This window comes from Mytilus californianus, unplaced genomic scaffold, assembly GCF_021869535.1.
Source record: "Mytilus californianus isolate M0D057914Y unplaced genomic scaffold, xbMytCali1.0.p SCAF_3, whole genome shotgun sequence".
Classification (NCBI taxonomy): domain Eukaryota; kingdom Metazoa; phylum Mollusca; class Bivalvia; order Mytilida; family Mytilidae; genus Mytilus; species Mytilus californianus.
In genome coordinates this window covers 56,973,282-57,117,460 of record NW_026262679.1, presented here as the reverse complement: position 1 = coordinate 57,117,460, position 144,179 = coordinate 56,973,282, and the positions used below count along the sequence as shown (strand labels likewise).

At 32.6% G+C, this 144,179-nt stretch overlaps 3 protein-coding genes across 4 annotated transcripts; 1 reads left to right on the top strand and 2 right to left on the bottom strand.

Annotated features, from left to right (window-relative positions):
• Positions 1-36,815: 36,815 nt before the first annotated feature.
• On the bottom strand, positions 36,816-87,288 carry LOC127733012 (chromodomain-helicase-DNA-binding protein 1-like). 2 transcript variants are annotated; one of them, XM_052242259.1, is made up of 38 exons: positions 86,846-87,288; positions 75,478-75,599; positions 74,866-75,088; positions 73,973-74,053; positions 73,366-73,418; positions 72,156-72,242; positions 71,714-71,869; positions 67,877-67,930; positions 66,339-66,472; positions 65,202-65,427; positions 64,624-64,724; positions 63,756-63,943; positions 62,920-63,047; positions 61,662-61,878; positions 60,681-60,770; positions 59,166-59,356; positions 58,706-58,841; positions 57,308-57,360; positions 55,709-56,012; positions 54,555-54,626; positions 53,825-53,974; positions 52,734-52,882; positions 52,127-52,380; positions 51,528-51,646; positions 50,454-50,680; positions 49,554-49,720; positions 47,169-47,304; positions 46,546-46,696; positions 46,087-46,197; positions 45,408-45,668; positions 44,487-44,597; positions 43,652-43,830; positions 43,084-43,192; positions 41,468-41,595; positions 41,074-41,208; positions 40,141-40,218; positions 39,334-39,543; positions 36,816-38,877 (listed from the first exon to the last, which is right to left on the bottom strand). In XM_052242259.1, exons 1-38 carry the CDS (start codon positions 86,852-86,854, stop codon positions 38,736-38,738), a joined length of 5,442 nt encoding a protein of 1,813 aa, XP_052098219.1. In that variant the 5' UTR covers positions 86,855-87,288; the 3' UTR covers positions 36,816-38,735. The 2 variants fall into 2 exon arrangements, with proteins under 2 accessions (XP_052098219.1, XP_052098220.1); XM_052242260.1 differs by lacking the exon at positions 67,877-67,930.
• A 14,530-nt stretch (positions 87,289-101,818) lies between these two features.
• On the top strand, positions 101,819-115,503 carry LOC127733017 (MFS-type transporter SLC18B1-like). The gene is made up of 12 exons (XM_052242269.1): positions 101,819-102,123; positions 102,454-102,549; positions 103,441-103,514; positions 104,185-104,332; positions 105,445-105,513; positions 107,619-107,709; positions 109,533-109,669; positions 109,968-110,066; positions 110,453-110,547; positions 111,126-111,224; positions 113,384-113,458; positions 115,294-115,503. The coding sequence occupies exons 1-12, from the start codon at positions 101,983-101,985 to the stop codon at positions 115,415-115,417; spliced, it is 1,248 nt and encodes a 415-aa protein (XP_052098229.1). The 5' UTR covers positions 101,819-101,982; the 3' UTR covers positions 115,418-115,503.
• Positions 115,504-131,966: 16,463 nt separating this feature from the next.
• On the bottom strand, positions 131,967-134,943 carry LOC127733044 (uncharacterized). The gene is made up of 5 exons (XM_052242321.1): positions 134,263-134,943; positions 133,699-133,926; positions 133,188-133,255; positions 132,779-132,860; positions 131,967-132,093 (listed from the first exon to the last, which is right to left on the bottom strand). Exons 1-5 carry the CDS (start codon positions 134,320-134,322, stop codon positions 132,019-132,021), a joined length of 513 nt encoding a protein of 170 aa, XP_052098281.1. The 5' UTR covers positions 134,323-134,943; the 3' UTR covers positions 131,967-132,018.
• Positions 134,944-144,179: the final 9,236 nt, after the last annotated feature.

Sequence of the window (144,179 nt, the reverse complement as noted above, 5' to 3'; positions counted from 1 at the left end):
ACAATTTAAATGAATAATTTCTATTACTTCGTAGTAGAATATTTTCATATTACCGACTTTTGACTCTATTATATAATTTTTCGACAGGTTACGTATTTTGCGGTTTGACATCCAGGTACTCAGTCAATTAAGAGTGACAAAAAGAAGTAAAATCAAATATATAATCAGTGCAATTTGGTCGGAAAGTTTACTGTTTTCTGATGATTTTGTCGTGTATCGAAAACATAAAGCAGTTAATTTCCCTTCGAAATTGCACCGATTGATAGCTTGATAGCTTGATTTTATTTCTTTACGTTGCTCTTACATGACCGAATAACTTCTTCCACAGAATAGGTAATCTGTCGAAAAAAATATAAAATCCGGAGTCAAAAGTCGGTATTATGAAAATGGTCTATTAAAAAATTGCAGTTGTTTCCATATCTTGGTGGTCAGGAGAACAGGGTAATAAACGGAAATATGATGCTGTGTTCGCACATTTTTTCATAAATTATATATTGACTAAATCTCTATATTACAAAACTGCAAATGCACTGATATATAGTAACCATCATTGACAAGACGACGTGTTTAATACATTTGGGTTTTGTATTTACACCAAACTTGAAACGTTGATATTTTTATAGACTTCGTGTGTTTTTTCTTTCTTTTGCTAAGTACCGTTATTGACACCCCGACCCTTCACCCTAAAGTCTGAACCATTTATCTTAACAGAGTGCAGTACATAAAAACTGCGTTTTATGAGGGTTTCTCTTTTTTCACATTTAAACTATCAAGCAACAATTTGACCGAAACAATCTGTTTACCTCTCTAATGAGTTATTTTCCATTCATTATTTTACTAAGAATTGTTAGCATGTAACTTATGAACACATATATTTTCAAACTTTCTGTCTTTTTTATATGTATATCGTTAAGCCAATTATTAGGCAAATAAAGGGTCAATGTCACATTTTAACATTAAAATGTGTGTTTGTTATCTCTTCTATTACTAGTACCATAAAAAGTAACTGATGCAAACTGTTTGGAACATTTGGTCATGTTGTTCCTAAGCGATCCTTGCATTTCTTATAAGAGTTATTGCTCTCAAATTGTTTTGATAAGCGATATATTAATTATAACTTCAATATTCTATATGATGCAGCCATGATATTGTTAGGCGAAAGATGGTAGAGATAAGACTTTGAAAGAGGGACGAAAGATACCAGAGGGACAGTCAAACTCATAGATCGAAAACAAACTGACAACGCCATGGCCAAAAATAAAAAGACAAACAGACAAATAATAGTACAGATGACACAACATAGAAAACCAAAGACTAAGCAACACGAACCCCACCAAAAACTGGGGGTGATCTCAGGTGCTCCGGAATGGTAAGCAGATCCTGCTCCACATGTGGCACCCGTCGTGTTGTTTATGTTATTACAAATCCGGTAAATAGTCTAATTCGGTAAGTCACATTCGTGAAAAGGGAGGGTATTGTAGTACGACATAAGGAACATATCCGATATCATCTGTGAAACGGTTATTCCATAACGGTCAACCAACTCGTGATGGCGTCCGTAAAATTTACGAAGGGATGACTTCAACTTCACCATTTGGAACTCTTGGTTTGATAGCTTCCTTGTGAGCAGCAATCCTCTATCAAGGAAATCATGATAGGAAACACAAGTCCGGGAATATCGTATCAATTGGGAGATATATACTCCGTATGCAGGCGCTGCTGGAACTGTTGCTACATAGAGATGGAAAGTTCACAATTGGGAAGCTGAAATCATCACTTTTGTCGTAAAGTTTTGTTTTCAACCGAAACTCATTGTCAATTACTAGATGTAAGTCAAGATATGAGGCAGACTTAACTGTATCTGTAGTATCCTTTATCTCTAGTTCGATGGGATAGATTCGTTCAACATAGTCACCAAAGTTTGTATTATTTAGTGAGAGAACATCATCTATATAGCGGAACGTAGAGTTAAAGGATATTGCTAACTTCTTATCTTTCTTCCTAAGAAGTTCCTGTATGAAGTCAGCCTCATAACAATAAAGAAACAAGTCGGCAAGAAGAGGGGCACAATTGGTTCCCATTGGAATTCCGACAGTCTGTTGAAAAACACGTCCTCCAAACGAAAGAGTCAACCTCCAGTAAATCTTTTTCCAACCGGCAGAAGTCATTTTTCGCTCTAACTTGAAAGAAAGTGTGACTGGCGAACATATATTTTCGGAATCAGTATAAATGATACCGGGATTAAGTTTACGAAATCCGGAAAATGCTGATTATAACCTTTTATTTTATTAAAAAATACCGCGCAAAGAAATAATTTTTTGAAAAATGTATATTGTGAAACTAGAGTTTGTCTACCGCAGGGGACTCATTTTCTCCTTTCCTTTTTATAAATGTGCATATAATAAACTCACCATAGATACCAGGATTAAAATTGTGTACGCAAGACGCGCGTTTCGTCTACAAAAGACTCGTCAGTGACGCTCGAATAAAAAATTTAAGAATACCAAATAAAATGCGAAGTTGAAGATCATCGAGGACCCGAAATTCCAAACGGTTTTGCCAAACTATGTTTCGGCTTCAAAGCAATGTTATTCGCCTTATGACGCCATAAGTAATTTATATAAAACCAAAAGCTACTAATGTTTTTCCTTATTCTATACAATGTTTTACTGGTGATAAATTCTAAGTCAAGTGTTTATCCTGCTTATCTTTCTTACATTTTCAGTTTATCTCTAACTGAATTCGGCAAAAATGTTCAATTATAAAAGTGAAGAAAACCTGAATTATCATCCCCTGTAATCCTACAAGAAGGACAAAGCAATGGTTTCCATCCATAACCCACTATTCCTCTGAGGTCTTTTGTACGATAGCTTTCATACTTGTTTGGACTTTTTTCCTCGTGTGAACCTGGCCGTACATGATCGCTTTTTTTATTTGAAAATTTTTGAAGAAGTATGCGGAGATTGACCGTTTATAGGCTAATATAACATAGTGACGATACACCTATGATACCATATATTTCAATGTTTTCATATACGTTCAAAGATATTATTTCTCATTATGTGAAGTTAACCATAACAAAATACAATTCTAATTTGACAATTTTGTTAAGGGAAGAGGGCTTTGGATATTTTACCTATTGACGCATATTGGCACCTTGTGAACGCTACTCTTCTAATACAATTTGTCCAAAAGTTGATCAAACTATACCGCCATATTGGTTTGACAACAGATTGTTAACGGCTATTTTTTTAAATAACAACACCATGTAAATGCTTCCCCCTAAGACCATACGACCGCCAGCTTTCGGCTTGATATCAGAATGTTTGATTTGCCATACTAAATCGCTTTTTGGAAGGGACAATTTTAGTCAGAGTAATTAAAATTCAGTGCTTTTTAGAAGGAAAATGGCACCTTGTGCACGATTAACCTCTGAGACTATATGCGTGAAATCATTAGTACACAATAATGTTTTTAGGCTATTTTTTTTTTTTGAGGGGGGGGGGGCTTTTTGACATATACCTTGCTTGTGACCGCAAATTCTGCCAGACCGGTTGCACTAAGTAGAATTTTTTTAACTTTTATTTTCTAATTATACCATAATTACCCTTTGCGAACGCTGCTCATCTAAAAGCATATATCCAAACCTTTCACATTACAATAAGTGGACCATCTTCATATCGACATTTTCATTTTACAGTTAGTTGTGGAGTGATGAAACTTTCAGCATTTTTGGCCTGTCGTAGCACAATTGACAGACTGATATTTTTTATATCCTTCTATCCACTGAAATCTCCTTACTTAGTTTTACTTCACACGAGATTTCACGGAGTAAGAATCATTCTCTTATCTCTATCGTTCTTTGAATCAATATTTTTTTATTTTTATTTTTATCATTATTGTTGGAGTGTTGTCTCATTGGCAATCAAACCACATATTCTTATTTTTATAAACAATTATTTCTCATGATTCTATTAAAAAAAAAAACTATATGTTCAAAATATAAATCTGCTTTACGCGTAAACTTGTCAATGATCGATATGTCTGGCATAAAAGTCAAGGACAGTAACAAACTGTTATACAAATGCATATTTGCAACAAATAGATTTTTATCAAAGTTCATCGAATGTTCACTTAATCGTTTAAGTATGGTGATGCATGTATGCATGCTTAAACACTGTATTTTAATTTTCTTTTCAAGATGTTCCTTCGATGTAATATATGGAGATTCTTATGAAGCTAAATCAACTGTATTCAATGGCGATGCAAATCTCGAGTTGAATGTCTTATTTGGAATAGTGTCACTAGGCAGCTCAGGGAAGTTTCTCAAAAACAAAGCTTCATCAAAGAAGCAGTTGCGAGTTTCTTTGACAGCTGAATATATTATGTTGTATAACGAATTAGAGATGAAACCATTTCTATCGCTAATTTCAAACACCAAGACCAATGCTACTCATATAGTTACTGCTATTGAATATGGAACAAATGTAGCATTTACATTTGATAGAACAATCTCCGATGAGGAAAACGAGTTGGAAGTGAGAGGCGAATTAAAAGGAATGGCGAAATTCATTCCCGGGTTATTAAAAGCGTCCGCAAAAGCAGAGCTTGACATGAAACATATCAGCATGAAAAAAGCAGAAAATATATCCTGCAAATTCTACGGTGACATCATACTTCCGGTTAATCCAACGACATATGAAGAGGCTGTTCGAGTCTACAAAGAGTTGCCATCCTACCTTAAAGAGGATGAAGCAGTTCCAGTGACCGTCTGGTTATATCCTATTAATGAAGGAGTCACGCCAGCAAACAAGGTTCCACAGCCAATAAACAAAGAAAAGATGAAACAGGCAGTAATGGCACTTGACGACCTGCAACGAATATATGTTTCATGTAATGACCTTATGTCTGGGCAAGCTGTTATGCATATTCCTGAACTACAAGACAAGATCGATCATTTTCAAAGGGCTGTTCAAACATTTCAAGAAGAATTTCAAGACCATGTCCTAGGTGAGCTTTTAAAAGAGGACGATCCGTCAAAGAAAAAAATGTCACCGTGGCTGGTTACGATAGGCAATATGCAACACTGGATTTCTCAAACTGTTGAAATAGAAATGAATTTGTTAAGCATCTACATTGAAGAAATCAAGGAAAAGAAAATTGAAATACTTCCTAAATCCAGTGTCGATGCAAAACTATTTGAACATGATAGTGTGATCATCCTAGATATCGTCCTACCATTTTCAAGCGGGCAATATGTGACAAAAGAACATCGTACAAACTCTCAATGTACGACTCAACAGCAACAACCTTCTAGTCAAGAGCCTGGACGACATGATAATCCTAGAACACCTTCTACATATGCAGAAGTACAAAGCTGGTATACAGATGCAAATATTAAAGCATTCGTCCGAAAAACCATCAAACGATTTGTTAGTTTAAATTCGACAAAAGCCAGATGTTTTGAATTTTTTGTTACATTTACAGATCGCGAATATACTATACCACAGGATAAGATACCATACTGTGCCCGTGTAGTCTTTTATACAAATGGAGAGGAAACTAGAAACATTGACTTCTTTTCTGATAAGGCTGTGAAAATGCTGTCTAATGAAATAAGATGATTGAGAAAACAAAAACTATTTTCACTAGAAGAATTTTGATCTATACCTGCTTGTCTACTATTGTTGTCCATAAACTCATCATAGATACCAAGAATAGATTCTTCTACACAAGAGTCATCAGTGAAGCTCGAATCAAAACTGTTTAAAATACCAAAGACAGTACGAAGTTGAAGAGTATTGAGGACCTAAAACTCCAAAAGGTTTTGCCAAATACAGATAAGGTGATCTATTCCTGGGGTAGAAAATCCTTATTATTTCGAAAAGTTTTGTAAACAGTTCATTTATAATTACGACCAAACAAATGATAATTCATGTCAAAACAGAAGTGCTGACTACTGGGCTGGTGATATCATATATTGTGTTAGAATATGTCACACCTTAAGGAACATAACAGTTGTATATATATATTGATCGAAATTTCTTCTTTCATGTTGTTCTGTATTTGTTCTAGTCTTGACGTGAATGGAAAAAGAATAAAACCACTTATCAGTCATTCGGTCCCAATTTCCATTAATAACTGTTATATTTATTATCAAAACTGTCAATGTTGGATACTTTTTTATTGTTATCCTTCACGTTAAAATGTCATATTTTGATTGGTTAATTAATACGAGGGAGACATTTTACTCTATTCCACGACTCAGCGGTAGATAATTTTTATAGTAGACTTTAAACGTTTTTATGAACATGGATTCATAGTTCATTGCTTTCAAATCAAAATTGATGATAGGACATATTGTTACGCCTCGAAAAACATTTGTCAACCTTCGATTTGCCTCGATTGACAATTGGTTTTCTCGAGGTAATTTTCTGCTCTATCACTATCTCAACTATGTGTTATTTAAATATTATAATACTTCACGTTAAAATGCCAGATTTTTTATTGGTAAATACGAGGGGGATATGTTACTCTATTCCATGAACAAGCAGATGAATGTTTTGAATGTCACCCTGTCGTGCAGACAAACGAAAATCAATAATTGAATATACAATTAATTGAATCTACTTCAATAATTTTATAGACATGCGCTGGAAAAGTTTCGACCTTATGCCTTTTTTATATACTTTCCTCATAAAAAAAAAATACATCTTGCAAGTTCTACGTTTCGGCCTTAAGCCTTTTTCATAGACTTTCAACATAAAAATAAATACATATTGCGTCGCTTTTGTTACTTTTCTAATGACTGTAACGTTGTCATGTATTTTACTACTTTCCATTTTAATTTAAAATTTAAAATCAATAATGACTGAAGATTCAGTATAATAATTCAAATAACACATAGCTCAGAGGGTGATAGAGCAGTTTGTTACCTCTAGAAAAAATCGTCGGCTTCGCCTCGATTGACATTGATTTCTCGGGGTATCAATCTTCCCTCTATTGCCCTTTCAGCTACCCGTTATGTGTAACATATATATCATGTGTTATTTTGATTTGAACTGTCTCCACTGGGAATATTTTTTTTCACAGGTTGCCGAATCTTTCATAGCATATTTGGCACGTGAAGAAATATTTTCAGTAGTCTGGTAAACTACAAATTCGCCAAATAAACCCAATTCAAAAAGTTTCAAATTTACAGTTCTGTCTTGACATCCACCTCTGATCACATTGGAGACATTTTTTAACCCGAATTGGAATTGAATTTAATTTCGTCAAAATGGGGTTAGATGGGGGATGGTGCAGTCACAATGTATGGTTATACTCTTGTTTCATTAGCTTTTATTTTTGAATATATTTTGTTTTTAAAATAAAGACAAAACAGTGAATCCAACACAATTTTCACATGTACCTGTACCAAATCTGAATTAGTATTTTTGGATATACTTCGAAAATTACATCTTTGATATTTCTTTTATTACAATCTTTAAATGATGCGGTAGATACAGCGTCCATTTTCCTTAGGTTCAAAAACAGTTTGATAAAGAAACATCTTCATATACCACCAGAAAATTAACAGTTGTAAACGTTTGTTTCTTATCTTCTTTTTTTTCTTCTTATTTTTTTGAATTTTGAATAATTTCATCATATAAAATGTGCAACATTTGTTGACGCACGAACAATTAAAAATCGTCAAAAAGTTCACAAACTCTATTTGAAATCATACTTAACAACAAATGTATTTTCATTTACCTGTGTTTGAAGTAATGGCTGATATTTTTGTTCAAACATATTGTTTTTCTTAAATTGTTTAACATTTCACAGCGGTATAACACGTTACTTTAATTATTCTTCCCTTAGTTTATTTATTTTGTAATTGCATTGTATCATAGATCAAATTTATTTGTTCAGTGTATGTTCACTGGTGTTAATATGTCTTTTGATTGAGTTAAGCCATTTCAATTGATATTTTATAGTGTGTCTTTCTATGTTGTGATGTTACACTATTGTTTCAGATAAGGGTGAAGGTTTGGTACCATTAAAACGTTTAAACCCGCTGCAATTGTTTGCACCTGTCCTAAGTCAGGAATATGATGTTCAGTAGTTGTCGTTTGTTGATGTGGTTCATAAGGGTTTCTCGTTTCTCGTTTTTTATATAGATTAGACCGTTGGTTTTCCAGTTTGAATGGTTTTACTCTTGTAATTTTTGGGGGCCTTTATAGCTTGCTGTTCGATGTGAGCCAAGGCTCCGTGTTGAAGACCGTACTTTGACCTATAATGGTTTACTTTTATAAATTTTGACTTGGATGGAGAGTTGTCTCATTGGCACTCATACCACATCTTCTTATATCTAAGTAATCAGTGTAATAGATATCCGGGCAAATGTAAATACATTTATGTTAAAATTAACTTCGTATAAGGTAAACATGTCAAATTTAATGTATTATTTATAATTCATTCAACCATGACAATTAGGTCAACATTCATGGGTAACCATTTCGTGGCATACTGGTTTACCCACTTTTAATAACAGTAAAACATAATGTGTTGTTTTAACTAATAAAGTTGATAATTATATCTAACTGTATTTTAGGTGTAAAATCTTATTACAAAATACTGCATTCTACTATTAGGTAAAAGAAAAATAACAAAAATACCGAACTCCAAGGAAAAATCTAATTGGAAAGGCCCTTATCAAATGGGTAAATCAAAAGCTCAGAAACATCAAACGAATGGAAAACAACTGTCATATTCCTGACTTGGTACAGGCATTTCCTTATGTAGAAAATGGTGGATAAAACCTGGTTTTAAAGCTAGCTAAACCTCTCACTTGTATGACAGTCGCGTAAAAAGAACACAATAACAAGACGATAAGCAACGTCAGAACCTAGAATATATACTTCAAGACCATCATGTTTTATTTGTGAAGTTGATACGGAATGTTTATCAACAAGGTCTTGGTATCTTCTGATGAACTTTTTTCAGAAAAAGGACGAGACATTCTTTGACATAACCCTCACGGGTAGTAACCTCGTCATATCGAGAAGCGTTTAGTACAGTGATTTTGTCATAGTTTGGTTAAGATGAACATGGTTGTGTTAAGTGTTTTTGATGACAAACAGTGTCAAAATATAAACATTCGAATAGTTTGTTAAAGGAACTAATGACAACAAATTCAAGCTGATAAGTATCTTTGTTTTTAGCTAATATGTTAGTACATCAAAATTTGTATCATATAGTTATTAATTTGACACAGAATAATGCTTGCGTATGTCAAAATTTAAAAGTTGTGATTCGTTTCTAATGCATAAAGAAAAGTGGTTTGCTTACTGTCTGCTACATCACATATTTTGTTATGATATAAAACTGCCGTCAATTTTCCCGAAAAACAGCCCCTAGTGCACACAATTTGAGATTACAGAATATTCGGTGTCATGGTTTGGTTCATTCGTGTCATGGTTTATTTCATGTTGAACATGGTTCAGTTATGTGATTCTATTCGTTAATGAAGAGTAACGATCAAAATAAACAGACATTATATATATTGAAATACTCTTTTTTAAATCGTTTTATTTGGAATACAAAAATACATATATACGCACATTCAATGTAGTATTATATATATTAAGTACATGCGGTCTGATTGCCAATGAGATAACTATCCACCCGAGACCAAAATGACGTAGATGTAAGCAACTATATGTCGTCGTACGGCCTTCAACAATGAACAAAATCCATACCTTTTAGCAAGCTATAAAAGGCTCCGACAAAATTATAAAAAAAAAAATAATTTAGAAAACCAATGTATTATACAATATTACAAAAACATAATGATTTTTATTCGTTCTTATAATAATTGATAAAAGTGGACATTAAATCGGCTTCATTCTAATTCGGAATTGTGATTTTTCATATATTTAAATTCTGAACTTGTGTGTATTTTTATTTTTTTATTTTAATTTTACTAATAGTTTATAAAACAAATAAGTTTTAACTGTTGTCCATGTCACGCGTTAACTATTTGTTTCGTGGATGGTTGAGTCTTGATATCGTTTGGTTAGTTTTGTAGTTGGGATACTATAGCATGAGCGTATAACCTCACATCTCCTTTTATTCATCATAGACTGGATCAAAATAAAACAACAGATATATAGTTTATTAGAAAAAAAGTAGAACAAGAATTACTTTTTGACTAGCTGATAAGTTTTGCAACTTTAAGTAGACGTTTTTACACATTTTACAAGTGATGCTGCTCACGATATCATCGACAGAGTCAATCATGGACATACGGAGAAAATAATCTATGTGAAACAGAAACAGCATTTTCTGTTTTTGTTATTATTATCTCAAAAGATAGTTTAAAAGAGCAGTGAGTATTTAAATTATAAAAGCAAAATAACAAAAATACGGCCGGGACTTCGAAGAAAATTCTAAACGGAAAGTCACTACTCAAATGGCAAAATCAAAAACTGAAACACATCAAACGAATGGATATCAACCGTCATATTCCTGACTTGGTACAGACATTTTTTTCTGTAGAAAATTGTGGATTGTACCTGGTTTTATAGCCAGCTTAACCTCTCACATGTATAACAGTCGCATAAAATTCCATTATATTGACGACGATGTGTGAACAAAACAAATAGACATAATAGGTAAAAATGTCAAAAAATAACGGTACAGCAGGCAACATTGTGTTATAATCTTAGTCACTATAAAAACAAAACAAATATTTCAACAAAGAAAAACAAAAAAGCATAGAGACAAAGCACATACATGTAAGCAAAAACGAAAGACAAGAATACAAAACTTTACCATAGCACAATAACACAATGACGGGATGTATAAGTACCGAGCCACGTCAAATGGATTGGGCCAAAAATAGACTAAACAGTTAAAGTAATAATTTACAAATACTAATAAAAGAGTACCATAACACGTCATTAAGGTGACAAACAACGTCAGTACTTAGAATCTATACTTAAAGACCATCGTTTATTATTTGTGAAGTTGAAAAGGAATATTTACCCACAAGGTCTTCCGATGAACTTTTTTGGAAAAAGGACGAGACGTTCTTTGACATACCACTGGTTCATCAACTTTCTGCTCAGACACTGGTGACGGTTTACAAAGTCTGAGTAGCATCTGCAAGCTCTTGAATATCGAATGAGTCGGGAAATGTATATCCTATATGCAGGAGAAGTTGGTATATTGCTACTAAGGTTGGAGAAACTAATAGTTTTAAAATTAAAATCGTCTCGTTTGTCATAGATTCTGGTACTAAGATGACCGCTCATGTCAAATTCGAGATATAAGTCTAAAAATGAGGCAGAGGAAGCCGTGTCTGTTGTTCCTTTAATTTCTAGTTCTGGGGGATATATTAATGGAATTCAATCAGAAATGTCTGGATTGTTAATGGAAATTGAACAATATATATGAATGTGAAATTAAATGATCTGGCTTCTTTGATCTTCTTGTTTTTTACAAATGTCTGAAGGAACTCCGACTAATATGAAGATAAGAAAAGGTCGATTCCGCACAATTCGCTCCCATAGAAATACCGACAGTTTGGTGACAAAACCTACCTCCAAATTCAACAAATATTTTGTCAATAAGAAACTCCAGCACACTGGTCACTTGTTCCTCTGTGTAGCATGTTTTATTTTTTTGTTCACTATATTAACAAAGTATGCCGTATGGTATCCAAAAGTAATAAACGTATAGCGTGCGCTACCATTTTTATGTTGAAAAGCATTGTAGATTTGAATTATTTCTTTTAGACGATTTTTTAATTACACATAGGGAATGGTGGTACACAGGGTTGAAAAATTAAACGTTTTGATAGAACAAATTTCAGAGAAAGATCGAGATTTACATTTATTCAGAAGTTCTTTCAGAGTTTTAAAATCCATATATGGTTAATACCACTACCCGAGTAAACAGTTTCACGGTATTTCTGAAAACCCTCTTTCATTGCGGAAAGAATCTTTGTCAATCTAATGGACAATTCTTTCGTCGAACATGCAGATGAGCTGGCAATGTACGGCTGTTTGTATGGAATTTTGTGAAGCTTAGGTATCCAATACAAACAAGGTAAGTCCTCCGATTTGCTGCTCAAAGTAATGTTCATTGAAGCTATTAAAGACTTATGAATCATCAAAATCCCTTTCTTGTCAAGTGATGTTTTTGTATGTGGGATTACATGAGTGCTCATTTATTCCTAATTCTTTTACAAGACACTCGTAGGAGTACGATTTGCCTACAAAGACAAGTCACGAACAGTTAAATTGTTTAATGTACGCTTTGCCAATTACAGCATCTAATTTTGGTTTAAAAGGCTTTTTTTCTTCTTAGTCAGTTGGTAAATTGTGTAACTTCGTTTAATTACAAGCGTTTTTAAACAAACTATCAATATTGAGCTGAAACACATATATATTAATTTGGATCTAAACCATGACAAACTTGATCAAAACCATGACGAATTTCTAGACACTTAACCGAACCATGTCATAACTTAACCAAACCATAGCAATTTCGATAGTTTGCTTATTCTGCGTTAGTTTCTTGAAAACAACAATTCCAATGTAGATCGTTTGACTAACAATGGAAATTAAAACATCTTATTTGCTTTTTATTTGCTCGTTTGATTAGAACTGAGGCAATCGTTCGGGGAAGTAACTTAACACAACCATGTTCATCTTAACCAAACTATGACAAAATCACTGTACTAAACGCTTCTCGATATGACGAGGTTACTACCCGTGACCCTGGTTCATCAACTTTCTGCTCAGACACTGGTGACGTTTTATAAAGTCTGGGTAGATGCTGCAAGCTCTTGAATATCGAATGAGTTGGGAAATGTATATCCCATATGCAGGTGAAGTTGGTATATTGCTACTAAGATGGGGAAAATTGATAATTTCAAAATTAAAATCGTCTCGTTTGTCATAGATTCTTGTACTGAGATGACCGCTTATGTCGAATTCATAGTATAAGTCTAAAAATGAGGCGTAGGAAGCCGTGTCTTTTTTTTCTTTAATTTTCTAAATCTGGAGGATATATTAATGGAACCAAATCAGAAAAGTTTAGATTGTTTATAGGAAAGAACATCATCAATATATCTGAACGTGAAATTAAACGATTTTTAAGGGATATTTATATTTTTTACATAATTTTGATGAAATATCTAATAAATTTGACAGGAAAATGCATGGTTTTTACAAATATTCTCTGAAAGTAATCTGAAGTGTGTATCATTTTGACGAATGTCTTAAGCAAATATGCAAAATATTTTAATTATTGATAAATTCCTGACAAATACCAAACCTATATTTGAATATATTTAAATAAAAGTTTCATTTAAGAATTACTATTCTCACTCAATGTATTGTTTGATTGTGTAGCTAAATTTTTTTCACACTTATTTATATTTTTAAAAAATAATAATTTTCAACATGAAAAAGGTAACACATGAGGGTCTCCTAATCAAAACTAGATTGGAATGATGACATCAGGCAAAATGTTTAGCAACTACCAAAACATTTGAAAGACATAGTTCTAGAATTAAAAATCTAAACACAGCTGGACTAACCAAAATACCTGTCGACTTAAACATACAAGATAAATTGTGCCTTATAATTTGACCAGTACCATAGTAGATGGTTCTATAATATATAGAAAGGATCACAGGAACCGCAAAAAATGCGTCACAGTACATCAAACCACATTGACAACTGGTGCCCAACACCCATTAAAAAACAGACACATAAACAACAACAACAACGAATAACTACGACCAACACATGGTCCATATTGCCTGACTAGGTACAGTCATAAAGGTCGGTGCTTTTTATCCGGTTCTACGTGCTTATAATCTTCCCCTTTTCCTATCTAGACAATATTTTGTAAAACTGAAACACACATGAAACCTTGCTATGTGTTCACTTCATGGTTTAATTATCCACTCTTGCTTGTTTAATGCCAGGAAAGACGAGGTCATAAATTCATTGTTTTGAGCAATGTATAGTGCTTCATATATTATTTATTTTACAAATAATTTTTTCCTAATTTTGCTTGCAAATAAAGTAACAAATTCTGCACATACCGTGTGGTATTTTTTTATCCATATGACTGATATATTAGAGTAACTTATCAGTTTTCATGGACTTCCCCTTTCTGAATTAGGAAGAGACAAATCAAGGTAACAAACAAAAACAAAGGGAAACGAAAGCAATTCAAAAGGAGGGAGACCTGGTGTGTCGATAGGGTAAGCGTTTCCTGCTATGCATGCACCCCCCCCCCCCCCCCCCATGAGAATTCACACCTAGTCAAAATGTCACAATCGGAAATAGGACACAATAGGTAAAATTACACATCAGACGATTATAATGGTATCTAAAGATCTAAGACATGTAAGTTCAGAATCTTTATGCAAAGCCCATACTTTATTTTCAGCAATTAAAAAAATTTATCAGAATTCAGAATGACTTCATTACAAGTTGTCTGGAATCCGAATGAAATAAATCCATGATATATAATTCAATAAAAGTTTAGAAATAGCAGCAACTATGTTTGCAAGTTCATTGGTCACGATTGGCCCGCAATGTATAAATATTCTAAGAGAGGATCATAAACGTATCATTTAACCACAGTTCCAATGCAATTGATCTCGCCTTTGATTTTTCAGAATTTTGAATATACCGGTACTTTTTTGTAAAATTTTTCCAATTGTTACAGTTATATACATAGGCGGATTTAAGGGAGGGTTAATTCAGACATTTTACCTGTTTTACTCCAAATGTTGTCTAGTTTGAGAGCCCACGGCCCTCTTGTCAAAATCCTGGATCCGCATCTGATATATAAAATATAAATTAGTCATTCAATCTTGATTTTGTAGAAATATTGACCCTTTTCAAATTCTTAAATTACATTGTATATAATTTATTAAATTTTTTGACTTTTTTAGTATCAAAATTTCAATTTTCAATATACATGAAAGACATGATTGAATTCTTATTGGTAATCAACCCATGAAGGGGATGATAAATAAATAATTTACCGAAGTTGATCCTTCACATGATTTTAAAATCCCTACTGATTATATTTTCATTTTTTTTTAATCATCACTTGTAAGAACTGCTGTGGTTATGCTTGAAAGTGGATCAGATTATTTAAAAGGCAAAGTTGACCTTAAATAGGATTTGGCATTTTTTTATGTCCTTTTTGGTTATAGGTGTAATACCACCATTGTTTTCCCCTTATTAGTCTTTGTTAAATTTGCACTTTTCAAAAAATTGTGCAGAATTTATCTTTGTTTCAAATAAAGAAATACTTGGCATAAGTAAAGTTGTATCCTGTCCAGTACAATATACTAAATTTTACATAACATTTTATTGCATATAAGAAAATAACTATCACTGGAAGTTAACCAATCAAATTTTCACCCCCCTTTTTTTCCTGTGTGCAAGCTTTAGTAACCATGTAACCTCAAGTTTCCAAAATATTCAATTGAAACACCAAATAGAAAAATAATAATGCTTTGAAACACCCAAGATATATGTTTATGACTCTGAATTTTTTTACTGCAATGAAATGTAGGATTAATTTCCTACAACTGTCAAATTAAAGGGAATATTTTATTTCGACCCTTTTTCGGTTGCAACCGGATGTGACGTACTATGATTTGGTGATATTACAACTATATAGCTCTTCAATAAATATTTTAATTTTATAGTTTTAGTAACAATGATCATGAAAAAACAAGTAGAAAGTTTGGCGTGTGAAGGTGTTTAAAAATATAAGGGGACAGTGGAATAACAAAATCAAGAAAATAGTGGAGGGACCCAATGCATGTAAATAGATATATTGTGATGCAATTTTAGAAGTCATCAGGGTTATTCCATATAAACATAGCGTATGCCCTAAGACAGCAAAATTTTACTGACTCACTAATAATATACCGACTTGTATATAGAATATTGCAACAAAGTTTAATATTAAAATATCCACTAGTACAGATTGGAAAAAAATTATTATATTTTTAATCATGACTTTCGAGATGTCCTTTTCGTACATTTTAATGCACAGGTAATTTTTCTTTCCACGTTTGACACTCCTTCTAGTAATGGTGAATAATGATTCCTGAACCCTGAACTCCCGAGTGTTTTTTTTCTTTTTAATTTGGAGAGCCAAATCTATTTTTGCACATATGTATTTTTTTCCTGAACCCTGAACTCCCGAGTAGCCCATATGTCTATAAATTTTACAATCATGTATACAATAAAAAATAAATTGTATACAAATTTATTGATTATTCCAATCAAAACAATTCATTTTTATTGCCCAAGCTTATCTATTGTTTGTTATAAAATTTGAAATAGTGATTAACACCTGTAAAAACACATATAAATGTCAATCATATCCACATAGACATATGGGCTACTTCATCATTAAATAATCACCATTTGTTAATTTATGTTTCTTAATTAAAAATATGTTTTAAATTTGGGCTTAAATATTAAAAATAACAATGTTATTCCCTTAACAGAGAAAGCATAGAGACATTTACATTGAAAGTAAATCTGTCAAATGAAATAATAAAAATGTCAACAGACAATACAAATATTACACTGCTCCTTTTCCGAGTTCTTATAAATAACATGTTTATATTCAGAATATTATAAACACAATTTTTTGCTCATATTAGCTTTTTTATATGAGGATCAAGTGTTTAAAAAGTTTTAATTTAATACCACAGTATACAATGTAATTGTAAGTAATCTAAAGCAATCATGATTACTTTAAAGAAAAGTAATCTTATGTAATCAATTACATTTGAATTTAGGTGTAATTGTAATGTAATCGATTACATCAAATTAGCAAAGTAATTGTAGTTTAATCGATTACATTTTAAAGTAATTAACCCCATCCCTGGTGTCGACAAATTTTGTATCATAACTTCCTCAGCCAAAGTTGATAATCGATAATTTTTACTGTTGTGTTTAGTTTCGATACTTATGCCTTGACTGATTTATTAATTTGGCTTCCCAAGCAGTTGGCATTGCCCTTTGTAACGAAGGTTATTACAAAAAACCATACCAATGAAATAGAGAATAGAAACCGCGAATGTGTGAAGGAGACCACAACCCAATCAAAGAGCATAAAACAGCCCAAGGCCACCAATGGGTATTCAACACAGCAAGAAAATCTTGCACCAGGAGGAGGGCTTCAGCTGGCTCCTGAAGAATAATGTATACTAGTTCACCGAAATGGAAGGTACACTGAACTCCGAAACATACAAATGAATCAAAATTAAAAAAAATACATATGTGCAAAAATAGATTTGGCTCTCCAAATTAAAAAAAAAAAAAACACTCGGGAGTTCAGGGTTCAGGAATCATTATTCACCATTACTAGAAGGAGTGTCAAACGTGGAAAGAAAAATTACCTGTGCATTAAAATGTACGAAAAGGACATCTCGAAAGTCATGATTAAAAATATAATAATTTTTTTCCAATCTGTACTAGTGGATATTTTAATATTAAACTTTGTTGCAATATTCTATATACAAGTCGGTATATTATTAGTGAGTCAGTAAAATTTTGCTGTCTTAGGGCATACGCTATGTTTATATGGAATAAACCTGATGACTTCTAAAATTGCATCACAATATATCTATTTACATGCATTGGGTCCCTCCACTATTTTCTTGATTTTGTTATTCCACTGTCCCCTTATATTTTTAAACACCTTCACACGCCAAACTTTCTACTTGTTTTTTCATGATCATTGTTACTAAAACTATAAAATTAAAATATTTATTGAAGAGCTATATAGTTGTAATATCACCAAATCATAGTACGTCACATCCGGTTGCAACCGAAAAAGGGTCGAAATAAAATATTCCCTTTAATTTGACAGTTGTAGGAAATTAATCCTACATTTCATTGCAGTAAAAAATTTCAGAGTCATAAACATATATCTTGGGTGTTTCAAAGCATTATTATTTTTCTATTTGGTGTTTCAATTGAATATTTTGGAAACTTGAGGTTACATGGTTACTAAGGCTTGCACACAGGAAAAAAAGGGGGTGAAAATTTGATTGGTTAACTTCCAGTGATGGTTATTTTCTTATATGCAATGAAATGTCATGTAAAATTTAGTCTATAGTACTTGACAGGATAAAACTTGACTCATGCCAAGTATTTCTTTATTTGAAACAAAGATTAATTCTGCACAATTTTTTGAAAAGTGCAATTTTAACAAAGACTAATGGGGAAAATCAATGGTGGTATTACACCTATTATGGGAAGCTGCACGTGCACCTTAACCTTGTGTGTACTCTCATTTGTTAAAATTTCATGCTATTTAAGTGAAATATTACAAAAATTAAATATTCTGAGTGGATTGAGTCTCAAAAGCACATTTTCTGAGAAATTGCCTTGAAATAGGACTCTACCATGAATATTAGTAGACAGAGCAAGCCATACTCAGTGTTTTGTGAGCTTTTTCTGACTTTTTTTTACCTTATTTCTTATATTTTGCTATAATAGAAAACTTTTTCCTAAGTAATATTTTGATAAATATATAGTTATAAGTAAATGAAATTATTTTTGAAGCAGTAACAACAAATTATTCACTAAAGGGAAGCTTGTTATGTCCCTCTCTGGAACGCGGCGTAAATTTAAGTTTTACGTAAGGACTTATTGCAACCTCCATGGAGTCAGTAAACTTTTATATGGATAGTTGATTCAGCTTGAATACTTGAATTCCTCATTTATTATCACATTTTTTTCATAAATAAGTGAAAGTTACCCCCCAATTTTTTTTTATTGGCCTAAAAAGTTGAAATTTTGAGGAAATGAGAGGTATGAATGGACCAAAAAGACCTTATAATGAAGACCAAAAGGTCCATTAGTGATATTTATCATTCTAGAGTCATCTTCAACTGTTTGTAGGCAGATGAGATAAATATTTAATCATTTATTGGTGCACACTATTCTATCATGATGCGGCTTTATTTGGATCTTTCGAAGAAATTTTGCTCGAATTGCTGGCTGTAGATGTCGTCTTACATTAAACTAGATTTTTCTCAATCTATTGAACTTATTATGACAAAACTTGGTAGTAATACTTGAAATAAACAGTATTACAATGGAAAAAAATCACATTAAGTGTATTCAGCAAAAAAGTCTTCTTTAGGTGTAATACAACCAAATCATAGTACGTCACATCCTGTTGCATACGAAAAAAGGTAGAAAAAAAATATTCCCTTGAATTTGACAGTCGTAGGAAATTAATTTTACATTTCATTGCAGTAAAAAATTCTGAGTCATAAACATATATCTTGGGTGTTTGAAAGCACCATTCTTGTTATATTTGGTGTTTCTATAGAATATTTATGGAAACTTGAGGTTACATGGTTACTAAAGCTTGCACACAGGAAAAAAAGGGGGTGAAAATTTGATTGGTTAACTTCCAGTGATAGTTATTTTCTTATATACAAGAAAATGTTATGTAAAATTTAGTATATTGTACTGGACAGGATACAACATTACTTATGCCAAGTATTTCTTTATTTGAAACAAAGATAAATTCTGCACAATTTTTTGAAAAGTGCAAATTTAACAAAGACTAATAAGGGGAAAACAATGGTGGTATTACACCTATAACCAAAAAGGACATAAAAAAAATGCCAAATCCTATTTAAGGTCAACTTTGCCTTTTAAATAATCTGATCCACTTTCAAGCATAACCACAGCAGTTCTTACAAGTGATGATTAAAAAAAAATGAAAATATAATCAGTAGGGATTTTAAAATCATGTGAAGGATCAACTTCGGTAAATTATTTATTTATCATCCCCTTCATGGGTTGATTACCAATTAGAATTCAATCATGTCTTTCATGTATATTGAAAATTGAAATTTTGATACTAAAAAAGTCAAAAAATTTAATAAATTATATACAATGTAATTTAAGAATTTGAAAAGGGTCAATATTTCTACAAAACCAAGATTGAATGACTAATTTATATTTTATATATCAGATGCGGATCCAGGATTTTGACAAGAGGGCCGTGGGCTCTCAAACTAGACAACATTTGGAGTAAAACAGGTAAAATGTCTGAATTATCCCTCCCTTAAATCCGCCTATGTATATAACTGTAACAATTGGAAAATTTTTACAAAAAAGTACCGGTATATTCAAAATTCTGAAAAATCAAAGGCGAGATCAATTGCATTGGAACTGTGGTTAAATGATACGTTTATGATCCTCTCTTAGAATATTTATACATTGCGGGCCAATCGTGACCAATGAACTTGCAAACATAGTTGCTGCTATTTCTAAACTTTTATTGAATTATATATCATGGATTTATTTCATTCGGATTCCAGACAACTTGTAATGAAGTCATTCTGAATTCTGATAATTTTTTTTAATTGCTGAAAATAAAGTATGGGCCTTGCATAAAGATTCTGAACTTACATGTCTTAGATCTTTAGATACCATTATAATCGTCTGATGTGTAATTTTACCTATTGTGTCCTATTTCCGATTGTGACATTTTGACTAGGTGTGAATTCTCATGGGGGGGGGGGGAGCATGCATAGCAGGAAACGCTTACCCTATCGACACACCAGGTCTCCCTCCTTTTGAATTGCTTTCGTTTCCCTTTGTTTTTGTTTGTTACCTTGATTTGTCTCTTCCTAATTCAGAAAGGGGAAGTCCATGAAAACGGATAAGTTACTTTAATATATCAGTCATATGGATAAAAAAATACCACACGGTATGAGCAGAATTTGTTACTTTATTTGCAAGCAAAATTAGGAAAAAATTATTTGTAAAATAAATAATATATGAAGCACTATACATTACTCAAAACAATGAATTTATGATCTCGTCTTTCCTGGCATTAAACAAGCAAGAGTGGATAATTAAACCATGAAGTGAACACATAGCAAGGTTTCATGTGTGTTTCAGTTTTACAAAATATTGTCTAGATAGGAAAAGGGGAAGATTATAAGCACGTAGAACCGGATAAAAAGCACCGACCTTTATGACTGTACCTAGTCAGGCAATATGGACCATGTGTTGGTCGTAGTTATTCGTTGTTGTTGTTGTTTATGTGTCTGTTTTTTAATGGGTGTTGGGTACCAGTTGTCAATGTGGTTTGATGTACTGTGACGCATTTTTTGCGGTTCCTGTGATCCTTTCTATATATTATAGAACCATCTACTATGGTACTGGTCAAATTATAAGGCACCATTTATCTTGTATGTTTAAGTCGACAGGTATTTTGGTTAGTCCAGCTGTGTTTAGATTTTTAATTCTAGAACTATGTCTTTCAAATGTTTTGGTAGTTGCTAAACATTTTTGCCTGATGTCATCATTCCAATCTAGTTTTGATTAGGAGACCCTCATGTGTGAAAAAAATTTAGCTACACAATCAAACAATACATTGAGTGAGAATAGTAATTCTTAAATGAAACTTTTATTTAAATATATTCAAATATAGGTTTGGTATTTGTCAGGAATTTATCAATAATTAAAATATTTTGCATATTTGCTTAAGACACTCGTCAAAATGATACACACTTCAGATTACTTTCAGAGAATATTTGTAAAAACCATGCATTTTCCTGTCAAATTTATTAGATATTTCATCAAAATTATGTAAAAATATAAATATCCCTTAAAAATCGTTTAATTTCACGTTCAGATATATTGATGATGTTCTTTCCATTAACAATCTAAACTTTTCTGATTTGGTTCCATTAATATATCCTCCAGATTAAGAAAATTAAAGAAAAAAAAGACACGGCTTCCTACGCCTCATTTTTAGACTTATACTATGAATTTGACATAAGCGGTCATCTCAGTACAAGAATCTATGACAAACAAGACGATTTTAATTTTGAAATTATCAATTTTCCCCATCTTAGTAGCAATATACCAACTTCACCTGCATATGGGATATACATTTCCCAACTCATTCAGTATTCAAGAGCTTGCAGCAGCTACCCAGACTTTATAAAACGTCACCAGTGTCTGAGCAGAAAGTTGATGAACCAGGGTTATGTCAAAGAATGTCTCGTCCTTTTTCTGAAAAAAGTTCATCAGAAGATACCAAGACCTTGTTGATAAACATTCCGTATCAACTTCACAAATAAAACATGATGGTCTTGAAGTATATATTCTAGGTTCTGACGTTGCTTATCGTCTTAATTACTTGTTATTGTGTTCTTTTTACGCGACTGTCATACAAGTGAGAGGTTTAGCTAGCTTTAAAACCAGGTTTTATCCACCATTTTCTACATAAGGAAATGCCTGTACCAAGTCAGGAATATGACAGTTGTTTTCCATTCGTTTGATGTTTCTGAGCTTTTGGTTTAACCATTTGATAAGGGCCTTTCCAATTTGATTTTTCCTTGGAGTTCGGTATTTTTGTTATTTTTCTTTTACCTAATAGTAGAATGCAGTATTTTGTAATAAGATTTTACACCTAAAATACAGTTAGATATAATTATCAACTTTATTAGTTAAAACAACACATTATGTTTTACTGTTATTAAAAGTGGGTAAACCAGTATGCCACGAAATGGTTATCCATGAATGTTGACCTAATTGTCATGGTTGAATGAATTATAAATAATGCATTATATTTGACATGTTTACCTTATACGAAGTTAATTTTAACATAAATGTATTTACATTTGCCCGGATATCTATTACACTGATTAATTAGATATAAGAAGATGTGGTATGAGTGCCAATGAGACAACTCTCCATCCAAGTCAAAATTTATAAAAGTAAACCATTATAGGTCAAAGTACGGTCTTCAACACGGAGCCTTGGCTCACATCGAACAGCAAGCTATAAAGGCCCCCAAAAATTACAAGAGTAAAACCATTCAAACTGGAAAACCAACGGTCTAATCTATATAAAAAACGAGAAACGAGAAACACTTATGAACCACATCAACAAACGACAACTACTGAACATCATATTCCTGACTTAGGACAGGTGCAAACAATTGCAGCGGGTTTAAACGTTTTAATGGTACCAAACCTTCACCCTTATCTGAAACAATAGTGTAACATCACAACATAGAAAGACACACTATAAAATATCAATTGAAATGGCTTTACTCAATCAAAAGACATATTAACACCAGTGAACATACACTGAACAAATTAATTTGATCTATGATACAATGCAATTACAAAATAAATAAACTAAGGGAAGAATAATTAAGGTAACGTGTTATACCGCTGTGAAATGTTAAACAATTTAAGAAAAACAATATGTTTGAACAAAAATATCAGCCATTACTTCAAACACAGGTAAATGAAAATACATTTGTTGTTAAGTATGATTCTCAAACAGAGTTTGTGAACTTTTTGACGATTTTTTAATTGTTCGTGCGTCAACAAATGTTGCACATTTTATATGATGAAATTATTCAAAATTCAATAAAAAATAAGAAGAAAAAAAAGAAGATAAGAAACAAACGTTTACAACTGTTAATTTTCTGGTGGTATATGAAGATGTTTCTTTATCAAACTGTTTTTGAACCTAAGGAAAATGGACGCTGTATCTACCGCATCATTTAAAGATTGTAATAAAAGAAATATCAAAGATGTAATTTTCGAAGTATATCCAAAAATACTAATTCAGATTTGGTACAGGTACATGTGAAAATTGTGTTGGATTCACTGTTTTGTCTTTATTTTAAAAACAAAATATATTCAAATATAAAAGCTAATGAAACAAGAGTATAACCATACATTGTGACTGCACCATCCCCCATCTAACCCCATTTTGACGAAATTAAATTCAATTCCAATTCGGGTTAAAAAAATGTCTCCAATGTGATCAGAGGTGGATGTCAAGACAGAACTGTAAATTTGAAACTTTTTGAATTGGGTTTATTTGGCGAATTTGTAGTTTACCAGACTACTGAAAATATTTCTTCACGTGCCAAATATGCTATGAAAGATTCGGCAACCTGTGAAAAAAAATATTCCCAGTGGAGACAGTTCAAATCAAAATAACACATGATATATATGTTACACATAACGGGTAGCTGAAAGGGCAATAGAGGGAAGATTGCTACCTCGAGAAATCAGTGTCAATCGAGGCGAAGTCAAAGCCGATGATTTTTTCTAGAGGTAACAAACTGCTCTATCACCCTCTGAGCTATGTGTTATTTGAATTATTATACTGAATCTTCAGTCATTATTGCTTTTAAATTTTAAATTAAAATGGAAAGTAGTAAAATACATGACAACGTTACAGTCATTAGAAAAGTAACAAAAGCGACGCAATATGTATTTATTTTTATGTTGAAAGTCTATGATAAAGGCTTAAGGCCGAAACGTAGAACTTGCAAGATGTATTTTTTTTTATGAGGAAAGTATATAAAAAAGGCATAAGGTCGAAACTTTTCCAGCGCATGTCTATAAAATTATTGAAGTAGATTCAATTAATTGTATATTCAATTATTGATTTTCGTTTGTCTGCACGACAGGGTGACATTCAAAACATTCATCTGCTTATTCATGGAATAGAGTAACATATCTCCCTCGTATTTACCAATAAAAAATCTGGCATTTTAACGTGAAGTATTATAATATTTAAATAACACATAGTTGAGATAGTGATAGAGCAGAAAATTACCTCGAGAAAACCAATTGTCAATCGAGGCAAATCGAAGGTTGACAAATGTTTTTCGAGGCGTAACAATATGTCCTATCATCAATTTTGATTTGAAAGCAATGAACTATGAATCCATGTTCATAATAACGTTTAAAGTCTATTATAAACATTATCTACCGCTGAGTCGTGGAATAGAGTAAAATGTCTCCCTCGTATTAATTAACCAATCAAAATATGACATTTTAACGTGAAGGATAACAATAAAAAAGTATCCAACATTGACAGTTTTGATAATAAATATAACAGTTATTAATGAAAATTGGGACCGAATGACTGATAAGTGGTTTTATTCTTTTTCCATTCACGTCAAGACTAGAACAAATACAGAACAACATGAAAGAAGAAATTTCGATCAATATATATATATATACAACTGTTATGTTCCTTAAGGTGTGACATATTCTAACACAATATATGATATCACCAGCCCAGTAGTCAGCACTTCTGTTTTGACATGAATTATCATTTGTATGGTCGTAATTATAAATCAACTGTTTAGAAAACTTTTCGAAATAATAAGGATTTTCTACCCCAGGAATAGATCACCTTAGCTGTATTTGGCAAAACCTTTTGGAGTTTTAGGTCCTCGATACTCTTCAACTTCGTACTGTCTTTGGTATTTTAAACTGTTTTGATTCGAGCTTCACTGATGAGTCTTGTGTAGAAGAAACTATTCTTGGTATCTATGATGAGTTTATGGACAACAATAGTAGACAAGCAGGTATAGATCAAAATTCTTCTAGTGAAAATAGTTTTTGTTTTCTCAATCATCTTATTTCATTAGACAGCATTTTCACAGCCTTATCAGAAAAGAAGTCAATGTTTCTAGTTTCCTCTCCATTTGTATAAAAGACTACACGGGCACTGTATGGTATCTTATCCTGTGGTATAGTATCTTCGCGATCTGTAAATGTAACAAAAAATTCAAAACATCTGGCTTTTGTCGAATTTAAACTAACAAATCGTTTGATGGTTTTTCGGACGAATGCTTTAATATTTGCATCTGTATACCAGCTTTGTACTTCTGCATATGTAGAAGGTGTTCTAGGATTATCATGTCGTCCAGGCTCTTGAATAGAAGGTTGTTGCTGTTGAGTCGTACATTGAGAGTTTGTACGATGTTCTTTTGTCACATATTGCCCGCTTGAAAATGGTAGGACGATATCTAGGATGATCACACTATCATGTTCAAATAGTTTTGCATCGACACTGGATTTAGGAAGTATTTCAATTTTCTTTTCCTTGATTTCTTCAATGTAGATGCTTAACAAATTCATTTCTATTTCAACAGTTTGAGAAATCCAGTGTTGCATATTGCCTATCGTAACCAGCCACGGTGACATTTTTTTCTTTGACGGATCGTCCTCTTTTAAAAGCTCACCTAGGACATGGTCTTGAAATTCTTCTTGAAATATTTGAACAGCCCTTTGAAAATGATCGATCTTGTCTTGTAGTTCAGGAATATGCATAACAGCTTGCCCAGACATAAGGTCATTACATGAAACATATATTCGTTGGAGGTCGTCAAGTGCCATTACTGCCTGTTTCATCTTTTCTTTGTTTATTGGCTGTGGAACCTTGTTTGCTGGCGTGACTCCTTCATTAATAGGATATAACCAGACGGTCACTGGAACTGCTTCATCCTCTTTAAGGTAGGATTGCAACTCTTTGTAGACTCGAACAGCCTCTTCATATGTCGTTGGATTAACCGGAAGTATGATGTCACCGTAGAATTTGCAGGATATATTTTCTGCTTTTTTCATGCTGATATGTTTCATGTCAAGCTCTGCTTTTGCGGACGCTTTTAATAACCCGGGAATGAATTTCGCCATTCCTTTTAATTCGCCTCTCACTTCCAACTCGTTTTCCTCATCGGAGATTGTTCTATCAAATGTAAGTGCTACATTTGTTCCATATTCAATAGCAGTAACTATATGAGTAGCATTGGTCTTGGTGTTTGAAATTAGCGATAGAAATGGTTTCATCTCTAATTCGTTATACAACATAATATATTCAGCTGTCAAAGAAACTCGCAACTGCTTCTTTGATGAAGCTTTGTTTTTGAGAAACTTCCCTGAGCTGCCTAGTGACACTATTCCAAATAAGACATTCAACTCGAGATTTGCATCGCCATTGAATACAGTTGATTTAGCTTCATAAGAATCTCCATATATTACATCGAAGGAACATCTTGAAAAGAAAATTAAAATACAGTGTTTAAGCATGCATACATGCATCACCATACTTAAACGATTAAGTGAACATTCGATGAACTTTGATAAAATCTATTTGTTGCAAATATGCATTTGTATAACAGTTTGTTACTGTCCTTGACTTTTATGCCAGACATATCGATCATTGACAAGTTTATGCGTAAAGCAGATTTATATTTTGAACATATAGTTTTTTTTTTAATAGAATCATGAGAAATAATTGTTTATAAAAATAAGAATATGTGGTTTGATTACCAATGAGACAACACTCCAACAATAATAATAAAAATAAAAATAAAAAAATATTGATTCAAAGACCGATAGAGATAAGAGAATGATTCTTACTCCGTGAAATCTCGTGTGAAGTAAAACTAAGTAAGGAGATTTCAGTGGATAGAAGGATATAAAAAATATCAGTCTGTCAATTGTGCTACGACAGGCCAAAAATGCTGAAAGTTTCATCACTCCACAACTAACTGTAAAATGAAAATGTCGATATGAAGATGGTCCACTTAATGTAATGTGAAAGGTTTGGATATATGCTTTTAGATGAGCAGCGTTCACAAAGGGTAATTATGGTATAATTAGAAAATAATAGTTAAAAAAATTCTACTTAGTGCAACCGGTCTGGCAGAATTTGCGGTCACAAGCAAGGTATATGTCAAAAAGACCCCCCCCCCCTCAAAAAAAAAATAACCTAAAAACATTATTGTGTACTAATGATTTCACGCATATAGTCTCAGAGGTTAATTGTGCACAAGGTGCCATTTTCCTTCTAAAAAGCGCTGAATTTTAATTACTCTCACAAAAATTGTCCCTTCCAAAAAGCGATATAGTATGGCAAATCAAACATTCTGATATCAAGCCGAAAGCTGGCGGTCGTATGGTCTTAGGGGGAAGCATTTACATGGTGTTGTTATTTTAAAAATAGCCGTTAACAATCTGTTGTCAAACCAATATGGCGGTATAGTTTGATTAACTTTTGGACAAATTGTATTAGAAGAGTAGCGTTCACAAGGTGCCAATATGCGTCAATAGGTAAAATATCCAAAGCCCTCTTTCCTTAACAAAATTGTCAAATTAGAATTGTATTTTGTTATGGTTAACTTCACATAATGAGAAATAATATCTTTGAACGTATATGAAAACATTGAAATATTTGGTATCATAGGTGTATCGTCATTATGTTATATTAGCCTATAAACGGTCAATCTCCGCATACTTCTTCAAAAATTTTCAAATAAAAAAAGCGATCATGTACGGCCAGGTTCACACGAGGAAAAAAGTCCAAACAAGTATGAAAGCTATCGTACAAAAGACCTCAGAGGAATAGTGGGTTATGGATGGAAACCATTGCTTTGTCCTTCTTGTAGGATTACAGGGGATGATAATTCAGGTTTTCTTCACTTTTATAATCGAACATTTTTGCCGAATTCAGTTAGAGATAAACTGAAAATGTAAGAAAGATAAGCAGGATAAACACTTGACTTAGAATTTATCACCAGTAAAACATTGTATAGAATAAGGAAAAACATTAGTAGCTTTTGGTTTTATATAAATTACTTATGGCGTCATAAGGCGAATAACATTGCTTTGAAGCCGAAACATAGTTTGGCAAAACCGTTTGGAATTTCGGGTCCTCGATGATCTTCAACTCCGCATTTTATTTGGTATTCTTAAATTTTTTATTCGAGCGTCACTGACGAGTCTTTTGTAGACGAAACGCGCGTCTTGCGTACACAATTTTAATCCTGGTATCTATGATGAGTTTATTATATGCACATTTATAAAAAGGAAAGGAGAAAATGAGTCCCCTGCGGTAGACAAACTCTAGTTTCACAATATACATTTTTCAAAAAATTATTTCTTTGTCCGGTATTTTTAAATAAAATAAAAGGTTATAATCAGCATTTTCCGGATTTCGTAAACTTAATTCCGGTATCATTTATACTGATTCCGAAAATATATGTTCGCCAGTCACACTTTCTTTCAAGTTAGAGCGAAAAATGACTTCTGCCGGTTGGAAAAAGATTTACTGGAGGTTGACTCTTTCGTTTGGAGGACGTGTTTTTCAACAGACTGTCGGAATTCCAATGGGAACCAATTGTGCCCCTCTTCTTGCCGACTTGTTTCTTTATTGTTATGAGGCTGCCTTCATACAGGAACTTCTTAGGAAGAAAGATAAGAAGTTAGCAATATCCTTTAACTCTACGTTCCGCTATATAGATGATGTTCTCTCACTAAATAATACAAACTTTGGTGACTATGTTGAACGAATCTATCCCATCGAACTAGAGATAAAGGATACTACAGATACAGTTAAGTCTGCCTCATATCTTGACTTACATCTAGTAATTGACAATGAGTGTCGGTTGAAAACAAAACTTTACGACAAAAGTGATGATTTCAGCTTCCCAATTGTGAACTTTCCATCTCTATGTAGCAACAGTTCCAGCAGCGCCTGCATACGGAGTATATATCTCCCAATTGATACGATATTCCCGGACTTGTGTTTCCTATCATGATTTCCTTGATAGAGGATTACTGCTCACAAGGAAGCTATCAAACCAAGAGTTCCAAATGGTGAAGTTGAAGTCATCCCTTCGTAAATTTTACGGACGCCATCACGAGTTGGTTGACCGTTATGGAATAACCGTTTCACAGATGATATCGGATATGTTCCTTTTGTCGTACTACAATACCCTCCCTTTTCACGAATGTGACTTACCGAATTAGACTATTTACCGGATTTGTAATAACATAAGCAACACGACGGGTGCCACATGTGGAGCAGGATCTGCTTACCATTCCGGAGCACCTGAGATCACCCCCAGTTTTTGGTGGGGTTCGTGTTGCTTAGTCTTTGGTTTTCTATGTTGTGTCATCTGTACTATTATTTGTCTGTTTGTCTTTTTATTTTTGGCCATGGCGTTGTCAGTTTGTTTTCGATCTATGAGTTTGACTGTCCCTCTGGTATCTTTCGTCCCTCTTTCAAAGTCTCATCTCTACCATCTTTCGCCTAACAATATCATGGCTGCATCATATAGAATATTGAAGTTATAATTAATATATCGCTTATCAAAACAATTTGAGAGCAATAACTCTTATAAGAAATGCAAGGATCGCTTAGGAACAACATGACCAAATGTTCCAAACAGTTTGCATCAGTTACTTTTTATGGTACTAGTAATAGAAGAGATAACAAACACACATTTTAATGTTAAAATGTGACATTGACCCTTTATTTGCCTAATAATTGGCTTAACGATATACATATAAAAAAGACAGAAAGTTTGAAAATATATGTGTTCATAAGTTACATGCTAACAATTCTTAGTAAAATAATGAATGGAAAATAACTCATTAGAGAGGTAAACAGATTGTTTCGGTCAAATTGTTGCTTGATAGTTTAAATGTGAAAAAAGAGAAACCCTCATAAAACGCAGTTTTTATGTACTGCACTCTGTTAAGATAAATGGTTCAGTCTTTAGGGTGAAGGGTCGGGGTGTCAATAACGGTACTTAGCAAAAGAAAGAAAAAACACACGAAGTCTATAAAAATATCAACGTTTCAAGTTTGGTGTAAATACAAAACCCAAATGTATTAAACACGTCGTCTTGTCAATGATGGTTACTATATATCAGTGCATTTGCAGTTTTGTAATATAGAGATTTAGTCAATATATAATTTATGAAAAAATGTGCGAAAACAGCATCATATCTCCGTTTATTACCCTGTTCTCCTGACCACCAAGATATGGAAACAACTGCAATTTTTTAATAGACCATTTTCATAATACCGACTTTTGACTCCGGATTTTATATTTTTTTCGACAGATTACCTATTCTGTGGAAGAAGTTATTCGGTCATGTAAGAGCAACGTAAAGAAATAAAATCAAGCTATCAAGCTATCAATCGGTGCAATTTCGGGGGGAAATTAACTGCTTTATGTTTTCGATACACGACAAAATCATCAGAAAACAGTAAACTTTCCGACCAAATTGCACTGATTATATATTTGATTTTACTTCTTTTTGTCACTCTTAATTGACTGAGTACCTGGATGTCAAACCGCAAAATACGTAACCTGTCGAAAAATTATATAATAGAGTCAAAAGTCGGTAATATGAAAATATTCTACTACGAAGTAATACAAAATTATTCATTTAAATTGTCATAATTGAACATAAATGAATACGGATACTATAAATTCAGAAATTATTGCGTGCATTTATTATTTCGATCTTTGAAAATGTGAAATTAATTTAAATCTGCATTAAGATATATGAATCATATATATAAATGTGAGTTCCTTTTATTGCAATACTAACACAGTCTCATCATTTGCAATGATAAAAACCTTACAATAATTTCTGAATTTACAGTATTAACAAATTCCTTCAAAAGTCAAGATGAACCACAAGCAATAGTTTTACCTGTATCACTGTGAAGGAAACTGGAGCTACAAAACTGAAATTTAATATAAATAAGAGCATACCCTTGTTTCTTTTTTTTGTATATATGTTTTTCCATTTCTGCAATTGTAAGCACTGTTTCACCAGGAATAATTGTATCATGAACTCGATCATAGAACATTCCTAGGCGGAATGGCCTTCCTAAAGCAGGTGTCCTAATAATATTAATGCCATTTTTGTTTTCGGATACTTCATCCCCTTTGCTCATCATTTCTCTTTCTCTTCCATATAGTCTGGTAGTTTCTTTATAATTATGAGATTCTTTTTTATAGCTCATCTGAAGAGAAAACAAACCAGAGCTTTATACAACAAGCAATCCAATAAAAAATTTCAAACGCACTTTTTCTGGTAAAAAAACTAAGCTTAGATTGTACTATCTTTCAGAACGTCGTTTGAATTCAAAGTTATTAGGCACCATAAACGCAACTGCAAAAAAATATAACTTGCTAAATGAAGATTTTGAACTAATTGATAGCGCTTTAACATTAGAGACTATACTTTATATCATTCACACAACGATTCATTTAACAAAAATTAAATCATATTTTCGTTTTATTGTATTTTGAAATGACAAATAGGATGACCTTTGATATTAACAATTTCTCAATTTACTACTTCAAACGATTTTGGTCACCATCATCAATTGAGTGAGCTTTTGAGTAATTCATTTTCTGGTGTCACTTGGGTCATTTTTACTCTATCATATTTTACCCTTCATTTCAAATTATGTTAGTCTGAGGCTTGTGTGTTGCTGTTTTGGCAATGTTGTCGACTTGACAATTACTTCTGAATTTGATCTTAAAATCTTTTGACAAGGTTTGCAGCTCAACGCATCTTATCGCACGATGCATTGAGTTAAGACGATTCCGTTTTATTACAGAATATGCTCTTCATCTTCGTAATTGATTGGGCCCTCCAACAGTTGATTTGAGCGCCACTACTGTGTCGTATAAAGGCAGTGGCGTAGCTATGTCATTTTTAAGTGTACGCCCGAACCTCATCGAGGGGTTTGAGGTCCCTAGCTTAAGCTGATCCAGGGCAGAAGACCTCCTGGAAGTGGGCGAAACCCCCCCGGAGGTTCACATGTTATTGAGAAAGAGATACCAATATCTTTCATTAAAACTCACCAATAGCAAAATACTTGGTCGGTTAGGAACAAAACATTACGATACAAGAGATGATTTCAGCTTCCAGTTGTGAACTTTTCTTTTCTATGTAGCAAGATTCCAGCAGCACCTGCATATAGAGTATATACCCTCCCAGTTGATAAGATATTTCAGAGCTTGCATTTTCTATCATCATTTTTTTAATAGACGGTTGCTGCTTGCAAGGAATTAAGCTACTGAACCAACAGTTCCAAGTGGTGAAGTTGAAATCGTCCCTTCGAAAATTTTACGGTCGACATCACGAGTAGGTTGAACGTTATGGTATATCTGTTTCACAGATTGTTAATGACGACGGATATGTTTCAATTGTTGAAATTAACACAATCCCGTCTTCTTTTCCTCGAATGTGACCTACCGAATTAGACTTATCACTGGGTTTGTACTTACATCAGTAACACGAAGGGTGCCACACGTGGAGCAAAATTTGCTTACCCTTCCAGAGGACCTGAGATCACCCCCAGTTTTTGGTGGGGTCCGTGTTGCTCAGTCTTTAGATTCTATGTCATGTTTTGTATACTGTTGTTTGCCTTTTCGTAGTTTTTTGTATTTTTGCCATGGAATTGTCAGTTTGTTTTCAACTGATGAGTTTGAATATCCCTTTGGTATCTTTCGCCTCTCTTTTAGAGTCTATTTTTTTTTAAAGATATGTTTAAATTTATTCATTGTGTTGATTTGGAATCTAATGGTCATTTATTTAAGAGAAAAATGTCCAAACCAGTTGCTTAAAAATATGTTTAAAACAGGAGATGTGGGGTAAACAATCAATAGACAAAAATTCTAAACTTTATAGAGATAGTAAAAAAGCAAGTCTCCATTTCCATGTTGTCGTTCTATTATTTTTTGTTTTTTTACTTTATCTTATTCACTCACCTTTTTTACACTCAAGTTTCGTTAATGGACACATGTCCTAATTAATTTTCATAGATGGTCAGGTGTAACATAAAAATAAATATTGATCGAACTGTAGCATAAAAATGCAAGCCACATCGTATCTTAGCAGATAATGAATTTGCTTTAAACAATAGTAAACTGAGTAGAATTCACAGTAGATTCAGGCTTTTACAGAAAATGAACAAATATATAATATAAAATATGAAAACAACATGTTATTAATTTCATGCGTCCGAAGCGCTTTTCTGGATTTACTTTCATCAGGAACGCCGAAAGTCGAATATTTGAAAGCCTAGGATGTATAAGAACATTTGCAGAGCTATATGACCAAAGAGTACCTAAAAACAACCAAGAATATATATGGTTTAGGGGTGGGGATCTCAACCGTTTACAAGATAAAAGCACATTCTCAAATTGAAAGGGGGTGGGATTAAGAATATATATGGTTTAGGGAGACTTAATTATCTACAAAATGTCTAATAATGAACAGTAAATTTCAAATTTCATTTATACAGTCCTACTAGTAAATTTCAAACTTTATATATACAGTCCTAGAGATCTTATCAGGAAACAAAAAATGTTCAAATAAATCTGTCACTCCAATGATATTATATGCAAAGATATAACCCAGATCTAATTAATAATTAATAATGTAATTAACTTCAAAATGTCTAATAATATAGCTTATAATCATTACCACTTAGAAATAGATAATTTTCAAATAAATCTGTCACTCCAATATTTTGTTGTGAGATAAGACATTATGCTTAGTCATAATAAACAGCTGCGCCATAAGCGCATGATACGCCCATCGAATTGTGTGTGAATTTTTATGCAATAAGCATAAATAGTTTCTGACATACGGCATGACATGCGAAAACCCCCTTTTTTCACAAAAAACTCAATATCTCTAAGATAAAATTTTGAATCAAAACCAAAAAGTATACAGATCTTTAGATTAATATAACTAAGAAGTGTGTAAAATTTTAAGCAATAATCATAAATCGTTTTTGAGATACGGCGCGACATGTGAAAACCCCCCTTTTAAAAAAAAAATCAATATCTCAAAATTAAAATTTGGAATCAAAACCAAAAAGTATACAGATCTTTAGATTAATATAACTAAGAAGTGTGTAAAATTTTAAGCAATAATCATAAATCGTTTTTGAGATACGGCGCGACATGTGAAAAATCCCTCCCCCTTTTTTCACAAAATACTCAATAACTCAAAAATAAAATTTTGAATCATCACCAAAAAGTATACAGATCATAAGGTTAATATAACTAAGAAGTGTGTAAAGTTTTAAGCAATAATCATAAACTGTTTTTGAGATACGGCACGACATGTGAAAAACCCCTCCCCCTTTTTTAACAAAATACTCAATATCTCTAAAATAAAATTTTGAATCATCACCAAAAAGTATACAGATCTTAAGATTAATATAACTAAGAAGTGTGTAAAGTTTTAAGCAATAATAAATTGTTTTTGAGATACGGCGTGACATGTGAAAAAAAACACACACCTGTTTTAGTTACTAAGTCCCGTAACTCAAAAAGTTTTAATCTTATTTTCACCAAAAGTATACAGATCGTTTGACCATCATAAGAAACAACTATGTTAAGTTTCATGAAATTTGGATAAGTCATTCTCAAGTTACAGTGCGGCATGTTTACGCCGGACAGACAGACGGGCATACGGACTGACAGACGGACTGACACCGGACATTTGTATATCATAATACGTCCCATAAAAAATTGACGGGCATATAAAAATGATAACAAGAGTAAAATATTTTAAAATTCCACTTTAGGATATTAAAAATGGCGATAACTCACAAAGGAGATATACTAATATCTTGAAAATTGAACTAGACCTTCATTAAGTCCCAGGAAACAACATATTTAAATTTGAAAAAAATTTGTTAAAGCGTTTTCATGTTATTCTGCTGACAAGCTGTTTGGCAGCCGCCCGTAGATATGCCCAGCCACCTGCCGTACATCACCATTTTAATAACCGATATTTCCTTTAAAAAATCCAGTTAAAAACACATTCTGTATACATAATTCGTCTAAATAACAGCCCAACAATGTTAGATCTGTAAATTTGAGGAAGCAAATTTGTTGTTCTTCCCTGGCCCGGCTTCGAACTCATGCTACTGAGATATTGTGGCACCAAATCGCCTTGCACTATGCCCGACGCTCTAGACCACTCGACCACCTAGCCTCGATAAAATCAAGCTTTCGGTGGCCGGGTGTTACCTTTCCACGTCAGTTTTTATCTAGCGTCGTAACACAGTACATGATATATAAGGCATGAAGATGGAATATTACAGATCAGCTGAATTATCTATCGTAGAGGATCTTACAAATTAATGTAGGATGCAGTCACAGAAATAATTATATTATAAGTACGTCTGAACCAGTGACACCTCTACGACAGATTTTATCCATCGGATCACCAGTGATGGTGATACAAGGCTGAAAACACATTCTGTATACATAGTTAGATCTGTAAATTTACGGAAGCAAATTTTTTTTTTTCTTCCCTGGCCATGATTCGAACTCATGCTACTGAGATATCGTGGCACCAAATCGCCTTGCACTATGCCTGACGCGCTAGACCACTCGACCACCTGGGCTCGACATTTTTAATGTTAAATATTAATATTGAAATCATTTATCAGCTTTAATGAGTAGAAATGTGTTGTTTAAATCTCAATGAGATATTTAAGCAAAGATATAGTGGAACAGGATCTGCTTACTTTTCCGAAGCACAAGAGTAGTTGGGGTTTGTGTTGCTCAGACTTTTTAATTAGTGTTTTGTGAATATATTAGTCTTTTCAGCTTCTTGTGTTTTTTACAAAGTCAGTTGTCAGTTTCTCTCTGACTTATGAGTTTTGAATGGGACATCCCCTTGGCATCTTCCACCTCTTTTATAAATGTAAAAAAAAAATTCCAAACTTAATTAATCAAAATAGACAAAAAAAAAGATGGGTACATGGCCAAAGAATCTCTATGAAAATGAGATGTGTCAATGCTAATACAACTGCATACCAAATATCATTAACCATTAGTGGTTCCCCTTAAACTGATCTAATCACAAACTTTACATTTAAACAAGCAAAAGTTTCAAAATCAATAATCCATGACAGAGGTGGCATGGCCAAATAATCTCCATGGAAATACTTAATAAATACAACTGCATACCAAAGATTATAGGCTTATCATTAGTGGTTTCCTTTAAACTGACCTCAAGAGGCAAGACAAAAACCATACACATTTCTGGAATAACCTTCAACAGGTATATTTGTGCACAATAGTGATGTACAATTAAAAAGTCAGAAAGAACAATTGTTTTTCATATCTGTTTTTATTTTAGACAATTCCTATTGTTGATCATATTTACACAATTACAATTCATTGTAACAATATTTCTTTATACAAAAAAATAATTTTAACTTTCATAAACATTCCCCCTCTCTCTCTCTTTTCTCACACACTCCTCCTAACATTTCATTTTGTAGATAAATCTTTGGCTGATTTTTATTAATCAACAACATCACTAGCACTAACAATCTAAGCAACATAAGGGTTCAACAGCAAAATAAAATCATTATCAACAGAAATTTACAGTATTTGTTCAATGTTGTAGCACTACAAAATATAACAAACAAAGTTCCACCCATTTCAAGTTCTTTTTTTAATGAGAGTGTGGATTATCTCTAAACTTCTAAGTGGGATAAACATAATTTTCAACACTCATCTCTAAGAGTGACTTGAATCTTGGAAAATCTTTGATCTAAAGTTTCCTTATTTTTGACTGGTTTTTTAATGACAGTGGATTATCTTCAAACTTCTAAGTGGGATAAACATAATTTTCAACACTCATCACACCTTTCAAGTTAATATTTAAGAGTGACTTGATTCTTGGAAAGTCTTTGATCTAAAGTTTCCTTACTTTTGACTGGTTTTACTACATATGAATAACAAACTCTTCAACTTTTGAAATACACTAAAAAATATGTATGATAAACTCCTCCTCAAAAATAAAAAAAACAAAAAACAAAAAAAAACAATTTCATACTGTAGCCTATTTTTGGAAATTGAAATAGTGTTGATATAAATTTTATTATGTATTGAAATGTGTACAACCTCAAAAATTGAGGACAAAAAATAATTTTCTAATTTTGAAAAAAAACATCAATTCATTAAATAACTGACATGTAGAGCTCTACTTATATTTTTTTCTTAACCAAAGAATCTCAAACCTATACCATATATACTGCAGCCAATCAAACACTCTATATAACCATTTAGAGTTCAGGTACTATGCCTGAAACCAATTTTCACAATCAACAAAACATTACACAGTAAAATATATTTTTTGTCCTTCTTTATATCGAAAGAAGAACATTAGTTATGTACAAATCATCAACATTGTTAAAAGCAATAAATAACAATAATTCAATGATTGTGTGAAATTTATCCAAAAAAGAAATTCATTAAGTTTTTTTTGTTTCTTTTAAAACATCAAGTACTAAGTTTAAACAATTTTATAAAGGAAGAAAGATCATACAACTGAAACCCAGATCTTTTAATGCCTTAACATGCTTTGACTTCAATTGAAATGCAAAATTACAAAAAGAAATATTGCACTGCTTTATAAAATGTGTAAAGATTATAAAAACAAAGTCAGAAATATGACTGGCCAGCTATTAAATTGATTTTTACAATAAAGTTCTCATATCAATAACAGGCAAAATGAAAAATGAGAGCAGAAAATGAACACAATTGGCAATTCTGCTAATTTCTATGGCCATTTTCCCCTTTGAACTAGATGTTCAACTCTTAATCAATATTCACATCACTTTGTGTTACATGAACCAAAAACATCTTGGTTCTCACTCTAGATTTAACCTCAATTTTTAATATAAACTAACTTGAACATACAATGGCTAATTTAGAGTAAGCAAAATGTTGTAAGCATTCAATAAAGAGATGACCTCTAGTCCTAAAAGAAAGTAGCCAATGGAAATTTCAATTCTGTCATGATGTGTAAAATGCTATAATACAAAATGTCACACAACTGATATCACTTTTCATATACAAACATACTTCAACTCCAAACACTTGTTGAAAGACACTATGGTTTTTCTATCACACATATTAACACTTCATAAACTTTGATGATGTAATGTCACATGATAATTATACTATGGGTCACATGATATCAATACTATTGTCACATGTAAATGCAATTGTCACATGACATCAATGTTTCAATTGACTGTCATTACTAGATTCTGAATATCCAGATTCCGGATATCCATGTCCTTCCAGACGTGGATCCTTGTGAATACGTGGATCTTGTAAATCACTTTTCCTTTTTCTCTCTGGATGAAACTGTGAATAACTGTAAAATAAAACACAACAAATGCAACAGACAATTCTAAAAGTCAAGCAAACTTTGATTTATGTCAGTCAGTAATATATCATACTGTCCAGTACATGTGATTTTTTTGGTTTTGTTTCTTTTGGGTTTTTTTTTTTATTATTTCATGTGCCTTCCAAATTTTTATTTTTATTTATTATTATTTTTTTTATTGATATTGTGCATGAGATAGATAGTTAGTATCAATAATGCAAACAACAAAAAAATTGTACACAAGTATTTTTTTACCAAATATCAATAGTCTATTATAAGTTCTTTTTACTGAAGACATTTCATCAGAAAATATATCATTTAAATATGTTGCTAATCCAAAACTTGAGTAGGAAGTAGGTTTTGATTATCTTTACACATTTATTACCATAAATATAAACAATGACACCATGCATTTGTAATTTTCACTATCTCTTACTAGCTTACCTATCATGAGATGACCTGTTATACCCGGAGTTCCCATAATCCCTATGACCAAACTGTCCATAGTCAGATCTATGATGAAAGTCCTGTCCACGCTCTCGATACTCAGGATGGTTGTTCCTGTAATTAGGATCATGATCATAGCTGGGTCCTGGTCTGTGTTCTCTAGAATAGTGGTTACCAGACCCATACTCTCGTCGATCATGATTAAATCTATAAAAAATACAAAATTTACCTCATTAAATAATATGAAATGTTAGTAAATTTTCTGCTGCTTTTATGCTTATTTTTGAAAAACAGTCAAGCCCCGTAAAAAATCTAAATTTAAGGAAGGGAGACAAAAATAATATACAGTCATATCCAGCATATTTAAATATTTCACAAATAACAATGACTAAAATTTACACTTAAAATAAGACAAACCCTAGTGATATTCATACTGAAATAAACTTAAGTTTAACAATTCCATTTTTGAAATCCTTTTTCAATTATGTAAGATAAGATTGAAAGTAAGATCCAAATTCAATATGAATCTGTTTCCATCTGAAAGAAGAACTAATGACCAGAAATCCTAGTATATGTGGTTTTTAAATTTTCTATAGTGTAGAAATTGCTTGACCATTACAATAAAGGTTTTCAGACTAAGATATTTGTAGATTAAAATTACAATTTTTCCTCTTCGCTGCTTAGAGCTTATATTAATAACTGCATAACTAAACAAAAAAATAATGTTTACAATTTATATAATTTGTGATTAACACTCATTTTTCTACTAAAATATGTGTGTATAATGTCTAAAAATTGACAAACCTGTGATGAGAATGATCTCCCCCACCATATCTTTGGTAGTTGTCTGATCTTCTGTATGATCCTCCTTTATCTCCATACCTGTAATCAAAATTTTTTAATGTAATAATGTTATCCATTCCTTTTCTTATTAAAGGTACAATTCTCTTCAAATATACCTAGCAAATCTATTTACTGAAAGATCAAAGCTGTATAATTTCTATGAATACTAATTCCTCATCCAGTTATTCAACTTTTCTCTTCACCAACACAAATAAGAGTACTTAATTTTTTTTAGTCAGAACTTAAAGTCATTTATATGCTAACTTGTATTAAATTTTGAGCTTAAATACAACTGTAATTTTTGGTTGTGTTAAAATAAATGCAAGTAAAGGAAATTTTGTAATGTAACCTGTTTTCGTGTTCTATTTTATATTTTATATAACAAAGACAGCCATGTTTGAAGGCAGATGGGATCAACAATGAATCCTGAGGTGGGTTCAACCTTATTTTAGTAGCAATAAGACCTTCATAAGATTTTACAGATCTGTTTAATTGAATGTTAGTCAGATTTTCTATTTTCAGTAAAGGACAAGATTGAAGGTGGTTGGGAGTCAGGATAATTTTAAGTTCATATAAATGATGCAGGTCATATTTGTTTCCTATGGTCTCATGTTTTCAAAGGAGAATTTTTTTTTATAAAGTTTAAGAAGGACAACAGATGACAGATGATAAAATCCAAGAGATGGCAATAATTCAACATGCCCTTTAGGCCAGGTGAGCTAAGCTCAATATTCGTCTTTAGGACCGGCGAGCTAAAAGAGTGTTTTGTCAAAATCTAAAACAAAAAAAAATCAAAGCAAAATGCACTACAGAAGAGATTTATTAGGAAAAGTTCAAAAATTGAAACCACAGGTATTGCATCATGTGAAAATGTCCACTGTAAACAGTACCTACCTGCTGGGAGGAGGGTCGTCAGCTCTCTGTAATGGGCTGGCATGCTGCCATGGACTAGATGAATGTTCTGGACGGTGGTCACGTCCCCTGTTGGACATGTTACTACCAGGAGGATGACGATTATTTGCAGTGGAACTACAAACAAAAATATTATCATTAATGTTTGTTTAGAGTTTTTGTATTCAAATAAATCTTGTTTCATTCATTCTACAACAATTTCATAACTCATTTAAAACCAATACCAATTATTGCAAGTCTTGAAAAAACTGAGAATATGTATACCAATTTAACAGATTATCAAAAGTAAATAGATATTGAGAAATAAAAGAGCTTCATATGATTGATTGCATCTCAGATAACACTCAATATTTTCCAGACTAAAACTTTTACTTACTGTTTAGTGAAATCTCTACCCTGATCATGGTTATGAGAATGTTTGTTATGATCTGATTCTCCTTGATGCTTGTGTGGTTTATGTTTATCTTGATGTGATGTGTTATGATTCTGGGTGTGTGCTTTGGCCTGAAAAAAACAACAAAATTCCTTTAATGACTTTTCACTTTGAGAATCAATGGACATATTGTTTGCAGCAAAGCTAATAAATCATATTCCATAGAAATATTTATACAATCCCTATTTTAAGTAGACAACACTGGCCAATTTATTGACTTCAATTCCAAGATTGCTGCCATACAGTTTTTGCACATACATTTTTATGTCTCACATTCTATGAATTTCATCGCAGGCGAGACAAAAACGAAGCATATTATCTGAATTGTAGTTCTTAAAAAAGATGCGTGAAATTTCAACAGATGGATGGAAAGACAGAGGTAACCCAGTATCGCCACCTCCGTCAGAACGGGGGTATAATAACTGCTGGATCAAAACCAATCCATGCCCCATCTTTTAAGAATCAGTAGAATTTCAACAAATTTCAGTCTTTTTCAGAAAACAATTCAGCATTCATTAGAACTTAAATGAATCAAAGTTTCATTTACAGTCTACTCTCGTTATCTCGAAGTCGGACATGCCAGAGAAATATTTGAGACTCAAACATACAGGAAGTTTGACAGACCAAGGGATACAATTCTTGCTTAGCTTGGTAAGGGTAGAATAAGTCCTGATGAATATGGGTAGGGGATCAATATTCTGTTCTGAGAATGATGTATCTGTATGTAATGTTCTTTTATTATTATAATAAAATTATATAATTTTTAGTCTCTTATTCATTTCTTTGTACAGTTACAATTTTTTCACATAGTTTTTAGCCAAAAGAGTAATTTCCAATCAATCTTAGTCTGATTTAAAGTTGATAAAATTGTTCATTCTCGTATACAAGAGATTTTAATTTTCTTTTATTTTAATCTTTTTCTGCAAGAAGGAGTACAAACAGATTAAAGAAGCTGATTGAGTAGTTTTGAGTTGATCACCAAGTCGTAATCCCTTCTTTCTGCACACCCAAGCTCATAAACATATGATTACGATTAATTATTTTTCAAACATTATAAATAATTTGTCATAAAATATAACAATGCATCACTAATTATTTATCATGGTGATCAAAGATAATCTTAGGTAAAAACTCGTGGAAAATGAATGTCATAAATCAATACTGTTGTCAGTGACGGGATATTTAATTACACGTGTATTATCAGATGAACTCTTCAATCCATTTAAATCCCTGAGGTCATGTTTTGACATATGTGTATTAGTTTGAGATACATGTAAATAATGCAATTTGAATACTTTTGTTAACCTTGGGACTGTAAATTTGGTTCGGGTCAACCGAAATTTCAACTCATCAGGAGTCGAAATACATATGTTTATATGGAACAAAGTTCAGGACCACGGGAAAACTTCAACTCATCCCAAATTTCGAGTCAACCAAGTTCGATACAACGATTTAACTGTATTTATGAAATATTTCCCGTTTTGAGAAATTTCATTCTTGTTAAAATAACATTACAAGTATACTATTCAATTAAATTTCAAGACCAAGGTATATTTTACCTCTTCTCTTTCCTTCTCCTCTTCTCTCTTTCTGTATGCATGTTTGTACAATTTGTGCAACTTTCTTGCATCAAATTCTGTAAACTTTGATACAAAGTTCCATAAATGGCTGTAAAATAGAAAATTATTTATATATATAAATATTAAGAGATCCAAATTTCATAATAAATTACATTCAGTCTTTTGGATTTTTAGAGAGGGAGGGGGGGTATCTCTGTTTCATCCATAATGATGCATATTCTACACGTGTCCAATAACTTTTAGAAATTTATGAAATTTCCAGTATCAAAACCAAACAAGATCAAAAATCTTAAAACTAAATCTTTTAGAATCTTCTTGGTAGAGTTGTAAATAAATATATTTTTCCACATTGACAGCATAAAACTATCTGCAATAATTTTTCCTCTAAACCTGTGTTTATCTTTTCCATAGAATCATTTTACCTCCAATCAGGGGCCAAGCTGTCTTCCACCCAAAAGCTGTATTTTTTTTACCCTGGTTTTAATTTAGCTATTAGTAATTTCAAATAAACTCTCATTTAGTTATATAATTAAATTTTCCAATTTACCCTCTCCATGTCTTGATTTTTTCCGGATCATTCAAGGTTGACAGACATTCTGTAATTCTGTCACCAATCCTTAACAGGCATTGTTTAGTATGAACTACTTGATCCTTCTCTGACATCCCCTCGTCTGGATTGTCTAACTTCCGCAGTGCTCTCTTAACTGGTCTCATCATCTCTTTACACTGAAACAAATCAAAAACATTTTATTAAATCAACAGATCTGGGATTGACTTGTTACAACAGTAAAACTTAATTTTAAGAGACTCACTTAAGGAGCATGGAGAAAGAGATTAAAAAACTTGCTCATATGTCTTTTTTGCATTCAAAACTAAATCATCTTCAATATCAAGTCTAGGTAAAAACAGGTTTCCCCCTCTACAAATTCAAACTTTCATGAAAATGATAGGTATGATACAATGAACATATTTTTATTCACCATATATTTAGTTTAATAGATTTTATTTTGAAAGACCAACTGTTTACCATGACAACAATAGAGAACCAGAAAAGAAAATTGAGAACAATAAAATTAAATGAATCTGCAGAAATTCAAACATAGTAAATTGTCCTGAAATTTTGGTATAGAACTACACATTTTAGAGATCTGTTTTATTCTAACCTTTTTCTTGTATTTCTGTTTTCTAAGATATATGTCTTATCTAATTTTGTATGCATCAACAGTTGTTCAATAAACCCCTATAATACTACATTGTGTTTCTCTTTATCTATTATCTTTTTTTTTCATTTAATGGGTCTATAAAACCAAAAACCAAAAAACCGAAATATCAAATAAATGCAATATTCTCCCGAATCACAATAAATAATATGATGGACCAACCTTTCTAAACACTTCATCAGGAAGTTCAACATCAAAATCTTCAGAGGCCACAGCCACAGGGGTTGTGTTGGCAGTAAAATGCATTGGACCATCTTCCTTCTTAGGTTTCTTCTAAAATTAAAAAAATAATAGTTTCCTTGTTATTAGTGATCAACAGAAAATTATCCTTTTAATAGAATTTAATATCTACAATGTAGGAAGCAAGACTTGTGTTGGATAAAAGTAAAAGTATACTACTTTTAAGTCTTTAAAATTAAAAGTATGAATCTGATCCAAATCTCTATAACATCAATATTTAGCTAATATGTGTTCACTTTGTATGTGAACAGTTTTTTTTACTTTGATTAAAGAAGTAAGAGATGAGAGGAAAGTTCTTTATTACAAGCATTTCTTTGTCAAAATTGACTCGAGTATAAAATAACTTTGGAATAAATGCAATTCACATGGTTTTAAACTGCTATGATTAAGCAAAAGGTTTTGTTCTCTGTTGTATCATTGTTAATTTTAGATACTAGTACTAGGACTAACTGGGTATTATAATTAACAAATAGCTTTTTATTCTTTTTACCCCAGTAGATTTTACATATCAAATCATATCATTGTTGTTTTCTAAAATATTTGTAATGATCATTTATGTCATTTACAGAGCCTCTTTCCAGAAAAACAGAACACTGTCCATTCAGAAATTTAAACATTAATCATTATTTTGAACAAAGGGACTGGAATGGGATAGAATTATTTCAAATTGGCATCGTTAATGAGTTCAAACTAATTTGAAGGAAAAAAACATTACGAGCCACCTTAATAAAATTTGCATTTCATTATTTTTCAATTTGCATGCTTAACTGCACTAGGTTCTAAATCTACAGTACAATAGAAGGAAGATGTGTAATACTGGTCAATATTGTTTACTATACAAACCTTTTTCTTCTTTTCTTTCTTTGGTTTTTCTCCTGATTTACTTTTCACTTTTGTTTCCACTTCAATCTGATGATCTTTGGGTTCTACTTTCTCCTTCTTTTTCTTGTAATTTTCTGGGAAACTATCCATAGTACTGTCATCTCTAGCACTAGACTTTACTTTAGCACTATTGTCCGAGTCGGAGGACTCTTTTTCAATAACTTCTGCTTTTGATTTTGGCTTTCTTTTCTTTCTTGGTTTTGCTTCAGAATTATTCTTCACCTGCATTCCATAATAAAAACATGTTTTTTAAAACTAATACTTTCAGATAAATGTCACGACAGAATTGGCAAATCCTTAGAAAAAATCTACCCTGCTGAAAAGTTGCGAAGATCAATCAAGATTTGTTAATCAAAACAATATAATTCATGTTTTTTACTAGCAGCATTCAAATTAGAAACTGTATCTATTAATTTGTTTCCAGTACTGCAAAATCTAGTGCCATTACTATTTTTATGACATGTGACAAACTTTCATTTCTTTATTGAAACTTGAAAATATTTATGCAATTAGTGAAAGTGATTGACAACAATTCTTTTATATATTATTTGCATCATATTCTTCATACAACCCATTAACAGTCAAATCACGGAAACTTGTCATGTAATTTTCCCAGAAACTTTATTAAAGAAAAACTTACCGGAGCAGGTTTATCAGCATCTGATTTCTTACTAAGCATCTTGAGTAAATATTCCACACGAGTATGTAAATGTTTGGCTTGTGGCTTCTCATTCTTACCACCTGGCAAAATCTGAAATACAAGAAATTTACAACACAGTTATTCTGTTTCAATACAAATATTATTTCAATTGGGTAGAAGTGCACGAGTCAAAATTGGAATAAATATTTTCAGGGTAGAACTGCCATGAAAAATCACCATTTGTTTATTTTAAATGTAAAGAATAGCCCTCAAACACTACAAGGCAAATCCTCATTCAGTCTGGAAACTTTAAATATATAGTACTTTATATTTGATGGCTGGTAGAACAGCTTATCCTGTAGGTTTGATCTCAATGCTGCTTTTAAGCTAACTGTCAGGTGAACCAAACTTGACTTACAAAATAATGTTGCCAGTCATATTTCAGTAACAGAACCTTACCTTGTCATGTAGGTTAAAATCGGGATCCATTTTGATGGCTTCCCAGTTTCCCATGCCATACTCATATACTCCTTTCAGCAAGCTACAGTCATCTTCCTCGCTCCATTCACAATCCCAATGACAAACTTTTACATGGGTGTCTATTTTAAACCTGTTATACAGAAAATTACAATTAACCTCATTAGACTAGAATCTAGATAATAACTGCTTTCCAAGAGCATTTCTTCATTTTACAGACATTTGTTTAAGCTGAACATATCAATTGCTTATGTTCAAGATAAGATATTTCATTATACTAAAATTACAAGGTCACTTAATACAAACCAATAACTGAAATGCAAGACTCTACTTTTATTCCTTCTAGCATCTGTTTAATGCCAGTGTTTATCAGATTAACAGAAAATTCATTTTGGTTCATGCATTGTAATTGAGTTATATATATTCACTTCCTTTTTCCATCTTATTTAATGAAAAAATACGTTGTCTAAATATACAGACTCTGCTTCTGTATGAAAAATAACACAACTGAATGAATCAATATCTATTTGCCTTTAAATCTTTTCTAAATTTCATCGGCAATGAAAGATAATTTTTGGTCCTGATCAAGACAACATGTGTATTACCTTTTCTTTTCCTCTCTATTTTTAGGTATAAGATCATCCAATTGTTCCAGATCTTGCATTGCTTTCATGACAGGCTGTACAGCCACCACAACACCCGATATATTAAATGATGGTCCTTTTTCTCTTTTCTTCTTGGCTATTAATAAAATATTAATAGAATACTATTCAAATGGAAATCAAAGGAGACTTCTATAACACATTTTAATATTACACATGGGATATCTTATGAGTGTCTAATTCTTGTTCCGTTCTTGGTGGACATAAACAACACACTCTAATGTCAATTATTTGAAAATATGATTACTACAGTTTAGATCAATTCAATTCCACAATTTTGACAGGTATTTGGCTTTTTCATTATAAAGTTAATACAATCAAATTTGATTTTAAATTAGTTTGAAATAAAATGCTCCGCAGGGCGCAGCTTGATACGACCGCAGAGGTCGAACCCTGAACAGTTGGGGCAAGTATGGACACAACATTCAAGCTTGATACAGCTCTGAATTTGGATTGTGATTAAAAATTTAACACAGCATAGGTTTCTGACACAGAATGAATGTGGTCTAAGAACTTAAAAATTTTAAATTGGACATTCACCTATTATGGTCCAATATCCAAAATCTAAATACATGGTTAGATTCAGCATATCAAAGAACCCCAAGAATTCAATTTTTGATGAAATCAAACAAAGTTTAATTTTGGACCCTTTTGACCTCAATGTGGACAAAGTTGATAACGGGGCCCAAAAATCAAAAATCTAAATACATGGTTAGATTCAGCATATCAAAGAACCCCATATATTTAATTTTTGTTGAAATCAAACAAAGTTTAATTTTGGACCCCGATTTGGACCAACTTGAAAACTGGGCCCATAATCAAAAATCTAAATACATGTTTAGATTCAGCATATCAAAGAACCCTAAAAATTCAATTTTTGTTAAAATCAAACTAAATTTAATTTTGGACCCTTTGGACCTTAATGTAGACCAATTTGAAAACGGAACCAAAAATTAAGAATCTAGATTCGGCATATCAAAGAACCCCAATAATTCAATTTTTGATGAAATCAAACAAAGTTAAATTTTGGACCCTTTGGACCTCAATGTGGACCAATCTAAAAACGGGGCCCAAAATCCAAAAACTTAATACACGGTTAGATTCAGCATATTAAAGAACCCCAAGAATTCAAGAATAAAACCCCTTTGAAATTGATCAAGAAATAAGCAATTTAAACGAAGTATCTTCTTTTGCACAATACTGTGCAATTGAATATTTCTTGCTATTGCGCAATACAGTACAATTGACAATTTCTTGCTATTGCGCAATATTGTGCTATTGGATATTTCTTGCTATTGTGCAATACTGTGCAATTGAAGATTTCTTGCTATTGTGCAATACTGTGCAATTGAAAATTTCTTGCTATTGCACAATACTTATTATATAATAATTTACACATCTTGTTTGGTGTGTATCTCCTACCATATCATTATTATTTGCTTTTAAATATTAATCAGAAATAACCAACTTAAAATGGAAAATTTTAAAAGAAAAAAAAAAGGAAAAAAAGAAAAAAAAAAAATCCCCCCCCCAATTTTTTGAACCCCCTTATGATTCATCACCCCCAAACTCAATCCCAGCCTTCCCTTTGTGGTATGGTACCTTGCAGTACAATTTCAGAGAGATCCATACACTTGAACACAAGTTATTGTCTGGAAACTAGAAAAATGCTTATTTTTGGCCCCTTTTTGGCCCCCAATTCCTAAACGTTTCGGGCAATTACCCCCAAACTCAATTCCAGCTTTCCCTTTGTGATATGGAACCTTGTAGTACAATTTCAGAAATATCCAAACACTTACACACAAGTTATTGTCATGAAACTAGAAAAATGCTTGTTTTTTGCCCCTTTTTTGGCCCCTAATTCCTAAAATTTTGAGGCAATTACCCCCAAAATCAATTACAGCCTTCCCTTTGTGATATGGAACCTTGTGGTACAATGTCAGAGAGATCCATACACTTACACACAAGTTATTGTCTGGAAGTTACAAAAATGCTTATTTTTGGCCCTTTTTGGCCCCTAATTCCTTAACTGTTGGTACCATAACCCATAAAATCAATCCCAACCTTCCTTTTGTGGTATTGAACCTTATGGTAAAATTTCATGGAGATCCATTCACCTAAACTTAAGTTAGAGTGCGAAAACCAATGTGTCTTCGGACGATGCCAACGTCATACCAATATACGACCAAAAAATTTTTAATTTTTGCGGTCGTATAAAAAGAGAGTTTTCCAGAATTACCTATCACAATTACATGTATTATAAACAAGTGATATTCATATCACCTTGCAAAACGCTTCCTTGAACATAAAACTACATGGGAAGGTTACCTGGAGTATTCATTCCATCAACACTAGCCTCTTCTTCATTTTTAACTTTATTGTGATTGTGTTCGTCTAGACTTTGTTCACAACCAGACATCAATATCTGTGCCAACTTTTTCAGATCTCCTTCAGATTTCTCTTGTAATTCTGCATCACAGGCTATAGCATCAAGTCTGAAATATCAATAAGCAAGTTGCTATTTATTTTTGAGATTTGATATAATATTAAGATATATATTCATGGGTTCAATTATATATTATTTATATTTTTACTGAAAAAACAACAACAATAAAATCACTACAAAATTTACTACTATCGTTTTTTTATCTGTTCACCAAACCATGAAAATAATATATTTCACCATTTTAAATTTAAAAAAAAAAGGAGATGTGGCATTTTGGCCCCTAAGGTGAATATACACCAGAGACCACAGGAAAGTGATTTCAAAAAGTACACGATACCAAACAGCCTTCAAACAATGAGAAAAACCCATACCCTATAGCAAGACATAAAAGGCCCTTTTATGGCAAATGTGAAACAGTCTGATTTATATTAAAAAAATAAACGAAAACAATTAGAACAAACAGCAATCAACCATAACCACTGGAAAACAGGCTCCTTGATTTTAACATGAAAATACAAGTTGTAATTTAGTGATAATTTAAATTGAAATCTTCCCAGTTCTAACATGAGAGAGAATATCAAATTAGTCATGCTTCTGGGATAACTTCCTTTCTCCTACAAGAATTGAACTTTAAAGAAAACAATTTTCTAATGCAAAACTCAAGTCACTATTGCAAACGTAGGCATAACATTGACTGTTTACTTGTTAATGGGCTATACTATAAAAGCTTTTCCTTATTCTAATATTCTTTGTTGATCTAAATCATAAATGCAAATTCTTACCTAGTCAAAGGTCTACCAAACTTTTTAAAACTTTTGATAAATCTTCTAATTTCAGCATCAGTGAACCCTCTGACTTTTCCCTTACTGCCACCTGGAGGCCTTCCACGTTTCTTTGGTTCGTCTTCATCCTCCTCCTCATCCTCACTTTCATCATCTTCATCTTCTTCATCGTCATCCTTTTTTTTCTTCTTCTTTTTCTTCTCATCAGAATCATAATCCACCTGAATCTATATAACAAGTAATGCCAATTTTATTTTTTACCTAATGAAACAATACATTTGTTAACCAATTTTCTTGAACTTGTCAATTTAATCTGAATTTCATATAGGACGACTTAAATTTTGTTAGTCACTGAAACCGTATTTCTCATCTGCAACATTCAGCTCCATTCACATTTTTCAATCAATAGGCAAGATATTTTTCAACAGAGCTCAAATTAAGTCATAACTACATTTACCTCTTGCAAGAACATTAGATTCCATTAGATGTTTGATTTAAAATGTAAATTCATGTATGTTGAAATACATTGCAAAATTTTACTCTTTTCTTAATCAAAAGTTACTTATAATAATAACATTTTAACATTCAACGTGTTGTCTGACTTGACAAAGAGAAAGAGTGCTTTTTGTTCATTTACATTCAAACTCGTACAAGTGTTAACTTATTTCTTACAACTGGTCAGTTCAGATTGAATTTTACCTTGCACTTTTTAAACATTTGTTAGGTAATGAAATAAATGTCCCCAGGTAAAACAATGTCCTTCACATACCTTTACCTCTGATTTACATGAGTTCAATTTGAGCAACTATGGTTTCCTCCCATGTTTTTTTTTAAATTAAGATAGAAAGAATTGACAGCTTGCAAGAAAAAAATTGGTTCACACTTCCGTGATTTCAGTTGCAATTTATGTTTTTTTGCATCTGCATTGAAAGAAGGATTGGCTATATTTTGGCCATCAGATTGCTGCTTAAAGGCAGTTACTTAAATAAGACACCCTATTAATAGACCATACAGTACAATTCAGGAAATTGTAACAAGGACTTTCAGTACCTTCTAATCCAAGTATAAAATTACCTGTTTAACAGTTTTCCTGCTTCTTGGGGGTAAATTTAATTCCAGAAGTCTTTTTTGCTCTTCTTCTTCTTCAATTTTCCTTCTGTCATTTTCAGGAATAATCGAGTCCCACTCTTTACCTACAAAAAAAAATGTATAAGATAAAAGTACAAAATAAAGTTTAAAATATCTCATCTGAACTAGCTATCTATACTGGTAAATCACAAAGCATTTTCATATTGAGTGTTTTGTTCTTGCCAAAAATGAATGTATAAACGTTTGCCTGACTCTATTCAGGAATCTAGTTACATATGTTTGCCTGTCCCTAGTCAGCAACCTAGTCACACATGTTTGTCTGCCCTAGTCTGACAGGAACCTAGTCACACATGTTTGCCTGCCCTAGTCTGACAGGAACCTAGTCACACGTTTGTCTGCCCTAGTCTGACAGGAACCTAGTCACACATGGTTGCCTGTCCCTATCTTTTTTAAATCTAGTTATAACTTTTTCAACACTCTTAGGGTAATTTAGAGCTGAATATTTTCTATATCTTTGACATAAAAGCCATATCTCCTTTTAAATATATTTATAATTTTGTTCTTGTCAAAACGGAGAATCTCACCTGTATCTTCTTCTACCTTTACACTAGGTGGTGGGTCATCTTCTTCAAGATTATCAAAACTGACCACCTTAAACTGAGACAGTAGTTCATCTCCCAACATAGGTTGTTCCGATTCTCTCGTTTCAGCACGGTTAAGGATGTCATCAATGTCCACCTGAGGTTCCTCTTCGTTTTCCTCGTCTTCCTTGAACAATTCTTCAGCACCAAACTTCAATATAGCTGCCAATTCTTCTTTTTTGAAGGGCGTTGACGTACTGTAACAATAATAATACAAACTTTATTCAAAGTTTACAATATTTTAAAGCAATATTCATTGCATGATATTTTTTTTTCATTTATACTCTTCAAAATACTGATGATCATGTGTTAATCAAATCCATTTTCATTAAATATAAAAAGAAGTTATTTCTAACGGTATTTATGGCATTGGATTGCTGTCTCATTTACCTAGAAGGGAGCTAATATGTTGTTTGTGGCTACCTTGACCATCGCTTTCTCTGATAGACGCATAGTATTTTTTTTTTGCTGGTGGGGGCTGAAGAATCCCGTCCATATTTAAATGAAATAGCCCTTGGGCATTATCTTTTCAATTATTATGTGATTATACCTGGATGGGACCTGATTTTTGTTCAGCACAGTCCTACCAGTAGTGTCCATTCTCTGTATGATCAGATGATCTAGCACCATTTTACGTTTAGCTCTTTCCACAATATCCTCTTCTACACTGTTCTTTGTCACTAACCTATATACACTAACCTAAATACAAAATATTTGAAATTCATATTACGAATTTTGTTGTGTGCTTATTTTCCAGATTTAAAAGTATTTAACTAAATGTTCTTTAATTAGTCAATTAAAAAGCTAACAGATTTTTCATATAATATTTAAAATAAGTATTGATGACATTTTGAAATACCCCTTAATTTTGAATTTCTTCCAATATTTAAGGAGTCAATTCATTTAGGTTTTGGCGAATTCCAAACTAGTATTCTGAAAGCCTTTGATTAAGTTAAAAACTATTTATTTTTGTGCATGAACAACACACAACTATTAAAACAGCTATCTGAAGACATAACTTTTTTCAGACTTCTTCTATGGAAGTGCCAAAGTTGATGGAATGTTTGTCTTTGGAATCAACATAAATTGTCTATTTTGTGTCAATACTTTGCAAATTAGCAATTTTCTAGCAGATTCTTATAAGCATGGTCCCAACGTACATTTTTCGTTAAGTTTTGTTTTAATGTTAGCAATCAAAAGAACTTTAACAATGCATTATTGCAAATGTTCTAAGCTAGTTTATTAGCAGTAAATATTTACATTGTTTCTTTTTGAACTGTGTTTTCTAGAGACATTACAAGTAACCTTCCTCAAAGAGTATCTACATTCAGATGAGTCACTTAAAACTTCTGTCAAAGGCAAAGGTTTTTCATTGTGCCAGAAATGCAGTGATTTTTTTTTATGATCTTTGATCAGTTTTATATTACTTCTTAAACATCATGATTTTTCTATGATTTTTCTGTCCATATTTTCTGCCAATTACTTTTTTTTGTCTTAAGAGCAACTACTCTACATCCCATTTTAATCAATTTTAATCAATTTGTCAGATATTCATCACTTAAATTCTTCTTTCATAAAAATTTCATACAATTAGTTTTCACATTATAAACAGGTCTTTTACAGTCTGATGTTAAAACATACCTGTTTTTTCTGCCCTATACGATGAGCTCTAGCTTGAGCTTGTAGGTCATTCTGTGGGTTCCAATCACTATCAAATATTATCACAGTATCAGCAGTTGCCAAATTTACCCCAAGACCGCCAGCTCTTGTTGACAACAAGAAACAAAAATCCTAAAAGTATTCAATATTTTTTTCAATAAATAAATCCTGTGTATATTTTTAAAACAATGACTTATATTACAGAATTTAATGTGCAAATTATCATTTGGATATCCATTTAACACCTGTACACACTGTAGTAAAAATAAGCGAAAATCCAGACAAGAATTCTTAAATCTTGACTGCTTAACCGTCACAGTTAACCTAAAAATTAACTTGCTTGATTGGCTAGGTAATTCAATTATATTTAAAGGGTAATCTTTCTTGGGAGGAGAAAATTTGTGAGTTTTGCCAATGGAATAGTGTCTAATTTCTTCTTCCAAATCATTTATAGTAGAACTTCAGTTTTCAAGAACACCATGGACTACTATGTTACAATTCATTTACTGTGGAACATCAAATAGCTAGAAAAAATTCTAATGGTCCCTTTTATCAAGAAGTAGAAGTTCTATAGTTATTGGCATGGAAGTGACAAAACAAAATAATTTCTGAAGTCAACATAAATAAATATAACAGATTCAAATGGTCCTTTATCATATCATGAATAAGTTCTACTGTGATTGGTGAATAAAGAAGATTTCAAAAGCCTTACCGATGATCCCTCAGCATTAAAGTGGTCCAGGGCCTGCTTCCTTATGTCACTTCTTATCCCTCCATCCAACCTCTAAAACAAATAATAACACTCGCTCTAATACAGGTTCATTTATGTAAAAAAAAACTAACAGATGTGATTGTATATTTGTTGGTCACTTTTTTGATAGGAAATCTACATTTCATCTTTTATATCTCAACTGTCCAAAATTTATTCAATAATATAAAAAAAAACTTGATATTTTGCCTGATCTATCAAGGTATTGATAAATAACAGTGATATTGGAGAAACTTATTCTTGATAAGAATACTTTAGTATTTTTAAAAAATCCTCCTTCCCAATAGGCATCAGGAAAGATTCTTTGTGTATTTTCCATATTATAAATGTCAATATGACAATATGCCCTGGTCTACTCCTTCACATTATAGTCCTTATCAGTCACAATAAAAGCAAAACTACATTTCAACTGCAGAAAAATCTGACATAACACATACATGTGTTTCTTCAATGAAAAGATCGAATTTGGTAGAATGTGTTCTTATATCTAGGAATGGCATCATAACAATTCTATATATACAGGGTTCTCACTAAGGATTTTTTAAGGTGAGTCCTGGGACTCATCATTTTTGGCCATGGTGAGTCCAACAGTGAGAAGATGAAATTGTATTGCTATCTCTTTTATTATTTCAGTCCCCATGACAAAATAGAGCAAGGAAACGACATCAACTTTAGATTATTTTTAAACTTTTGTCATAAAATGATGATATCTGTGCTCAGTTTATACAACATTTTACAATCTTGATGCATCTTTGGACTCACCAGTTTTGAAAATGATGAGTCCAGATAGATTTTCATGAGTCCAGGACCCATGGACTCGCCTTAGTGAGAACCCTATATAATAGAACTACATGAAAGGACAAATAACTCCGACTATTGTTTTAAGTATTTCTACAAAAGGCTTGTATTTAACCAGCTTCCTGAAAAGGTTACCGTTAAGGTAAAACCAGAAATGCACTTCTGGCACAGGAAATTTTAAATGCGTTATTTTCATTAACTTGAATGTCTTCAACTTGTGCATGTGATATCACTTAAAACCCAACATGGAAGCCTTGGAATTTCTTGCAATATACATGGAAAACCGTCTAATAACATACCTGGAAAGCATAACGTTTCAATTGTAAATAATCACTAAGAATATCCAACATCCTAACCATCTGAGAAAATATTAGCACTCTATGTCCTGTCTCTTTCAGACGTGTCAATAATTTGTCTAACAGAATTAATTTCCCACTTCCTTTTATTAACGCTGTGAGTTTGTCCATGTTTTCATCTTCAGGTGGACGAGTCAGTGATGTGTGATTACAACATTTTTTAAGTTCCATTATGATATTTACAAAACTAGACGCATTTCCTTTCAGTCCTTTACTAAGTGCTTTATAGTTTTTTGTTAAAATCCATCTGAAACAGAGAATAAAATTACAAGTATTCATGTTCAATAACTTTAAAAGCAACAGTTGTTTCGGGTATAAATTTGTTTATCTTTGCTCTATTTAAAACATTCCCTTCTTCATTGTTGGAGACTAAATTATGACTGTTTGGATTAAAATTTGGATTAACTTTTGCTGTTGGATAACTGTCCGTAAATAATTTACTTATATGTAATATAAGTATTGCATATACAAACTGCCTTACCGAACATCTCCTTTCATTCATATTATTTTTTCTGACAGACCTCGTCAGTTTAGGCAGGAAAGAATCCCCCTATCTTAGTCTTAATGGATAGTTTTTTATTCTTTTAACATTTTGTATGCAACTTTTTACTTTGGCGTTTTTCTTATTGTCATATTTCAATTTTGTTGTGCTATTAACTTCATTTTTTTAAGTTACACTTTTCTAATAGAAGCACAGAAGCGTATTAACCCTTTCACCGATAGCCGCCCTGACAGAAGCTACTCCGAGACGATGGCTTCCCTAGCTATTGGGACACAAGTGGGAGATCTTCATATTAAATATCAGTTAAAATTGTCTGTAGTTATTTATGTCTTTATTTTATTTACTTGCACCATGGACACAGTTTTGTTCATGTTTTGATAATTTTTTGTCAGAAAAAAATCAAATTTGCCGATTTTCAGCATTAAAATTGATGAAATTCACAAAATTCGACTTTTTGACCCAATATCGTAAATTTTTAACCCAAAATGACAAAAAATTGAAAATTTTAACAAGGTTGTACATATTTCTTACACTGAACGATGTCCATTCCAAGTGTTTTTGTACATAAAACGGCATTTTATGTCAAAAAGTATACTAGTCTGATTCAATTCTTCTAAAGTCTTTCAAAAAAATTGTTCCCTTATTTCAAATTATAGTAAAATCTGTAAATTTCATTTGATTTTGACACGGTTTTCAACAAACGGAAGCGCCATATTTACTCTTTCATCCGGGCATTAAACAAAGAGACTGGTGTTCGGATTGTTTTTCAGCTGGAAATATAAAAGAGGTATTGCGAACCTGGTAAACCGGGACTCATCGTCAGCTGTCTGAAGCGTGAATTCCGGTAAACTGGGATTCGTCGGCTAAAGGGTTAACTTCATTTTTTAAAGTTACACTTTTCTAATAGAAGCATAGAAGCGTATCAACTTCATTTTTTAAAGTTACACCTATCTTATAGAAGCATAGAAGCGTATTAACTTCATTTTTTAAAATTACACTTTTCTAATAGAAGCATAGAAGCTTTGTATTGTTAAACTCACTTGTAATACTGTTTCTGTAAAGAAGACATTTCAACTCTAAGAATTTGTTCCGTCTGAAATAAAATAAAATACATGTATTTCAATAGACAATAATATGAAAAACTTCAATATCCATTATTGCTTTATTAATTAAGGATTTCATTCTATGTGATCTTGCTAAACCTAATTGACTATCCAATAATACACAACACCTGTCAAAAGTAAATGTTAGGAACTAGTGCAAATATAACAGTGAACAGCAAGCAAAGTTAAAACTAGACAAAGTGATCCCCCCGCACTCCACTCTGAAGTAACTGTATTATAACAAAAGTCAATGTAGGACTTTCTTCGAGATAGTATTGTCTGGGAGACACAAATGATGCCTTCGCAGATGCAAAATGTTATTTTAAAATACACAAAGTTGAGCATAGATCTATAGTTCACTGTAGGATGAGTTATCTGGAAACACTATGCACCTCTTACACAAGTATATACTCCAAAAATGACAAAGTTCAACTCTCTCCCAAAAGAGCAAATATTAATAAAAATGAAAACCCTGATCACATGCACACCTTCAATATATGTACAAACAGCCAGCAAAGCAAAAACTTCCTAGCATTTAAACTGAAGGAGGAGTTATCCGGAAAAGCAATGCACCATAATGGGATGGACGGAAGGACGAACGGACAGAAGGACAGACGGAAGGACGGCCAGGGGTAAAACAATATGCCCCCAATCTATTAGTTGCGGGGGGCATAAAAATTATACTCCCAAAACCAACATGAAGCAATGACAAAGTCCATGACTTTCCAACGGAAACTCAAAAAGGTTATTTTGATCAAAAAACAAAATAAGAGGTGCACAATGGCATTATATGGTTATGATTCTGAATAATTTTCATTTCATTCTATTAAGGGATTAAGAAGAGTTGTCGATACATTATAAGTACCCCTTAAGGCAAAGTCCCAAGAATAATTTATCAAAAAAACAAAACAGGGTATTTTGTATTGACTTATATGGTGAAGGTTCTGAGCATGTTTAATGTAATTCCAATTAAGGGTTTAGGAGAAGAAGCAAATACAAATGTGTATTGTTGTGTGCAGATATGACAAAGTCTATGTCATGCCAAAGTAAACCCCCAAAATCATTCAGATGGAGAAATGAAAAAGATGCAAAGGCACATCATTCTGTGAATGTTGCACAAAATTCTGTCATGCAGTTGTGATAGAAAAGTGGGACAGATGGACTCCATCCCAGACTCCCCAATGACCACCCACTCTTACACAGGGGATATAATAAATACCAATAAAAGCATACTATCTCAGCTGTTATCTTTGAGGATATAGACTGGTGATGGCTATACAAGAAACGCCTGTCTAGATGGTGTGCCAATATCATAGCAAATAATCTTTAATATACCTTTGAAGGGAGAGATTTCTCAACATCTTTCTTGACTCTACGTAACAGGTAAGGTTCTAGTTGTTTGTGAAGTCCTGCAAATCCCATTTTTTCTTGCGATGAATATTTCTCTTCAAAATCTGGCCAATTATCAAATCTGCTCAAAATAAATTTCAAAAGCTACTTTATTCTGAACAGTTGCAAACTTGAGTTTCAAATGAAGTATTTACAATGTGATAAATACAGATTAATCTTATTTACACTGACTGCAGGAGATATACTGTAGATTCGGTTTTGATCCTGAGGTACTAATTTTCCTTATTAAAGGTTAACCAAGAATTCATTTTTCCTGTTATCAAAAGGGAATTATTTAGACGGATATAACAAATTAATATGTTTCTTCACACTTTCACGATTTACAAAAATGTATTAACCTTCCGTGCATCATTTACAATAACTATGGCAAATAACCTATACTTACTTTTGAGGCATAATGAAATGGAGCAGAGCCCACAGCTCTTTCAGTGAGTTCTGTAAAGGGGTACCAGTGATGAGAAGTCGGTGGTTTGTGTTAAATTCAAACAAAGATTTATAAAGAAGTGAATCATCATTCTTCAGTCTGTGGGCTTCATCTACCATCAATGCAGCCCATGAAACCCCTCCTAAAAATGACTGAAAAAACAAACAGACACTAATTTAAAGCATTTTCCCCTTGTTCACCTGCCCATTGTTCCTCCATTGGAATTTGATAAAAATTTCTTTGCTATGAATTTCTTGTATACATGACTTGTTGACATAAGAAAAAGCATATTTGTAAATGATTCAGACGTTTGTGTTTTGATTGACCTATACCATCTTGCTTCTGAGAATATGTGTGGCATAGATGTCCCCCTGGCACTTTCAAAGATTTGTTATCAATCCTAGTACTGTCAATGAAAATGAAATTAAGTTATGTTGTGTCATTGAACTAATAATCCTATGCATACTAGATATTTTTTCGTTTAGTACAATGCAGGTCCTTTTATTACAGAATCTGAAAATAGGGGTTGTTCCAGAAATTACCAAAATGAGGGTCATGAAACATATATTTCATGTTGTAGGATATTCCTCAGGTTGAGGTACAAGAATATTACATGACAATCAATTAAGTTTTATGCATAAGGGGGTCTACAATATGAACTGGCTCCCCAACTCCTGTCATTAGCACAATTATTTCTTGCCTAAGGTTACCAAAAAACAGATTTACTAGTCACATTTAGTCCTACCAATACAATATCTAGAATACCTAATCTTTAATCTTTAAGAATGTTATACCTCTTTGGTGATTTTTCAAGTTCGATGTTTGTGGTAATGATACTTTAATTTGCTGTAAGTAGCTGCATTGACTATTTCTGTTTTAGTGTAAATCAGGAACATATATATTCACGGGACTTGACTCTACCTAATTGTAGCCGATTTTATCGTCGGGTCATAGTTAATAAAGACGCGATATGGATACGGACATGTGTTAAAAGCGTACTCCCTATTATCCTAATAAATTCTGATAATATCAATAAAATGTCATACAAACTAAGTAATAAGTGATGCCAGTGTATCGAACTTGTAATCGTGTCACTTCAAATTTGTTATAATCGCATTCATTTCATCACAGAAGGGTACAGAATGCAAACAGGGTAATAAAAAAATGGCGTCGATTGCATTCCCATATTCACAAACCATTATCAAACATTTCACATCAAATAAATCACACTTATTTTGGTCATTTTATATGAAAAAATATATCAACTTTATGATAAAACGATTAGAATTATGTGGTTAATTTATTGAGCAGTTCCGATAGTTTTTCAAAAATCGCTACCAAAATCCATAAATCTCACGAAGTCTCGTAAAGTTCGAGATTTTATCAATTTTATACTGAAAAGCCTATCAGATTCATTTCCCGTTAGATATACTGTTCCCAGTGTAAATGAACTTACTTAAATAATTTTATCCATACCTTGTCTTTAAGTAAGATTTCATACGTTGTAAGGATAACATTGAACTTTAACCGTTTATTTCCACCATGCTGCCATTCGTACTCTCTTATCTGAAAGAAAAAAAAGTGAATATTCTATGCAGTGAAGTCCATCTAAATTGAATCTTTTTTGGACTAAACGTAGTGTCTGGATTAGAATGCCCATGGCCTGTAGAATGATGGAAGGGCCGTTTATTTTGTGAACAGTGGGTCATCTGTTATAAGACATGTAACTCAAAACACACACTCATGAACCAAATATCAGCTCATTATCTCCAAGTCCAAGCGATATAAATCTGCGAATAAGAAACCATAAAAATGCAAATCTGCGAATAAGAAACCATAAAAATGCAAACTGGATATATAACTCATCATTATATACTTTAAACAAATAAACAGCTGCATCGAGTTAGACAATATTATGCAGATTTTTTTATATGGAAGTTTTAGCAATAAATCAATAAAATTGTGAAGAGAAAATTTTAACCACACCACATTCTGTATGTACCTGAGCATGTTTTTGAGTGTGTCGTTTGTTGCTGTTTATCATATTTGTTTTTGTAAATTGTTTTGTGCAGTTTGTTTTTATATTGTTCTATTGAACCACTGTCCAAGGTTTAGGGGGAGGGTTGGGCACTTACTATCATGCTTATTAACCATGCCACATTCTGTATGTGCCTGTCCCAAGTCTGGAGCCTATACTTAGTGGATGTCATTGTTTTTAGTATATAGTTAGGTACATAAATCAGGCAGTAAATTTTTTTCGTTTGAATCGCTTTACATTTTGTCAATTTGGGGCCTTTTATAGCTTGCTATGCCGCATGGGTTTTGCTCATTTGTCTCTGGGGGAGAGTTGTCTCATTTGCAATCATACAACATCTTCTTACTTTTATATTCACATCAGCTTTCTCATTAATAAATCATGCAGTTCATTAATAAAAACTTTAGGAGCAGTTAACTTACCATATTACGACTAGAAATATCTCCAAGGTAAGTGACCACATTCATCTCCGGTCCCCAATTTCTGAACTCTCTTTGCCATGCCACTAATGTAGACAAAGGTACTACTATTAAGAAAGGTCCATACAACTGATAATAAGTATACATTATCTGTAGAAATGATATGGTCTGAATAGTTTTCCCTAGTCCCATTTCATCTGCTAATATGGAAGAATTATACCTGAAAATAAAGTAAAGAATTTTTCAAGATCATCAATTACAGTCAAACACTTTGTTGTTGTCTAGTTTTAACATATATACCAAAGAACAAATTAAAAATGATTTGACCCACTTACATTAAATCAAATTTGAAATAAACAGAAAAGCAGGCAAATTGTAAAAAAAGATGAAATGTAGTTGATCAATTTTAGCAATTGTGATCACAATGATGGAACACACTTACAAAAGTTTTGGTTCCAGAAAACCAATTCACTTGATAAAACTTCATGGTACAGGGTTCATAGGCCTGTATACATAATTGCTATAAAAAATGTATTTCTTCTTAAGGATTTAAAAAAAATCTTTTTCAGCAACATTTTTTATCATACTCAATATTATTTTCACTATTCCAGGTAGAAGCCCCATGACAATGGGTGAAATTAAATAAAGGTAACTGGACAGTCATGTTTTTTTTTAATGAACTACAGCTTAAAGGTTGGACAATTTATTTTACAAGTAATAGACCCCTTCTAAAGCAAATGGTAGGATCAATCACCAGAAAGATAGTATTTGCCTAGTTAAAGGTATGAATGTAGTTTACACTTATTTGGTTAAATTCAAATTTGCACTGACTCAAAGTACATCACACTAAAATATATGAAATGTCATTAGTGTTGGTGGGTTGCTGTTTCATTGATGGAATGACCCACATCTCTCATTCATTCATATTGTCTAAATGGAAGAATTTCAGCACTGAACATTAGACATGGGAGTAGTTTACAGATTACATAGGGCTATTCCAGAATTAAATTGCGGGTAACATGGGAGGCACTTTATTAAGACCAGGACTACCAATAAAATACAAATTTCCATTTTACTTATAATTCTTACAAAACTGTAAGGAAAATGCTACACCCAAATTGAATCAATTTCAGTGACTCCCACCCCCCGCCCAATAAATTTGGGAACATAGCAACAATTTTCAATATACTGATACACCAGTTCGTTTTACACAAGTTACCTCTTCACACAGTATTTGGTTTACAGTTTTGTCTGAACTTACTTTGACCAAGCATGCATCAACCAATTAACTCCTTCTAATTGATAATCTCGTAAATCTAAATTATCCACTCCACCAATACATGATGGCTGGTCTTTAAATGGCTGATACTTTGGTCTGTACTTTAAACACTACAACAACAAAAACATGCAATATATTTTTTATAATTCTTTTATATTTCTCTAATATATTTAATTAATCTGCTCGTCAAAGTTTTTTATGACAACAGATTTTTCTCATTACTACAAACATTTTAACTATTTATAATGACTTCTTACTCATGAAAAACATGAACATCAAGCAAAATACTAATATGAACGTAACTAAATAATAATTTGTATCTTTCAACATATATAAAGTTTACCATTTCGCTAATTACAGCTTTCCTATTTGAGAATGTAAAAAGTACAAAGAATTTAGATTTCTTCATTTTTTTGGTGGTCCATGAAACAGTATTAGCTTTGTTTACTACCAATTGTTGGCATTAGAACTGTCATGATTAGCAAACCAATTCATGCAAAATGATGCATATAAAAGCATTGAAACAAGTTGGTTTCTATACTTATCATATCTACAAAACAATTCATAATCTACCTAGTAAATAATAGAACTAAAATGATTTAGCTACTGTGGATTCATTTTAATTCGTGGGATACCAATTTTCGTGGATTTTGTGGGTCAAGTTACACCAAGAATTAAAATGTTCAACAATGAACACATTTTTTTAAAGGGTTGTATACAGACTGACAAATCGATGAAAATATAAGTTTTTCTAAATCCACCAAAATAAATGCATCCACAGTTGACTGAATCTGCATGAACAAGATGACAGAACTTACTTTGGTTAACTTTGATGGAGTTTTCTGAGACTTGTTTCTGGCATGATATTCATCAATAACGGATTGAAATCTACGAGCCAATAGTTCACCATCCTCCCATGTACAGTCTGAGTATGGTAACCCCTGCCATTTCACAAAGTAGTCAGGGTAACCATTGTTCTCATTGGCCATTTTCTGATTGGAATGAGCTACAATAGGCAAATTTATACTTCACACATGAATATTAAACATCTTTATCAGCTTTTGAAATCACTATGGACACAGATTAGATATATTTAAGCTTGCTGTATATGTTAAAATATCATATTCCCCAATGTGTAAATCAGATTCAAAAGACTATTGCTGATGAGGCAAATGATTTATTTCAATAGAAGTCCACTACATACAGTAAACATGGATATTTCACAGGTTATTTTCTATATTTCAATGCATAAACTTTTCGTCCAGAGGTTAAATGCATGCAAGTTTGTCCTTCATACCAATAGTTTTCCTTCTACAACCTTGACTTTATTGCTTATAGTTCAGATGCAAAATAGTAACCCTAATACCACATCAAATTTAGTTAGATGCTTAAGGTATCTTTATCTTATTGAAAATATTGGTAATAGTTTTACCTGTAAATAACATATTTGATATTTTATAAGTACATTCTGGGACCTTGGTTAATATCCTATTATTTTCATTCAGTTTATTGTTACATTCATTCTTTTCCTCTTGTTTTTAAATCTATCTTGATTTAGTAAATTCCGGGACCTTGGTTAATGTCCTATTGTTTTCATTCAGTTTATTGTAACATGCATCCTTTTCATTGTTTTCAAATCTATCTTGATTATCAGACAAACAGACTATTTATTGAACATTTTATTACCAATGATTCTCTCTGCATTAATGTATTGTTCATATAAATCTTCCATCATTTCCTTCTGTAGTTCATAATATTCTACGTCCTCAGGAGAAGCTGCTCTCTTCCTAGAAAAATGGAAAGTAGACTCTTTTAATGTTTATATTCTTTTCCTCTTATATGAAAAAAGCTTAAATATGTTGTGTTTTGTCTGTAAAGTAGTTGATTAAGAATTCATTTTTTAAACAACGTAGTCTATTCTTCCCAAATTCTGATGAAACTATATTTGCTAATGACCAGTATCTATTAGCTTATGCAATGTTTGAAATTCGGTAAATGTCAGATTACTATAAGATTTTAATAGGACAGTAAAACAAATATATTACATTATTTTTTTATAGGTGAATAAATTCTTCATTATCTCCCTTAGTCCACAAATTGGTATTTGTTCCATACTTTAAGTAACCAAAACACATTTGAAATTAAATTGTCATTACTTCTAGAAAAATTGTTTTCTTTCTCACTGACAAAAAGATTATTTTTGTTTCAAAATTGTCATATCTAAGACAGCACAGATCATATAAAAATTCTGAAGTTTTTCTTACCAATCATTGATTTCATTTAAATTTTTCAGATAATTTTCTAATTTCTTCAATCCATTAACTTTTTGTTCTTTGAGATTTTCATAAGTTTCCCAAGTATTGTGAATATTTGCCCAGTTCTTCCATTTGATAAGAAACTGCTGTTCAACTTCATTGATGCTAGGATCACAGCCATCATTTGGATCACCATTCTCCAATACATTGTATATGGTTGTTCTGCTTCCAGTTGCTATGGACATACAATTTGTAAAATTCAAATACTGTTTCTTTTATATCAATAAAGAGTTAATCTACACATTTATACTTAATATCCCAAAGTATCAAAATCCTTTCAACATGTTAAGGAAATTTTGTTTTTTCCAAGAAATACCAGTATGTTTAATTTCATAAAAGAATATGCAATTTTATGTTTCCTTCATTTCATCAAACAATGCAGAGTTTTAATTTTCAGTGCAGAGAAACCTGAAATTTTAACATGCTTCAAAATTGAACTGTACTTCTGTATATATCTTGTACACATGTCTTGTCAGAATGAAGAAATTGTATTACTGATACAAACTTATTTTTGCTGATTCATTTAACTGCATTCAGCACTTTCTAGCCAACTTATGTGATAATCTTATTTTGCATGCATTTTCAACTTTTTGGCAAAGATTTATATTTGAGCTATATTTCTACCAATAGTCGCATACACAAATTTCCATGTAGGAAATTTGTTGATTTACAATATGTGTCATACTGGAATTGAGTTCTCATATATCGAACTTGAGTTTTATTTTTTACATATTTTCCATGTTATGCATTGGTTTGCCTTTTTTTTTTGTGACTGCCTATGGTAGCTAAATGTCCAGTGTAAAAATGTATGTTGCACATACATGTATAATGTATGTTGCACATACATGTATACAGAAGTCTCCTTAGGTCTGTACATTTTGTGATATCATATGATCAGCAATAATCACGTATTTCCACTACAATGCACACTTTGATACATATTTCTCAAGTTTTTGTGTCATTTTGTCTTTTTTATTTACCTTCTCTATTTTGCACATTTAACCCACACCGTGTTAGCCATGTATACTTTTCTACATTGTAAGTTATACATGTTCAACTGTTCTACTTGCTAAATGGGTATCTCACCTAATTTCTTTCCCATTCTTGTTTTATAAACTCTTTCAACAGTCTCTCTATTTTCAGCTTCAGCATCCTCTTCTTCTTGTGCAACTTCTACAATATCATCAGAATCTGTCACATCGTCCGATTCTTCCTTGTAACTGAAGACAGATCAATAATTTTTACTAATTCATACCTCTGCCAATTTACCACGAAAAATCATCAAGGATATGCTCACATAAAAAAATCAAGGACTATTTATAAAGCATATCCTGTCACAGAATAAAGACACTGAAGTCTTTCTTTCTACAGATACCACATCTGAGAACTAGAAATGTGTGAGTTATAATCTTATATTCGGTGTACTTTTTGGGCTTTAATTTATAATTAGAATATTCATATTCTATTTTACATGTGCTTGGTTTTATATGCATTTACTGTTAACACATGGAATGGCATAACTGATAGCACAATTATAAATTTTGGGTTTAAATTATTATTTAATGTAATAATGAGAATATCAACCTCCTCATAAAGCATTTGTTTATATTTTAAGTGATTGCAATATAGCAGCACACTGTATACTATAAGCAAGTATGGTGTTTCCAATTTACAGTCATATAAATTGGTTATAATAGTGTAGATATGGCAAAATATGTAAAACTGAGGTCATAAAGTTACAAAATCAAATTAAAAACTGAATGCAGTAATGGGGGTGTAATAAATTAAAGCATAAAATGACAGATACATTTATTGCCATAAACAATAATATCTGAATATTTAATTGCAATGAGGGTCTTAAAAAGTCAAATGCAACAGGTTTCCAAAGTGCATTAACTGCCTTTGCATAAGTTAAGCCAAGGAAGGATACTTTTGTTTGAGAAAATAGTGCAGGAAAATTTATGAAATTCTAAAGAAAAGCAACCTCCCTAAAGCTTAACAAAGGCAACATGCATAATAATAATAAATTTAGTAAACTGGAGCTTGAAGGCGTCTTTATCCCCCTTCTGGCCTTTAAGCTCAACTTTTACTAAATAAGGGAAAAGCAAATATAAGAAAGTAGGCAAAATCAGTTAAGCAATGTTTAGCTTTACCCCCGCACAATCCACCCATTTCCAAAGTTACATTTTGAATATGTTTGAAAATTGTAGCATATGACTTTTTGTGTTGATAAAAGTGCTAGCACAGAGAAATAAACTAAAACTCACTAAAATAACAATTAAAATGGAGTATTGATTAAACAGCGAAAGTTTTTCCAAGATTTTGACACAAGGTGAGAATCAAGGTATCACTTTTATCTTTGAAAACCATAAAAACTTACTATATTTCGTATTGCTTGAATGCTTTCCACAGAAAACTTAAAAGAGTTTCTTATGGAAGTACATCTCTTTCACTGTTAAACGTATTGCACACTTAGAAAAACTTACACATGAAGCAAAATATTAAACAAAATTCACAACTAAAATAATGTTAGTCCTGCAAAGCTTTCTTAGATAAGTAAAATAAAATCTGAAATAACATAAGCATTATGTTTTAACTGTAAGAGATTTGAAAATATCCCTTACCAGACCCCTCTCCTGGACTGTTTCCTCCTATAAGATCTATAACGAGGCTTTTGCCTGTAATTTTACAATAATGCAACAATTTATATTAAAATGGAGAGACAATGAGACAGCTCCTATCAAAGATTGCAGGTAAACAAAGGGGACATCTCAAAGCCCTTATACTTTGCCTTAAACATAGAATATTTTTTTTGTGTTTATAAATTTTACACTGCCAAGTGGTCTCTTGTATATTCATGCATTGGGAAGGTTCTTGAAAATGAATTTATTTCAATTTATTTTTTGTATCAACTGAAGGCCCAGCTGAACATGTACTGATATATGCCCATTTCTAAGCAGCTTAGGTTTGTTACTTATATATTAACAGTTTTTAATGGAAACCATATAGTTGAAATACTGTAGTACTGTGGAGCCTCATGACCCATATAAAGGATTTTTATGTAGGGTCATAGTTCAGAGCATAATTATTTTGTTATTGAGTACTGTTTAGACTGTACCAAAGTAAAGATTTGACTTCACATTGTCCAAAGAACTTCTGCATTTAAGGGTTAACAAGTAAAAATATCAAGGAACTCCGTTCTATTATATCACAAAAATATCATGGAACCCCGTTCTATTATATCACAAAAATATCAAGGAACCTCATTCTATTATGTCAAAAAAATATCAAGGAACCCAGTTCTATTATATCACAACAATATCAAGGAACCCAGTTCTATTATATCACAACAATATCAAGGAACCCTGTTCTATTATATCACAAAAATATCAAGGAACCCCATTCTATTATATCACAAAAATATCAGATATTTTAAAATTCATGTTTCCTTAATTTTGAATTCAATAGAAATGTTGTATCTGACAGGAAGGTCAAACCTGCAGCAGGGTAAAGTTTTTTTTAATGTGTTACCCACAAATGAATTATTAATTTCCATATTGTTTAAGATAAATCTATCTGTTGGTTTTACTTATTTGTTTTCATATAAAAGCAAAACACTTGCAGTAAGAGTTCATGGCTTGACCAGGGCTTCCAAAACGGTCATATATTCCGGACTTGACCGAAACTTTCATAAAAAGTCTGGCTGCTCTCAGCCTCAAACGGTCAAATAGAATTGGTTTGCCACTTTTTGTTATTCAAGGCATTTTCATAAAACGGTCATTTCAATTTTTACCAACTATCGATCGATAAAAATGTCCGTTTGGGGCTTTGGTCATGTCCGTTTGAGCATTTTAGTTTATAATTGTGGCAATCTATTTCACAGAGATATTTCGGTCATAATTGGGTTTAATAAAACAGATGCAGCATATTTCAGATACTTTGAAGTGTCTCAGTTAGTCTAATCCTCTGGGTACATAAATGTACCGCTTGGTCTTTAGCTTGTGTACATCAATAAAAAGTAGAAAAAACATGTTTTCTTTTATTTAAATAACAACAAGCTGTCAAACATTTATCCCTTCAATAAGGTATATTGAAGCCATAAATCATTCACTGATTACAGGTTTGTAACCTTTGATGAGGTGTCCTTAGCTTGTCTTTATCAATAGAATTAACGATGCATAACACTGTACATAAAGGTGATCAGGTAAACGAGGTCAAACATGTAAGCATGTATGGAACAACATCCTATTTAATTACGCTTTATAGATATTATTTTAAATGAGCATTCAGTTTAAAAAAGTATCCTGATATTTAAAAGTTATTCTTCAAATAAGGATATTTATAAATGAATAAGTATGATATATATTATTTTATTTAACACTGTACATCTGTTAAATAGTGGGGTACTCTAAAGGGGAAAATTTATTGAAATATATAGGAAAAACACCGAGAATAGCTGAGTTGTCCAATAAATAAGGGGGGCGTTCTCTATTCTTGTTTTCATATTAAAAACTGTTTTTATAATTGAAATCATAAAGAAGAATATCCAATCATGACAATCTCCGACTGTTATAAAGACTTTGTCTCAAATTGAACTTTACAAATCTGCCATCATGGGCAAACGTAAACGTGACGATTCCGATCAAAATTCGAAATCTGCTAAAAATGCTAGAAGCTTTATTCATAAATGGTTACAACTGTTTTTATGGTTAAGATTTGACAAAAACATAAACTTAAAAATAACTTTTCGAAAGTCAGCCGTTGTAGAGCATGCTAATAGCAATGACCACGTTCAAGCTCTTAAATTAGAGACAGCTTCCAAAAGTAATCCAATTGTATCAGTATTTGAGAAAGTTCATGAAAAGACTGACAACGCAATGTGCACCTTGTTCCGTAATGCTTACTTTATTGCTGAATAAAATTTACCAATGGACAAATTTCAGTCAATAAATGATTTAACTAAGTTAAATGGTGCCGTGATCACTTCTAAATTACATCAAGAGAACAATGCCTGCTCCGAATTTATTCAGACAATTTCCCATATTATAGAGAAAGAGGTGATGTCCGACGTAAAGTTAAGTCCCGCCGTGGGAATCAACTGATCTGGCTACGCAAAAACATTTAATTTTGTACTTATCATACCTCAAAGCTGGTGAACTGAAAATTAGTTTAAATTATTTATCAACTGAGTATGTTTTTATTTATTCTTCTTATTTTCTAAATCAGGTTGGGAAATTGTACAAAGAAAAATGTTATTACTGTTCAGTAGATTTTACACGGTTTAAAACAATATCCTTCATTGGGCCTCCTCAATGTTATCTATAAATACTGCATCAGTTGTAAAAGTCACTGGTCAGGTAATCAATACACAAAAAGAAAAGTATCACGTGTATTGATGATCAAGTTGACTTGTACTGCAATTAAAGCCAACATCAACAGTTTCAAATAAGATACCCTTAATTTACAAAGTGTTAAGTACTCACAGAGAGAAGATAGATTATATAAACAGAAACAAAAAACATGAGAACAGTCAGGTACTGAGGCTGATTGATGCATTGATGGTTACTGTATTACGATACACAGAAAAATGACACAATACCGAGGATAATATTTTATTTATTTTTAGAATGAAGAAAACAAAACAGTTATAAATAATTTTATTGCATATAACACTACTAATTATTTAGACACATATATCAATTTATGCATCCTCTCAGTTACATTTAAGTATCCAGCTGATCATTGACCGTCAAAATATTTCTTTGAAAAATGTCCGGCTGTCGTCAGGAAATTTTGGAAGCCCTGGGCTTGACTGAACATGCAAAATTCAAAGAAATTGGAAATTGACAAAATTACATACATGACAAATGAAACCTTAATATATTGACCTCCTGAACATTAGAAAATTCTTATTTGAGCAAGTCCTGTTAAAAACTAGGTGTTTACTGCCAATTGATAGTGATCAGCTAGTTTATTATTAATCATTCAGTACAAAATGCTCCTTTTTTAAAACTATCATCAGGACTTCCTGTATAGTGAAACATTCTCAACCTAAAAGGATGTCTATTGAACTCTATAATCAGGACATTTTAAAACACCAGCCTAACCTGAAAATATTCCATCCCAAATGTGTTTGGCTTATACAGGTTTCATTGTATATGAAAGATACAGCTGACAAATGTATCCACTAGTCACAATAAAGATGTCTCCTGTAAATTATTATTTCGATTTTTATCAAGTGCCCTTTAGACTGAAAAAAACATTTCTATCTTCTGTGTAGCTATAAAACATACTGAACAATTAGCAAGTTTTAAAGTTTTGTTCCTTACTTCTCAAAAAACTATATAACTTATATTCTATACAAGTATCTTAACAGAAGTAAAAACAGAAATTTTCACAAACAGTTCTCAGTCATTATCAACCAAAAGAATTTAAGTTACTGCCCAATTTCTAATCAATACCTGACTTTCTTGGAGGCGTTTCTGGTCTCAAATTTCCTAGCATCATCCTCACTCCACGAATCAGAATCAGACAGATGTCCTGTCTTGGGTCTTCCTGCAGATTTTGTCTTCCCAGATTTACCAGAACGTCTTCCCTTTACTGCTCTTCTAACTGGTCTGTAGAAATATACATCTCTAATTTTATTTAATAATAAAATAGAAATTGTATTAATTATACTGACAGACAATACTCTAATAAATTCACAACTGATAATGTAAGAACAATATGTCATTCAATTTGTTTACATTAAAGTAATATAATTGTTGACCATTCATTTGTTTACGTTACTTTACTTCTTGGATATTTGTAGTTTTGATTTAGCAATTGCTGATTATTTTTTTTTCTAACAACACACATAGAATACGCCCGAAGGTAAAAGTACAGTTAATCAATACTACTCACCTAGACTGAACGGCTCTTGGAGGATGATAATCTTCACTTCCACTACTGCTTTCATTACTACCGCCACTCTCATTCCAATCACCAGAACTTCAAATTACAAGAAAAAATACATTATTTCAAAGTATCAGTTTGTCCTGTTTCTGTATATTTAGACATGCATGCGCGGTTTTTATAGGTTTAGTATAGCAACAAAAAAAAAGTTGCATCCTATTTCCTGATAGCATTATCTTTATGGAGCATTACCAGAAATATATTAATTGATTGGTGTTTAACACCACTTTCAGTACTATTGGGTATTTCGTGGTGGTCATTCTTTTATTGGTGGAGGAAGCCAGAGTGCCTGGAGAGAACCACTGACATTCAGTAGGAAAACTGACTCTCCTAGTAAATTACGATTGATGTTGAATGCACCTGCAATGTTCGGGGTTCGAAATCCCAACATCAGTGTTGACAGGCTAGGGATACAGAAATTGGAGTACTTAGACCACTCGGCCACCAAGGCCCCTTGAAATCGTAATACTATTAATCTCCCATTATGTCCATTGTTCAACAACCAATAATAAATGGAAACACAAATTTCAGAATTTACAGTATTTCAAGTGGATATTGTTGTAAAAAAAACATATACATGCAAGATGGAAAGCACTTATTATATTAATTAATTATCAGATGGCACATTTACTTGGTGGTTGATCAAATATTTTATTTTATCTTTACATTAATTTTCATCTGATTAATTTCTGTTGATCTTCAAATCTAATCTTTCAGACAACAACAATCATAGGTACATATGGAACAAATGGCATAGCAGAGATGTTTGTAATGTAAGAAACCAACTCTTCCTTTTAGAAAATTTTTCCTACTACAACTTTCCACTGAACAACCTTTTTTTTAAAACAATTTGTGTTTATTTCTTACATGCTTATGTTTTATTTCGATGTTATCAGGGGCAGATCCAGCCATTTATAAATGGGGGGGGTTCCTAACCCAGGATAAAGGGGGGGGGGGGGGGGGTTTCCAACTATATGTCCCCATTCAAATGCATTGATCGTAAAAAAAAAGGGGGGTTCCATCCCCCGGAACCCCCCATCATCCGCCACTGGTTATATCTTAAAAATTTTTGCTTGCGTTTCTCTAGGAATAGTTTAAACAACAGCTAGTAAGGTTTAGAGATATGGCCAATGATGGAATTCAACTATTTAAAACCTACTTTTTCCTCCTTCTCCCTTTCCGGCTTCTAGGCTCACTCTCCTCATCAGAGTCCTGTAATGAAAGTACTTTTTATGAATATCATTCAGGACCGTACATTGGAAATGAAAGGATATTTGGTGAATGTACATGGAACAATACTACAATGAAATATTGTGAAAAAATCAATATATCAAACGAACTTTTATTGCTGTTCCTCATCTTGACAATTGCTGAAAGGAGATTAGGATGAACTACATATTCACACATAACAGCATGATCATTAACAGCTCATTGCATTGACTTATGTATTCATGAAGATTGTTGTACTACCAGTATATACTATATACTAACACGGCTGAATATATTCAAGTTTTTAAGATTTCCCGTTATTTCAAATATACAGTTTAAGTAAGTTTACGTTGAACGTCCCCTTTTCACAGAAGTATGTACTACTTAAAACCAGTTTTGTGTAACTTTATTGTCTTGTCTATCATATGACCATAAATAACAAAAATCTAGTGGTCAACTTCTTTATATGAATCACAAGTCTACAATATCCATATCTTAAAGACCACTTCACCATATAGCTGCCCTAAAATGATCTGGAAAAACAAATTCTGACATACCTGTGCATTGTATCGCACTGGTTCCTGCCTCTGTCTACCAGATCTACGTAGACCAAACAAATCAGGATTTTCTCTTAAGATCTAAATAAGAAAAAGGTTTAACATACATGAATGAGTGCCAAATCAACAGCTTAAAAAATATATATAATTGAATCCAGGTTTAATAAGTTAAGTATGGGATTCAAATTGCAGTTCACTAATCAAGTTTCCATCTATTAAAAGCAATTTTTTTTTCAAATAAAGGCTGTTTTTTCTGTTGGTTTTTTGGTTCCATAAAAGTTCTCCTAGAGAATGATTCATCAATTAAGTATGTTATCGATGTTTACTAAACATAAACCAGATCTTTAACATGTCTATTCACAGGCAACAAATGCTTGCAGAAAGACATGGTAACATAGCAGCAAACATTAGGATATCTGGCCTATCAGTCTTAGCATTTAATTCTAATATCTAACTAGGAAAGGGAGAAACCATAAACAACACTTTCAACGTATCATGTTACTAACCTTCTGTCTCATTTTTGGTATTTTAAACCTGTAGTTTTAGTTTCAAGCCAAATTTGTGCAAAAAATTCTGTAGTTCGAAACACCTTTCTTGTAGTAAGATTGATCAAATGTTAGCAGATTTACAATACTTTAAATTTTGTTGTCTTGCTAGTCCATAGACAATGCACTATGAACAGCATATCAATTTAGAAATTAAGAAATGTATAGAACCATTAAAGCCAAACATATACACTTACATGAAAAATAAAATTTTATTGTTCGATTGGTATATCAAATCAGGCCTATAAGAGCTTACAAGAAAAAACATCAAATTGAAATTTGAATCCTTTTGGTTTGAACCCACAACCAACAACCCAAAACAAGGTTTTCCACTTTTCAATTACTTACTTCTTTAAGTTCAGTGTTGCTCTGTCGATGAGGCCTTCCTCTTTTCCCAGGACTACTCTGCTGAGAGTCAGTATCGTAAGGCATAGGGACATCTTGTCTATCATTATGCCCATTGTGATTGTCTGATTCACTCTCAGATTTAGAATTACTCTCAGAACTACTTCCTGATTCCGATGAGGAGTCAGATTTACTGGAGCCAGATCCAGACTCTGAACCTGATTCACTTTAATAAATGGATAAAACAAGATGAAAACATCAACATCGTTCATGTTCAATTTGCATATTTATCCAAATTCATATCCCTTAATTTTGCTATATGTGTCAAATGAATTATTATTTTTTGGAAGCATCTTTTTTTTCTGATTTTTTGAAGATCATTTATTTATTTCAGTGATAGAGGTAGAAGATGAAAAATATTGTATTAGGTTTTTGATTTCCAGCTCATCCGAAGGAATTGACAAATCAGTTCATTCTACTGCTCCTTAAGGAATGCATCCTCATCATGCAATATCTTGGAGGTTTCAGCGTCAGAAAAAAGTAACCAGACAATATACGGCTACTTCACCAAAGTCATTGAAGCATGTCAGTTAATGAAATGCCAGTGAAAATTACCTTGAATTGTTTCCAGATCCAGAAGCACTTTTGTCTTCTCCAGACTCAGAGCTGTAAGTCAGCTTTGAACTTTTATCAGGTCTTCCAAACAAAGGTTTACTAAAGTCATCATCAAGATCACCCTACAAAATATCATTGCATTCAAATTCAAAATGAACAAAAAGAGATATTAAGTCAGAATAATTGATTCGTTAAGGGTTCCCCCCTCCCCCACCCCTCAAAGACCAAACACACCTAAAAATACAGAAATATTTCAAAACGTTCCACTGCATTTCATGGTTGATTGGGTAATGATAAGGTTAGTTTAAGTCTTGTAAATAATTGGTCAACTATATTAGATATTTAAAATAATTGTAAGAAGTAAATTGTTCATCTGATATACAAGTACACCTAATTTTAATTGTAGGTGTAAGGCTTTCATGATGGAATCAATTCCTTAGATAAGTATGTATATACTATAAGTGTTGATTCAGCTATATTTGGTGTATTTAATGATTGAAAAATGTGACATGATGTGTTAGGAGTACATATTCAGGTCCATTTGAACTTGACTTCAATTTAAGATTTTTTAGAATCTTTCATTTAAATTTTTTGTGAGATTGTTTTTTAGGTAGATGTTGTGGCTTTTTAAAATATCGACAGCAATGCTGGTCATTTTGCAACCATATATGACATTTACAACTTGAACACTCAAAGGACGATGTTTGGTCCATAAATTAAGTCATTATTTTCAGGACTTATTTTAAAAATTACTGCTTACTCCCAATTAGTTCATTAGCTGTCAAATTCATGTACAAAGATTCAACTCAAAATCTCATATTTTATTTATAACATACTAAAACGTATATCCACATTACATAAAAGTCCTAAAGAAACAATTTACAATGCATGGCCTCATTATAATGAATCAACATTTTGTGTCCATTTTAGAATAGACACCATCTAATTAATCATCAAAATGATGATATCCAAAGAATTCCATAGGTCATATGACCTCATGTAAACATAAATATAAATACATAGGCAAGCATGTGCAATCGTAAAAAGACAATTTTTTTTAGGTCTGTTTGATTTCATGTCATAGATTAAAAAAAAAATGTAAATCATTGTTTTACCTGTATTTGAATGTTTTTTTTGTGGGCAAAATTGGTAAATGGTAATTAAGAAAAGGGATCTTCCTGGTGGCTGCCATATTTCACAATTCAATGTTGACTTTGTTTTCTTTTTAATAATATAACTAAATCCCAATTGAGGGTTAAATTGAAGTTTGCATGAAAACATAAAATTATTGACTTGCTAGTAAATAATACATCCGATGTTTCTTTTTTAGCTTGTTTTGAAAAAATTGAACCTAAACCTACTGCTAATAGCAAAATAATATTTCACAATTCTGCTTTTATAAATGTTTGAAACAAAAAAATCATATTTTGATATTTGTCATCTTTGTAGCTTATGCCCCTTTAAGAAGATGAACATTAAGACACCCTCCCATTCATGCCATTTGTCTTTTGTAGGGGAATCGTTTTTTATTCTTAAGACAAACTTTTTTTATCCATCAAATTAAACCAAGAGATGTCCTCATAGTATGAATAATACCCCTCATTTATGCATTATAGTTGCTACTGTGAAAATCATTATTGAGGCAAGGACTTTTTGAAATTTTGAGCTTTTCATTTTAAATAATCCATTCTTGTGTGTTAGATTGATTGTAGGTTGATTAACATCCAATGGCAAATATTTCATGCATGTTCAGGACTAGAACAAATTAACAATAAATACAATAGGCAGGTCTTGTAACAGAGGCCGTTAGGGATGAAGGTCAAGGAAATTTGGACTGCCATGGGAAAATGAGGGTATATTGGATAGGGACAGAAATTTAGCCTTGCAACAGTCCACCTACGTATACATCTGCACTGGTTACCGGAATATTGGATACACCAAACCAGGCACTTCATATCTGAGAAACAGGCTATATATGCCCTCAATTTTAGAATTCATTCATACATTTTTGCATTATTCAAAATTATCAGTAAATTTTGTGTTCTACAAGGATCACCAGTCCTTCCCCTTTCACCTGATACCTTAATTACTAAAATATATGCTACAAAGTTTAAGATTTACACCTGTGCGTAGGAACTATTTTGTTTTAAATATGTACTACTTTCCAGTATGTTATTTTTTGTCCGGGCCCGATTAGGTGGTGCAACATCTTACAAAATCTATTCCAACTTATTTTTGCAAAGAATTCAGCTCAAGCCAGTGCTTGGGGCCGTCTTAAACTTGCATTGAGGTGAGAGTTTATTTTTGCTCTGTGTTGAAGGTCTCACTGTGAAGATGAAGAACAGCAATAAAAGCGCTATTCCTTTGCTTTTTGTGTGTTTTTTTTTTTGCTGTGCATGTACTGATTTTGTGTCATGGATGGATACCCCATATCCTTTGTTTTTCTATTATATATTCAGAAATTAAAGGTCAAGGTCAGTATGATGCTTATGCATACAAAGTTTAATCGATCAACGTGCTACAGTACAAAAGTTATGCACCAAACACAAATCAGACAATGTTTTACTATCATAAGGGTCAAATGTCAAATTCAAGGTGTGACTGGACTTTGATATACGACCCCTCTCCCCCTTTTCCCCATAATCCCAATATGTATCTGCATACCAAGTTTGGTCAACCTAAGTTCTATAGTACAAAAGTTATAAACAGGACACAAATCAGACAAGGTTTATCTAAAGTTATGCACAGGACACAAAGCTGGACACTGACAGACAGGGCATTTTCTATATACCCCCCAAAAATCTTTGTAAATCCAAGTAAAATCATCTAAATGACAAAAACAACACTGAGCAGGTCATTGGCTATATTTCTGATAGATAATTATTTGAAGACCATTTTATCAAAAATTCATTCAAATTGGATTATATATCCATTTGAACAGACCATTCTCATAGAATTTCCTATTTTAAGAAAAAGCTACTTATACTCTATAGTTAGGTACATTATAAACATGAATTCCATAGTGGCCAAATATTGGAAAAGTTGCCACAAGCCATTAATATATTTTTTAAAGGTCAGTGTAAAAGAAGCGAGCCAGTTACAAGTGTTTTTTCTGAAATAATCTAAATGCCTCACAGATAACAAACTTGAATAAACAGCTGAGCTATGAGTGCATGATATGCCCATCGTCTTGTGTGTAAATTTTTATGCAATAATCATAAATAGTTTCTGACATACGGCCTGACATGCGAAAACCCCCTTTTTTTTACAAAAAACTCAATATCTCTAAAATAAAATTTTGAATCAAAACCAAAAAGTATACAGATCTTTAGATTAATATAGCTAAGAAGTGTGTAAAAGTTTAAGCAATAATCATATATCGTTTTTGAGATACGGCGTGACATGTGAAAACCCCCTTTTTTTTACAAAATACTCAATAACTCAAAAATAAAATTTTGAATCATCACCAAAAAGTATACAGATCTTAAGATTAATATAACTAAGAAGTGTGTTAAGTTTTAAGCAATAATCATAAACTGTTATTGAGATACGGCGCAACATGTGAAAAACCCCTCCCCCTTTTTTAACAAAATACTCAATATCTCTAAAATAAAATTTTGAATCATCACCAAAAAGTATACAGATCTTAAGATAAATATAACTAAGAAGTGTGTAAAGTTTAAAGCAATAATCATAAATTGTTTTTGAGATACGACGTGACATGTGATAAAAAAACACACACCTGTTTTAGTTACTAAGTCCCGTAACTCAAAAAGTTTTAATCTTATTTTCACCAAAAAGTATACAGATCGTTTGACCATCATAAGAAACAACTATGTTAAGTTTCATGAAATTTGGATAAGTCGTTCTCAAGTTAAGGTTCTGATAAATGGAAGTAAAAAAATTTGGTGAATTGAAATATTGTGTTCCATTAAGAAGAGAAGAGGGTAAATGGAGAAGTCATATCTTATTTTTGGATAATAGGTTAAAATGGGAGGTTTTTTTATGGTCTCATTTCACAGAAGTTCTTTAACCATTTTAACCTTTGAGTTTAAAGTCTACCAGATCGAGAACTCTTTCACAGAGGTCGGTCAACTGAGAATGACTCATCAATTCATAAAATATTGAAGTTCATACCTATGCAATTTCAAATCAATATCATTAGGGCAAATATGTAAAGCATCTTTACTATAAGTTGGTTTTGAACTTCGTCCAAACAAGCAAAAATTTGCATACATTAGAATAAAATTCTAAAGAAAATTTATTTTTATGGTTTAGCCAAAGTCTGCTTACAAGCCAAAATAAAGTTTGTACTTCATTGATCATTTCAATTTGACATTGACCTTAACCCACTAATCAACAAAAAATGGTATCCAACGAATATCAATGAATCAAGTCATATTGACAAACTCCATTAAAAGGGGTGAGCTCTATGTAAAGAGGAATATGGACCAATTTCTTTCACTGTATCATGAGAGCAACTTTGCACAAATTTTGCTCAAACTATAATAAAACAAGCATTCTGAGAGTATTGCATGGCAATACATAGTCCCCTACCGGTTAAAAATTGTAATGGAACAATGCTAACTTGATATATAACTTGTCATGGTGTAAACTATACAACAAATATCAAGTCAATATCTTCAAGCATGACAAAATAAACTGCTTCGCTGAGCGCAGCTGGATACGCCCGCAGAGGTCCAACTCTGAACAGTTGGGGCAAAAATGGACACAATATTCAAGCTTGAAACAGGTCTGAATTTGGATTGTAATTAAATATTTGATATATTATAGGTTTCTGAATAAATGTAGTCAAAGAACTTGAAATTGGTTATATAAAAGATTTCTTGCTGTTGTGCAATACACTGTGCTGTTGAGTAATACACAATGTACTTAGTAAATCTGTTGTCAGACTATAAACAAATAAAATCTTATAACTCGGAAACATAAAATCTAAAATTTATAAAAATCAAAAGGGAGCTTACAAAAATAGATATAAACAATTTACCAAAGTTCATAAAAAATGCTGAAAGCATTTTTGAGTTATTGTCCAAAAACTGGAAAATCCCCTTTTTTGTAATGAATAAAACCCCATAAATCGGAAACGTATAGTCTGAAATTTATAAAAATCAAAAGGGAGCTCATGTCGACTGCTTTTGAGTTAATGTTTGAAAACTGGAAAATCCCCCCTTTTTTAATGAATAAAACCCCAAAACTCAGAAACGGTAAATCAGAAATTTATAAAAAATGAAAGGGAGCTCACGTCAATAGATACCAATAATTCACAAAAATTTCTTGCAAATTGGTGAAATTTTTTTTGAGTTATTGTCCTAAAACTGGAAAATCCCCCCTTTTTTAATGAATAAAACCCCAAAACTTGAAAACAGTACATCCTAAATTTATAAAAAACGAAAGGGAGCTCACGTCAATAGATATAAACAATTCACCAAAGTTTCATGCATATTGGTTAAAGAGTTTTTGAATTAATGTCCGACATGTTGACGACGGACGGACGGACAGACGGACAACATATACCATAATACGTCCCGTAAACGGGCGTATAAAAAGTGCGGAAAACTGATAATTTAAGTGATTTTTCTAAGTCCAAGGACCATAACTCTGCAAAAAATTATCAAAAGGAAACGAAATTCAAACTTGGTCTGTAACTTGTCATGATAAAACTATATACCAATTATCAAATCAATATCTTCAAGCATGACGAAAAAAAGTGCAGAAAACTGATTATTTGAGTGAAGTTTCTAAGTCCAAGGACCATAACTCTGCAAAAAATCATTAGACCGGAACAAAATTCGAACTTGATCTGTAACTTGTCATGATAAAACAATGAACCAAGTATAAAATCAATATCTTCAAGAATGAGGAAAAAAAGTGCGGAAAACTGAATATTTGAGTGAATTTTTTAAGTCCAAGGACTATAATTCTGCACAAAATTATCTGACCGGAACAAAATTCGACCTTGATCTGTAACTTGTTATGATAAAACAATATACCAAATATCAAATCAATATCTTCAAGCATGAAGAAAAAAAGTGTGGAAAACTGATTTGCCGGACTGACAGAAGGACAGAGTGTAAACCTAAAAGTCCCCTTCGACTTTGTCAGTAGGGGACTAGTGATGCAACAATAATGTGCCAGGATTATGGACAGATTGAAACAAGCAAAGGTGCTAAATGAAGACGAACACATTTTAATAGTATCAATTTACTGAAATGGGCTATCTATGACGAGAGTTTCAAGTGGAAGGCTTAAGGTTGCTCCAACACATTTTTACAGTGTTTTATAATGAGCATTGCAGTGACTCTGTTGGTTGGTATTCTGTAATCAAGTAAAAGTAAAGCAAGTTTTTAATTGCGAGCTGAGGTTTCTATCATCATTTCATACTTGTTGAGACACTGGCACTTTTAAAACAACAAGCATTCTGTAATTATTGCCTGGAAATACATAGTTCCCACCCATACATTTTTACTCTGCATAAAATCATTAGACCGGAACAAAATTCAAACTTGATCTATAACTTGTCATGATAAAACTATATACCAATCATCAAATCAATATCTTCAAGCATGACAAAAAAGTGCGGAAAACTGATAATTTGATAGAACTTTCTAAGTCCAAGGGCCATAACTCTGCACAAAATCACCAGACCGGAACAAAATTCAAACTTGATCTGTAATTTGTCATGATAAAAGAATACACCAAATATCAAATCAATATCTTCAAGCACGAAAAAAAAAAGTGTGGAAAACTTATTTGCAGGACTGACGGATGGACTGACGGACGGACAGACAGACAGAGGGAGTGCAAACCTAAAGTCCCCTTCGACTTCGTCGGTAGGGGACTAAAAACAAATCTGAATATATTGTTGACACAGTGATATGTCTCACCTTTTTGTAATTTGATAATATAATGCAAATATTTAATCCAAATGACAATATTTAAACATGTAAACTATTCAAAACATTCAAAGTCAATGAACCAGGTGCAGGACCAAATAACCCAATGGAAATGAGAAATGCTGATGCTTATAAAACTGCATACCAAATGCCATTGAATAAATCATGGTTCTCTTTACAATAACATAAACACAAACTTTAATTTGTAAAAAATGTAAAAGTTTCAAAGTAAATGAACCATGCTGAGGTGGTGGGGCCATATACTAAGTAATCACCATGGAAAAGAGACTTGCAAATGTTAATACAACTGAATAACAAATATCATTGACTTAATATTAAGCGTTTCCCCTAAAACTGATCAAATCACAAACTTAACATGTAAACTATACAAAACATTCAAAGTCAATAGACCATGACTGAGGGAGCAGAGACAAATAATTTTCCATGGAAATGAGATGTGCCAATGCTAATGCATCTACATACCAAATATCATTACCCTCCCACTAGTGATTCCACTCATTCTGACCTTATCACAAACTTATACATGTAAAGTAATTAAAACTTTCAAAGTCAATAGACCATGACAGAGGGGGTGGGGATGAATAATCTCCATGGAAATGAGATGTGCAAATACGAATGTATCTACATACCAAATATCATTGACCTATCACTAGTGGTTCCTCTTAAACTGACCTTATCACAAACTAATATTTTGTTGAAGCAACCCCAGCCGGAGGAAACAACATACCTAAGTCTCGCTTTTTGATTCCATCAAGGCAAGACAATAATATATTTACCAAGAATGTCAGTGAATTTTTTCAGTTTTACAATTACCAGTAACAACATTGGTTTATCAATATATGGATCAAAACACCTGGGAGGAGATAATTTTGATGACTATCCACCTTGCCAAATGAATTGTTTCTTCTACTAACAGTTGTACAATATCTATCCATATCATGTCATTTATACTGGTAATAGATAATGTATTGATGTTTTATAGCTTGGATATTTCAATATGCCCTCCTTAAATTAATTTAACTAAGGAAATCATTAATGCACATAGTAACAGTCAGTTCATTTCAGCACATTTGTTTCCATCAATCAATATTATTTATACACAACATGCATGCTTTTTTATTTGTAAATCCTTCCAGTCTGGGACCACTTGAGACAAACATGCAATCATACAGAAGCTTGCATACAAGACTTACAACAATTATGCAATTCCGGTACCATAATTGGAATAGAAGTGTTAAAATTCTATTTATTTTTGTCTTGAATCATTCCAGTCAAAACAAAAATCATCGGTAGGACGTTGACAGCAAACAAACCTTATTCATTTTTTATCATAAAATATATTGCATCAAGATGAGACAACATATTTATTTCTACTAATTTAGTAGTAGATATACAAAATGAGGTTGTACCCTGCATACCCACACTCCTTACACAAAGCATCAGAAAACAGAAAGTTGGTGTCCAACAGATCTAAAAAGTAATTACAAGTCATCACTGTCAAGCTGTAGACATTCTGTTCAGTTGTTGCAGAAGCTGACAGACGGATGGAAATCTTTACCATTTAAAACTGTCCCTTTTCCCTGCGTCACGACTCGAAGGAGACAATAAACTCAGTGACACAAGGATATACTCATATGAGGAGGGACAATAGAAAAATAAAATCACCAATATGTCAGGAGTTATTTATTCCATAATTCCTAGATGAGTGCATTCTTGGGCTGAATATTTTTTACATAATAAACTAATGAAGAACATGTATATCCGGTCACAATGAAATGCAAGTTACTTGGAGAGTACATTAAGGGGCCATAAGCTGTCGAATTCATGTTCACCTAGTTGAACCAAATTCTCATATTTGATGGATTTGTTATAATGTATCAGCATTTTGTATGTTATTTTGACCAGACACCATCTATATGTCCATCAAGATGACCTCTGAAGACTGTCAAAGCCGAAAAGTCATATAAGCCATGTAGCCATCTAAGAGTATTGGAATATAAGGACCGACTTTTTTGGTTTAGGAATCTGCTGCAAAATTATATTTGATGAATTGGACAGCATGCTCCAATTAGATTTTCTTTCTTTAACCAGTTTTCAATTTATATGCATATTATGTAGAAATTTAGTAACACTGGATGCCTCTTTGGACTCACCAGTTTAGAAAATGATGAGCCCAGACAGATTTTCATTGCATCCATGACTCATAAACTAGCCTAAGTGAAAAAGAACCATGTATGGTTGACAGCTACCTTAATGCTGAAACTCTTCACAACAAGTTATTTGTAAATCCAAGTAAATACATTTGTATGACATAAACAACTTTTAACAAATGGCCGATAACATTTATACAAGATGTCAAGACACAAGTGAATCCGGTTAAAAACTGGCAAGTCATGAATTGCATGAAATTTCATGCCAGTGTTTGTTAAAACATTTAAGAATAATATGTGGAAGACAACAGTTTAAAAGTCAATTATAAAGTATCAAATCTAGTACTTGTCAAAAACAAGGAGACACTTGCATGCATAGCAATTATCAGCATTGACTTGTGAAAAGGTTGAATAGAAAGTTTAATTTCAAGATCTAAATTACTGATAGCCGTTGCTGAAAAGTTTTTTAATAATAAAGTAGATGATTAGTATTTAGTACATGTATTTGGTAAAAACTCTGCAGGTGTCAACAAGTATAGACTATCAGGTTTTCTTCTCATGGATATTGTTAAATATTAGCTGTGAGCAAAAATGCGAACCTTTTTGGAGGGTGAGCATAGCCAACCAGCAGAAAAGTTTCACATTTATCCTTTGGTTTCTGGTTTCTTACCCCTCCCTTAGACAGTTTTAAACTTGACGAAAGTAAGCTTGATTACGTCTCCTCATACATTGAAATGTCAACGATAATTTCTGCTTGGACATTGAAATGACACTGGTAATGTCTGCTCACGTCTCAAAGCCATAATAGGAAAATTACGGTGCCACTGAGCAGGGTGGATAGGCCAAAAAAATGTTATGTCTTGTCTGAAGGGTGCTGATAATTATGTCTGATGTTTACAAATAAAAAATTCATGAACTAATTTCAAAAACATTTTTCAATCACAGACCTTTAAGAATTGGTCAGTACTGAAAAATATGACTAACTGGTCTCTTGGTTTAACCATGGAGATTGACATCGTTGGTAATACTGGTATGCCATCATAAACCAGATCATGGTGATCCCATCTATTTGAGCACTTTTCAGGCAATTTATTTGTTACCGGTATATGTGGATTTTCAGCACATTTTCCTCAGATATGACAACAATTTTTTACAATGGCCATGTTGTTGAGTATATATTTATAATGGAGAAATAATAAATTCAGTTTATTTCTCAATGTAAAATACAGAATTTTTTTATAGGAATAACAAATTGTTAGTTGGGAATTAACATGGCCAAAAGAAAGAGGAAGCTTTGCCATACATGTATGTTTCAAGTGCAACTGTGATAACCTTACTGGATAATTTCTGATTCAATATAAACTTTGTGTGTATGATGCATTAAATAAATGCAAGACAGCTCTGGAACTATAAAAGGTAAAGGTAAATAATGTCCTCAATCTAAATAAAAAAGAGCACACTATATTTGCATGAAATTACTTTATTTAAGTGGCAAGGGGTCTCTTTATCTGGTGTACAATTTTGTTTATCTTATTCAAATTCCAAGAAAACACAGAGTAGTTACATTTGAGCATGTCCAGCATTGAAAATGCATGAAAACAGCCCCCTTTTTGTTGTAAAATGTTAATGTTAAAAGGTTTTTGGTGTTGACAGTGATTTAAAACAATAGAACCCATATTAATATTACAAAATCTAAGTAGGAGAGCTTGGTGGCTTTAAAGTGAGGCATTCTAAATACTGCTTACACTACCAGATTCCCAAGAATTTTTCAAAGTCCAAAAAACAAGTCAAATTTGCAAAAATGGGTCCCCAAAAAAAATTGAAAAATTCAAGGGTAAATGAAGGTTACAAGTGTATAGAACACATTTAGAAGGAAATTACATTGGTCCAAGCTTTATTTCGTATAGATATTCCTTCTGAGGCTTTGCCTGCTGTGTAAGCCAAGTATATGAACTGCATTTGAAAACTTTAGAAGTCGGTGAATTTTGGTCCAGTTATCCAATAAAAATTCATAAAAGTCATTATTTAGCAAGTTTGATATCCCAAATATACCATTGAAACCTTTTAATCAACAAATCAATCTGAAATAAGTTCCTAATGAGCAAAAGTTCAAGAAAAATTCAAACTCCCGAACAAAGACAAAATATCTCCAAGATGGCGGCGAAAATTTACAAGGACGGCATCGTGGATTGTAGCAAGTTAAATCAACACAGATATACGAGCAGTATTCACAATAAATATAATCTAAAACATTAATTTTGATCAAAATATTCAGTGACCAACCTTATCCATTTCACGTGTTCATTGTGTATAAACAATGTGAACGAAGTCGTAGCTGATCTGACTTTCAACCATGTAAAAATTCCTTTCTGATCACGTGACTATAACCACGTCACTGTTCATTTGTTAATGGAAGAACATATTTTAACAAAATCCAGCTCGAAGACTATAATTCTCAATGCTATTTTGCAATAATGTAAAATTTTCAGCGTTCACTTTGTAACCATTAAACATATTTGGTATTCTGCATACATGTGCCCAAACACATCATAGTTAGTAATAAATAAAGAATAGATTGTAGTCAAATTTGTGGATTTTTTAAAACAATAAGTTTTAAAAATATTTTTAACTTCCAATTAATCAAAGCACTTCTAGTTAAAGTGTTTATATTGTATGTCACTGATCCAGTCCAAATACAGTGTCGTCAGACGTATTCAATATGGCTGCCGCCCGCGGAGTGCCCGTACAGAGAATTGTGGGTAAGAACAAGCCATTGCAATTTTGCGTTGCAGATGTTTATGAAACATTTAGGACAAGAAAACGTTTTTGCTTTGGTTAACATTGATGAACACAAGATGTGTTTAATGCATTGTAAACCAAGTGGTTAAACTCATCAAACACTAAAATTTTGTAAAACATTATCATCTGATGCCACCGAAAGTGTAATTATGGAAAACTAGAACTTGATGAAATAGACATTAAATTGGTTGGTTATAAAATTGAACAATAAAGAATCAAAATATACATTCAACATTGTATATCAATCATTAATTTGAAAAGCAACGAGACTATCGAAATGTGTTTGTGTTAACATAACTAAAGTATTTTTGTTAAGGGTATACCTACAATAATTATTAAAATTTAAAAGGAAGCATCTTGGATAATATGGAAATGTTATTTATGTGCAATAGTCGGTGTCCATATCAAACATGACAGTATTTTCTTTTAACAATTTTGTTTAAATCTAGACAATGTCAAGTAGATGGGAAACGTTTTTGTTAAAACTTAATTAGGAAAAGAAAAAAGGCTCTCGGTGGAAAAAGTATTAATTGTTCCCACAGACAATCTCCTATCTTCCCTTAAAACTTAAAGCTTCGGATGATTAATCATACTTACAACAATTGGTTTCTAAAAATATCAATCCTCTAATGCGTGTCCATATTTTATGACAGTCTCGTTGAATATTTTGCGGGCTTTGCAACAATCATGAAGTTCACCGTGTAACAATTCAACAGTGAACATTCACAATTGGAAGCATTCCCTTGTGTCCATAATTGTATAATTGCTGATTCTAACAATAAAGCTAGTAACGTTTTCTTCTCTCCATTCTCTTCCGTGTACGGTAATCAAATCCTCCGATCGTTGTATCATTAAAGGCGTCAACACATATCAGCTAACAACCATGTCAACGACAAAAATCGTACGAGAACGAACAACTTGTGAATAAAAATATTTTATCGTTAATAAGTTAGGTGTAAATCCGACGGCGTATGTATAATTTGTATTTATCGAAATTTCAAATAATCGATTAACAAACAAACCGACAACCAGAATACGGAAATTATTGATATTTTCGCTTTTATCGATTATCGTATTCCGTAATCACAATAATACAGAATCGAAGTGATTTTACATGTGAAATATTCTGCCGTGTTCTATGCATATTATCAGACATTCAAAGATTACTATTACATTTTTAAAATGTATTCATATAGATCACCAATTACATTAAAATCGAGCAACAACGATAAAAGGCAGTATTAAAAAAAAATCAAAACGAATTTATATTATTTTTAATATTTGTAAAATTTAGAATAATCGTGGATTATTTCATAGAATATGGAGTTTCATAAAATAAAATGTTGCACGTTCTTGATTTTCTAGTGTATATGATTAACGTATGTTACCGAGTTCATTATCTTTTATCTACTAGACGTTTACAAGACGAAAAAATATAAAGCACAAGTAACCGATACCAAAGTTTTCATCGATTTTCCGACGCGGATAAACATGATTGTGGTATTATCTATTAAATAATTTGGAGTTGATGATGCCATCTGGTTGTTTAAAATATTTGAAAGTTTTACGTCATAGTAAATGTAATTAACGAAAGTGCAATAATAATCATTGGCAACTTTCCAACGTCGGACATTTGGTATATCGACAACCTTATTCAGAAATTATCACGTCACCGATTCCAACGCAAAATGCCGAAGAAAATCAATAAAAATCATGTATTCTCTCTGGTACCAACGACTGCCTCAACATAACATATAAACAACAACACTTTGTTTGCCTTGGCCTTAGAGATCACTGAATCAATTAGAACAGTGACCATCCACGACCAAGAACAAATATTCTGCTTCCTTGCTGTTGGTATTAATTGCTACATCGTGTGGTCTGTATTTTTCTATCAATTTCTATGTCGTTCAACAAATATGATCTCAAAAAACCGTAGTCGACATTGTATATATATTTTTTTCAAATTGATTATTAATATCATGGAAGGCCCAGAATATTTCACGAGTTAACAAAATATTAACGGGTCCCATTATTTCTACAAAATCTCAACGGATTCATTACTTTTAACTAGAGACATATAATACAATGTCTCTGTTTTAACCCACTGCAAATAATCACAACACAGCCTTGGTAATCGATGTTTCACATTTAATTAGATGCTTGCAAACATTGGTAGACGAGAATGAAATACTAACACGGACAATCGAAAAAATGCGAGATAATATCAAGAATTTCTCCCGGCAATATATCGTGGTCATAACCTTTTGACCTTTAAGTAACAAGATTTGGGCTACGGGCTTCAAATAGCTAACATATAAACAGCATACGAAATTCTCATCCCACTACAAACATTTAAATGACATTACAAGAATAATGCCACTGACCCAATTCCGAGTAACTCGAACAGACTTGCAATGGATGATCATGTTTCAATATTTTAGTTGACCTTTACCGGTTGCCAACGAATATCGACTCTGATCAGAACAAAAGGTTTTGCCAAATTATCCCTGTCCAATTGAAATACAACGTGCAGCACTGATCTAATATCTAATTTAAATATTGGAAGTTTTAGTTTATGATCTGACCAAATATCTAAACGAAAATAATTAAAGTCGGACCCTGAAAGCCAAGTTAATCAAACATATTGCTACTGAGTATAAAGCATTAAAGTAAAGTATATCCAGCAAATATTATAAAACTGTCAATCAATATTATAATGAACTGTAGAAGAAAGGTTGAATAGAACACAAACATTCCATCAAGAATTCCACACGTCATTGGAGAAATAAAAAATATTGGGCAAATAAAATAAGTGGTGTAACAATTTTTAAAAAGTTTTATTTGTCAACAAAACATAAAATCATCATTTTTAAATTGATAAAAATAAGAATATAAAACAAAATTAGTTTTAAAGTATATATTAAACTGACTTACCTGTATTCCAGGAATGGTACTGTGTGCAAAACCTGCATTATGCAATTTTTTTCAAGCCTTACAATTTTACAATGCTAGCAGCTACACAAACCATACACAATTTTTGGGACTGAAATGATGTATCATACCATCTGGGACACATATTGCAGATTTTCTTTATTTAGACATCATTTGATAGACACAGATGTACCACCACAAACATGTTAGACAACAGCAACAATATGCAAGGTAAAACCTGTTAGTCAAATTATGTTTTTGTAATAGACTACACAGTTTTCAAAACAAACCTTTGGCATCTTATTTTAGGTACTTTCCATTACATAAAAAAAAACGATGCTTTGAAACAACTCAAGTCAATATCTTTGTCACAGTGAACTACATGTACATAGCATTTATGGACAAAACTGGTTACTGCCATTGTCAAACAGCAACCTACTTTTACTTTACAGCAAACAAATATTAAAAGAATCAATATAGTGATTTTCCATAGAAATGGCATCAAGAATTCTTATTTTATCATTACTTGGACAAGATCAGCTGAAATCATGATATATGTGTATATTGTATTGTTATAAATTAGTTTTCCCATTTCACAATTTTTATTTTGGGACCTTTTATAGCTGACTATATGGTATGGGCTTTTCTCATTATTGAAAGCTGTGCAGTAACCTATAATGGAACTCTGGTGCATAGATGTCTCATTGGCACATGATATCTGAGATTTTTATATTTATAAACATTTAGGACATCAACTCAGTGGCAGATCCAGGGGGGGTCTGGGGGTTGGAACCCCCTTTTTTTTGGACAATCAATGCTTTTGAATGGGGACACATGATTGGAACCCCCCTTTTTGTTGACGATCAATGCTTTTGAATGGGGACATATGGTTGGAACCTCCCTTTTATAATTGGCTGGATCTGCCTGATTACCATAAACTAATATTGTGGCTTGAGCTTCTTGGTAACTTTTAACAAGAAAAGAAGTCTCCAAAAATGACATTTAAAGATGGTTTAGACATTACAGACGACCACCCTTGAACAACTCTTAGAGGGGGCATTAGTGACCTTTTGCAAAGCTTATTTCTGTCCTTAATACTCCTTATCCAGTATACCCTCACATTATCATCTGTGAGGGTATACCCTCATTTTCAAATGAAATTTCAAATCCTAAATACAGCCACTGGATGTTAAGCAAACAATCAATTATTCTGAAGATCCAAATGATGTATTCAATAAATAGCGAGGATAATGCTAAATTTCATCACTGATTTTTTTGGTGTGCACTTTCAAAAAGTGAACTTCAAACATAAGAAACTTTTTTAGGAAAAATAACTCTTGTAAACCACAAGACAGTCTGTTTAAAGGACAAATTTCCAAGCATCGAGAGATCCTAAAACTATGTTGCCAAAAAAAACATACACCATTGGCCCTTTGTGACCCTTATACACATGTAACACACACAGTATGTACATTTATTTTGGTTGGTCATAGGAAGATCTGAAAAGCTACTGATTTTATCAACAAAATATTTTCTTCTTTTAGACGAATTAAGGATACCAATGGCAATATATTTTTTCTGTTTATTAAAACATCAAAAAGTTCACAAATTTTTATCATCAATTTTTTTGTTTCATGGCATGGTACATGTACAATGTATGTAACATAGGCCAATAGCCAGGAATTTTTAAGGGGATTATATCGACTCCTGACACAAAACAGGGGCTGATCCAGCCATGTATAAAAGGGGGGTTCCTAACCCAGGATAAAGGGGGGGTTCCAACTATATGTCCCCATTCAAATGCATTGATTATCAAAAAAAAAAGGGGGGTTCCACCCCCTGGAACCCCCTGGATCCGCCACTGCAAAATCTCAACTTTAATAGTCACATTTCAAACACATCGTAGACTGTTATAGTGCTTTTTTTGTTCCTGGACACTAACAATTCATCATCACTCATCATTAACAATTTTCCATATTAAATATTTTCTTTGAATCTCAATCTTTTATTAGGTTTTCTTATTTACTACAGCAGTGTACATAGTATATACATGTTCTTTACCCATTCATTTTACCAGTTCTATAAATTGATACACATGTATAATATGAATACTCATTCAAACAGGTTAGACAAGATCCTTATAATTGGGAATAATTCTTATTTATGGGTATATACATTGTAGCTAACACCTTAAACTGGGATCCATTTACAGTATTTTCTTCTTCACGATAATGACTGTCTGCACTCTCATGGCACATTTACATGTATCAGGTAAATCAGAACATATTTCAGGTCATGTGAACAGAATGGAAGTTAATGTAACCAAAACTTGATTTTTACAAGGCCATGAACCGTCAAAGCACCTTCAGGGAATGTGTTGCCATTCAAAACATCATGTGCACTGCAGCAAAAAATCATGAAATTAAAAATCGAAAAATTAAACTTTGTAAATTGATACCTAATTTTGGGCTTTTTATCCATTTAGGAGGATCTTCCTCAACCTTTAGAACGTCTTCATTTTGAACTCCCTCTATTGGCAGATTAAGTAAAAGACAAAAAAGAAGGGGTTCAAAATGAAGTCTGGCCCATTGGGAAAGTTGGCTATATTAAAGAACATGTTTCTAACTCCAGATTTGCCAATAGTTTGAAGTAATATACACCACTATGTGCAACTATTTTAAATCTAACAAACAGCTTAGCAATATATTATATAAAGTGGGAGATTTAATACTTAATTGGCACAAAAAATAAGAAATGATGTTGGACAAGTTTTGAACTTGCGACAGTTTTAACTTGCGAGCTTCAGATATTTTCCGGTTCAGTACCTTTTACTGTCTGTAGAAAGATGCCACTTCTCTCCAACAATATCAGCACTTTCATCACATTATGTACCATTAATTATCATATAAGCTATACTTATTACTTACTTGATACAGAAAAATTAAATAATAGTTTAAGTATGGTAAAATGGATTCATTCCCTAATTTGACAGTTTCATGATTAATAAAATTGTGAAAAATCTAAGACTTTCGTCAAAAATGGCATCATAAAGATCTGTCAAGAATGTTGGATTTAATTATGTAAATAGTCTCAATTGTACCCTTCAACTACATATGGAGTCCTGCCAATTGATGAAGTACATAATTTTTTGCATTTCTGTTATCAAACCAAGTTCTGAATTGTGCGTCCCATACTCGTTTTAGACTGGATTCTTCATTCTCTTCAAATAAATCCTCACCATCATATTTGGTTGTTCCAAAATTGTAAAAAACAAGACTTGAAAGCTACTAAGCCACAAAACTGACACTTGAAATGGAATAAATAACATTTCTAAGTTGCCTAAACAATATTTTTAATCTTTTAACAAAAGAATTGCAACTTTTTCAAGAAAAACATTATTTCAGCACCTAAATACATATGTTAAGCATTTGAGGGGCTTGATTAGACTAACATAGAGGACTATGTTGTGAACACAGTGGTCCAGACCAAAATTTTGACCTTGATCAAAGTCACAAGCCGCCATGTTGACTTTGTCTACAGGGAATGGAAAATTTTGCTATATTTTTCACCATGATATAGTTTAATCTCCAGTCAAAGCTGTTATAATACATCAAATTTTCTTTCAAACATGAATAATTCACTTTTCAACAGTTTTCTTATAAAAAAACAAATTATCATAAGCATATTTTACTCACCTTTCTTTGTTCTCAATGTCTTCGTCTTCATACTGACATATTTTCTTCGTTTTACCATTAATTTTACATTACAAATGTCAAAACACACGACTATGGAGAAAATTCTAAAAATTCGCGGCGAGATTTTCCGTTTGGACATAATTTGGGTGTTGTCCGGACGAATTTTAACATAAATATCACCAGCTTACTTACTCACAACCGCTTACGTGAAAATTTCAGGCCGCACTGCGTATAAAGCTTGCCGACAATTTAATGTTTATCATTCAATATGCATCGTCACGTGACTTGCTTGTAAATACATGAATTGAATGGCATAATGTAAAAGGAATTTTACAGCACGCCTTTGGAAGGCCAAGCTAGTATAAATTATTCGCTTAACAATATTATCTTTAAAATTAACCAAGGACGTATATCTAACATATCTAATATACGTCCTTGAATTAACCAAGGATTTGTACTTATTATATATTTATCATTAAATTACACACTATTACAATTTCTGACATTGTGTATTATATTAAACAACATTGTATAACAACTGAATAACACTATGTCTAAATTAGTGTATAATTGAACTAAATTAATTGTAATTTATAACAAAGTCATTTTGTACAGAAAATATTCTCTGCAGTTTTTGTTATTAAAAGTTTAAACAATGAAAACAGTAACATCTAATTAGTCTTTTTTTTTTCTTGGAATTAAGAGAAAAACATTTTAGCTTGAGTTGAAAACGGAGGCTGGCCGTATATAACAAGGGGACATTAAATGGCAAGAAACGAAAGACGACGAACATACACACAGGTTCACAAAACATTACATGGAAAACTAAAAATTGACCAACAAGACCCCACCAAAACAACTGGGGCGACTTCGTGTGTCCCGGAAGATCCTGCTCCACTAGTGACACCGGTCGTGTTGCTCATGGTTAGTACAGAATAGATAAGATAAGATAAAATAAGATAAGATCTTTTTATTCCAATTAAAGGGCCCATGAAGAGCATTGAAATTTATTACAATGATTTTGATAATTGACACAGTAATTTTGATAATAATATATAAATATGAATATAATCATCTCAATTCTAAGTTCTTAAACCACAGCTAGACCAGAGCCATACGCATATAAGTAAAAAATCATAACAGTTATATATGATATTAACAGGCAAATATTCTCAATGGATAATACGTATAAACATATCTGTACTATATTGATAGTTTTCTGAGTTCAAAACATTTATTATCATAAATTGCAACAATTTTCAATACCTCTAGGTTTTCTTGCTATGAATAAAAAGCCAATTAAACTTGGCACGTATGTTTAACATTTCTAAATTTTTACAACTATTTCGTCGATGAATCTCGTTCATTTGGAGAGGAATTTGTATATGGGACTTTTCATTTGTTTTCCAATCGGCCTTGTAGTGTATTGCTGAATAAAAATAAGATGTGCTATGATTACCAATGAGACAACTATCCACCAAAGTTCACATAAAGTGGATGTAAGCAATTTAGGCAACCGTTACGGCCTTCAACAATGGGAAAAATTAATACCGTATAGTCGGCTTTAAAAGGCCCCGACATGAAAGATATGAAACAATTCAACTGAGAAAACTAACGGCCTAATTTATAACGAAACCATTTACGAAAAACAAATATGACAGACATGTACCATGCAACGACAACCACTGATCTACAGGCTCCTGACTTGGTACAGGCACATAGAGAATGGGGCCGGATTAAACATGTTTGTGAGCGCTCAACCCTCCCCTAACCTGGGACAGTGTTGTAACAGCACAACATAAGAACAAACTAAAAAAAAATAAGTTAAAAAAGGCTTAACTCATCAGATCGATACAAAGCAGAAAAACATCAAACAAAAACACAGACCGACGTGGTAGGGTATTTATGCATCCCTCATCCCTAACAACAAGAAAGACGCTAAGTACATGCAGATCTGAGAAAACTAGCAGTGTTTGACAGCTAGTTCAAAGCCAATACCAACTAATAAAAAAAATCATGTATCTAAGACTATAGTATCAATTAGTACACGTTCAACATTAAATGGATTCAATGTAAAGACGTCATTAACAGTCATAGAAAAACATGACCTAGTGCAATACCAAAATGTAGGTATCGACAGATTGAAGTATTTTATTTAAAGGATTGATAAGTTTATCCGGATCGTATCTAAATTTCCGGGCTCAGTTAACAATATCACCGTAAAAATTAGGATGTGCTACTACTATTCCTTTTGAAGTAAGTTTTCTACAGGTACAGTACATGTTTATGATTTTTTTTTTCTTCTGAATAAAATATTGTTTATACTAATCTCATTTGGTCATGTAACAATAGAGGAAAAGGGGAGACGGGATTTTGGTAATGACAATTTGAATCTGTGAAACGGATATTCCATAACGGCCAATAAACTCGTGATTGTGTTAGTAAAATGTTTGAATGGATGACTTCAACTTCATCACTTGGAAAACTTGGTTCAATAGCTTTCGTAATCAGAAACTCTAATGGAAATCATGGTAGGAAATGCAAGGCCTGAACTGTTGTATCAACTGGGAGATTCTCAAAACGCAGTCGCTGATGGAATGTTGCTTTTGTTTTGTACTTAACCGATCCTTATACTGAAAATCTGTAGATGTAAGTCAAAATATAAGGCAGACTTAACTTATGTGTTATCCCGTTTATTTCAAGTTCGATGGGATAGATCCAGTCATCATAGTCTCAAAACATTGAATAATTTAGTGAAAGGACATCCCTTACAGGGGCGGATTCAGGCGGGGTCGTGGCGGGCGTGCGCCCCCCCCCCCTAAAATTTGCAAAGCATGGGTTGTCCTCAGCTTGATAAAGAATATTTCGATAATTTTACCTCAAACAAATTTTCGCCTCGTTCCGATCGGCGAAAATTTAAGTTTGAGCCCCCCCCCCCCCCCCCCCCCCCCAAATCTAAAATTCTGGATCCGCCCCTACTTTATAAAGCAGAACGTGAAGTTAAAGGATAACGCAAGCTTTTTCTGAGAAGCTCTTGTATTTGAGATATGAATAAGGGAATAAGTCGACAAGAAGAGGAGCACAGTTGATTCCCACAGGAATGCCGATTTTTGTTGAAAAAATAAAATTCTTGATGATGTCAAACTCGGCGAATTTTTTGTTTGAATCATTGATTTTTGTACAAGTATGCCGTGATTTATCCTTATCTAATTTGGACATTCTTTTTAATGAAACAAAGAAAAGATTATTCAATCTGTCATTTAAGTTTAGAATGGGGAATACTAGTTTAAAAGGTATAGCAGTAAAATGTTTTTATATTGTTGCAAGAGGAAACAAATTTAGATTGTATATTCTCTAACATATCTTTGGAATAGACTTAGATTGCATATACTCCAACATATCTTTGGAATGTTTTAGGATCCACGTCTGCTTTACACCGCCCCTAGAGAAAGTAATTTCACAGTAATCTAAAAACTGGCTTTAATTGCTGCATGATACCATTGATGTTAATAATTTGGAAAGGTGTTTTGTGTAGCACTTGGAAGACCAAGCAATAATAAAACGTTGGCTTATCGACACTTTTGTAATTTTGGTATCAAGTACAGTGAAGAAAGATCCAGCCTTTCATCTTTGGTTGAAATTCTAAATGAACGTTCAGAATTTCCTCTTTTGTAAGTGTCGTGTGAGTATATGTTGAGTTTCTAAGTAAATTGTCAATACCTCACTCTATTTCAAGCAGTTTTTGTAATGTGGTTTACGTACTGGTATTCAATATCCACTATATAGCTAGGAAGAAAGATAATATTAACTTCTTCCAAAGTACGGAGGTGTAACCGAGATTTGGCAACCGCCTTGTGTTTTTCGGACTCATGGGAAATTAATATGAGACAGACTGATTGTATTTTGGTCTATATCGTTATACGAGAAAGCGTATATGTATTTTGACATTTGAAAATATATGTAGGACTGTGACCCGCGATGGTTCTCCGAACCGCGATGGTCACGCTGAAGTGCGATGGTGGCATTGTGACGCTATCTTGTTGATAGCTTCGCCGAAGTGCGATGGATTACACAAACTATTTTCACAATGTTTTTCATGTTCAAATGCCTATGAAGTAGTAATTTTTTGTTAGAAGCAGCTTTTCAGGTTTTCTAAGTATATCATCGAGAGTATACCCCGTTTATTTTAAAACAGTCAGGGTAAATATGCATTGCATTTCCTATCATATATGTATTGTTGTAGATTACCTTGTATAATAGAAAAACAAAGGATATGGAGTATCCATCCATGACACAAAATCAGTTCATGCACAGCAAAAAATCACGCAAAAAAGCAAAGGCACAGCGAGGACTTCAGCACGGAGCCAAAAAACTCTCATCTCACTGCAAGTTTATAGGCCAACGGTCATACAATCAAATAACTAACATCACTTTGAAGTAAGTTTTCTACAGGTACAGTACATGTTTATGATTTTTTTTTTCTTCTGAATAAAATATTGTTTATACTAGTCATTGAAATTGATACTGGTGTTAATGGAAATAAAATATATAGTGGTCAATTTCTGAACGATGAAATGCAAGTAAGAACCAAAAAAAAAAAGAAAAAGCTATTCTGCTGCTGTGAATGAGAGCATGGTTTAAAATATAGATCACCGTACTAGATTGTTTTTACTGCAACTGTAAAAAATATGGAATGTTTAACTTTCAAACACACCACACGAAACCCAACCAAGATGGGAAAAGGTTACATTTTTACCTACGTAATATATGAAAAGGTACACATTTTTAAAATCGAAATTATATGAAAAGGGTGGGATAACAGAACCCCAGCGGCACCCCTATCAATTAAGTTATTGACGACAGTTCATGATGCTGTTATATTCACTTACAAAAAATAGTCTTGATCATAACATTTCTTTTGTAGTCTTTTGGTATTGACAGTTGTTTAAGACAGTAAGCTGACCTTTCGATGCAGTGTAAAATTTTTATTGTATTTTGTTGGGTTGCTGTTTCATTGAAGTATACTCCACATCTCAAATGGATTTAATTGACGATGAATAAATGGGTGTCTTACGTCTATTAAGCAATCTTTTAACAATATTCATATAATAGAAAAACAGAGGATAAAAAAAAATTATGGGCTATCTATCCATGACACAAAATCAGTACATGCACAGCACAAAACACACAAAAAGCAAAGGAACAGCGCTTTTATTGCTGTTCTTCTTATCAAAGCCACAGTGAGGCCTTCAATACGGAGAGAGAAAAAAAACTCTCAGCTCACTGCAAGTTCAAAACAGCCCCTAGCACCCGTTTGAGCGGAATTCTTTGCAAACTGAAATAATTCGGGTAGACTTTGTAAGATGTATAGTTTTTTGTATACATAATGAAATATAAAATTGAGAATAGAAACGTGAAATGTGTCAACGAGACAACAACCCGACCAAAGAGCAGAAAACAGATCAAGGCCACCAATGGGTCTTCAACACAGCAAGAAAATCCCACACCCAGAGGCGGGCTTCAGCTGGCCCCAAAACAATAATGTATACTAGTTCAGCGAAATGGACACCACACTTAACTCCGAAACATATAAATGAACCAAAATTGAAAATTAAAAAATGGAAAAAAAAATAAAATATAAAAAATTGAAAAGCTTGTTTCTGATAACATGAGAAATTAATTAATTTCAGATAAAATTTTTAAAAATTGATGCCTCATTAAAACTGTGTCTTTATAGAAAAGTTCAAACTTATTGTCAGACTGAAGACTATTTTAAAAATTGCAATAACTTCACATTTAGACAATTGTTATCCAAGATTAGACTTTTGCAATAATTCCCTGGTTATTGAAGTAGGTTGGTATAATAATGAACATCTCAAGAGTACAAAGATTATGTAAGAAAAGTAGAGTCCTACTACTGATAATGAATACCATTTTTTTTAAATTTAAAATGTCATCATTAGAACTGAAGGCAGAGGTCTCATTGTAACATGGCTATTGAATATTGTAATATTGTATAATAAATCTATCACTTATGTTTTTATTGGTATTCTGTTTTGTTGTTATATTGTTGTTTATTGTTTTTTTTTTTAAATTTGTATTGCCACAAACATACTGTAAATGTTTAATGACGATAAAATTGATTTGATTTGAAAATTTATTGTGATATTATATGCCATTGTGTTGTGCGTGCATATATTTTGCCTATGTAAGCGTGTCATCATTTCAAGATCTTGAAGGTTTGATGAAGGTATATTTTATATAAATCTTAACCCCAAAAGAAACTAAGTCTTTTTATCAGTAAAATATACGGAATAATAAGACGAATAAGAATTCCAATTTTTCTTCGGATGTAATTCCTTATTAAAATGAAGAAGTTTCTGTCCAATAGTCATAAAATTCCATGAAGGTTTGACAAAGTTATTGATGTCTAAATACAGAGACATATATACAAATATGACCATTTATCATTAAAATACGGAAACGGAAAACAAATATTTTTAATTTCCTTGATCATAAAAAAGCTTCTGTTTAATTTTCATAACCTTCCACGAATATTTGACAAAGTTATTGATTAAAACATCATACTGACTGAACCTAAATGATGACAACGACGACGACGGAATCTAGGATCGCTATGTCTCGACTAACCGACTTTCGTCGCAGTCGAGACAATTAATTAAAAGATTTGCAATCCGGCCTTTGAAGATTTCTGGCTTTTGAAAAAAAAACAACAGTTAATAATAAAGTCTTTGTTTCCGATTGCCATCAGCGTATTAAGTGTTTGACGGGTCTGTATTACACGATAACAAAAACATGTTGACCGACCAAATTTAATCGTGTATTAAATAACAGAAATGGTTGTCGTACAGGTCATATATATATAAATATATAATGAAACCTTAAATGTGACAAATCCAATTGTAGTTTTTAAGAAATATTATTCAATTGACCCCTTTTCTTTTTTCTAACGGTTGTGTTAAATATTTTGTTTGTTTTTTTTTAAATTTTCTTGATTAAATCAATTTATTTTTCGTTATTTCATGTGTTCTCGTTCTTATCCCCTTATTCTTACAATAACTAGTTTATCCATTTTGTCCATCTACTCTTATTTTCACGTGCATGGGAAATCATGATGAGAAGAGGGACAGCACTTACAGATAGATTGAATGGATAAGAGCATAGATGTATAAACCCATAGTGGGTTTATACATCTTTTACATAAAATAATTGAAAAAATAAATTGAAAAATTGAAGAAAATTTCATAACAAATAATAATGATAACTTTATTCGTAAACAATACAGCTCATAGAATATATACATTTCAGAAATAATCCAAGCACTAAAAAGTCAAAAAATGGCAGCGTAAATGACAGAACAAAAAAGAAAAAAGAAGAAGAGATGCCACGGGTATAACAACCAATGAGTCAACTATCCATCAATGAGTCGACTCAAGTATAAGTATAAGTACTGAAAAAGTTTGAAGCGACGCAATGCATTCATTGCCTTTCTGTTCTGAATCAATGCAACCTATGAGTGTAGATTAAAACCCATGAATCAAGGATTTTCGAAAGGGGGGGGGGGGGGGGGGGGGGATAATTTTATAAAACTGTATATTCAATAATTTTTGTGACGATTTTAAGCTAAAACAATCTAATAAATCGTGAGAAACATGAGATTTTAATTTTTTTTAGTGACCTCTACGCCCCCGCTGGATCAGCCACTGAAATCATTCTTTAGTTAAAAATAATTATCGACAACTGACACCCAGGTTAAAAAACAACCGTATTTCCGTATTTCCGTTTTAAGTAAATATAAAATGTTTTAACACATTCTCTATAATGTTTATTTTTACGATCTAGATATATAAAGGTTTACGTAGTCATTCAATTCACCACAGGAAGGTGAAAATGTTTTTCACACAGAGTTACAAAAATAATCGCCATGTTAGAATGATTTCATCGGAACTTAAGTAATAATTATTATAACAAATGGCGACCCCAGAAAAAGAAAGTCCATCTCGGATATGTACGGGACCAAAGAGAGAAACAGCGATAGTCCTTTCTTTAGGATTAGTTTGTGTGTGCTCATATATTTGTTATTCGCTGCCTGCACCGTTTTTCACAATTAAGGTCAGTTATTTTACTTTCTTATACGATTGTACAATAGTCAAAAGAATATTGATTAAATTTTTTTTTTTTTTTTATTTAATAGCTGTAGTATTTAAGAAATTTTCAAACGATTTACTTTATATTTCACCAGTCACTTGATTTTGATTCTTTGTATGATCTGAAAGCATATTAGACCGTTTGTAACGGACTTGGGGCGAGAAGGCTGCCAAGCTAGTGTAAGCCCCCTTTTTAATAACAACATTTGTAAAGAAATACTGCAGTAGAATGATATACCCGCTATCGGGTTTTCGATCTGATATTTCATTCCGTTTAGATTGTTCTATTTTACAGGCAACTGAGAGGGGAATTTCCAAAACTGTCATTGGTATTTTGTTCGCGATGTTCGAGTTTGTGATATTCGTTTTGTCGCCATTGATCGGAAAATACGTAAGTTTACTACAAAATAAAACGGAGCAACAAGGTTTCATAAAAATCATCTATATACAGTGATAACTTCACACTGTTTGACCTGCAGAACAAGTAAAATATGACCCTTATCACCACATCAAAACTCATTACATCCAATAAAAACAGAATTGACAAAAAATCATATGTAGTTATAAGAAATGACGTTATTATCAAGCATGAAATAATTCACTATTTTGCATTAAGATGAATATACGTAAATAGCTTTAAAAAATGGTCGAATCTACAATTTATTTAGACAATTCAACAGAGAATATTATTCTCTCAAACTTCTAAAGAGGGAAACAGAGGGAAATAGCGATAGAGGGACAAGAAAGAATAGAGAATGACGGCGTGCTAACATATAAAGAATAGAGAATGACGGCGTGCTAACATATAAAGAATAGAGAATGACGGCGTGCTAACATATAAAGAATAGAGAATAATGAGCAAAACATAAAGAATAGAGAGAAATGGCCTAAAAAGTTACAGAATAGTTATCAAAGGTACCAGGCTTATAATTTGATACGCCAGACGCCCGTTTCGTCTACATAAGACTCATCAGTGACGCTCAGATCAAAATAGTAAGAAAGCCAAACAAGTATAAAGTTGAAGAACATTGAGGACCCAAAATTCCTAAAAGTTGTGCCAAATACGGAAATGAAGACCCCAACCCATCCTTCCCAACCAGCATACGGGAAAACACATAAAAATATTGTATGATAAGTAAATCCAAACTGGCTAAGAGGACTCAGAAACTGTTGCATCCTTAGATCGTTGTTGTGGAATAATTTTCTTTGATTTGCCTGGTGATAGAAATAACAAAAATAGCTAACAAAATAGTGATAAAATATAAGTCCTATTGTTTTGCAGCTTTCAACACTTGGTTTCAGAAAAGTATTCCTTGCTGGTGTCATGTTATGTGGAGTAAGCACGATGATCATTGGGTAAGAAAAGGGTATAGAAATGTTCTTATCTTCAAGATACCTACAAAAATATTATGTCTATATATATACTGGCAAGTTTTAGCCAAAAAATTTACAAACAACCTCGTGGTAACGATTGGCGAATGACTGTCATCGGCCTGACGTATGGTAAAGGCACTTTAAGTAACTTAAATACGGGTATCCCTTAGACATCCCCGTCCGGCAGTAAATCCCTTGCCTAAAATGGGCTGCTGCATGTTTTGCTGTACGAGTGTTATAAATACGTTGTCATGGAGGCACGTCAGGCCGGAATGCACACGGGGACGTTAAATCCAAAGCCTTGTAAAGAGCGAATGCCGCGCTCTATGCACCTTAAAAAACTTTGCAACAACCGTAGATACGCAGTGAGCTGTTGTAAGACAGGATCACCCAACCATATCCAAAAATAACTTGTTTTAATGGCAGTTTTAATAATCACCCTTCATTACGGTCGACCCACTTTACAGAACCTTCCTACTGTATACATTGTTTATTTGTTCTCGTCCTGAATGTGCATGAAATATTTGTCACTGGACGTTAAACAAAACAACAATCAATCAATCGAGTGCTTGTTTTGCAAGATGCATCTGAATATAGTTTTGTCTTCGGGTAAAACAACTGTTCTCAATAATTGTATGCTATTTTATTTCAGAGTACTTAATTATATACCGGACAAGAACATTTTTATAGTTTCTTGTTTTGTTGTACGTTTCCTAGAAGCTGTTGGATCAGCCGCCTGCTTAACATCTGTATATGCAATAGTGGCCATAGCTTTTCCAAAGAAAATTCCTTCCGTCATGGTGAGTTCTGACATGTATTTTCGTGCAATTAACGCAAATAAAGCACCATTTTTAAAATATGTTTTCTATTTTACAATATTCCAATCAGTATTGATCTGTACCAAAGTAACACCACTTATTCTTACCCATACATGCAAAAAGAACCTTTAAAATTGTCGTTTATAGCGGAGAAAATCTGTTAATTCAAAAAAATTGGCCAGGACCCATTTCCTTATTCCAAATGAAAACCCTAGACCCTCTTTCTTAAAATTGCTGGATCCGTGCTTGAATGCTCTTTCTTATCTTGGATGATAGTTCACCAGTATAAACAACTAAGTTACTTGGTTAGAGCAATCAAAAATCATCCGCGTCACGCTCAGTTTCAACAACTTCTTATTCTAGTGCAATCTAATTAAGATTAAAATCTATCTTAACTTGCGTCATATGAGGATAACGAAATCGGAGATCTATATATATCTTAATTAGATTGCTTCTAGTGGTGCTCCACAATGAAACAAAAATGAAATGTAAACTGACGACAAAGTTGAAACGACAATGGATGACGGCAAGGTAAATGAAAAGGAGTTTGTTGGAAATACTACACCTATATACAAATTATTTTGAGGTATATGGTCATTTTTTGTGTTCAGAGAGTCGGACAAGTGCCTGTGTGTTGAACGCAAACTATTAAAACAAGGCTTCCAAGTGGTGAAGTTGAAGTCATCCCTTCGAAAATTTTACGAACGCTATATATATATATATATATATATCACAAGTTGTCATCAACTTATCAGTTTGAATGTCCCTTTGGTATCTTCCACATCTCTTATGTAACAACACACTAAGTTAAATTTTCGGGGATAAGGCAGATGGCATTAAAGTATATGAAATCAAAAATTATGTCAAGGTATTAAAAGGAAAGAGACTAGGGTATCCCGAATGGATTAATAAGAAATAGAATGTGTGTTCATTAGAGTTTTGAACCCGCACACCATGAACCCATGCATTGTGTATAATAAATGTATGAGCACATACATCAAAATATAATATTTCCTGCGACCCAACATTTTTATGAATAATGTGAAATGTCAACTTTTTGCTGTATTAAACAAACGATCGAATTGCTTTTACAGGGCGTTATAGAAATGTGTAATGGCCTCGGCATGATGATCGGACCAGCTTTGGGAAGTGGACTATACCAGGTTTGTTGCACAGTCGGTAACCACAGGCTGTTGATACATGACCCCTCCCCCTTTTCCGTGTTTACGATATTTTTGATAACATTTCTTTATTAGTTGTGCTTATTTTATCTATTTTTACTTGTTCTTTCCTGAAAATAAGCTGAATTGATAAAGAAATTTAATTGAAAAATGTGTTACACCGAGGTTTATAATTGGGGGGGGGGGGGGGGGCCTTCCCCAAACGCACCTATTGGTAACCCTCGGCTGAATACTCTTAAATGGGTTTGTTATGAATAAAATACTACTTTTTACTCAATAGAGAAACCGCCAGACTAGAGCTATAGCGAACTCGAGATAGCGAACCATCAACGTAACGAACACGATAATCACCATGCACGACCATATTAGTAAATTTCCTGCTTCAAAATAACAACCGAAAAACACACGTCAGATTAGAACTCAAAAATCCGTTTTTAGCTCACCTGGCCTGAAAGGTCCGTCGTCCGTCGTCTTCGTCGTTAACTTTTATAAAAATCTTCTCCTCTGAAACTACTGGGCCAAATTTAACCAAACTTGGCCACAATCATCATTAGGGTATCTAATTTAGAAAATGTGTCCGATGATCACGCCTGCCAACCAACAATAGATAGAGAGAAACTTTATATACCAAAAATGATCAACAAAAAAAGACCTACAAATAAGTCCACCTGGTCTAAATCGTCAGACGACCTTTATTGGAGTTAATGCTCTTTAATGATAATAGTAAAATCTGAAAAAAACTATTATAGATAGATAGAAACTTAAAAACGCAAAAGTGATCAGCAAGGCAAGATCTACAAATAAGTTTACAATCTTGAAATCGTCTGACGACCCCTTATTGGAGGACTTGCTCTTTAATGACGATTTTTACCAATATTTTACACTTTTGACTACTATCTTGAAAACTGTAAAAAGATAGATAGACACTTTAAATAGCCAAAAGGATCAGCGAGACAAATAAAATGCAAGATCTACAAATAAGTAAAATTTTGCCGAAATTGTTGGTTTACTCTTTATAGGAGTGATTGCCTTAATTGATATGTTTTAACCGTTTTTTGTGTATTGGGCAACAACTAAAGAAAATAGAGAGAAACTGTAAACAGGAAATATTATCAGCAATACAAGATCAAGAAAAAAATTTGTTTGTCATGAATTCCATTCTAGTCCACAATGTTGGAGAGAGTCCATTGTTGAGATGATCATAGACCTAGGTGACCGACATAGGCTCTTTAGAGCCTCTAGTTCCGATTATAAAGCCATAAACTCTACATTAGATCCATAAGCCATTGTCAAATGACAAAATAGATCACCCAATTCTTAAAAATTGGTATATGGTATATATTGAACTTTAACTTAGTATGAACTAGACAAAACCATGGGAACATTGTCGATTTCTAATTTGAACTTTGGCAAAGCTGGATGAAACAGGATAAGTTTATGATCTCTTTTGATCCTTGAGAGTTTGTCTTATGCTATATATTTGGGCAAATAATTTTGGATAACGTTGATTGCAAATGTTGTGCGGTTATTGCTGTTTCCCTAACAATTTGTATCCATTAGCTGTTTTTACTCATAGTTTGCCTCTTCACTGATCATACAGGGATTAATACCTTAGTATTTTACCTTGGCGCAGATATTTGATCAGTTTGGTAAGTGCGCCTCATTGGTTCGGTAAGTGCGCCTCGTTGTCTCATTGGCAATCATACCACATCTTCTTTTTTATATCTACCTCCGTGAAGTTGCAGGTTATCTTTCGCCAATTGTTGAGAGGTCCATTTATTCTTTGGAATTTCTTTACTTCCACGTATGACTGGTATAAAAGAAAAAAAAAGCAAGAAAAAAGGGGGTAAATATCTTATCCATCATCATGACATTACGGAAAAGGCAAAATGAATTCCACAGCGGACTTAAGATTCAGCAACACAAACACGACCTGTGTTAACCAAGGTGCTACAGAATGGCAAACAGCACTAGCCTTGGTGCTTTATGAGTTACACCCGTTGCGTTGTTAGTTTAAAAGGCATTACATTATTTGCCCAGTGTAAGCCCTAGAAGTTATGCTGCTATTTTTTATTTATTTATTTCAGATTGGCGGTTTTGGGTTGCCATTTTACACGACAGGGGCAATGCTTATGCTGACAGGGATATTTTGTTTCTTCACTATACCAAAACCGACAGGTAATCATTATCTTAAAATCAGAAGACAAATGTACCGCTGAAGGCTACGTCTATCTATGACCATCTCAAAAGATCACGTATTAGTATGTAGGACAATCTATAGTCATCTTCTTAAATAGAGACATAGTTGAACAATTCTGAAATAAAAATATATATGTTAATAATTCGAAAGAATAGCTACCCAGATGCTGTCTGTGTGTCACTGTGTATTTACTTTTTATCTTTTTTAAAACTTGATTATAGAATTGAATCGCAGGTGCGTGGGTACAGGATTTGAATATTTTTTATTTTTCATTGCTTTTCACACAATATTCAATTTTCTATTATATTCTACATTCTTAACACTACTATGCTTGTCTTACATTGTTTTGGTGAATTTATCTGATACAATCATACTAGAAACAACTAAGTCACCCCAAACAAGACGAGACAAGGCATATGTGTGGTATGTGGTATAAAAATGGACAATTGAATATCCAGTGCAAACAGCAATAAAAACATTATCCACATTACTGTTCCCAAGCGCCTGTGAATTGAACAATGTTTTTTATATAATGTAACGAAAGCATGTGACATTCATATTTTGCATGAAAGGCTTCTTTGCTAAAAATGTGATCATCATATTCTTTCAATTCGTATCATTAAAAAAAAGAGTATTCGATTCTTATATTTATACAGATCTTCGAAATACAATATTTGTAATCTGATGGACTATTAACACAAAAAATTTCGGCACAAAAAATTGAAATTGAGATTAAAACACAATAAAACACGTGAAGTCAAGTTTACGTCTTATAGTTGAAATTTGCATACTGGAGATGTCGTTTTCAAAATTTATCAGCAGCTCATAAAATATTTATCGTTCAATAATTATAAATCATGAATATTATAGGATAATATTTTATGGTTACATATTTCCCGGCATTAATTATTTATATTAAGGTCAGCTTCTATTTAAAATTTAAAAAAATATATGATTTTTTTTAAATCATTACCGTATGCATGAAGTATATGAACACTCTATAAAAATAGTTGTTTTATTAGGGGGGAGCTAATAATTCTTAGGTTGCTTTCATATTTTCAGGTAGAATTGGAATTATATCACGCTATTCGACTATCGGCCAATAAAAAATCATGCATAGTAGCCTAGATTGCATTTGGAAGATAATATCGATCTTGTATGATTTTTTTTCTCTCACTCTCGCTCTATATGTGATGGTTGGATGCTTGACATTTGTTAACAGATACTGTGATAAAAAATTACCGTTAGAATTTTTATTAAAGATCAATCGAACTAGATTTTATCAATTGCCGCTTGTTTTACGCGAGTTAAATTTTCCGATCAATTAATTGTAATATGTTTATGTAGGCAAGTGAATTCGATTGTCAATAATCGAGCCAAGTGAATTCGATTGTCCATAATGAAGCCAAGTGAACTCGGTTGTCGCAAATAGAGCCAAATGAATTCAATTGTCGATAGAACATTGGACAAACAAACCTTGTGAGAACGAGTGACGAAAAGTATAATCAAATGCGGGTCTGTAATTAGATATTAAATATTCAATGGTTTGTTGAAGGCCTTTATGACTATGTTCATTATGTAATTAAGTGGAACAAAATCATTTTATTTTATATTGTAAACTAACAATTATAATTAGAGATGCGTTTTCAGGGATCTGTTTTCCATTTTTTCTCTCTTTCTCTCTATCATGTTAATTTGGTCACATTTTTTAGGATTTACATGACAATACAAAAAAATGTTTGTGAGGCGTTTGTTTGTTTAAATATTGTGAAAGGTATTTCTTCACGTTATCTCTTTGCAGATAAAGAAGACAACAGTTCGATGTCGGTGTTAATTCTTCTTAAAAATCCTTCAATAATGATTACAGGATTAATGGTATTAATAGCTGCTTCAGGAATAGGGTTTCTGGAACCTACTCTAGCAATTCAATTGAAAGAGGTTTGTAGAACTTATATCATCATCATCTATCACAATCAGTAACACCAGATTGCAGGTTTCGCTTTAGATAATTTTCCATAGAAAGAAGCGACCCCCCAATCAAGGGTGAGTTTCGAATTGTATCTTGAACTCCGCGACAATTCAGCGGACATGTTAAAAGCTTATTTGAATTCTAAATATTCCAATTAAGTGGTTTTAGACTTAGTATTTCAAGATATATAAATAAGAAGAACTCTCCACCAGAGACAAAATGACGTAGAAGGTTAGCAATTATAGAAGTGTTGTTTGTTTGTTTTAGTTAGATTTATCAACTGCTGAAGCTGGTGGATTTTTTGTCCTCCTCCCATTTGTGTATGCACTTTCATCACCGCTATGGGGATTCATTAACGAGAAAAAGGTATTTCTTCATACTACATTTCTGTTTTTATGAACTGCTCAGTGTTGATAATGTTAAATTATTTTAATATTCTGAGGAACTATTAGACTTTGATTTCAACCTTCTTTTAATAAGTGCATGGTATAATCTAAAATAATGTATCTGTTCATCATTTAGAAAAAAAATCAGAATTTCATTTTTTACTCAATACTGGGTGACTATGAATAAGAGAGTCTTTAATGTTATACAACTTTCCAGCATCGAAACGTTTGGTCTAAAGTGAAGTAAAAGACGTTTGATATTGAAAAAATGCATCACTCACAGCTAACTCTATATTTTACACTTTTAAAATGAGTAAATATGAGCATGTCAACTACAGTGAATGGGTCTACAATGTTTTGTTTTAGGACTGTGGTAGATGGATGATGAACATAGCACTAATATTTGCTTTTTTATCATTCATGATGTTTGGACCAACTCCGCTTATACCATATATAAAAAGGTAAAATTTTCAATACACACACATCTAATTTTTAAGTAAAGAACAGATTCGACGAGTAAACGAGTTACGATAGATCTGAATTTTAGTCTGACTGTAAAATATCTGAAGCTGAGGGGAAAATCACATTGTTTTCGAGAATTTAGAATGTGGACCTACATTTTGTAAATAATCTAAAGTTTGGCGGATAACATTGTAAAAATTTTCAACAAAAATTGTTTTCAATAATTCAGTACTTTCTAAAAGGACAATAGTTTGTTCACAGAAATGTCTCTCTTGCGTAATGGTTACACTATATACTTGAGCGCTACATGTACTTCAAGCAACGAAGATCAGACCAAGAAGAGGACTCTACAGACATTATATATTTCTAAAACATTCTACTGTAATAAAAAAAAAACGCGAATAAGTAAATCATACAAATGAGATCAAGACAGAAACATTTCTCAACTATTTTACATACGAAGTAAACATTTTGATGAGATCGGTTTGTAATTCACTAAGTTTGTCACACTCTATAAGGAAATGTTTACCATCTTCAGTTCCAAATTACAAATAATACTTCTTTCCCTTTTTTGCAGCTCTATAGCACAACTTACTCTATCATCAATCTGTTTTGGAATGTCTATGAGCTGTATATTAGTACCAACGTTACCGTATATACTCAAGTCTGTGTCATTGTAAGTGACATCTTTCATAAAGGAAAGACCATTTAACTCTGAGGATAAGGGGTTACGATTGGAGAGTTTTGTCATTAAATCTATTGTTAAGTTCTTTACAAATTTTCACACTTTCAGCTTCCAAAAAATGGAAGAAGAAATAATGCTTGCGTGGTGAAAAAGAATAAAAAATACCACCACCCCTTACAGTTAAATGATCTTCCCCTAAACATTTCATTGCACTGAAAACCATATTTGGTAGCTTATTATCCGAGTCAATGATTATCTTAAAAAAATTTATTGGGAGATAACAGGAGTGACAAATTATTTGTTATATTAAAGTTAAGTGTTAAAGTTTTTCAATCAACGGTTGCTTTTACCATAAATGCAAAATATATATTTTAATCATACTTATATTTCATGGTATTATTCAAACAACACGAAAAAAAAACCCCAAAAAACATCACCACCTCAAGAAACTGAAATGCAACTGCTCTTTTCTTGAACACATGCGTGGAATGATAATTGCATATTGTGAACTATTTATTATTTTTAGCCTTTTTGTGGAGATAAAATTTTGAATTGTTATTCAAAGGTTTTTCTGTTGATATTTAAGACATCGCAACACTATATAATCATCAATGTATCTGGATTGATTGATTCCCACTGGATAAATAGGAATAAGCAATATAAATACAGGTCGTTGGTATGACAATTTGCGAAGATTACACGTCATGTCGTGTAGAATATTGATTGCACTCACAAACTGTAGAATATAATATTCTACTCGGTAAAATATGCTCGATAGTATTGAAATTACTGCAACTTATTTATAATTACCATACAATGATTATAATATTGATATAATTTCTGCTAACATATTTACTAGTATTTATTTTATTTACATCTGTGACATGCGTATATGTCATATTTATAGTTTCTTAATGCACGAACAGAACATTCCGTTTTCAAATCAATATTGCTTTATAGCTCTACCAGATTAAAATGTTCGACATTCAATCAATTAACATATCTATAATGGACCTATCAGAAACAGTTATTGAGAAATTGTGACCTTATTTAGACAATTTGTAAGGCCAGATCAAGCGATTGGATATACACCATATATGACCATTGACAATAAATTCACACAATTCACATCTACACAAAACTACATAGAACAAATCCAACATGCATTTTACTGAGAACAGACCTTCATTTTAACTCTGGTGGATATATATATAGTTGTCTCATTGGCAATCTTACCACATCTCCTCATTTTTAAACTAATCCGGAAAACTTCAGATACATTAGCGTAAAAATGATTCAAAATGAGTTTCATGCCATCTGATAGACATATTCCCCATACAAAAAATCCAAATGATATGCAAACAAGATCTCACTATGAAATTGAACAAGCCCACTGTGATGAAAAAATGTCTTTATGTTTCGTCCCGATGGTATAACCAGCACACTACTAAGCACTACTGTGCGTAAAGACATGACATATCATTGATGCGACCATTTTCTTTTAAATTATTAAAGATAAAAAAAATTAATTTATCAACTAAGGTTTTTCTACCCAAGGGTTTAGACGGCCTTATATAGCCATGCAGATTTGGCGCCACTTTTTTTAATTTTTGGTTATCGATGCTCTAGGTCGGTTTATGTATAGTATGGGGATGTATGGCGGGCGGTGAAAAGTTGGTTCCTATTTTGTGAAATCAACTCCTTATTCTATCATTAAACCCGATCACTAAAACTTCACCGTTAGATTTTTTGTTGTTGTAGTTGTGCACCTGCTATTATGATATTGTTTGCGGATTTTCTCCCGTTTTTCCACACTGTCTTTTTTTAGCAAAATTTTCACAAAGGTTCCAATTTTTGTTTTCAACCAAAGATCTTTGGAACTTCACATAAAGTTTACAAAACTATTTGGTTGTGTGCATCTGCTATTATGGAATATTGCCTGAGGACTCCGTTTTGACCCGAGCACCACTAATGCGTTTTATGTAAATTAAATGCACCTCTGCCGTACTAAATTATAAGCCTGGTATCTTGAATGGGTTTTTAGTAATGTAAAGCAAAACATACTCTTTAAAACGAATCTACATACCAACTATATTGTTGGATTGACAGACAGGACAAACTCAATATGACCCATGTTTACCTAATTTTAGCGAAGGACATAACGAAGGGGGCATGGCAGTATATGGAATTGTAGCTGGATTTGAATCAGCATCTTTTTCTCTAGGGTAAGTGAAATTGTGTTATCTTGTTTCTTGCCTCTTATTGGCGCAACTGTACGATGTAAAATATTCTCTAACAACATATACAATAATATGAGACTGACAAAACACATATTTCAATATTTATTTGAGGGAGTTTACTGAACATTGTAGTTTGACTGATAACAAGAAGAGTGCACACGCTGAACTTTTCCGCCTGCTTTACAATCTGAATAAAATTCAGATCTATCACAGCTCTTATATATTTTCGTTGTTAATGTAAAGAAATATCAGAGTTATCCCTCTTTATATGGGACATTCTCCCTCAATTATTTCATATGATGAAAGTAGTTATATTGAATGCCTGTCTTTGTATTGTTTTTGTATGACTGTTTAGGGTCAAGTGAATATGTTAATAAAAGAATTTGAATTTGAATTTGAATTATACCAAACATACTTTTCCTATTACTTATCATAACTGGAAATATCAGTGATAAAAATATACAGTTTTGCAGCCACTGAACTATACAAATGAGGTTAAGGACAGACAGAAGCTTTAGAAACGGAAAGGACATGATGACTATTGCCACCTCTTTAAAAAGGGGGAACAAAAAAAAATATTCCCTTGAATTTGACAGTTGTGGGAAATTAATCCTACATTTAATTGCAGTCAAAAATTGCTGAGTCATAAACTTATAAATTGGGTGTTTCAAAGCACCATTCTGTTTTTATTTGACGGTGTTTCTATAGAATATTTTTGGAATATTGAGGTTACATGGTAACTAAAGCTTGTACACAGGAAAAAAAGGGATGGAAATTTGATTGGTTAACCTCCAGTGATGGTTATTATCTTATATGAAATGACATGTTATGTGAAATTTTGTCTGTAGTACTGGAAAGGATAAAACTCTACTCATGCCAAGTATTTCTTTATTTGAAACAAAGATAAATTCTGCACAATTTTTTGAAAAGTGCAAATTTAACAAAGACTAATAGTGGAAAACAATGGTGGTATTACACCTAAAATAGGTTCTGCAAAGTTGGTCGGCTTGTATAAAGGGCAAAATTTTAAACTGCCACTGGAAAACAATGGTATTTTGAATAGGAACAGATCTTTTGTATGTTTTTACTGCAGGATGGGCGAACTCAAGCAATTACTATTTATCTGACCTATAAACTCTTAGAAATATCATTGGCTAAAAGTGAACATGTGGGAACCGTCTATCTCAGTCAACCGATAAAGCTTAACTTTAACCACCCAAAGGCGGTAACAGTCAACCTTTGGCAGTGGCAGAGGCGGATTTAGGGGAGCCCAGGCCCCCCCTTATGGAACTTCAATTATGATAAATGCAGACTTTTTACAAGTATCACTGCAAACGTTGGCTTGCCAGTCCCCCTTTCAATTTTTTACATCACTGGGTCGATACCTCTGCTGGTAGACTATCAGTCCCCGAGGGTGGCATCAGCTCAGTAGTCAGTACTTCGGTACTGACAAGATTTATAACGAACCTTTCTAAAATTGTCCGTTTATAAATTTTGAAATATTAAAGAAACTAAGGTTTCAACTCCCTCAGGCAAAGTTGACCTTAGATGAATTTGGCTATTTGTTTTATGTATTTTTGTCATATAGCTCTTCAACTGTTTCGGTACTTATACATCCCTCGGATTTCAAATGTTTGGCTTTGAGCGTTCCTGATGAAGGTAAATCCAGAAAAGCGCTTCGGACGTATAAAATTATTAAACGTGTTGTTTTCAATTTTTTTCAAAATCCTGGATCCGCACTTGCTTGGGTCTTCAACGCATTGATAGATTAACCTTAGAATCAATATAGTGTTAAGGTCAGATTAATTTTTACATTACAGTGCTTTTATAGGGCCATTACTAGGTGGTATAATGGTGGACCATCTAAAATTTCCAACTGCATCAACAGTTTACGCATTTATGTTTCTGATTGTGGTGAGTAAAATGAAACGTAAGTTGATATAAATTGCTAATTGAAATTAAGGTAAAATTGAGAATGGAAATGGGGAATATGTCAAAGAGACAACAACCCGACCAAAGAGCAGACAACAGACAAATTAAGGTACATACATATATATATCTGGATCTCATACTAGTATATCTCGAATATATTCAAAGAACAAACCGTACTCCTATTTTACTTCGTTTTATTATTCATTGAGATGTTCGTGTATCAGTGGTTTAGTTTGTTCACTAAATAGGTTTTGCCAAACAATCCCCGTATATGTCAATATGTTTTTATAAAAAAAATAAAATTTAAAACAAAAGTATTTTTTGAATTGTCATAATAGAAGTAATCATTACATATTGTTTGTTTTGTTGTGTGTATCAAGTTTAATATATATTGTTCACTGTAACTAATAATTCTGTCTAGTAATGGCTAATAATTACATTACACGTACATGTATATGTTTCACAAGAATCCCGAGGCATTCCAAAATTAGATTTTATTTCCCATTAAAATATATAATACATGACAGCACGTGCTTTCAATGATAATGTCAGTACAATGCATAGGAAAACAACAAAAATGTTAATGAAACTCGTTATTTCATGATTGTAGCATAAAAGCTAAATTATAGGAGTTATAGAGAATGCTTCTTTTTGTAATTTTATTGGTGTGTTAAAAACGTTGACCGAAAAAAAGTAAAATAACAAAAATACCGAACTCCAAGGAAAATTCAAAACGGAAAGTCCCTTAACAAATGGCAAAACCAAAAGCTCAAACACATCTAACGAATGGAAAATAACTGTCATATTCCTGACTTGGTATAGTCATTTCTTAATGTAGAAAATGGTGCACATTTTGAATGAAGCGCGGAAGCATTCAATTCTTAAATAAAGTAAACTTGTATCAGTTTTATTTATTAACTTCTCATCTCTCCGTAGGCCATCATTGGATGCATCAAAGCATTGGTTGACAAAATGAAGTCAAAGAAACAAAGCCAATGCATACTTACGAATCTAACCCATATCGATATCAATGATAGAACAGATATAATAACATCTGCAGTGGATAACGATAACACAGCGGTACCAGATATCAGTGATAGAACAGACATAATAACATCTGCAGTGAATAACGATAACACAGCGGTAACAGATATCACTGATCGAACAGATATAATTACATCTGCAGTGGGCAACGATAACACAGCGGTACCAGGTCCCAATAACAGTATAAGTGCGATGCCAGGAGAAAACAAAGTGTTAACAGACTATTGTGAAAGTGCAAATGTAAAGCAAATAAATGAAGAGAACACGAAAAATACAAGCTTTTTTGATAGAACTAAAATAATGCAGTCTTCAAGAGACAACAAAGAACAAATATACCCGAGACAAAGACCTAGTAGAAAATCAATAGAGAACGTTTATAACATAAACGTTGAAAACAATAATAAAATAACATTTCCGGAACCAATATAGAACTAGCAGTTATTGATGTAAGCAACCAAACGAACATTACGAAATCAGGATCTGTATTATTTATCACCACCATCAAAACAATACTACCGAGTTTTTCATGGTTGAATTTTGTAAATGTGCATCTCATTTTTATTCGTATTTGTTTGGGCCAAGGATTTAAATACTATATAAATCCTTGTTTGGTCTAGATTTGATGATTCAGGCGAGGGTATACTAGTATTAGATCATGAAAAGGTTGTTGACATGACTAACCAGCCAGTATGTGCTGTACTGCTAATACTAAATGTTCAGCAGTCACATATGATACAGAATTTCTTTATCCTTATGTTCCATTGATATGCTTGCCTAGTGCAGTAGTATTCTACCATCATCTATTAAAAAAGATTCGTAAGGGTTCCGCGGAACCCAGTGTCTCGCCTACTTTTGCTGTTAATCGCAGGCTCCACAAAGATGAGGAAAAAAATTAATAAAAGTATTCCTCTCTATACTATCTTTTGATTGTAAGTAGCTTCTGTCCAAGTTTGGCAAAAATCCAGGATAGTTTATGAATATAATAAATGTTTTAAAAACTTAAACTGCAGACTGTATGTAATGTTAACTGGAAGAAAACTAAGTCCATTTATTAATAAGTAAAATACGGAAAAAATGGAACAAAATTTTAACAAAATTTCCTTCTAGATATTAGCTTTTAATCATAAACAAGCTTCTGTCCAAGTTTGGTACAAATCCAGGATAGTTTAAGAAAGTTGTTAAAATTTGAAAAACTTTAACCACAGAGTAATGTTAACTGTCCATTTATAAGTAAAATACGGAAAAAATGGATTTTTTTTTTACAAAATTTACTTCATAATACTATCTTATGATCATAAACAAGCTTCTTTCCAAGTTTGGTAGAAATCCAGGATAGTTTAAGAAAGTTATTAAAATTTCAAAAACTTTAACCACAGAGTGAATATTTGTGGACGCCGCCGCCGCCGTCGACGACGACGCCGACGCCGACGGAATGTAGGATCGCTTTGTCTCGCTTTTTCTACAAAAGTCGAAGGCTCGACAACCAGAGGCATAATCCAGAGTTCCTTAAATGGACCCCTTAAAATTTATTTCATTGTCAGCGGTCGAGGTTTTATATTTTTTATATTTTTTTGGTCTATCAGCTCATTGTCATGATTTTTTGATGTATTTTATAGTATAAATATATGTTCTACACAATGAAAAAATATATATTTCTATTGTTATGCCCCACTTAGGGGCATTATGTTTTTCGGTCTGTGCGTCCGTTCGTTCGTTCGTCTGTCCCGCTTCAGGTTAAAGTTTTTGGTCAAGGTAGTTTTTGATGAAGTTGAAGTCCAATCAACTTGAAACTTAGTACACATCTTCCCTATGATATGATCTTTCTAATTTTAATGCCAAATTAGAGTTTTGATCCCAATTTCACGGTCCACTGAACATAGAAAATGATAGTGCGAGTTGGGCATCCGTGTACTATGGACACATTCTTGTTTATTTCATGTAGTTTTACAATACTATTATCTACCGAATGTAGAATAACATTTTCATTGCTATGTTTGCCTAGTGCAGTAGTATTCTACCATCATCTATTAAAAACCAGAGGCATAATCCAGAATTCCTTGAATGGACCCCTTTAAATTTATTTCAATGTCAGCGGTCGAGGTTTTATATTTTTTATATTTTTTTGTCTATCAGCTCATTGACATGATTTTTTTTATGTATTTTATAGTTTTAAATATATGTTCTACACAATGAAAAAATATATATTTCTATCTTTTATTTCATGTAGTTTTATTATACTATTATCTACCGAATGTAGAATAAAATTTTCATTGATATGTTTGCCTAATGCAGTAGTATTCTGCCATCATCTATTAAAAACCTGAGGCAGAATCCAGAATTCCTTGAAATGACCCCTTCACATTTATTTCAAGGTCAGCAGTCGAGGTTTTAATGATTTTAAAAAATGTTGATCCAAAGTCTTGGGCCTGATCTTCATTAAACAACAATAAACTCATAATAGATACCAGGATTATTTAAATTGTGTATGCCAGACGCGCGTTTCGTCTACAAAAGACTCAAAAAAGTATAAGTGTCAGCAAATATCCTCCACTGTCGCTGGGTATGAAGAGGCCGAACCCTATATGGTTTAAGGACTATAGGTCGAATGTGATGAATACAAAATGACCTACTAGATTAGTTTGCAGGCATAATGCAGCTTGAAGGCCGTACCTTGACCTATAATGGTTTACTTTTATAAATTGTAACTTGGATGGAGAGTTGTCTCATTGGCACTCATACCACATCTTCCTATATCTATTTGTCTTTCACCCAATGCTGACACATGTCTTCCAAACTCGGTATTTTTTGTCAAGGTGACGATCCGGGATTTTAAACCTATAAATGATTTTATTTTATTTTATTTTATTTACCTTTCATCAAGTATAATGTAACTGTTAGGTGTTAAGAGCAATTCCCTGTAACCACCAACCATTTCATATAGGGGGGGGGGGGGGGTCGGCACGCATAATCACCGATTTTCCTGAATCTTATATCATATAACTAGGTGAAAAAGTAAGAAAAATGCCTCCCAAAGTGTTGCTAGGCCACGGTTGCCATGGCAACCAAGTCAATGAGTTTTCCCGTACATTTTTTGAAATTTAGCATGGAAAAAACAACTACTTTGCCGGCATTCTGAAGCTAAACCAAATTTTATTTAATGATATTTGTCAATATTTTTTTCAGAAACATGACACTTAACAAACCTAACAGCAATGTCACATATAAACAATATTTTGGCTGAATATTGTCACAGCCGCAGGAGCACAGGTCATTTTTCATTGTATTTGTGAAGGCAAATTATACACATTTAGCATGAACAAAATATACAGTTTTGCATTCACCTTCATTTAAGTTGTGGTTATAAATATAAAGCATTAATGTTTCTAGTCAATAATTTACAACAAAATATTTGGGATCCAGGTGCTAGGATGGTTGCTATGAAATCCAAAATGTGTCATTTATGTTTTTTTCCATGTTATTAAGATTACCCGAAAACAGTAATTACTATTGAATGATCATGATGTGAAAACTATTGAGCATTAAATTACCTTCAATTTAACTCAAGGTCAAAGGTCATAAATGACCTTAACCTTTGACCTTGAGTATATTAATTGGATTTTGTAAGAAAAGATAATAGAAAGAAGCAAATAATGCATGACTAAAATGTTCAGGATGATGAAGACAGATCCTTTTAATCTACAAAAACAAGGCGAAACGAACAAAATTGCTTAGAGAACGGCCAATGTATTTCTTTGGTTAGGGTAGGCTTTTGAGCAAAAGGTTTTGCGTGGACAGAATAATCATTTTCATCCGCGTTATAAGCCAGGATTACTTAATATTTCATTCTTTTTTCAAATCGTATGCGCATCTGAATGTACAGAAAATTCATTTTAAACATGTCTTGGGCAAAATGTTTGATCTTCAGTTCTAGACACCATCACATTCATTTCATTCAGCATCCTTTATCCCCCTCACAAAATACAGAATGGTCCTTCCCTAATTAATAGAACTACTCTGAATCCGCTCAATTGCTACTTTTGTATTCTGTGGATAATATAAAAAAGTCCTTCTTGAAAACAAATACATTGTGTGTTTACATTTTCTCCCTATCTATTATAGTTTTTAAGCGAATTGTAAAATCTCAAAATTTAGCTAAAACAATTCTTTTCTGGCAATAACTGCTAATAAAAGAAAGTTGGTTCACAATTTCAGCAATGTTAACACGTTGGTAAATCCGCTAACATTTTCTTCAAATCTATAATACTTTTCAAGAAAATAGCCAAACAAAAAACAATCATAATGGGTAAACATTGCTATTTTTCTTTTCTTTTCCGGTGTATTTATTTTTTATTGGCAATCTATACAAAAGCCATTACAAAGTGAAGTTTCTAAAACAATAGTATAACCCAATCTATACAATGCCACTACAAAATGTAGTTTCTATAACAATAGCACAACTCAATTGTTACAATGCCACTACAAATGTAGTTTCTATAACAATAGCACAACTCAATTGTTACAATGCCACTACAAATGTAGTTTCTATAACAATAGCACAACTCAATTGTTACAATGCCACTACAAATGTAGTTTCTAAAACAATAGCATGACTCAGTCTATTCTATGCCTTTAAAAAGAATCTTTCTTTCTTTTTTTGTTTTATTTTTTGTAGGTTATTTATTTATTTAATGACAATGTGTCGCACCTGGGACTTGCATGAATAATTATACAGTCTCTTGGTCCCAGGTTGTCTATTCCTTCATTTGTTTTTAAATATAAAAAAAACTACTATCTAATATTATTTTTAAAGAAACATTTATTTTATCGAAATGCTTATTGTATTTCGATACTATGCGAATAAAAGTCTTTAATGTCTTCATCAAAAGAAACATTTTGTTTTATGGTATATAACAGAAGTGATTTATTTTGTACAGTGTGCAAATGATTATTTGTTTTACTTAGAAATATAATCTTCATACTATAACGACAAAATATTAATATAATTTGCACTAGAATGGACATGTATATATTTTTTTATTGTGAATAATATCTTTTATTTCAAATCACCTGGATACATAAACCCTAAGCAGTCCAGGGCAGGTGGCATGCAGAGGGGTCCCTGCTTTCATTTTGCATATCCCATTTGCCAGGGAAAATACAAATGGGTGAAAAAAATACTCTACATAATGTATTCAATATAAAAACCAGCATCTGTTTTCAATTAGTTACTGTATTCTACATACCTTGAAATCTTGCATTTTCATATAGATTTATCATTTTTAAATACAATCATAAAAATATATATAACTGTTTTTTTTTTACTTCTAACCATTGGCAGTTTAAAGTTTAAATCCTTTCTCGTGTAAATAAAAGACAACCAATTATGAAATCTTTGTTATTTTTAAAAATTGTGTAAATGCCTGTTAGATATTGACATCGACAAGACACGTGCTTCAAACACTTTAGAATTTTCGATGGATTATTATTTGTGAAATAAATGCATGTGCACTTATAAAGAAACACACAATTGGTGGTGAGTAAAATACTATTACAAAAAAGTAATACAATTATGTAGTATGTAATATAAATATGTATAAAATATAAACTATAAACTAACTTATATAAATAATGACGATTGTTGGTAAATGAAGGTGTAAACAATACGCTAGTTCAAAGTCACGGTGCCTTTTGTATTCAAATGATAACTATCATAACTATTGCCTCGTTCACACGTACATTTAATTCGAATCGAATTCGAATCGAATGCGAATCGAATTCGCTAATCGCGTTCACACTCTCTTCTTTTTTAATTCGAATTGATTCGAATTGGCTAAATCGCATTATCCAATTCGCTTTAGAAATGCGTTTTTGTTAATACGAATTAAAAGTTAACGTCGTTAGGACAGTAAAGCGAATTTGACGCGCATTGCAATTCGAATTAGAATTTACGTTTGAACGTTTGAACGTTAAACGTTTTGAATGCGAATTAAACTAATTCGAATTAGTTAATGCGAATCGAATTCGAATTACGTGTGAACGCAGCATATAATATCGAGGCACAAGTCAGTCTAATTAAAATATAGAACTCTGATTTCGTTATACTCCATTTTGATAAAATCATTCATATCTTTCGCAAAAATGTATTTAATGTTTTATTCCATTTAATTTCACATTTTCCACTAGTACATTAAGACCCCGTTCACACTAGGACATTTAGATCGATTTAAACTGGATCGGTTCACTTAAGATCGGTTTAAGGCTAATGTGAACGCTTTCGATCGATCTTTAATCGGTCTAAACTAAAACGCCAAAAGAGGTAGCTTAGTTTGAATCGATCTAAAGTGAACCGACCTAACTTTAAATGTGAACGCAATTATCGGTTTAAACTAGTACGATTGAATCGAAAATAATTTATGCGCATGTATAGTGACAAAACTACATGTGTAATAACATAACATCCCTGTATATATCAGTGGTTCGTTGTTTAAAACATATTTCTCTGTTAAGGTAGCACAATACAAAGATTTTATACCTTCAACTCCCCAGTTTTAAAATGCTGTAACTTTCTTTATAATGCTTGAAAATTTATAAAAGTGGTATTTATGGATAGCTAACAGATTACTCTTTCAAATTAATGCAATGTTAGTTTTGTACAACAATTATGTAATTAATCATAATTTTAACTGTGTCTACAAAATTTTACAAGAAATTTCCACTTTCAATTGAAATTAGCTTCTTCATTGATACCCCGAGAGTGTTGATTTTATAATATGTTGTTCCTAGAGCCATTATCTACAAAAGGGTGTCTCAGATTTTGGATAGAATGTATAGATCAAATTTTACACCTAATCAAATAATCTCTACTTTTATGTGGTAAGGATGTTTACACTAATTACAGATTTATGAGAGAATGGAATACAATAGCGATAATTTGAGACACCTTTTTGTAGCTCCTGCTGTGTTGATTAAGATAACGTTAAAATTTCTTGTGTAGTTATAGAGATGTCAGAGCTAAATTCATTCAAGTGAACTGACCAAGATTTTGCCATTAATTGCATAATAATTGATTACATAATGATTGCATAACAAAAATATTGCATTCATTTGAAAGATTAATCTTTTATCTATCTATATATACCTCTTTTATTAATTTGTATGCAGTCATAAGAAAGTAACATCATTTTAAAGGTTGGAGATTGGAAGTAAAAAAATCTTTGTATTGTGCTACCTTAACAGACCTTTGTGTGCATGCAAGTAAAAACAAACGGAAAAAGTTGTCTTCGACGTAGCATAAATTTGCGAAATCTGTGTCTTCATTTCTTCTGTTGTTTTTGTTTGTTTTTCTTTTCTTTTCAGGAACCGCAGCATTTTTGAATGTTGTACCTTTCTTGCTACAGTTTTTTGTTTCAAAATTAATGAAAAGTGCAAGAACACCAGTATCAAAATTAGAACTTGTGATTCAAGAGAAACAATAACTTCATCCATTTTTGTACACATCAGTGTACCAACACATACATTTTATTAATTATTTTTATTATACTTCATGTCAAAATGCCAGCATTTGATTGGTTAATACGAGGGAGCCAATTTACGCTCTTCCATGGCAAATACTCTATTACCCTTCACAAGACGACATAGTTTATTAATTTTAATTTGAAATTTAATAGACAGTAATAACAGAACATTCAGTATAATAAATTAAATAATACATATCTGAGAGGGTGAGAGAGCAGATTGTTAGCCCTCGAAAAGACATTGTCAACCTTGGCTTCGCCTCAGTAGACAATGTTTTCTCGGGGTAACAATCTGCTCTATCACCCTCTCAGCTATGTGTTATTTATATACTATGTACACACAATGTTTGCAGTTTTACGGCTAATAGACCAGTTTCACATAAGCGACTTATCAACCCTGATCTCGAAATCATATGCGCGTTTTAGATTAGATCCCGCGATAATTAACGATATCATACGTGACAGGGGGCTATCTAACCCGAATAATTCAGTCGTTATATTCCGCTGATCTACGATTACAAGTAGGAGAGATCGATTACGGGGAGATACTGAATCATTCGGGTTAAGGCTATCCAATTTACCCTTATATTTGGCAACACAATAATAAAATTACCGATAATACACATCTCTCTCTCTCTTGGTGTGTGCTGGAGGCAGGTAAACAGATGATACCAGTGCACAGTATGTTTGTTACGGCGAACGTAGCTATTGTGTATTGTACATGTACAGGGATTTTAAACGTTTAGAAAGACATGCACATTAGAGTTTTGTAACAAATGATGTAGTTTTTTTCAATATTAATTTTTTGTATACAGCTATCATTACTTATATTGATTAATCAGCATGCGTTCATGTATACATTTACTTACTCATAACATATTGTATTTTAACGCTCTAACATTTTGAGTGTCTCTAAGAACAGGTAATGCAATTATATATTCTTGAGATCATGTTTTTGGTTTTGTAATAGTTATCTCATGAGGACGCGGTGTGTCAGTGTAAGATCACCCCGACGGCCGGAGGCCGGATGGTGATCTTACACTGACACACCAAGTCCGAGTGAGATAACTATTTTACATCCCAACTCTTCTAGACTATTTGAAAGAACATTTACGCTTCATAACATCTAGTTCAGAATGCCATACAATAATTATTGCGTGAACCCCTGAAGGTTCGCGCAGTATATATTGGACGACCTCTGTAGTCTTTCGGAACACCGGAAGTCTTTTCGGAATACATCTGATCTTTTCTATGGCCAACTGCGTAATAGGTAATTAATTGATCTTATGAATGAATATTCATTAGCGTTTTGCAGTTACTATAGAGATAAGTGTTTATCGACATTGAATGATATCCTACATCAGTAGTTAATTAATTAGAGATGCATGAGTTAAAGTTTTCTGAAACACAAGCTGTGTTCACATTGGAGATGAGATTTTAAGCGAAAACAATACCGTCAATGGAGAGGGGGTTTTTAGAATTTTAAAATCTATCCATTTTAGCAAAATTAAAATTGAGCGCAGTCCATTTAAGCAGCTATCAAAATTCCATGTTCAAGACAGATGCGTATAGTAGAAAAATGATATCTACAATTGCACTTCTCTTGTAAATTAAAATTACATAGTTGGGTTTACTTTTTATTTTCGTTTCAAGAGGAATATATTAGGAACAAATGTAAATTCTTTGTCATCAAAGTAGAAACAAAAAAGGAATAAAATACGGCCACGAAAGCCATACGGGATCATACGGTTGCCTATAATTGCTTATACATGTATCCTCTTCATTTGAACTCTAGTGGATCGTTGTCTCATTGACAATCATACCACATCTTCTTATTTTATTTTTTTTATCTCATAAAAAATGCCAGTTAACCCTGGAAATTTAGACGAAAGTTAAAAAGCACCTTTTGGATGTGTTAAATCAGGGACATCTCGGGTTAAATGCAAATATTTCGTCATTTCGAAACAGTTAATTATGGATATGCGTTTGAGTCCTTAAAATTAATATTTAGATATAAAACGATATACACGTATACCCTAACGGGAGGGATTGTACTTGATTATCGTAAGACGAAGACATAATCTTTCAATCAGTTAAATTGAGGTCTGGCGCTGGCATGTCAGTAACTGCTAGTAGTCCTTTGTTCATTTATGTATCATTGTCATTTTGCTTAGTTTCTTTTGTTACTTATTCTGACATCGGACTCGGACTTCTTTTAAACTGAGTTTTACTGTGCGTATTGCTATGTGTTTCTTTATTCTACATTGGCTAGGGGTATAGGGGAGGGTTGAGATCTCACAAAACATGTTTAACCCCGCCGCATTTTTGCGCCTGTCCCAAGTCAGGAGCCTCTGGCCTTTGTTAGTCTTGTATGTTTTTTTAATTTTAGTTCATTTATATGTTTTGGAGTTTAGTATGACGTCCATTTTCACTGAACTAGTACACAATTTTATTTAGGGGCCAGCTGAGGACCACCTACGGGTGCGGGATTTTCTCGCTGCGTTGAAGACCCATTGGTGGCCTTCGGATGTTGTCTACTCTTTGGTCGGGTTGTTGTCTCTTTGACATATTCCCCGTTTCCATTCTCAATTTTATACTGAGTGATATTCTTTGGCGTGAGGCGATGACTTTCTATTTATTAAAACTTTTAGTCATTGCAGTGAAATAAATGAGGTTTGATATATTCCTCGATGTTTGGCATCACAATTATCGTAAATTTCTACTGATATGTGGTTTTCGAGAATTGATTAGCAATTGTTTAAGTACTAGTAATACCAGGAAGATTAAATTATTTAGTTATGATTATTTTATCAAACTAGAGATCCGTTTGTCTTTTTTTGTGGGGAAATGTGTGAGTTTTCCAAGGGACACCTGTGTCAACTACATGTAACCTCTCAAATAAATATGTTTAAAAATGGCAAAGTCAATTCTTTTGTTTTGGTGCATGTATGTATAACACCTCTCCGTAATAAATAAGATTAAAAGTAAATGAGCAGGTGAACAACTTCATGTTCCATCTACCATTGCAAGTTTCTGGGAATTCCATCAAGTTATTTTCGAGAAGTCACGACAATCAGTATACATAGGCCAAGCCACAGTTAGAGAGTCTAGTTGACAGATGCACGAAGCGTGTTTTGCGACATATGACGATATGTTAACAAGATAGGCGATTTAAAAAATCGTTTGTATTCATTTCACACATATACACACACACAAACGCAAATAAAAGAAAACAAAACAGAATAGTACATATTATTTTTCTTTAAATCAACATCCTTATATATTCAACGGACAGGCGAATGCAAAAACAGCATTTTTTTATTGCGTAAGTACTGGACATGAACTATACTGCATTGTCCCTTTTATTCCTGCTTCCTTCTGTCTTTTACACAAAGAGGTGGAAGATGAATTCCATTTTATCATAATATGTACAGAACTTAATAAACCCAGGATCAAAATGTTGAATGAAATTTTAATATTGTCCCCTGTTTGAATTCAAGCAATGAAAATAAATTTGATTTATTGTGTTCTTGTGACGAATGTGCTATATTAATAATATGTGTTAACAGTATAAGTGAAATGTATAATGAGAGAAACAACTATAATGTCAATATATGAGATGTGAATGATTCAATCATGACTTATATTATAATGTAATATATAATTAAGATATTTGAAATGATAACTTTATAGAGGAGGCATGTTGTCAAAAAAAGTATTGTGATAAATATTAATATTTTTTTTTCAGTGCTACATGTTTGTATTGTCTTCTGTCAATCGTTTTGTTATTTATATGTTGTTTTTTTTTATTATTTATTAACAATCCTATTGTTTGGATTTTAGACTATGCAGTTCTTATTTTTTATTCTTATTCACAACCGTATAAAAGCAACAAAACAACAACTTCATTTCATTTTTGGTTCTTTACAAAAGGACGAGCTAGAAATGAAAAGTGAGATTTGTTTGAACAAGTATAAAGTTGTGGTTTCAAACTCTTTCACTCTTAAAGTTTGGTTGGAGTTTGTTGTCTGTGGTATAAATAGATTGAGGTCAAACATATCTTAAATATCTTAGCCAAAGACCAAACCATATAAACTATAAAATTGAGAATGGAAATAGGGGAATATGTCAAAGAGACAACAACCCGACCAAGGAGCATATCAACTAGTTTGATTGGTGTCCCAGGAAAAGTTAGTTCGGGATAATCAAATAAGAATACATGTTCATGCAGCTTATAATTTTGAACTATTTTCAAACACGCTACACAAACAAATAATTATGATTCATTTCATTAAATTTCAGCCTCACATTTGCATTCCGACTTTAACCAGAACACTAACTTTAATTAAAAAAAAACAGCACCTCAGAATGAACATCCAGAGGGTGATTCTTATTAAGAATGTTGCCATGCCATCTTTCGGGCAAAAGAGGGGGAGCGGAGATAGACAAAGGATTCTTTTTACAAGAATTTTTGTCCCACATTGAACAGCAGTTACATTGACAATCCTTGTCAGTTTCTATATCTTTTAGAGTGTTTCCCTCGATTTTAGTTTGTTACCCGTATTTATTTTTGCTTAATCGAAAAAAAAGCTATTGAACAGTGGTATACTACTGTTACCTTTATTTGTACAACAAAAATAAGGTACAACCATGGATCTTTATTTAACAATTATCTTATCTTTCGTATCAAACAGGCATTTGGGTTCACGATTGCATTTCTTTTTTTTCAAAGAAAGCAACTTGTAATATACTTTATATATTACTATATAGTATGTACCCTTTATGAGCACCGGATACAACGTTTTATCCTGCAATCGACCATTCGAATTAGTTTTAATTCGCATTCGAAACGTTTTACGTCCGAACGTAAATTTTAATACGAATTACAATGCGCGTCAAATTCGCTTTACTGTCCGAACGACGTTTACTTTGAATTCGCATTATCAATAGACTATTTTCATATTACCGACTTTTGACTCCGGATTGTATAATTTTTCGACAGGTTACCTAATCTGTGGTAGGACATCCTAGTACTTGGTCAAGTAAGAGCAGTGTGATATCCAGTGAACGAAAACAAAAGAAAATTGACTCTTCTTATGATAGAGTCGAGAAAGTCAATAATAAAACAATGCCGGTGACGATACTGATCAAAAATTATTTTCAAATAATAATTGTTCATTTTAAATAAATTAATAGTTAAACTGTGTTATTAGAAATAGACATGCAAATACACGATGTTTTATGGTCAGTATTTATCGAGATAATTGCATTAGAAGCTTGTGAAACTGAAATTTAAAAAAATGCCAATCGTTGCTGCATATATTGAAATATTGTCTTTTTGTGAATATAAAAATTTGTCTGTGCAGGTTAAGAAATTAAAGATAACTATTTTTATAAAGAAGGTATCTTTTTAATATTTTTTATACAATTTTAAGAAAAGGTCGTCTCGATTTTTGTACATGTATTTGCGGTCTTCTCGATCTATTCACATTCAATGTTTACATCGACGGATAAGGTCCGTTTGAATTTGCTTAGTAACTTAATTTCAAAAGTGCCAATCTTTGCTGCATATCAATCGATTCCTTTGGATTTTTTCCCTTGACTTTCTCTGATCTAGCTATATATATATTCGGATAATTAACATGTTCCAGAAAGGTATGCAGCCAGTAGAAAAATAAATTGAAGTTGGTACTCTATGAATTTATTCGCATAGCAACATTTTAAACCAATTTTACACCAAGCTTCTATAGCCTGCTGTACTCGTCATTTGCTACTTAAGGAGGGAAATGATAACATTGAATGGAACTTTTGTTTTTATTTCAAATTTCTATTTTAACTATTTACCAGAACGTTTTCCCGTGAATCCATAATTGATAGCGTCCTTGCTAAAATGGGACAAACACACAAGTTTCACATATTTTGGCCGTTTTCTCTATGTTCGTTTCATACTTTATCAGTAGATTTAATTTTGATAACCTTATTAGTAATGTGGATTTTAATGGCTAGCATTCATCATTTTATCATAAAAAACTTCCAATTTAAAAGATATTTTAAACACGGTTGTATAAAACCACTTTTAAAAGCGCCTTTGTGCGAGCGAACGGTTATGTCAAATTACTGTACGTCACAGTTCAATTTGGGGTCCTCATTGCGGTCCGCGTTTAAGTCATGTCGATTTCTTTCAAAAAACGAATCCAACGATTGGGATGGGAAAAAATGTACAAAATTAATTGCAGGATAAAGACAATAACTGTTTAGTGTCTTTAAATATCAGCTGTATTTGTACTCGGCTCGAAACAGAAGTAATAGCTCGTTGAAGCTTGCATTACATCTGTTTCTTAGCCTCGTACAAATACAGGTGATTTTTAAAGACACTAAACAGTTATTGTCTATTAAATATGTTAAATTAACAGTGTAACAAATAGACAAAGGAGTAAGTTCGGTGAGAGCCATATTTGGCCCCGATTATAAAGTTCAATGTTACAAGATAAAAAATGTTTTAAGTTGACTTAAAGACATGTGAGAAAGTTAAATAGAACTATGTGTGTCAAGTTTTATTATATAGCGTTGGTTTTTACATCCCAAATAGGTCAATTTAAGAGATTTTGGCGAAATTTGACAAAATCGGCCGGATTTCAACAAAATTTAGGACCAGGAAACATAGAGCGCAGGCGTCGACAAACTAAATATTCAAGTTAGACATGTAAAATGTCTTTACAAACATTATTTTAAAAGATCTTTTTTGTCGACGTATGCGCTCTATGTTTCCTGTCCAATAATCATTGGAAATTTACCCATTTTTTATTACTATAAAAGGTTTCCGTTTCAATATTCCAAACATCTTTTATTTTGGCGATATACTAGCTCTTGGTAAAGGAAGGAAAGAGCAAAGGTTTCCCTTTCCATTTTATGTTCCCATGTTGTTGTTACCAAATATATTCTCTTCAAGAATTTTTGTGAACGTTCGGTCATCTTATTATAAAGAATTAAAGTTCACACCATGCAGTATCCGCCTTTGGGTAAAAATTTGACATATACTTAATATTAATTCCATTGAGATCTTTATAAGTAAATATAAAATACTCAATATCAAATTTTTGTTCTAACTGTTTTAGCCAGTATTTGGCAATTGCATTCCAACTTTGTTTTAAGCTTTCTAAAATTCTATAAATTAATTTTATATGTTTGCTTTTTATAAAACTTTCAAAACTGATCATTTTGATCCCCTCTAAGCTTTTATCTACACAACATAATTTTCTGTCGACTTCTAAGGTTTTAAAAGCAAAACCCATTTAGTAATAGGATTTTATACCCAAAAAAATACGAGATGTTGCAAGAGGAATAATGTCTACTGATCCTTTCGAGCACCTTAGTGTGCCCCTAGTTGCTTAATGTTTTGTTTCTGTGTCATGTTTTGTGGATTTTTTTTTGTCTTCTCGACTTTTTTCTTTTTGGCTATAGTTTCGTCTGTCTCTCTTCAACTATTGTCATTTGGTTCCTTCTGTAGTATCTACTACTTTTTTTCTATTTGATTTAACGCGTATGCGAAATGTTTTAATTATTGAACACAGTCTCTCTGTTGAAGTTACATAGCTCCATGTTCACAAAAACATTGGAACACACTACCGTGTAAAAAAAGTCACTTATACGGCGGTCATCATAGTTGCCAGTTGATCAACTTTTGATATGGATTAACTGAAGAGGTTAATAGATATAAATTTCATTATACAGTTTTTGAGGAGTAAATTTTTGAAGATTGGCCGATCTGATTGAACCTGACGGCAGATTTGAACAAAATTAAGGCTTCAAAGGGCCAAAAGGAATTCCTTTGGTTGTGATAAAATGCTGTCTTTATTGACTACGAAAAATTAAAACTACGTGAGTGATTCAGGTCTTTTCTTCCGATTAGCTGGGAATTAACGTATAAATGTGAAATGAAAAATGAAAAAAAATATATTATAATTTATTCAGTACTAAAATAAAATAAAACACACGAAAAGTCATTTACAAAAATGTATGTTGTATGTTATGCTCTTCGACTCAATATCACAGTCTTTATCTACGGAATTCACGTTTGATTAGTTCAAAATCTGGCAACCTTGCATAGAATCCATTCTTTTCATTAAACTCCTGAAAAATATTTAAAAAAAGTAAATTAAAAAAAAAAATAAAAGACAGAATAAAAACTTGGGTATTTTATTAAATAAAATCTACTGTTTATTTTTCTACTTATTGAAATTGTGTTTCACTGTCAATATTTCATTTGAATTCAGAGAAATATTTTTTTCTTATAAATTTTTGCTAAAAATATTGTTTTAAAATTAAACTAAATCCTTGCAACTACTGCTTGAGGGGTCTGTAGGTGGCCAGTTGCAAGGTAAAATTTCTGGTTGTATCCAACACACCGTTTTTTATTGGCGGACCATAACTCTTTTAGAAACTACCTATTGTACTAATTTTTAATATTTTCTAGTCGTGAATATGCATGAAATGTTTTCCGCTAGACAGTTAGGAAGCAACAATAAACACATTTGGCAAGTTGTCAATTCCATTTATGTTGTTATAGATGATTACAAATGTCACCCTTTCAAATCATCTGAAACAGCTTGAATCGGGTAATTTGATTACTAATATAATCAAATTTTGACTAAGATATCAACAGTCAACATTTTTCTAAAAGCTCTTGTAACAATCTTTATAGAAGTGACCACTTGAAAATACATTGGTTAACACATAAGTAAATTGTGTTTTAAACTGCACAATAAATTATCCCGGTCACATGACATATGCTCATGAATATAATAAATGAACTAACCTGAGGCATGGTAAACTGGTATTTGCTACTCATTCTTTGCACAAGAGTTTGTATCGGTATGATTGTGTGTATCCTACTATTACTGAAATGAAAAAAACATTGTTTTGTTAATTTTGTGATACACATGTGCTTTTGTAGTTAGATAGTTGACACGTTTAGTACTTGCACTTGAGATGATTTTTTCAATTATCATATATTGTTTGTTTGCTGACAAAGACATTTGTTATCCATATCTTCAAAACTTTTTGTGCTTTTGTCAGTGTTGCGTATTGTTACATGGGAAAAAGAGATGTGGGAAAGTATCCAGCGATAGTCAAGCAACAAGACAATTAGAGGTCAACATACTTTCTTCGAAGATAATTAACAGATGAATATTTGGCTGGCTTCAGTTCGTATGCAAATTACTTACACGGGTATTGAAGTTCGTGTCCTATCATTCACTTGGAATTCAATCATTTTGACTATGTCCTGTTCCAGCTAAACAAATAGAATGACAAAGGTTAATCAAAAAAGAACTATTAATGTGGATGAAATTTTATTTACTCTGTGCAAAATATTTTACCAAACCTTGAACTATTACACTATTAGTTCTAGATATTATCCTGTACTCTGCAAGGAAATAGTTATTTCACTTCCTTTGCATGTACCAATCACCAAAACCGGTCATACATTTTTTCAGTGTTTGTTTTCAGTTAAAAAAACATTTGGCGTCAAACGCGCCTTTCTTGCATGGTTGTTGAATTAAAAGATGATATTGATCTACTTTTATTTGTGTCTATGTGTTAGAGACGATCGCTGGTGTTTCATCTAATATTTTTCGACAATTAAGTGCTAAATGTATTTTTTTATAATTCATGATTGTTTAGTCCAATACATTGATGGTTTTGTGTCTGATTTGTATTATAATGTTACATATTTACCTTTTTGACAGACGATCTTATCCTGGACTCCTGTTCCAGAAGATTTTTGTACTTTTGTTCCGTCCTTTTCGCCTGCTTTAATGTTTCTTGAAGATGATTCTGAACCTTATTTATCGCTTTTTGTGTTTTGCGTTCTCCATGCGCACTTACGTTTTCTTCTATGTAATCATTAATCTTCTTTGAAGTATCAAATTTGTACGCAACTTTTCTGTTGGCAAGCCAACACACCTGAAATGTTATTTTTATTTAATTTTTAGAAATAAGGATTTCTTAGAACTGACTCAAATAATAGTCGTATTTAAAGCATTTGCTATCATTTTACATACAATTTTACAAGAGTATTTGCCAGAGGTCCAGTTATTTGATGAATGTTGAGGTTCCTATCTTAGTACCTAAATAAAAATTCAGGTGGGAGGTCATATCTTTCAATTCACTCTTTTCATAGTAATTCTTTAAAGGGTTGCGTTTGTAAATTCCTTTTTTCTGTTTTATTTGACCTCACCAGCACATTATTTTTTGTTCATTGGGGGCGGGGGCGGGGCTGATGTGAATTATAATTATTACCTTTTGTTGATCCTGCAATTTCTTGTAAATTTGATTGTGTATTTTTATCCCCCTTTCCATTTCTTTGATCTTCTTTTCACATTGTTTGACAATCTGCTTGTCAAACCTACAACATACAATCTGTATAACATGATTTGACTGAATTGATAATTTCTTTCCGTTTTAAAATTGGGTTTTTATTTAATTCCCTAACCATTATTACCAATTAACATTGTGTGGTCGAATGATTTCATATATCCCCAACCCCATCGCGAAATCAAAGCATTTATAGCTCACAAAATTCATTTTTTTCTCAACTGAATTCTTTAAAATACTTACATTCCATCAAAAATATAACCTATTCCGTACATCCTTGGAATATATATGTTCATAGCGACATCTGTGGCCTCCATTTCGATAATTTTTCTGCGAAAAGTTGCTGAATCTTTGCGTGTATTTCTTTTCACGTCGTTGTGAAGGAAAGAGGAGATTGGTGGGAAAGGCCGACGTCACAATAAAGACGTCTTCCAGTTGGACGTTAAAAGAACAATACGAACAACGTCGAAAGCTGTTTTCGCCCAACGGAATACTGACACTGAGAGTGATTGTCTGGGTACAGTTCTAGTAACTCAAACTAACGTTTAACTGACAGTTATAACCGCTGTAAACGTTTTTGTTTTAAGATGAGACGCACATAGTTACCAATGCTAACTTATAATGATGTTCAACACCACAACTTGCGATCTAATAACGATCTATTTGTTCAAAATACTAATTTTTATAAAAAGTCTTTTCATTATTCTGCAACCAAGGTATGGAATGATTTACAATTCACTATAAAAAAAAAAATAGAGGCTATAAAGAGCCTGTGTCGCTCACCTTGGTCTATGTGCATATTCAACAAAGGACACTATCCAACAATGTAGGAATAGAATTCATGAAAAAAATCTGTTTTGTTGATCTTGTATGGCTGATGATTTAGCCTTTTTAGTTTATCTCTATCTTCTTTAGGTTTTGCTCAAAACACAAAAGAGGATAAAAAAATCTTCGTTTACGGACAATCCCTCCTATAAAGAGTGACAGTCTACTAAACTATATCGGCAAAATTTGACTTGTTAGTAGATCTGGACTTGCTGATCATTTTTGTGATTTAAAGTTTATCTTTATCTGTTATAATTTTCTATCATATATGGCAAAATGCAAAATGCAAAAACAAAAGTGAAAATCGTCTTTAAAGGGCAAATACTCCAATAAGGAGTCGTCTGACCATTTCCTCAATATTGTCTTGATTGTAGATTTTGTTTAGCTGATAATTTTTGCCTAGCTAAGTTTCTATCTGTCTATTATAATTTTAAAATATAAGGCAAAAACGCAAAAAGTTGGTCAAAATCATCATCAAAGGCCAATAACTCTAATCAGGAGTCATCGACCATTTCGACCATGTTGACCTATTTGTAGAACTTGTCTTGCTGATCATTTTAAAGTTTCTGTGTATCCATTATAGTTTTCAAGATCGTAGGCAAAAATTTAAAAAAAGTAAAATTTGTCATTTAATGACATGTACGGACAATTGGTTGAGCTCAACATTCTGAACATTTTTGCTCTTGTCAGATTTTCTCTCTTTATAATGGTATTCAAAATAATAGACAGAACTTGCATTTTACTCCCTATGTTCTATTTTTAGCCACGTAGGCCATGTTGGTTGGCAGGTGGGGTCATCGGACACATTTTTTTTTAAACTAGATACCCCAATGATGATTGTCGCCAAGTATGATTAGATTTGGCAAAGTAGTTTCAAAGGAGAAGATTTTTGTAAAGATTACAATATTTTACGAAAAATTGTTAAAAATTGACTATAAATTGCAATAACTCTTTAAAGGGTCAATTGATAATTTTGGTCATGTTGACTTATTTGTAGATCTTACTTTGCTGAACTTATTGCTGTTTACAGTTTATCTCTATCTATAATAATATTCAAGATAATAACCAAAAACTGCAAAATTTACTTAAAATTACCAATTCAGGGGCAGCAACCCAACACTGACGGATTGTCTGACTCGTATGAAAGTTTCAGTGCAGATAGATCTAAACCTGATGTTGTTGTTACCAAATATATTCTCTTCAAGAATTTTTGTGAACGTTCGGTCATTTTAATATAGAGAATTAAAGTTCACACCATGCACAGTGGCGGATCCAGAACTTTTTGTAATGGCAATTGCATTCCAACTTTGTGTTAAGCTTCCTAAAATTCTATAAATTAATTTTATATGTTTGCTTTTTATAAAACTTTCCAAACTGATCATTTTGATCCCCTCTAAGCTTTAATCTACACAACATAATTTTCTGTCAACAAGGCTAACTTTACAGCCCCAAAACAAAATACATGAAAAGCGAGTTTATTTCTTTTTCACATTCATTAGTTATACCCCTAATCTCAACTTCGTATCCCAAAATAGGTATTAATTGTTTTTTTCATAATCAATACTTTATCTCTGTGAGTGAAATTTTTTGTTTTCCAAACGTGAATAGTTATTTATCTTGCCAATTATGGAATCCCATTTTTGACTGTTATTAATGTTAGGCCATGTGGCACCCCTAAAGCTTTTATGTTATCCTTGATCCAGGATATTTTTTTGAACCTTGGTTTTTTCCCTTTAGCCTCCCAATAAACAAACCTTTTGTTTTATCGAAGTTAATTTTGGAACCAAATGCTTTTTCATATATTTTCAAAGGGTGTTTCAGCCGATTGTTCGGATTTGTTTATAAGTTGTGTATCGTCCGCAAACATTGATAATTAAGTTTCAATATGGCCGTTTTCCGTTGGTATTTTGATTCCCTGTATTTCTACATTTGAGAATTGGTTCCACTTGTATTGTGAATAAAATAGGGGCTATAGGACATCCTTGTCTTATTGATCTGCTTGATTGAAAAGGATTTAGACAAAAACCCATTTGTTTTAATACAAGTGTTGGCATTTTCGAATAGCATTTTTGTCCAGCTACAAAAATTATTACCAAAATTGAAGCCCTCCATAACCTTTATCAGCCGCCCCATTCGACTCTCTCACAAGCTTTCTGCTGGTCTAGAAATATAATTAATCCCTTTATATCATCATTTTCTACATATTCAATAGTATCCCGTAAAAGTCTATTCCTATCACTTATATTTCTCCCCTACACAAACCCTTTTTGATCCGGGTAAATAAATTCGTTTATTTACGGTTTTAGACGCTCTGCCAACATCTTTGATGTAATTATATAATCCTTATTCATCAAGCTAAATCCAGTCTTTTTGTATATTAATTCTCATTCCCCTCCCGCGTGCAGTAAAAGTTAACATTCCCTGGTATTGCAATTTACCTGAGAATATTATCCCGTGTTCATTTTCGTCAAATACTTCCAGTGTATTTATGTCCCTTCAGATGTTTTTTATCTATATATCATAAGAATAAGCTTTGGTTCTAATTTGCCCAGTAATTTCAGGGGACCACACTTTTGCACAAGTTTACAGACGAAGATGGCGGATGGCTAGAGATGAGAAAAGCTTAATTTGCCCCGTAGTAGACATGTTACCTACCAGGCTTTATGCAACTTTTCAATTAGTCGTTCTACAGTTATGGGAATTTAATCATCAAACACTAAGCAGTATGATACAATAATAAAATTGAGAATAGAAATAAGGAAAGTGTCAAAGAGACAACACCCAGACCAAAGAGCAGAAAACAGCCGAAGGCCACCAATGGGTCTTCAACACAGCGAGAAAATCCCGCAGCCGGAGGCGGGCTTCAACTGGCCCCTAAACAACAATGTGCACTAGTTCAGTGAAAATGGACATCATACTAAACTCCAAAACATATATAAATGAACTAAAATTAAAAATCATACAAGACTAACAAAGGCCAGAGGCTCCTGACTTGGGACAGGCGCAAACATGCGGCGGGGTTAAACATGTTTTGTGAGATCTCAACCCTCTCCCCTATACCTCTAGCCAATGTAGAAAAAACAAACACACAGCAATACGCACAGAAAACTCAGTTTAAAAGAAGTCCGAGTCCGATGTCAGAATAGATAACAAAAGAAATTAAGTAAAATGACAATGATATATAAATTAACAAAGGACTACTAGCAGTTACTGACATGCCAGCTCCAGACCTCAATTAAACTGATTGAAAGATTATGTCTTCATCATATGAAAATCAAGCACAATCCCTCCCGCAAGGGGTTTAGTATTATACCATCATAAAATATATGAGAACATAACCCGTATCATGCCAACAGCTGGTTTTAGAATAAATGTGTTTATTTCCCATGCAAAGACCCTATTAGTGAATCAATATTAATACCAAAATGACCTGACAACAGTATCGTCACTATATCCCTTCTGAATAAGTCTGTTTAAAGGTTTGGTAAGCTTTTGAGGTGAATGCCGACATTTTTGTGCTTTGTAAAGAATATTAATTTACCATAAAATATTGGATGTGAAATACCTGAACGTACAAGATGTCTTTATGCTGATTTATATTTATGAATTTATGAATGATGTCCTTGTACCGATGATAAAATTTAGTAAATGTTTTGACTAGTTTATGATATCGAAAACCCTGGTGTAATAATTTTTCCGTAATACAGATATTTCTTTCGTTAAAATCAAATACGTTGTCACATGAAAAGCTTTTGACAAGGTTCCATCTATCAAAAATAAGCTCCCTCTCGATTCGGACTATTTTCAGAAAAGGCGTTCCTTCAACAATGAGAATAAAATGCTCCGCATGGCGAAGCTTGTTACGACCGACACAGAATGAATGTGGTCAAAAAAACTAAAAAAAATTGAAATTGGACATTAACCTATTATAGTCCAATATCCAAAATCTAAATACATGGCAAGATTCAGCATATCAAAGAACCCCATATATTCAATTTATGTTGAAATCGAACAAAGTTTAATTTTGGACCTGAAACAAGAAGAATACGTGTTTTGGTCCCTAAATCCTAAACAGTTAGGACAATAACCTCCAAAATCAATCCCAATCTTCCTTTTGTGGTATGGAACCTTGTGGTAAAATTTCATTGAGATCAATTCGCTTATACTCAGGTTATTATCTGGAAACCAAATGTTTTAGGATGAAGACATCGCCATAGCATTATACGACCGCAAATTTTGTGTGGTCGTATAAAAACCAATACCCAATAGTAAGCTTTTAAAGGCATGGGATGACAATCATGAAACAATTCCTGAAAATACCAGCAGCCTGATTTATGCTAATAAACTCTGGATACGCCCGCAGAGGTCCAACCCTGAACAGTTGGGGCAAAAATGGACACAATATTCAAGCTTGATACAGGTCTGAATTTGGATTGTAATTAAATATTTGACATATTATAGGTTTCTGAATAAATGTAGTCAAAGAACTTGAAATTGGTTATATGAATTGAATTTATATTCAATTAAAGATTTCTTGCTGTTGTGAAATACACTATGCTATTGCGCAATACTTGGTAAATCTGTGGTCAGACTATAAACAAATAAAATTTATAAAATTCTAAAGGGAGCTTACATCAATAGATATAAACAATTCACCAAAGTTTCATAAGAATTGCTGAAAGCATTTTTGAGTTATTGTCTGAAAACTGGAAAATCCCCCCATTTTTAATGAATAAAACCATGCACATAACTCGGAAATGTAAAATCTAAAAAATTTATAACATTCTAAAGGGAGCTTTCATCAATATATATCAACAATTCATCAAAGTTTCATGAGAACTGCTGAAAGCATTTATGAGTTATTGTCCGAAAACTGGAAAATCCCCCTTTTTTATGAATAATAAAATGCTCCACTGGTCGCAGCTTGATACGACCGCAGAGGTCGAACCCTGAACAGTTGGGGGCAAGTATGGACACAACATTCAAGCTTGATACAGCACTGAATTTGGATTGTGATTAAATATTTGACACAGCATAGGTTTCTGACACAGAATGAATGTGGTCTAAGAACTTAAAAAAATTTTAATTTACCTATTCAAACCATATCATTATTATTTGCTTTTATATATAAATCAGAAATAACCAATTTGAAATGGGAAATTTTAAAGAAAAAAAAAGGAAAAAAAAAATCCCTCCCCGAAATTTTTTTGAACTCCCTTATGATTCATCACCCCCAAACTCAATCCCAGCCTTCCCTTTGTGGCATGGTACCTTGCAGTACAATTTCAGAGAGATCCATACACTTGAAAACAAGTTATTGTCTGGAAACTAGAAAAATGCTTGTTTTTGCCCCTTTTTGGCACCAAATTCCTAAACGTTTAGGGCAATTACCCCCAAACTCAAACCCAGCTTTCCCTTTGTGATATGGAACCTTGTAGTACAATTTCATAAAGATCCATACACTTACACACAAGTTATTGTCCTGAAACTAGAAAAATGCTTGTTTTTTCCCTTTTTGGCCCCTAATTCCTAAAATTTTGAGGCAATTATCCCCAAAATCAATCCCAGCCTTCCATTTGTGGTATGGTACCTTGCAGTACAATTTCAGAGAGATCCATACACTTGAACACAAGTTATTGTCTGGAAACTAGAAAAATGCTTATTTTTGGCCCCTTATACCTCAACGTTTTGGGCAATTACCCCCAAACTCAATTCCAGCTCTCCCTTTGTGATATGGAACCTTGTAGTACAATTTCATAAAGATCCATACACTTACACACAAGTTATTGTCATGATACTAGAAAAATGCTCGTTTTTTGCCCCTGATTCCTAAAATTTTGAGACAATCACCCCCAAAATCAATCCCAGCATTCCCTTTGTGATATGGAACCTTGTGGTACAATTTCAGAGAGATCCATACACTAACACACAAGTGATGTCTGGAAGTTACAAAAATGCTTATTTTTGGCCCCTAATTCCTTAACTGTTGGTACCATAACCCCCACAATCAATCCCAACCTTCCTTTTGTGGTATTGAACCTTATGGTAAAATTTCATAGAGATCCATTCACTTAAACTAAAGTTAGAGTGCGAAAACCAGTGTGTCTTCGGACGACGACGACGACGACGACGCCAACGTCATACCAATATACGACCACAAATTTTTTTGGCGGTCGTATAAAAACCCGTAACTTGGAAACGTAAAATCTAAAATTTATAAAAATCAAAAGGGAGCTCATGTCAATAGATATAAACAATTAACCACATTTCTTGCAAGTTGGTGAAAGCAGTCTTGAGTTATTGTCCGAAAACTAGAAAATCCCCCTTTTTTTAATGAATAAAACCCAATAACTCGGAAACGTAAAATCTAAAATTTATAAAAAACGAAAGGGAGCTCACGTCAATAGATATAAACGAATCACCAAAGTTTTATGCAAATTGGTTAAAGCGTTTTGGAGTTAATGTCCGACATATTGACGGGGGACGGACAGACGGACAACGGTATACCATAATACGTCCCGTAAACGGGCGTATAAAAACCAATTATAACAGACAGAAACAAATAACAACCACTGGATTACATATTCCTGACATGGGACCAACAAGTGCAATGAACTAGACTTATCCGACAAGACTAAATCTTTGATAATAGAGAATTGCCATAGTAATAATTCAGACGTATTTTATCTCACACTTGCCATTCACAAATAAAAATAAAATGCTCCGCTGGGCGCAGCTTGATACGACCGCAGAGGTCGAACCCTGAACAGTTGGGGCAAGTATGGACACAACATTCAAGCTTGATACACACTGAATTTGAATTGTGATGAAATATTTGACACAGCATAGGTTTCTGACACAGAATGAATGTGGTCTAAGAACTTATAAATTTACCTATTTAAACCATATCATTATAATTTGCTTTTATATATATAAATCAGAAATAACCAATTTAAAATGGAAAATTTTAAAGAAAAAAATAAAGGAAAATAAATCCCTCTCCCCCAAATTTTTTGAACCCCCTTATGATTTATCACCCCCAAACTCAATCCCAGCCTTCCCTTTGTGGTATGGTACCTTGCAGTACAATTTCAGAGAGATCCATACACTTGAACACAAGTTATTGTCTGGAAATAGAAAAATACTTGTTTTTTGCCCCTTTTTGGCACCAAATTCCTAAACGTTTAGGGCAATTACCCCCAAACTCAAACCCAGCTTTCCCTTTGTGATATGGAACCTTGTAGTACAATTTCATAAAGATCCATACACTTACACACAAGTTATTGTCCTTTTTGGCCCCCAATTCCTAAAATTTTAAGGCAATTACCCCCAATATCAATCCCAGCCTTCCATTGTGGTATGGTACCTTGCAGTACAATTTCAGAGAGATCCATACACTAACACACAAGTTATGTCTGGAAGTTACAAAAATGCTTATTTTTGGCCCCCAATTCCTTAACTGTTGGTACCACAACCCCCAAAATCAATCCCAACCTTCCTTTTGTGGTATTGAACCTTATGGTAAAATTTCATAGAGATTCATTCAGTTAAACTAAAGTTAGAGTGCGAAAGCCACTGTGTCTTCGGACAACGACGACGACGCCAACGTCATACCAATATACGACCGCAATTTTTTTTTGCTGTCGTATAAAAAGAACATATGGGTTAATTTATTAATACAATATAGATGTTCCCAAAAAAACAGAAGAGTGTTTTATTCATTTTAAATGGTTCAAACTACACAAAACACACATGAAAGTTTTTGGTTTTTGATAGGTTTTCTTAATAGGAATTATGGTTTATTACAGTTCTATTATTGGGACAAGTCAGCACAAAGACAGTCAATGTAAATGTTTTGCAAGCTGATCATGATACTGTAAATTCAGAAATTATTGCAAGGTTTTTATTAATGCAAATAATGCCACTAAGTGAGTATCGCAATAGTGAGAACTTGCATTCTGACATCTAATACAAAAAAGATTTGTATGCATATTTTCCTTAAATCGTAATAATTAATTTCACATTTTTTCCTATCTTCAAAGTTTGCAATAATAAATGCACCCAATAATTTCTGAATTTATATCAACCGCTGTGAGTCAAATAAAGATAAGTGTTGGCATTGGGAGGATCTTCATGATCTGATACGAGAAGAAAAAGTAGTGATGAGACTGGTTTTAATATTCAGCGGAAGTTATCAGTTTATATTTCGATACAGGATTGATGAAGTGCTACATAATTTTAATATAATAAATTAGTAAGAATAATTATGTCATTATTTCGTTAAATCCAACTTGGAAGTCTGGTTTTTAGGTATTGCTTCCTTTAAGTCGCTTGATGATTAGTTTGCTCAACATCCAGTGGCAAATATCATGAATATGTTAGTAAAAAAAACAAAAAAAAACAGTTTAGGTTAGTCAAGTCTATCAAGATCAAAGGTTGAAATTTTACACCTGCACTGGAAAGCAGATCTGTTCAGTATAGGTAAAGAAAATTATGTTGTCATTGTCAGCTACAGCTTCCATATTTTTATTTTCATTTTCTTTACATGCAGATAAAAAAAAATCTCCAATAACATGGCTTTTGTATGATTGTCTCTATGCCAACCATACACCACTTTGTATCTTTACAGCACATCGAACAAAACCAAGTTCCCCTGTGTATACGAACCTTTATGACAGGATACACACTTCATACATTTTTTACTTGCATAATATGTATTTAATTACTGGAGTATTCCTGTATGATCACTTTTTCTCTTTTCTGTTTTATTTTTCTCATTAGAAATGTCAAACTGAATAAACTCCACAGGAAACAATAGCTATTGTTTTTATTCAATGGGACAGTTTAACATGCCAAATAAAATGCTCCGCTGGAGCGCAGCTTGATACGACCGCAGAGGTCGAACCCTGAACAGTTGGGGCAAGTATGGACACAACATTCAAGCTTGATACAGCACTAAATTTGGATTGTAATTAAATATTTGACACAGCATAGGTTTCTGACACAGAATGAATGTG

What these genes read in the sequence shown, in the direction of transcription:
- LOC127733017 (XM_052242269.1), top strand. Translation starts at nt 101,983, where the DNA reads ATGGCGACCCCAGAAAAAGAAAGTCCATCTCGGATATGTACGGGACCA. An exon ending in CACCGTTTTTCACAATTAAG is followed by an intron (nt 102,124 to 102,453) that starts GTCAGTTATTTT and finishes TCTATTTTACAG; the next exon opens with GCAACTGAGAGGGGAATTTC. An exon ending in TAGCAATTCAATTGAAAGAG is followed by an intron (nt 109,670 to 109,967) that starts GTTTGTAGAACT and finishes TGTTTGTTTTAG; the next exon opens with TTAGATTTATCAACTGCTGA.
- LOC127733012 (XM_052242259.1), bottom strand. An exon ending in AAGAATGGGAAAGAAATTAG is followed by an intron (nt 65,428 to 66,338) that starts GTGAGATACCCA and finishes GTATGTCCATAG; the next exon opens with CAACTGGAAGCAGAACAACC. An exon ending in TGAAACGTTATGCTTTCCAG is followed by an intron (nt 54,627 to 55,708) that starts GTATGTTATTAG and finishes TATTTGTTTTAG; the next exon opens with AGGTTGGATGGAGGGATAAG.
- LOC127733044 (XM_052242321.1), bottom strand. Translation starts at nt 134,322, where the DNA reads ATGGAAAGGGGGATAAAAATACACAATCAAATTTACAAGAAATTGCAG. An exon ending in TAAGATCGTCTGTCAAAAAG is followed by an intron (nt 133,256 to 133,698) that starts GTAAATATGTAA and finishes CTATTTGTTTAG; the next exon opens with CTGGAACAGGACATAGTCAA. An exon ending in ACCAGTTTACCATGCCTCAG is followed by an intron (nt 132,094 to 132,778) that starts GTTAGTTCATTT and finishes AATATTTTTCAG; the next exon opens with GAGTTTAATGAAAAGAATGG.